General features: G+C 36.0%; 6 protein-coding genes across 13 annotated transcripts; all 6 read left to right on the top strand.

Annotated features, from left to right (window-relative positions):
- The first annotated feature begins 9,229 nt into the window (after positions 1-9,229).
- LOC108336928 (uncharacterized) lies at positions 9,230-10,214 on the top strand. Its single transcript, XM_017573372.2, has 2 exons — positions 9,230-9,382; positions 9,639-10,214. The coding sequence occupies exons 1-2, from the start codon at positions 9,230-9,232 to the stop codon at positions 10,212-10,214; spliced, it is 729 nt and encodes a 242-aa protein (XP_017428861.2).
- Positions 10,215-10,370: 156 nt separating this feature from the next.
- Positions 10,371-11,348, top strand: LOC108336930 (uncharacterized). The gene has a single exon (XM_017573373.2). The coding sequence runs from the start codon at positions 10,371-10,373 to the stop codon at positions 11,346-11,348; it is 978 nt and encodes a 325-aa protein (XP_017428862.2).
- A 16,452-nt stretch (positions 11,349-27,800) lies between these two features.
- On the top strand, positions 27,801-30,097 carry LOC108337298 (uncharacterized). The gene is made up of 3 exons (XM_017573793.2): positions 27,801-28,476; positions 28,973-29,094; positions 29,743-30,097. The coding sequence occupies exons 1-3, from the start codon at positions 28,117-28,119 to the stop codon at positions 29,900-29,902; spliced, it is 642 nt and encodes a 213-aa protein (XP_017429282.1). The 5' UTR covers positions 27,801-28,116; the 3' UTR covers positions 29,903-30,097.
- Positions 30,098-49,883: 19,786 nt separating this feature from the next.
- Positions 49,884-93,191, top strand: LOC108338408 (sister chromatid cohesion protein PDS5 homolog B). Of its 7 annotated transcripts, none has more exons than XM_017575270.2 (28): positions 49,889-50,099; positions 50,484-50,717; positions 50,843-51,024; positions 51,374-51,494; positions 51,919-52,146; positions 52,304-52,520; positions 52,615-52,760; positions 52,846-53,003; positions 53,088-53,237; positions 53,309-53,357; positions 58,735-58,926; positions 63,634-63,807; positions 67,011-67,150; positions 67,956-68,076; positions 71,038-71,175; positions 71,301-71,378; positions 79,142-79,284; positions 79,922-80,039; positions 86,394-86,528; positions 87,629-87,822; positions 87,924-88,071; positions 88,153-88,287; positions 88,413-88,514; positions 88,638-89,090; positions 91,773-91,816; positions 92,192-92,289; positions 92,670-92,740; positions 92,825-93,191. In XM_017575270.2, exons 1-28 carry the CDS (start codon positions 50,004-50,006, stop codon positions 92,849-92,851), a joined length of 4,092 nt encoding a protein of 1,363 aa, XP_017430759.1. In that variant the 5' UTR covers positions 49,889-50,003; the 3' UTR covers positions 92,852-93,191. The 7 variants fall into 7 exon arrangements, 5 of the variants coding, with proteins under 5 accessions (XP_052736317.1, XP_017430761.1, XP_017430759.1 ...); XM_017575271.2 differs by having other exon boundaries at positions 49,890-50,099; positions 88,153-88,266; XM_052880356.1 differs by lacking the exon at positions 58,735-58,926 and having other exon boundaries at positions 49,890-50,099.
- Positions 93,192-102,233: 9,042 nt separating this feature from the next.
- On the top strand, positions 102,234-111,196 carry LOC108338324 (uncharacterized). Of its 2 annotated transcripts, XM_017575124.2 has the most exons (10): positions 102,235-102,471; positions 102,763-103,034; positions 104,379-104,412; positions 105,583-105,716; positions 108,311-108,377; positions 108,986-109,085; positions 109,269-109,432; positions 109,871-109,917; positions 109,994-110,044; positions 110,688-111,196. In XM_017575124.2, exons 1-10 carry the CDS (start codon positions 102,393-102,395, stop codon positions 111,021-111,023), a joined length of 1,284 nt encoding a protein of 427 aa, XP_017430613.1. In that variant the 5' UTR covers positions 102,235-102,392; the 3' UTR covers positions 111,024-111,196. The 2 variants fall into 2 exon arrangements, with proteins under 2 accessions (XP_052736097.1, XP_017430613.1); XM_052880137.1 differs by lacking the exon at positions 104,379-104,412 and having other exon boundaries at positions 102,234-102,471; positions 102,763-102,984.
- A 7,477-nt stretch (positions 111,197-118,673) lies between these two features.
- On the top strand, positions 118,674-131,241 carry LOC108338132 (long chain acyl-CoA synthetase 9, chloroplastic). The gene is made up of 11 exons (XM_017574856.2): positions 118,674-119,365; positions 120,281-120,361; positions 121,121-121,384; positions 121,846-121,977; positions 122,107-122,280; positions 122,642-122,871; positions 125,455-125,572; positions 126,521-126,652; positions 126,867-127,001; positions 127,508-127,714; positions 130,806-131,241. Exons 1-11 carry the CDS (start codon positions 118,919-118,921, stop codon positions 130,971-130,973), a joined length of 2,088 nt encoding a protein of 695 aa, XP_017430345.1. The 5' UTR covers positions 118,674-118,918; the 3' UTR covers positions 130,974-131,241.
- Positions 131,242-142,491: the final 11,250 nt, after the last annotated feature.

The following is a 142,491-nucleotide window of genomic DNA, read 5'->3' as shown; positions in this document are numbered from 1 at the left end:
ATTGTGTTTCTGCTGCTCTGACCTTGCTCATGTTGAATCTGTGTTCTGTGCCTGCAATTGGGTATACGCTTAGTTGCCCAATTTGTGTTTAATCTTCGCTTAGTTCGTTAAAGTCACGGTTGCTTAATCTTTGATAGTGTAGAATCGATTAAAGGTGTGCATTGCGTTTGCTTAATTCGCTTTTGTAAAAACATGATTAGTCTTCGCTTAGTTGGTTAATTCATGTTGGATTAGGGGTTAGAGTAGTGGGTAATTGTTGTTAATCTGTTATTGGAAGCATTGTAATTGATCTAGTTACCAACCATTTTTAATTAGTGTTTGAATTCATGTTTTATTTGTTTAATTTCAATTCACAATTTTGTCCAAAAACCTCCCCCACCACGTGTTTGATCTAATGAGTAAACCAAATATTGGTCTTTGAGAGACGACCTAGGAGTCACTTCCTATTATATATTGTACTTTAATTGCATATTAATTTGATTCGGGCATGGCCTCAATCACTCTTGATGGAAGGATTAGACGCTCATGCATAAAGTGTGAATGTACTAGAATTTTGAAAGATAAAGTGGTTAAAGTTCACGGTGAAGAAATTCTCTCTACCTTGACAACACGTGAAAATTGGCAACTGTCAGGTTTAAGCACTTTTGTGCACATTGATGACATGAATCAATTTATGTATATGCAAGATACTGTGAATAATGTTGTTAGTCCACATGCTTCATTTGAACAAGCAGACGATAGTCCTTTAGAAGAGTCTCCAAATGAAGTCACTTAGAGATTTTACAACTTATTGATAGAGGCAAATGAGTCTGTATTCGAAGGGGAAATATAGTTAAAATTATCAATATGCATTAGACTTATGGCTTGCAAATCTAATTGGAACATTCCCAACCAGGTGGTAACTCTTCGACAAGTGTACCGAATTGTGCAAGTAATATAGACTGTAAGTTCAGATATCGTATCCCAAACGATTTGACTTTGTTTAGGTAATTATGATTACTTACTAGTTTAAGCAATGAATATAAACAATGATTGATTCAAATGTATTACGAACATGTGAAAATTACTAAAAATATTGATTATAAAGCTATGTGGGTAAAGACTCATAGAGGTTGGATTTCATGACCTAAACTTTAATCACTCAACCATGCAATATCTCTAACATCTTCACACATTCACATCATAAAGTAAACAAGCTCTAATCCGTTAGAAATAAGTTCTCAATCTTCATGTGAAAATACTAATCCCTTAGACATTCAAACACAAGAGTTGCATTAAGAAAAGATGTCAAGAATGACCAAAAGCCTTAGTCTATGTATAGAACCAAGCCTCTTGGTTGTTCTATCCCTGTCTTGGTTCCAAAACATTTTCTCATTATTAGATACCAACAAAATAACATATATATCCCATCATGCAAGTGAAAACAAGAGATAGAATATATGAATATAGAAGACATTCTATTGCAAAAAAGAAGTTATAAATAGTTTAGGTACATTACATCTAACCCCAATGAAATGAAGTTTGGGTACTCCTATACATTTTAGAACACAAGGATGTATTGGGAAATGAAAAGGATGAAGGAAGATAAAGCCTTAAGCTCTAGAAGTGCCTCAACATTGTTTATTTGCCTATGTCTTGTACCACGTCCAAAAGCTTATGTTTATGTCAACTTTCGACACTTTAAACATAACCCAAAAAGTGCTCTTTCGCTGGGCCAAAACAATCTCTCGTTAGGCGAGAAGTACTTGTTCTAACACATTAGGTAGCTCACTTGCTGGGCCACGAGATCTTCTATAGGGTTAGCGCTGTGTTCTCATTGGACGAGTTGAGATGGCTTGTTAGGTGAGCCACTTTTGGTAGAAATGCTTTAACAAGCTCCAATCTTCCACTTTCTTGCAAAATAACCAAAAAACATATAACTATCTATCTTTATAACAAATATGTACAAGTTTTTCATCTTTTCATTGAACTTTAATACAAAACACATGAATCAAAGACAAAAAAGGGGCTATAATTAGTATGAATAATAAGTAATTATCACACTTATCAACAAGCATTAGACTTCATTTCCAAAATACTTTTAGATCTGACACCACCATCTAATTATTTGTCAAAGAATTACTATGAAGCCAAAAGATATGTTTCTAAATTGGGATTGAAGCCAAGATGATTGATTGTTGTGTGAATGGTTGTATGTTATTTTATGACAATGATAGTGGAAAAAATTATGCATCCTTGCTTCAATGCAAGTTTTGTGGGCCACCTCGGTATCACGCAATCCATCCATGGTAGAGGCAAAGAAAAATGATTTCATTAAAGTTCATGTTCTACTTACCTATAATTCCAAGATTACAAAGTTGCTTCAATGTAAACAGCTCAACAAATGACATGACATGATGATAACAAAACACAAGGAATGTTACGTCACACATCTAATGGTGAAGCCTAAAAGCATTTCAATCGAAAGCCTCTGATTGATTATTTAAAGAAGCTGTAGAGTGGTATTTGGACGTATAATGTTTCAAGGAAACAAAATTTGCTTATAAGGGCAACTTTGATGTGGACTATTAATGACTTCCCTACGTATGACATGTTATCCAGTTAGAGCACACATGGCAAATTAGCTTGTTTGCATTGCATGGAGCATACTAAGTCATTCATATTTAGTTATGGTCGAAAAAGTTGTTGGATTGATTGCCATTAAAAGTTGTGGTAAACCAAGAATATCCGATTGCAATTGAATTTGTCACAATGCTTACTGACAGATAAATTTGTTGGTAATGTCCCGTATTGGCTCACGCAACTTATGGTAATTATCAATAATAAATATCCATCGATAAATGTTATGAACAATGCTTTTAACGAATTTTAGGCCATCGGTAATTCGTAAGAAAACCGTCATTCTTGACAAAATTTGGTTGTTTTCGACGAATTATCACTGTTGGTAAATCTAGTTTTTTTTATAGTCATACAGAAACACACAAATAGACACACCCACGGAAAGTCTTGGCTCTACTTAGTCCCACATACCAAATGCAATTTCATCTTACTATTCAAAACATTTTATTAAGAATTTTTTTCCTTTCTCTCGTTCATTGAAACAATCCTAAGAGTTCCAAATCTCGACGATAATCATCACTCTTTTAGCGATTCACCCTAGGAGCTAAGCTTGCCCAATTAATAGTTGACTTGCTCAATAACTAATTTCCCTTGAATATTCTCTAAATTTTTACAAATTTAGTTTTGCATAGGAGGGCATCTCACTTGCCTAGCAACCAATTACTATAACAAAAAATCAAACAATTTCACCTAACAAGAGTAAGTCTCCTTAAGAAACCCAACCACTATTTTGTTTTTTAGAAAAATACTTTTGCTTAGTGTCAATACCACTCACCTAGAAATCCAAACTTCTTGGAGCCAAGGCTCATCCAGCTCTTTATGACTTCCAAAGTAAGTGTATTGTCTAGAGTTGTTTGAAACTTAAATTTTTCGCTCTCACTTGGCTAGTGTGGCTGGTCCAAGGAGTGTATCGCGTGCATAACACAACGTTGAAGACATGCATAATACAAAACATTGAAGCCACATGCGTGCATAACGTAAGAATAAAATTAATTTGCTAAATTATCTGCTCTTCACAGGATTCAATTTATAGATTTTCCAGGTTCATTATGACACAATAAACCAACTCTTCTTAATATTATATGCATAATTTGGTGTTATCAACAATATAATAATATAAAAGAATTTTAAGAGAAACAAACTGTTATTTGCATTACAAGTTAGATGTAATAAAAGAAAAGTCTCTGACACAATAAAAATATATTTACACACAAGTTTCAACAATTTTATTTAAGACAATTATATGATAGAAACTCTTCCAATAAAAAAGAAAAGAAAGAATGAGTATTATTATACGAAATAAAGTTTTTTTTTTCAGGTAATAGTATTAAGAAAACTTCTTTTAAGTATAAAATATTTAAAGTTTCAAACAAGTTGACGGAGAAAAATGTTTTTTTTTTTGTTTAAACTTCAATGTATGAAAATATATTTCAAAGAGAGATAAATAATAATTAAGAATAATTTTGTATATTCATGATAAGATATACATAAGAATAAAAATATAAGTATCAAAAGGTAATAATTAAATTAAGGAATAAGACGTGCAATTATGTTTAAAATTTATTTAAATTTAGTGACATAATTTCAAAAGATAAAATAGTAACATTGTCTATATTTTTTTCTGTATTTCTCTGATTACAATTAAAGTTCTGTTTCAAAAGTTTACATTAAAAAGTAACGTGTAACTCTGATGACAAACTTAAAAGTTACATTGAAAATTTGATGCAAGTATTAACTAACCACAGCGTAGATTTACTGCGAATTGGTGAAAAAGAAAAGAGAGGAAGTGTTGAAACTGAATGATGTTTTCCTTGTTAGTGTTAGTGAGTTATAGAGTGCAGCCGGGGCAATTATTGGCACTTACCAATTCTGACTTACCTCTGCACCAAAAACAAAACAAGACCCACTTCAGAGGGCCCAATCTTCATTTTCTGACACGCCTCTGTGTCATTATCTCTATACGTAACATCAATGTAAATAAAATACTCTTTTTCTTCATTTTAATTATATCAAAATTGTCCTTGCTCTTATTATTTGTCAGGGTCCTTTGCTCATTACCCTACCATTGAGATATAAAGAAATGGTTTTTTCTTCTTTTGTTGAAATTATTTTTATCTTCCAAACATTTTAACTATCTGCTGAATGGAGAAGGATAATAATCAGATAACCCTTTTTTTTGACTCAGTGATTTCATTATCGGCTTATCAGAAAAGTTATGCATTTATGATGATTTTTTAATAGAATTTATGTTAGACGTAATGTAATATAATATTTAAGTTAGAATGGTATTTCAAAATGAAAACCACACGTTCATACCCGAATTTGACAATATTTTAACATGGTTAAGTGTTATTCACTAATTGATCCAGTTTATAATAGTTTTGAATTTTTGACGTGAAAATGAAATGAAAATGTAGAGACGGGCACGTTGTTTTGAAAGTTTTAACTTTGGTTTTTTTTTTCTTTAAATCTTCCTTTTCAGTTGTTCATCTTTGGGATCCAGTCACTGGATCATTCTTTTTCTTGGTTTGTATCAATGTTCATCTTTTGGACTTCTAGCTTTCAAAATCTACGTTAAGGGTGAACCCTTTTGACTTATTAGTTTTTTATTGAGTGACAACTTGATTCTTTTTTGTTGGTTTATTGTCATTGTTGGCTACTTTTTCGATCAAGTTAACATCTCAAAAATACAGCAATAAACTATATAATAGAATAATTACATTTAATAATATTTCAGTTCAGTTTTACACTAAAAAAACGAATGGTTCTGGCCGAACGGCCTTACAGAAAGGTTACAACTAAAACTGTACAAGATAAGCAAACCTGACCGAATGGTTTACAAAAGTTTATACCGAGCGGTCAAATAAAATCAAAAGAGAATGTGATCACACGACCACCTTACTACAAAAACTAAACTACTGACCGAACGTCCTACTGTTCGGTCTTAACTTCAATTTCAACCAAATTTTCTTCTTCTAGCGTATCTTCCAACAGCGCGTCCCCTTCTGCTCATATCCACATGGCAGAACGTACAAGACGAGACATGACAGAAAAGCATAGGGTAAACTTATGTAATTTAATTCATGCATAAACATACATTTCACAACATCATTCAAACAAGATAATTCATAGTTCGTTCACACAAATCCTAATACTAGACTGACTGTCTGGACTGTATGAAATCTGCGTAGCTACAAGCGTTCGTGCACCCGGGTGATGTAGTAACTGGGATGCCCTCAATAGCTGCCACCCGAGGTTAGCCCTATCTGTCCAAAGTAACCCTAAGGACTAGGACCTCCTGTCGTTCCCACATATGACCTACCCTCCTCTACGTGAAGACGAGTACTCACGGAACATTAGGATAAACAGCCAGCTTAGCTTACCCACAGTCATACTTTACAAATTTCAATATTCACACATGAGTCGTTCCTCCCCGGAACGCTCGTCCATAATCCACAACATTTCCATATCATATTTTCTTCATCTTTCATTAATAATCATCTCACTTAAACATTTCTCACCAAGATTCGTACGGATACCAAATACCGAACGTTCAACCCTGACTCAGGACGAGACTGAATCATTGGAACGAGACCGAGAGGTCTCCAGTTCTAGAAAGGATTTAAACCAAGAAGTTTACTATCGGTTTTTAGAAAGAAACCGAGTACAATCATATATTACCAGAAACGAGTAGAACGAATGTAGCTTACAAAATGAGTCAATTATATGAACTGACTTTTAAGAGTTTTAACCGAACATCTAAATGACCATGCTCAGCACTAAGGCTCTAGGCCGAAACCAATGGACACCGACACTTCAAGATATTCAAAGAACAATACTTAGCGGAATTCCCATGAAGAAACTGAATGCTTATGAAAACTTAGATTACTCAGGTTTAGTATCAAGAAATACGAAATGCTAGTTAAAGACTGAACACTATAGTGAGCGAACCCTAGAGGCTTGAACGAACGCTCGTATTAAGAATTTTAGCTTAAGGAGATAGGATGAGTACCTGGTATGAGACCAAACACTTGCTTAGGACGAACACTTGGTATAAGACCAGGTGTTACTCAAACTTATAGAAAAGAGGTTTGATAAATATACTTAGAGACTATTGAAGTAGTATTTAAGAATAACCAAAATATACAATTTCATATATATATATATATATATATATATATATATATATATATATATATATATATATATATATATATATATATATACATACTTTATAACAGGATATCAAGATAAAACTTATGCTTGACCGAACGCTCAAGCACAGTATTTCGAAATGACTACGCTCGTCATCAAATAGGATTCTTCCCAAATGAAAGAATCCACCACTAACCAATTTCACTAGAAAACCGAACGGTCAAAGACCGTTCAGTAACGAACATACACTTTCTTAGGGGAATTCATATCTGGATCATTTATTTTCCAATTCATTTATTAACATATAGTTCCACAACTTTATATATTCATATCATAATCACATTCATATTTCATACCATTCAAACATAGAGATTTCATATACTTCATACATCATAACATAGCTCAATCATATTCCATTTCCACTCATTAAATAAACGAACGTTCACGTACTACATTTATATCAATCATCATGCATCCAATTCATTCAGTCAACTAACGAACGTTCATACATTACAACACCATACTAATTAAATTAAAGAAGTTTCCCTTACCTCTAGCGTGAACGAGCGTACTAGATATAGAATGCGGTTTGTCTAACTAAAATCCTTCTACCCTCAACGTTCAATCCACTCTTCAAATCAAAACAAACAACAAACCAACTGGTTCAGAAGAAGACTATGAACCCATGCAACTAGAAGTTTGTTTGCATGTGCCAGGGAATGAACGACTAACGGAGAAGAAGACTTACCAGATCAGAACTCGAAATTGATCGGTTCAAACTGAAGCTTGGGACGTCCGGGATGCTTCTACGGTGCCTGAACGGAGATTGGAGTAGAGAAATGGTGAGTTTCGGTAGAGAGAAGGGAAAGCTTTTTAGAGAGAAGGAGGAGAAATGAAAGATCAGAGTTTTGGAAAAGAAGGGTGCATGCAGAGAGAGTGGGACGAGGTTTTCAGAAAAACATAGTTTTGCTTCCCACGTTAAAACGAACGTCCGCTCATCTGCTGACACCTGCCTTCCACTATCTGATTTCCAAATCCTCGTTGCTTGACACCTGGCGTCCGTTCAGAGGGGTTTTGGGTGCGTTTTTAATGAGATCTGACATCAAGCATTATTATTTGTGTTTGTTATTTTTCTTTGTTTTTCGTTTGTTTTTTTTAAGTTGTTCAATGTAATCATGGCAACAAAGTACGTGCATTTGTATGGTAATAAAATTAATTTTGGTGATTTATATATATATATATATATTACTTATAATGGATATTGCTTTTGTAGTTATCTTTCTGTCATTCCTTCAAAACAAAGTTACTTGGTGTTGTGAATCAAAGGTTAACCCTATAATAAAAAGATTTTATTGAAAAGATATTGTACCAGGGAGTGTCGGGCGCCGTACAAAGGACGCCCATGAGAAAGGCCGTCCGCCCGGTTCGGCGCCCACAACACACCCAGAGGGATAAATGCTCGTCCGCCCAACTGTAAAACGACAATGCCTATACGCAATCGTGATAAAGGTGCTCGTACATCAAAGTGGAAGGTTCGACCAAGCTGATCCAGCATCGTCCGCCCGCTTCGATGCCCACGTCACCAAAGAGCTAAATGCTCGACCGCCCAAATAGATACGGATTGAACCTAGACTCCGTATAAACTCTCCTACACTAGCAAGTGTCGGGCGTCGTACGTAAGGACGCCCACGAATAAGGCCGTCCGCCCGTCTCGGTGCCCATGTCGCCCAAAGGGATAAGGGCCCGTCCGCCCAAATGGGCAGGACCTCTGTTTGTAAGAGAAACTTTGAAGAACTCACATGGAATTCTATCACCACGGGACAGCCCCGCACTCTCTACACTCACAAAAAGTGTTCTACAGGAAAATGCTGAGAGACGAAACGTCCGGCACCGTATAGAACTGAGAGACGAAACGTCTGGTACCAGGGAGTGTCGGACGCTCGCGCAGAGGGTCGTCCGCCCAATTTAGTGCCCGAGTCATCCATAGGTAAGGCGGACGCCTGTATCACTTGGGCGGACGCCCATATCTCACTGACCGGCCAAATCACTAATCATGGTGGCTTAAGTAAATCAACCTGGTTTAGAGGTAAGTAGAAATTAGAAGCTATTGGGCTGTTGGGCCGTGATTAACTTTTCACTAATCCCAAGCCCATAGCGAAAACTATAAATACAGGTTCACGGTGAGTGGTAGATAGGTGACATTGAATGCACATTTATTGTTATCCCCTGAGAAAAGCCATTGCTCTGAAACTGACTTTGGCATCGGAGAATCTTTTGTAGGTCTCCACCCCCCGGATCAAGAGGAGAATCAAAGTTCGAGAAGAGGATCCGCCACTGAGACAAGATCGCAGGAGAATTTGGAGGCTTGGAACAGCACAGCCCTACACATCCGAAACATTTGGCGCCCACCGTGAGGCCGTGTGATTTCAAAAACCCAATGGTGACCACGAGAAACATGAGCATGGACGACCCCGTTGAGATGATTCGCGCATTACAGCAGAAAATGGACGAGATGCAGCAGCGCCACGAGGACGAGATGGCGGCCGTAAAGGCCGACTGCGAAGCCCGGATAGCCCGGGAGGTTGGACGGATAGACAGGGGAGAGCGAGTAAAGGATAAAGGAAAGGAAGTGGAGGGAGAGCGCCCCCCCCCCCCCCCCCCCCCCCCTAGATACCGAGTGTGATAGGACTTGGAGGCCCACCGGATCTGAAGCAGAAGGAAGCAAGGCTAAATCGGTGCATGCGGAGAGCGCTGCCGAGGACGGGCGGATGGTAGTCAAGTCGGAGCCTTCATCTGCCTTATTGCTTCCATTCACCCAAAACATAATGAATGTCCAAATCTCGGAGCAATTTGTGGCTCCGCAGTTCAAAATGTATAACGGGACAACGGATCCTGCGTCCCATATCCAGACGTTCTCGAACGCAATGGCGTTCCGAACGGGCAATGATGCCATTTGGTGCCGAGCGTTCTCGCTCTCATTGGAGGACGAAGCGTTGGAATGGTTCAATACCCTCCCCCCTAATTCAATAGAAAACTTTACCGGGTTAAAGCAGCTATTCATTAAACAATTCGCGGCCAGCAGTACCCAAGACTTGACCGTATTCGAATTAATGACCCTCAAGCAGGGGAAGGATGAAGCGCTGCGGACGTTTATTGACAGGTATCAGAAGACCGTCCGACACGTGAAAAGCCTGACGCCAGAGCTCGCCCTTCACTATATCCTGCCGGCTCTAAAGCCGGGGCCGTTTAAGGATAGCGTCTGCAGACGAGCGCCCAAAACAATGGAAGAGTTGAGGGAACGAGCGGCGGATGAGATAAGGGTGGAGGAGATGAAGCTCTCATACAAGAGGGAAAATCAGGAGGCCAGGGGAGAAAGGACGGACGACAACAAGCCCGGTCAGTCGACGGGGAAAACGTCCGGTCCTAGGCCAAGGGAGTAGAGAAAGGGACCCCGTTTCCAACAGTATACCCCTCTGAACGCCCCAAGGGAGAAAATCCTCCGAGAGGCCCTAAGCGCAGAATTGATACCGGAGCAGGAAGAGCTCCCGACAGCGAAGAACGCTGACCGAAGCAAGCATTGCGCCTACCACAAAAATATGGGTCATAACACTGAGGAGTGCTGGACCCTCAGAGACAAAATAGAGGAACTCATCCGGGCGGGAAAACTCAAGAAATACGTCCGTAGCGAACGCCCGCTGCAATCAACTGATCGGCCTGCTCAGAGGCCGGCCTACCGTAAGGATAAGCCGCAGAGGTCGAGAGCGGAGCGGCCTCGTTCAGAGAGGCGACCTAGCCGAAGTCGCAGCCGTAGCCGAGAGCGCCCCCTGAGGGGGCACATCAACACTATCTCAGGAGGGTTCGCGGGAGGAGGATCATCTTCTTCCGCCCGTAAGCGCCATGTTCGGGCCCTCCAATCCGTGCATTTGGTTGACAAGCCACGCCGCTTTATGCCGCCCATTACCTTCTCGAACGAAGACTTTCACGCCCCTGATCCCGACCAGGACGATCCGATGGTCATAACCGCAGAAATAGAGCGGTACGGAATCAGCAAAGTTCTAGTTGACCAGGGAAGTTCGGTCAACATCCTCTACTGGAAGACCTTCCTGCAGATGGATATCTCAGAGGACCTCATCGTTCCTTATGATGGGCAGATAGTAGGCTTTGCAGGAGAAAGGGTAGACACTAGGGGGTACATGGAGTTGAGAACAAGGTTGGGAACCGGACGTTCTAGCGAAGAGAAGAGGGTCTGGTATCTGCTGATAGAGGCTAACACGTCGTACAACGTACTGCTCGGAAGGTCGTGCCTGAACGCGTTTGGGGCAATCGTCTCTACCCCTCACCTCACGATGAAGTACCCCTCCGAAAAGGGAACTGTCTGCACGGTCCGGGCGGACCAGAAGGCGGCCCGGGAATGCTACGCGGCGAGGTTGAAGCTGCACATTCGACCAGTAAAGAGGCGGGCGGCCGGCTCTGAGGTGGCCATGGCAGACCTCGACCCAAGGACGAATACCGAGGACCGTTTGGATCCTATTGGGGAAACCCAACCTATCTTGATAGGAAGGGAGCCCGCTTAGACCACCCTCATCGCAAGGGAGCTGAACCCTGAGGTAGAAAAGGAGCTGAGGGCATTCCTATGGAAGAACTGGGATCTATTTGCGTGGACGGCAGTTGATATGCTAGGCATCCATCCCGCAGTGATGTGCCATAAACTCTCGCTTTTCCAAAACGTCCGCCCAGTCGCCCAGAAAAAGCGAAGAATGGGCGAGGAGAAACGACAAGCTGTGGAGGAGGAAGTAGGGAAGCTGAAGAAAGCTGGTTTTGTTCGGGAAGTCACGTACACCACGTGGCTAGCTAACGTTGTTATGGTGAAAAAGGCCAGTGGAAAATGGCGCATGTGCACTGACTACACGGACCTGAACAAAGCCTGCCCGAAAGATTTGCACCCCCTACCCAGTATAGACGCCCTGGTGGACGGCGCTTCTGGGCATCGAGTATTAAGTTTTTTGGATGCATACTCCGAATACAACCAGATACCCATGTATGGGCCGGACGTCGAGAAGACGGCATTCATAACGGAGAAGTCCAACTTCTGTTATGAGGTCATGCCATTCGGCCTGAAGAATGCCGGGGCGACGTACACGCGCTTAATGGACAGGATTTTCCGGGAACAAATAGGTCGGTGCATGGACGTATATGTGGACGACATGGTAGTCCGGTCCGCGGATGGAGATGGACACCTTAGAGACCTTGAGGAGGTGTTTCGACAAGTGAGGAAGTTCGGCATGTGCCTAAACCCCGCCAAATGTACATTTGGGGTAGCTGCCGGAAAGTTCTTGGGCTTCATGTTGACATCCAGGGGGATCGAGGCCAACCCGGACAAGTGCGAAGCGATACTACAAATGCAAAGTCCGACCACCCTTAAGGAAATCCAAAGACTGGTCGGACGCCTCACCGCTTTGTCCCGCTTTATCCCCAACCTGGCGGATAGGATGAGGCCGGTCCTGCGAAAATTGAAAAAAGGGGCCGGCCCGGCCTGGGACAACGAATGTGAACGAGCGTTTCAGGACGTAAAAACCATCCTTGTTAACCCACCGGTCATGAACCGCCCGGTCCTAGGAGGAGATCTGCATATTTTCCTGGGAGTGTCAGAGACGGCCATTAATGTCATGCTAATGCAAGAACGGCCTCAGCCGAGGTTAATTTATTTTGTGAGTCGCACGCTCCTACACGCCGAAACCCGATACCAACGGGTAGAGAAGGTGGCCTTAGCTTTGTTGCACGCCTCCCGAAGGCTTCGCCCTTACTTCCAAAGTCATCAGGTGATAGTCAGGACCGATTTCCCTATCTCCAAGATCCTCAAGAAGCCGGACTTAGCCGGACGGATGGTGGCCTGGGCGGTTGAGCTCTCAGAGTTCGGTTTACGGTATGAGCCGAGAGGATCGGTCAAAGGCCAACACTTAGCAGATTTTGCGGCCGAGTTACCACCGTCCGGCCAGGATGAGTGGAGCTTGTATGTGGACGGAGCGTCCGGTCGATCGATCAGCGGGGCCGGCATCGTGCTCGAGGGCCCCAACGGATTCTTGCTGGAACATTCCTTGATCTTCAAGTTCAAAGTATCCAACAATCAGGCCGAGTATGAGGCCCTGGTGGCCGGCCTCGAGCTGGCAAAAGACATGGGAGCAAGAAGAATAACCTGCCGGACGGACTCAGAGTTAGTGGTGGGTCAAATGAATGGCAACTTCCAAGTCCGAGAGGAACGTTTATTGCGATATTTCCAATGAGCAACGGACCTCGCAAAAGCGTTCGATAAAGTTGACATACAGCACATTCCCAGGGAACAAAACACGAGGGCGGACGTACTGTCTAAGCTTAGTTCGGGAAAAGAAAAGGGACAGTTAACTACTGTCGTGCGGCAGGTTCTACTTCAGCCTTCAGTAGAATGTTCGGCGGTATCCGACGGGGGAAAGGATTGGCGAACAGAAATCAGAGAAATCATGATTCGCCAAGATGAAGGGCGGACGGTAGGACCGAGCGAAGCCAAGAAGGTCGCCCGATATCTTGTGGTGGGGGACGACCTATATCGCAGAGGATTCTCCTCCCCTCTCCTTAAATGCTTAGGAGAGGCGGAAGCACATTACGTTATGGACGAGCTCCATAATGGCATTTGCGGCCTTCACACAGGTTGGCGAACGCTAAAAGCCCGGCTACTGAGAGCCGGATATTACTGGCCTACTGTGGAAGCGGACACAAGGGCGTTCATCCAAAGATGTGTTCGCTGCCATGAGCATTCCAACAACTCCCACCTACCGTCGCACGCCCTCCACTCAATGTTATCCCCATGGTCGTTCGCCCAATGGGGTATGGACATCGTAGGACCGTTCCCAGTAGGACAGGCACAGAAGAAATTCCTCTTGGTAGCGGTGGATTACTTTACAAAATGGGTAGAGGCCGAACCACTGGCAACCATCACGGCCGCCCAAGTTCAGAAGTTCTGCTGGAAATTGATATGTCGCTTCGGCCTCCCTCGATCGATCATCACAGATAACGGCCGGCAGTTTATTGACAAGAAACTGGCCGAATTCTTCAAAGGGTTGGGGATTAACCACGTCACCAGCTCGGTAGAACACCCCCAGACGAACGGACAAGCGGAAGCAATGAATAAGACCATAGTCTCGGAGCTTAAGCGGCGCTTGGGAGAAAAGAAGGGAGCTTGGGTGGACGAGCTACCCGAGGTCCTATGGGCGTACAGATGCACGCCTAATGGAACCATAGGCGAAACCCCTTTCAACTTAACTTATGGTACTGATGCCATGTTACCGGTTGAACTGGGGGAACCGTCCCTGAGGCGGCAAGTCGAAGACCTAAACCTCAACGACCAAGAGCTGAGGATCGAGTTGGACTCCCTAGATGAACGGCGGGACCGGGCGGCATTAAGGGCCGAAGCATGTAAGCGCATGGTTGAAAGAAAATACAACTCCAAGGTCCGACCAAGAAGTTTCCAGGAGGGGGATTTAGTGTGGAGAAAAGCTGGCGACGCCCGCCGAAACCCAGCGCATGGAAAGCTTGCTGCCAAGTGGGAAGGGCCTTTCCGAATCATGGAAGCCCTAGGAAATGGGGCGTATAGACTGGAGCGCATGGACGGACGTTCCATCCCCAACACTTGGAACGCCACACACCTAAAGTTTTACTTTAGTTAATTCCTATGACTGAATCACATGTACTGCTTTTTCCAAATAATGACAGAATATTTCTCTTCCCCTACAAATGTAACTTTATTTTGTAGAAACCAAGTTGGCAGGACAAATCCGCCAAGGAAAGACCGTCCGCCCTATCAAACTCCAAGCTGGTGAAAAAGAGTGTTCCAACGAGAACAACTCTCGGCTTGGTTGGGCGACGAAGCAAAAGACCGTCCGCCCTATCAAACTCCAAGCTGGTGAAAAAGAGTGTTCCAACGAGAACAACTCTCAGCTTGGTTGGGCGACGAAGCAAGACCGTCCGCCCTACCAAACTTCAAGCTGGTGAAAAAGAGTGTTCCAACGAGAACAACTCTCAGCTTGGTTGGGCGACGAAGCCAAGGACCGTCCACCCTTTCAAACTCCAAGCTGGTGAAAAAGAGTGTTCCAACGAGAACAACTCTCAGCTTGGTTGGGCGACGAAGCGAAGGACCGTCCATCCCAGTAAGACCAAGCTGGTAAAAGAGTGTTCCAACGAGAACAACGCTCAGCTTGGCCGGGCAAGGAAACTAGGGAATGACCGTCCCATTAGGACCGGACCGGTGAGGAAGGGTCCCTTCGGGGACCACTCTCAATTCGTTTGAGTAATGAAGCGAAAGCTAAAAATCCAAAAGCCAAAGCGTTAACGTCCGCCCGGGAAAAGTAAGGGCAATCCCCACCCCGGCCGGACCATTATTAAAACCAGTTAACTTGGTAAGAGTAAAGGCGCATAAAAGGAGACATGCAAAATTAGAAGAGATAACTGTGTATTAATCGTTCACGCTAAAAGGCGCCCAGATTTACAAAAAGACCGCCCGGCCAACATCTGGGCCATTCGAGACGTTGGACGGACGGCCAAATGATACACATCAAAAAATCAAAAAAGAAATCCTAATTGTTTCCCCCGGCAGCGGCCTCCACGGTCGGCTCGTCTTCCTCGGCGGCATTCAGATCCACCAGGACGCCGTCGAAAACGTCCTTCTTTATATCCACGCCAAGAGAAAACGGATCCTGGACGCCCGCCAGAAGAGTTACTTGACGAAGGGCTTTGTTGAAGCCTTCCTCATGTTCAAACAAGATTGTTGACTCCAACTCAGCAATTTGCTCCTTGGCCTTAGCAACTTCAAGAGTAAGCTCCTCGTTAACCTTGGCACGATCCGATTCAGCCTCCTTTAGGCGAGCTACCTCCGCCTTCAGCTGGCGACCTTCCTCCACCAAACGCTCTTGTTCGCCTCGGGCGGCTGCCAAACCTTTGGCGGCCTCCCTCCTGGTCTTCTCTAGATCGGCCTCCAGCTGGTCGATCTTCTTGTCATATTCATCTTGGTTGAGGACCATCTCTTCCAAGGTCTACTGAAGGGAGGCCGAGTTTTTCTTCTCTATATCGAGTTCGGCACGAATCTCTGCCACTCTGGGGCGGTCAGCGAACTCCCTAAGATACCAGGCCAAGGCGGACGTCCGGGTAGACATCTCCAGCATGGCATTGGTCAGCTCCAACTCAGAAAGAGGCTCGATGAGCGCCCGTTGGGAGGAGCTCATGTGAAACTTAGCCCGGTCGCTCATGCTAAAGGCGGGGCTAAAAATGCCGCCCGGTAGAGGGACGGCCGGGGCCTTCCCCCGATCTTTCTCCTTGTCTTTGCCCTTCCGGGCCTTCTTCGAAGCCGAACGAGACGAGGAGCCCTCCTTGTCTCTACGCCCCTCCACAGCGGGATCTTTCCTCTTGCGCTTCAAGGGATCAACGGAAACAGTGGCCGCCTCAGACAATGGGTCCACTTGGACGGCCGCCAATTCTGGTTGAGGATTGGGAGGCGGCACCTTGATGTTGGAACCCCCACTCTTATCAGTAGGGGGGACTCCTACCTTAGGAGTTATACGCACTGTCGTCTGGCGGCCGCCATAAGGAGGAGGACGGGGCACGTTCGGAGCACTAGTCGGCCGGGCGGTCGACGAACTGGCCCCGGACTTCTTCCTGGCGGCGATGAAGTTGGATTTGCGGGGGCCTGGGGTCGTTATTAGTTCTGCAAAAAACAAACAAATTCAGAAAAATTAACGTCAGTATGCGAAAAACAAACACACCCAATGTGACAAGACCATACCGAACGCCTTTGGTCCACAATCCTCGAGACTAAGGCATTCGACCAAGTGACGGGCGGAGATCCGGCGGGGGAGGGCGTTAATGGTGCGCACGGCCTCTAGGTCGGGTGCTGTCAAGGCCCCTATAGAAGTCGCCCTTATTCGTCGAGGATCTCTCGTCCAATAGAATGGGAACAACGGCCTCCCTTCACCATCAGAAAATTCGTGAAGGCCGGCTTTGTCAATGATTATTTTAAAGTAATGTTGCTTAAAATTTTTGAAGGAATCAGAGAAGGGGCGGAAAAGGGTCCTGTCCCGCACCGACGTAAAAGATACCCAACCGCCAGAAGGAGAAGGGCGGACTTCGAAATAATAAAAGAAGACCGGGATGGTGGGAGTGACGCCTACTGCTAAACACATTGCCAGAAACGCCTGCACGGTCGCCCATGAATTGGGGTGCAGCTGCGTGGGAGCCACATTAACTTCCCGAAGAACGGCCGTTTGAAACTTAGTAAAACGCACCCGGATAAAAAGATGGGTGAAGAAGGTCACGTACATGAAGAAGAAATCATACGGACTAGACCGCCCATCATGAAAGACCCTTTCGTTTAACAAAGTCACCCCAGCACGAATTAACCTCGAGTCTTCCACATCCCGGACGATATGGGTATGGCGGACCCTCCATTCTAACTCCTTGCGGAAAGCATAGCAGGAAGCGTATCGGCTAGGAACGGGGGGAGCCAACTCAGACACCACCGCCCCTTGACCGTCCGGCTCGAAGGGGGACCCGACTACACGAACACCGCCTTTGAGCAGGAACAGCGGCACGCCGTGGAAGATCCGGTCGTCCGTCGAGACCGGTGACTCAGGGTCCGCCCCGGAAGACCCAACCGCCTCCTCCAAAAAATGAGAAGAAACTGAACTAAGAGAATCGCTGCTGTCGCCCCGCGCCGATCCCTCCCGGACTCCGCCCGACGACCCAGAACCTGACTCAATGGATGCAGATGCCATTTATTACCTGAGGGAAAAAGAATTTTGAACTCTTGAGTAATGAAGATAAGTGAAAATGACCTCGTCTAATCCGCTATTTATAGGAAAAAGTTAGTAACCGTTGGGTGTATCCTGGCCGTCTAGATTTCGCACGACCAACGCTCCGGATTTGGCGACGCTTCACCTTCCGTCAATGGGAACGCGCCACGTGTTTTCCCGCCTAAAATCCAAACTCAAAAAGCCCACTGGATAAAGCCCAATTGCGGGTTCCTGACCCGACGCGCGCCGTATCCAAAATCCTACGTTCACTATGTGTACTAGGACTTGGGGGGCTTGTGTACCAGGGAGTGCCGAGCGCCGTACAAAGGACGCCCATGAGAAAGGCCGTCCGCCCGGTTCGGCGCCCACAACACACCCAGAGGGATAAATGCTCGTCCGCCCAACTGTAAAACGACAATGCCTATACGCAATCGTGATAAAGGTGCTCGTACATCAAAGTGGAAGGTTCGACCAAGCTGATCCAGCATCGTCCGCCCGCTTCGATGCCCACGTCACCAAAGAGCTAAATGCTCGACCACCCAAATAGATACGGATTGAACCTAGACTCCGTATAAACTCTCCTACACTAGCAAGTGTCGGGCGTCGTACGTAAGGACGCCCACGAATAAGGCCGTCCGCCCGTCTCGGTGCCCATGTTGCCCAAAGGGATAAGGGCCCGTCCGCCCAAATGGGCAGGACCTCTGTTTGTAAGAGAAACTTTGAAGAACTCACATGGAATTATATCACCACGGGACAGCCCCGCACTCTCTACACTCACAAAAAGTGTTCTACAGGAAAATGCTGAGAGACGAAACGTCCGGCACCGTATAGAACTGAGAGACGAAACGTCTGGTACCAGGGAGTGCCGGACGCTCGCGCAGAGGGCCGTCCGCCCAATTTAGTGCCCGAGTCATCCATAGGTAAGGCGGACGCCTGTATCACTTGGGCGGACGCCCATATCTCACTGACCGGCCAAATCACTAATCATGGTGGCTTAAGTAAATCAACCTGGTTTAGAGGTAAGTAGAAATTAGAAGCTATTGGGCTGTTGGGCCGTGATTAACTTTTCACTAATCCCAAGCCCATAGCGAAAACTATAAATACAGGTTCACGGTGAGTGGTAGATAGGTGACATTGAATGCACATTTATTGTTATCCCCTGAGAAAAGCCATTGCTCTGAAACTGACTTTGGCATCGGAGAATCTTTTGTAGGTCTCCACCCCCCGGATCAAGAGGAGAATCAAAGTTCGAGAAGAGGATCCGCCACTGAGACAAGATCGCAGGAGAATTTGGAGGCTTGGAACAGCACAACCCTACACATCCGAAACAGATATATTTTGGTTGGTTGACATGGTTGTACGATTCTGTTAAGACTGGTAGGAATGTCTTATGAGTTATGTGGCAGATGGGTTGAGATAAAGGATGGGTTTTCTTTCGGCGATAAAGTTGTTAAATTTAATGTATTAAATGTATGCTTAGGGTTAGACATGAGTATGGTGGGAGAAAAGATTGATTTAAATCAGGTTGGTGTAGATAGTGAATGTAGAAAATACTTTAATGGTGAAAAAATTGATGTTAATTCATATATGATTTGTTGTAAGAACATATTTTGTTAAGAGTATTTGAGTTTTTGCTACCAAATCATAATGGAATATTTTTCTGATTCCTTTTAACATTATTAACGATTTAGAGTGTGTTGGTAAATATAATTGGGATAGTTTAGTTTATGACTATTTGGTAGGGAGCTTTTGTAGTGTTTCAATAACATTCAAGAAAGAAAAAACCAAAACTCACTTCCATATTGATAGACATGTTTACTTGTTGCAAGTAAATGATGTGGATGTACTTTTCATTGAAATGAAATTTGTTTATATTGTACAATGATGTATGACTATTTGTATGGTTTCGTTAATGTTTCAGTTACGGTTTTGTGATCATTTTGTGACTTCCAACCCAAAGTGCAATTTTCGAATAACGAAATTTCTACGATTGTTGCATTCAATTAATGTAAAAGTAGGTGACATTTTTATCAAGAATGCTTTGGAAATTGATGCAGTGAGTGTTTGTATGGTTTTTTTTGTATTTTATAAAATTTTATTCCTTTAACGAATTGTTACTTTATTTTTCAAGTTATTGTTCATGTTGATGTATCCAAACAAGAGTTGTGTTATTTGTTGTCCAAGTAGAATGTGAGAAATATGGTGTGTGATTTAAAAGACAAAATAGTAAACATAAGGAACACCTTATCCATGTTGTATAAGAACAAGAAAGAGTTATTTGCGATAAAGTTTTTGTTTGTAGGTTAGAAAAATTGGTTGAAAAAGGGCTAAAGTTGAGGCTACGGATAATGTAGAGAAAGATGTTGGTGCAAGTGTTGATGAGCATGAAATTCATGCAACAAACAACATTTTTGGTGGTGATGTTATGCCAGTTGAACATCAGCATGAAAACATGTAGGTTGAAGATGAGGTTCATATAGAGCAAAGCAATATGTATATGCGAATGAAAGCTGGACAACGAAGACGGTTCAAGGGTCATGCTACTAGAATCCCATTTTTCAATTATGGAAGTAAAAGGGACTGAAATATGTATGTAAAGTTGACATTGTTGTGGACTTTAGTAGAAGAACATTAATTTGTTAAATTAATGTTTTACACATTGTTGTAAAGTTTGGTGGAAGTACATGTAATGGTAAATGATGTGATACAATTTAGCAATACAGTAATTATAATTTATTGTATGAAGTTTTGTTGGTTAATTGAAAATTGGTTTGAAGTTGGACAAAATTTGTTCATGTCCTCAAATTCTGTCATGTTAATATGTGTGAAAAAAGTGTAACACAGATACCGAAGTTTTTGTACATTGCTCCTAACTTATCTGTTATGTATGGTTTGATAGTTTTTGTTGAATAAAATAAGGCTATTAAAGCACTTTTTGTTTATATAAGCCAAATTATGTATGTAGGAACAATTTGGTGGTTTTTAATTTCTTTTCCTTAAGATAGAGGCACCAAATTTGCCCCTTTTATGTTGGGATATGGTGAGTTTGATGATGTGTGTGGTAGATTGAGAGAACATAACCTTGGTTTTATTCAATTGTTTTGAGGTTGTACAAAATTGTGTGGTGTTACCCACTTATTTTGTCTATATGGCAGGATTACATATTTCTTAGCTGGATTGTGAGACTACTCCAGCATATTTGTATGGGGAATTTATAGATTGGGTTGTAGGAGCGGCTACAGTTGGTGAGGAAGGGTACAAGAGTAAGACAAACTCTTTCCACTGTGGTGTTCGAGTATTGAACCTTCCTTGTGTAGGGGTGTTGATGTCTTTCTTGTCCTTGTGTGGCAGGATTACATGTTCCTTAGCTGGATTGTAGGACTACTCAAACAGATCTACAGGGAAGGCTACAAATATCCTGTAACGGTGGCTACAAGTGGGTTGTAGGAGCGACTACAGTCAATGAGGTAGGATACAAGAGTGAGACAAACTTTTTCCACTATGGTATTCATGGTACGATGATGCTTATGGTGTTGTTCATGACTTGGATAGTCATGATGGTGATGTATCTATGATGATAATCATGGTACTTGAGATGCTCTAGGGGATGCTATGTTAATAGCGATGGTACTATAATGCTTATAATATGTAGTTAGCATATGTGCTAATGGGTAGATAGACCAAGGGTCTAGGTGTGAGATGTTGGAGATGACATTAATGGTTAAAGATCGAGGATCGGGGATCGAAGATTGAGTAATACACTGTGATTTAATTGTTCATGTTAGAGGATAAGGAATCCTATTGTTATTACTACTATGTATGGAGTATTTGATTACTATTGATATAATCAATGTGTTTATATCTTGTTATTATTATTGTTTTATCGATAGCTTACACTATACGTGTTTGTGTTTGTGTGTTTGTGAATGATATTATCGGCGATGATTGTATAATGTGTTATATGTGAATGATATTGCAGATGTTCCAAAGGCATGATATATTCGTGAGATGATGGGGAAATATTTGAGTTTCTTTAAAAAGTTCTTTTGGTGCATACTTTTTGGAATAATATAATTGTAGTTGTTTTATTTCCTTAGTCATTTTAATTACTTTTGGAATAATGTAATTGGACAATGCTTTTGGAACTATTATGTTTTGAATAAATTATGCATGTTTAAAAGTTAAGGTTTTTGAAAAATACGTTTCTGCGTTATAAGAAAGTTTATAAATATTCAGTTTTTGTAAACTCGTGACATCCTAGAATTTGGGGCGTTATTATCACAGTTTGCAACTCTCGCTAGGTGAGTGAACTTGTTGGGCAAAGAGTCTGACTCTGTTTTTCTGTTTTTCAATTTTTAAGTTATTTTGTCCGACTTGTGTATTTAGGCTTTTCTTTTAAGGTTTCTTTACTATAGACAAATGTAAACACTTTGGTTGGTCAATATATGAAATTAGTTCATTTGAGAGAATTTGCTCTTGGTTCGTGTTATAAAACATCAATTCTTATCAAAGGTTGAATTCTTTGTGGTGAATCGTTCTTGACTTATCAATTTACTAGATTGTGACATCATCTATCTCTATCTAATTTCATGTTTTTCCTATATATCTGTTTTATATTCTCTGATTTATTTTATCTATTTTGTAGAAGTAATCCAAATTCATAAACGGTCACACTTTTTTCTCAATAGAATTGTAATATAATCATATTAGATTGTTAATGTAGACATGAACTTTACTATATCTTCTTGATAGATGTGAACATATTATCTTTTATGGATAATTTTTATCATAACAAATATGAACATATTATCATTTATAATGTTTAGGAACCATCTCATGTGTGTTCAATGAAGTAGAGATTCTATCCAACTTTCTAAGAGCATATGATTTGAACAAAATCTAGTACATTTTCGTAATACTTGGTATATGTAAGCCCACATAATAAATTTTTGTATATAAACTTAGATATATTGGGAAAAGGGTATATTGGATTTGAAAGTAATATTCAAGTACCGATTAAAAATTCTTCATATTATCAAATTCATGTATCTTTTCTTTGTACTATCTTATAAACTGGTTTTGGTTAAGGATTCATCAACTTGATTAAGATTGAGGTATTGTTTGTTTGGTTTAGGTTTAAATGTTATAATATCAACTTTATTTTTTTGATAAAGGTTGGTGAATATTTCTTTTAAAATAAAATCAATTGTATTTATTTTTTAGCCAATATCATTGGAGTTATGTTATTGTTGATGTTAGACTATAGTTATTTTCCAATCAAGATTAGTTATGTTTTTCTTGGTCATTATTAATGTTGCTTTCCGATTGATGTTAAACATTTTTTTTTTCAATTTTATATCGATTGAGATTATTTTCAATTGATGTCAATTAGAGATTTTTTATTTCTAACAATCAAGTTAGTAAGGGTTCAAATTTGAAGTTCCCAATACATTTTGTCTTTCAGAAAAGTTGACCTTTTACTTTTATTCCTCTATTTATAGGGATAGTTGGTGGGTTTTTTTTTCTGTTGATGTATTAGTAGAGGTCCTCCTATCTTATCCTTGTTTTACATTGTTTAACTATCATTAATGTTTACTCTAATTATTATATATCTTTTTAAGACTAAGCCGAATACTATCTGGATTCTAATCGTATTTTACATACAATTAAAGTGTTGGTCCTTCAATGGAGCTTGCTTGATCAACAAGGTGCAGACAACCTTATCCTAGTATTAAAGATTTGCCAGGATGATTGAGTTTTTTTTTTATCGATAGTATGACAGATTGAATCAATTAAAATAATAAAATAATAATAATAATAATAATAATAATAATAATAATAACATTCTTAAATTATTAATAATGATGTTTTAAATAACTTTTAGGTAATTATAATATTATTGGAATGATAAAAATAGCGTCTAATCAATTTAAATTAATTTATCTAAATGAAACATTTAAAAAGAAAAATCATTAAAAATAACAATAATTATAATCCAATATATTTAAATATATTAAAAATTGGGAAATGTTTTATTTAAAATGAACATAAAATAATTGAAGTAGAGGGTTTTTTAGTTGATTCATGGTTATTTATGTTTCATAAAATCTTATTGTTGTTTATAACCTCCGTACATTATCTGTAATCTTCTTTTTCATTCTCAATCAAAGTTTACCAAACAGTGTAAATGAATTATTTTCTTTTCATTAATTGTGTGCTTTTAATTGTACAAATTGATTATAAAATTTCAAAATCCAACCGTCAACCTTTCTCTCAGTACATCCCAAAGTCACAGTGAAAACTGTGTGTCTATAATGCTTGTGGATTAATGTCATGTGTTAATCTAATAATTTATGAAATTCTTGATATATTTACATTACTATATTTATTGCATTAGTGGCCTCATATGTTCTAAGGCAATCAATATTATTTGTTTGGAAATGAAGACGTGGCGCACTCAAACTTCCTGCTAAAAGTAAACGCATTCGTACAAAAGCTATGGCTGAGGCTCTGTCGGTTTTGAATAACACCATGAAATTTTAATGGGATTTTATCAGTTTATAGGGACATGAATCTTTTTCATATATTTCACTTTTTTAGTACAATAATAAAAAATAATTTTATTATAAATCTTTTAATTTTAATTTTGTTAATAATAAAAATAATTGAACATATATTTCATTTTAATAATAATTATATTTATTAAAGAAAATAATATTAATATATAATAGTTTTTAATAAACAATACATATCATAATTATTAAAACTTAATTACATATTTAATCATAATTATTACCTTGAATATTGTATTATTTATATAATGTTTATGCCCTTTTACCTCGATGCATCTAATCCACATGGTTAATTACCTTAATTAACTTTGTCTAATACTCTAATAATATGTTTTAGCATTTACCTTAACTTAATCTCATTTTGTCAATGTTAAAGATGTGATTAATATAGTGTCACTTTGGTTGGGTATACTTAGGCCGAGTACATCTCGGCCTACATCTCAATCTAGGTGGTCGAGGTTAGTCGAACATGTATAGTACACTAGTCTCACACACTTAACATGACATATGTTCAAGTCTCTATGCTGCCATCATGATGTCACTCTTGGTTTGGTTGGTATGTGAAAAGAAATTTGTATTTCTTTGGTTGTCTCACCTTATAGGTATAGTAGCCCCTTAACCTCGATAAGTGTACTGACAAAAATGATTGATTAATAAGTGTCAGACTTGCAAAGATCGATGTGACATTAGGGAGTCCAACAGTCATGACCCCTTATTGTTAGATCTAATGGTTGAGATTGAAGAGGTGAAAGATGAAGAGTTGTGAAGACTTGACTATATATATGAGGCATATTTGTATCATTTGAGTACCTTATTCTAGCATTCTTCCCTCTCCTACCGATAACCTCTCAAGAATTATAGTATTTTATAATGTTTAATAACACCAGGTATGTCATCTAGTAGTTCTAATGTGTCCTCTTTTGGTAAAGGATTGGGTAGTGACGTCTCTAGACCTATGTCGTCATCTAATGTCTCATCTTCACGAGGCCGAGAAATGATTATAGAAACTCATGAGAATCCCGAGGACAAGATAGCATAATCTAACTTGCCTAGGAGAAAGGGTTACAAATAGGGAGATCCTAAAGTCAAAGAGTATTTATCTAAGTTTAAGTGGTCTTCCACTCTTATGTAGTGAGAAAATAGTACACACACACGCGCACACACACACAAACACACACGCGCGCGCGCACATACACACACACACACCCACACAGACACACACACACGCACACACGCGCGTGCGCACATACACACACACCCACGCACACACACAGACACACACACAGACACAGACACACACACACACACACGCACACACACACACACGCACTGACACACACACACTCACACACACACACACAAACACACATAGACACACACACAGACACACACACACACACAGACAAACACACAGACACACACACACTCACACACACACATAGAAAAACACACACACACAGACACACACACACACACACACGCACATACAACACACACACACACATACAAACACACAAACACAAACATACAAACACACACACACACACACACACACTGACACACACACACAGACACACAGACACACACACACAAACACACACACACACACATACACACAAACACACACACACAGACACACACACACACACAAACACACACATACACAGACACACACAAACACACACAGACACACACAAACACACACACACAAGACACACACAGACACACACAAAAACACACACACACACACACAAAAGGAGGAGATGTAGAGGACACGATACACACACACACATAAAGAAGCAGAAGTAGAGGACACAATACACACACGCACACACACACACACACATATATATAAAGGAGCAGAAGTAGAGGACACAATATCTTTATAGAGAGTACGCATCATAGATAACGACTATCATGGCTGAGAGGGTTACGAATAAGAGTTTTTTTATATGTATATGACCTTCTTTATTCAACTTGATGTTCGTCTTCCCTTTAATGAGTTCATCATGGGTGTACTATGTCTTTTGAATGTCGCCCATACCAAACTTCATCCAAAGAACTAAGGATGCCTTCAAGCCTTTGAACTAGTTTGAAAGGCCTTAAATGTAAGTCAAACACCTAAGTGCTTCCTTCATTTTTACAGTACCCATCCTCGACATCTCCGTTACATGGATTTCTTTGAGTAGCAAGACAAATATTTTCCTTCTAAATCCTTTTTCTCATTCTTTTAAAATTTTTAAAACCAGCTACTTTTGGGTGACTGTGAACCCAACCAGTCGCTCTCATTTGTATGATGAGAGTGGTAACCCTAAGTTCCCATTCTACTTGACCGACAATCCATTAAGATATAACGACTAGTCTAGGGACTATATGAACGAAGAGGATAGGATACATAATTCAGTTACACAACCAATCAAAGATACTAATAATGTATAAAGTTCATATTACATACTCATAATCAATTCATATATCAATATATCAATTTCATCTATACAACAATCTATATTATTCTACCATATCACACTCAAGTCATAATTCATTTTATTGAAAAAAATTATAATTTAAATTTAGTTTCTCTTATCTTGATTGACCCTCCTAAAGCTCTCAAAATACTCCTTTAACAACTTACCCTCAGAGATAATTATTTATACACATAAGAACATCAAATCAAGTATTTGAACATACTACTACTAAGTAAAAATACATACAAAGAATCAATTTTTAGTATAATGGAATCACATGCAACTAATTATACCTACATACAAAAGGAAAAAACATATTTTACTTTAGAAAAAGAGCTAAAAAAGAATTTACTCTATCCACGAATCTAATTGGATAGAATTTTCTGTTGTCAACCGAACAATAGTCTCTTATCAAAGAAAATATGAAGAACAAATTAAAAATCTTATAAAGAAACAAGAGAAAGATTAAGAAAATGATTTTTAAAGAAATAATAAAATTATATAAAATAACCTCAATAAAAAAAATCTATTTAAATTGAAACTTTTTATTAATAAAATAATTGAGTGTCATTTTGTTAAATCTACTACAACTCAAACAATTTTTTTTTAGATCTTCGGATGTTAGAAAGAAGGTCGAAAATATATTTTTTTGAAGATTATTTAAATTTACGAGAAAATGTTACTATTCATTTTATTTACTTTCTTATTATAATATAACAAAATTAAAAAGAATGCAAAAAGGACTGATATTGTTAAATGATTATGTAAAATCACATAACAAGTTTTCAAAATCCAATAATAAGGGAGTATAAACTTGTGAACTTGTGTGTTAAATTCCAGAAACTAATGATGGAAACTGAAGGAGTAAAGTGTTTGATAGTCTGAATAAGGTAGTCATGCATCAAACTTCATCATTCATTGGTGACAAAGCAAAATGACTGTGCATGTAATAGTTGTTCTTAGACCCATTCGTTAGCCCATAATGGCTCACAACCAGATTCTTTGGAATCTCCCAATACACAGATTAGTGCAGTCGATTTTTTTATTTTAACATGTTGAAAGATGGACCACTTCGCATCATGTGCCTCATGTGGCATGAGGTAACCCATAGTTTGTGGGTAATCAGTTTTATATTATGATTGTAAGAGAAATCCTGATGAGTCAGTTTATTATGACAGAAGATGTTAAACTAATGGTGCTAAAGTACAAAAGAATCTGATTAGAGAATAGGTGAGGAGTGACGGTTCAGAAATCCTATCTTTCATCATCAATGAGACTACAACATCATGGTAGAGTAAAGCCATAACTAGCTAGTGATTCCCGTGACACTTCCCTCTGCACAAAAGTTAACAACCCCTTCCTAACCCATCTCAACCCCTTTTTGTGTATGTCTCTTCTGCCAAACAAAACCTCTGCTACACTCTATCACACTCTCTTCCTCTGCTCCATCACTTCTCACCAACAATATTGGTGCATTTTACATTGAAGGACACAATGCAAGGTTCAACAGGGTCATTATTGAAGCAATTGAGTGTGAAGGAGGCTTGGAAATCAACATCAAGTAGGTGGGGTGGGATGGAGAAGGGGTGTGAGACTAGTTTGAGCCAAATGGAAGGTTTTTCCATGTATGGGAATGAGGACAGTGGGATGGTAGGGAAAAAGAGAGTGATGGTGGTGGTGGATCACACTTCACATTCCAAACATGCAATGATGTGGGCACTCACTCATGTAGCTAATAAGGGTGATTTGCTCACTTTGCTTCTTGTTGTACCTCCTCATAAGGCCTCTGAATCTTCCTGCTCTACCTTTCTAGTCAATCATCTTGGTTCCCTTTGCAAAGATTGCAAGCCAGAGGTAAATTCCTGAATCATATGTAGTCCTCAATACGTTATTCTTGAAGCTTTAACTTCATTTCTTATATGTTTGAAGTCATGAAACATAGGCTATGTCACTGTGTCCATTCTGTCCATTTTTCATTTTCTTAAATTCTTTGATGTGAGGGATGGACATTGACACATTGTGTTTGGTAGATCTTGAATTTTTTTTTTAGTGAAGTTGGTCTTGAATCTTCAGTGCTGTTCAGAAAGAGGGAGCTATGATGTTCCATCCTTTTACCCTTTTCATTATTCAAAACAAAATCATGCATATTTCTTATGCCCATAACGTGTTTGAACTTTTTCTCTTCTTTAGAGGACAAAGGGTCTGAGATTCCTGTAATATTCCAGTTCTTTATTTTCACTTTCCAGAAGGAAATGATGAGAAAGCTCCCATGTTTCTTCAGCTTTTCATTGCACATCCCCCCTCAAAAAGTGAAAAATTTATTTATTTGCACTATGTTGATCTGACATAGGTGGAAGTGGAAGCACTTGTGATCCAAGGACCAAAACTGGCCACAGTGATGAGTCAAGTGAAGAAGCTGGAGGTTTCAATCTTGGTATTGGGCCAAAAGAAACCATCTCCTCTTCTTAGCTGGTAGGATTGTCCTTCAATGCAATTTTCCAACCTTCAATCTCAATTCTCAAACTTCCAAACCCTTTTTTATTCTTTTAATTTGGCTCTTTGCACTTTATGCAATAAACTACAGAGTGATAAACTAATAATTGAGAAATCGATGAGTACGATTTTGATAACTTTGTGATCTATTTTATATAGTATTTATTTACGTGTAACTAATCACAATTTTAGTTGCCATTCCTCTGTATCATTGCTCTATACCTTCCAAAATCCACCGACTAACAGAGCAGCCAAAAATGTATGAAAAGTCAGCTTTATGTATAAAATTTAGAGTTATAATTATTAAAACAATTAACAATTTTACCAGGCATTGTCAATTTGTCTTAAAATAACTTAGTTATTTACATACTGAGAATAAAATATTATTGTCATGCAGTTTTACAGATAACTAATTTAGTAATTTACTTGCTGAGAATAGAGTATTATTATCACACCCTTTACAGATAACTAATTTAGTAATTTACATTGTGAATAAGAAATATTATTATAATGTCCTGTTAATGAATATGATGTGTTGAAGTAATAAAATGTTGTTGGACTGTGTAGAAATTAAATTTATCTAGATTACTATTCAGTATTTGAAGTTTAACTGAGTAATTGTTGCAGCTTGTGGGGAAACAACAGTATAAGCAGCTCAGAGGAGTTTGCTGAGTATTGCATCAACAATGCAGAGTGCTTGGCAATTGGAGTGAGGAAGAGAAGTCAAGGCAACAATGGCTACCTTATTAGCACGAGGTGGCAGAAGAACTTCTGGCTACTGGCTTAGATCCTGAGATTCTTCACTTCAGTTGCTAGTAGTAGCTATAGTTAGGATCTCAGAAAAACCTTCAAATGCTGAAAATTAACACAATAATATGTGCCTTCTATTCTAGTTCTAACATCATTGTCATTGTGCAAGTGAAATGACTCGGTGCATCCATTTACATATACTATATGATTAATTCAACATGATTGTGACCAATAACTTCTTCCACCTCTTTTAGTCTAGCTGATTCTTTACTGTCAAAAGACTTTTTCGCTTAAATAGCATACATGAACCTGAAAAAGTCACCTTAAAAGTTTTACTTTTTAAAACTCAGAATTCAGTTTCGATAATCGAATCGAATTCTGAATTGTTATGAAGAGAAAAGCGACTGAAAATCTCCTTAATTGGACTTTCAATTATCTTTTATTTAAAAGTGTTCTTAGCCGGCCTAGTACACATACTTTTTAAATTCTTTCTATCAAAAAGACTTTACTCTTAAAACAAAAATATTCTAAGTCTACGTCTCTCTCTTTAAGATCAAGAAGAAGTGTGCTTCCAGAAAGCATTTTGATGCTCACATTAGTCGCATGCGTGAGATAGTAGATAATGTTGTAATATTTTGATGTCCACATTAGACGAATGTGTCAAATAGTAGATAATGTTGTAATAATGAATGTTTTTTACTTCGGACATTGTATGTGTCATATTAATGTTGTAATAATGAACATTAATTATTTACTTTGATGGTTGTATTATTTATAGAATAGTTACCACGTTTGTGAGCTTTCACCTATACATGTCTAAGTAGACCTGATTTACCTCATGAACTAATTGTTTGATTTAGATTATGCTAAGTTACAAAGTAATACGTCATTAGTTTTGTTAGTTTGAAAGGTAGTTGAATAGATTGACTTATCGTCAGATAGTGGTGGTCATATAGGCTAGCTTGTCGCTGGTAGAAGCAGTTAGACATTGTACTTACAAGGTCGGCTTGTGATCGAGTAGAACCAATCAGACATGTCGGCTTGTGGCTAGGTAGAAGTAGTCAAACATTGTACTTATAAGGCCAGTTTGTGGTTAGGTAGAATCAGTCAGACATTCCAGCTTGTGGCCAGGTAGAACTAGTCAAACATGCTTGTTTATGTCTAGATATATCACTATTAGCTTCAGTAGGCTGCACATGGTACTAGTAGGAGGCACACACTCCTTGGCAGGCGACACCTAGCTATAAAAAACAACACTCAGTCTTGGTTGGTAACACATAATCCTTAGTAAGCCACACATGACACTCAACGGGCAACACAACAAGTAATACATGACTTTTGAAATACGACACATTGTCCTTAGTAGGTAAGTAGCACTCAATCATTGGCAAGTGGCAACTCAGGCTCGGTAATAGACAATTAATTCTCTATAAACAACACCTAGCACTTGGTAAATAACGCTGGATTCTGATAGTCACTTAACATTTTATAGTCGACATTTAGTTCCTGTAATTGATACTTGATTTCAATAATCAACACTTAAGATGTGTTATGGCCTTATTTAAAGTTGTTATCATCTTATTTATTAGAGTACATAATTAATAAGACCGAATAATCGGTCATCAGTAAAAAAAAAAAAGTTTTTCAAAAGATAATAAAGTTTAGAATTTTAGTCCTTAAGAATTGAAGAACTGAATTTGGACATGAAAGATAAAATCTTAGTGTTATTATTTGGATAATATTTACATTGAAAACATTAATATTTAAATGAATGATTCAGAATATGGTTGAAGATATAACATTTGGGTGAAATCGTATCTGTCACGGACCAACGCCACGACCTATAGAGGAAGAAGGACCACATGGCAGGAGGTAGAAAAAATCATTTACATTAGCATTAAATTTCAGCACCTTTTTTCTTCTAAATTTTTGTAAGTGTAACACGAAACGTGTAGAAATAGTATTAGCATATCAGTAACAAATTTCCTTCAGAAGAACAACTTAGTACTTTTTTTTTAGAGTATAACAGGCTTGTTTTGTAAAACAATTTACATTATTTATAAGCAGTTTGGAATTCTATAATTGAATGTTGAAGAAAAATAACCAACATTTTATTTATTACAAGTTATGACCTTTATTTAAAATACCCAACCTATTGCCAATGAAGTTGTTGGGGTTTAATTAATGAAAGATACTGTGATTAAGTGGTTAGTGATGTTGAAATTTAATATTCATTGTTACCTTTATACCAACATAATTCAATGCTAGTAGATGTGTTTTTTTTTTCTTATTTTATGTTGTGTGAACCGTATGTATCAAACACTTAAACGCATTATTAGTGTTTAACCAAGTAACTCTAAACATAATGAAACAGTAGTATTGTTAATTTTTTTTTTGTTTAATACATCATTTGTTCCCTTTTTGGGGATTTGGTTCAAATTAATCCTATCTTTTGAAAAAGTTCAGTAAGGCCCCATATTTCGTTTAAAAATGTTCAATAAGGTCTTTTGCGCTGACGCCGTTAAAAACATAACGGTACAGATGCCACCGTTGCTAAACCTGAGTGAGTTGTTTTGTTTGATGATTATGTGGCATTGTGAAGTGAAGTGAGTTGGTTGAAATGTTTAAAGTTGAAGTTATTGTCTCTAATAAAAGGGGTTTCTGTTTGCATGTGAACTCATTGACACTTTCTACTTTTACTGTCGGTGCTTTCATCACGCACATACTCTTCCTCTTCCCTTCAAATCGCTCTTTTTCTCTCTTACTCTGTTCCTTTCTCCAAACTTTGCTTTCAAGTTTTTACCCCGTGACTCTCTCTCTACCACCTCTACATATAAATAACACTCACTTCTCACTGTTAACCAACCACGGCAACCTACAATGGCACCTCCCAACCTTTTTGTGTTTCTTCTTCTCCTTCTTCTCTCTCTCCGTCACTACTCACAATTACCAGCAGGCATTGTCCAAGGCAATCCTCTTCTTCGAGGGCCAATGCTCCGGATTCCTGCCGCAGGACTAGAGAATGTAGTGGCGCGCCAATTCGGGTCTCGGCGACGGCTAGACCTACAACACCAACCTCATCGGCGGCTACAAATTTAACCAACAAATTTATACCCCCAAAATCATCGTCAATCGAACAAAATATAATTAAACCCTAACCCTCAAATACAACAACAACAACAACAACATCAAGTAATTAGGCTTAGATTAGGACCACTTACCTCACGTACGTACGCTGTTCCAATTTCACCTTCAAGGAATCAGCAGCCAACCGTCATTACAACACCACTTGCAGCACAATGTTGAACCCATAAATGGGGAAATCAGTCTTAGATAAGGGTAATTTTCTTTGACCCAAACTTAAACCTACCACCTACCTTACGTCATTTTATTTATTTTTTAAATATTTCCACCAGCTCACTTCACTTCACATTGCCACGTAATCATTAAACAAAACAGGTCACTCAGGTTTCGCCACGACGACATCTCCGTTATGTTTTTAACGGCGTCAGCGAAAAGGACCGTATTGAACATTTTTAAACGAAATATGGAGCCTTTATGAACTTTTTCAAAAGGTAGGATCAGTTTGAACCAAACCCCTAAAAGTAGAGACCAAATGATGTATTAAACCTTTTTTTTTCATTCATTTCTACCTTTCCTCTCTTCTCATTCAATTCATTAGAAGTTGCAAAAATAATCAAAATTATGTTAACCACTAATAAAATTTTATCAAGGATCTATCTATATTATAAAAGAATATTGAGTAAGGAATTAAAAAATATTTTTAACTATTTGAATTAAAAAGTATCAAATTACAGTTAAATTCTAACACAATAAATAGTTGACATAATTCAGTTTTACTCCCCTTATTGACTTCATTTGGCAAATTTGTTCCTCTATTTTTTATTTTGTTTAGCTTCATTAATTTCGTGGTGTGATTGTAGGCTTTTCATTAATTTGACATTTGAATATTTAGTTATGACACAGAATCATATTCAAAATTATTTGTTACTGGACTGCGCTCAACAACAATTCTGATAGATATTGAAAGGTCGAGTTAATAAATTAAGGTTTATTGTAACTTTAGTCCTGAAATTTAGAATAATTCCAATTTTGATCTCTCAAATCCAAAAATGTTTAAGTTAGCCTCTCAGTATTAAAAGAAAATTATTCTAATTCTTAAACATTCAATTTGAAAATATAATATAAACTCTCTTTTAATTTGAAGTACTAAAAAAAATTATTTCACATTTTAGAAACTAAAAGTATAATTAAATCATAAATTAATCAAAATTGCAAGGATCAAAAATAAATTATCAAAAATATAATTAAACCAAAATAATTTGCATTTTAACGAATCAAAGTAATTTCAACCAACTATTAATTATCATCAAAGGTATACTACAATCACATCATATCTCAAGCGGAAAAATAGAAAACTGGTTACAAAAATTACATTGAAATGGAGCCATCAAAAGCCAGAAATGGCTTAAAAAAGAACTAACTTATGGATCACCCATTCTTCAGTTCATTGGGCCTTCAGTCATAAGTTAACATGTTTAGAAAGAGTGATGATAAGGGTAGAATGAAATGGATGGAAAAGATGGGAGGGTTAAGGAATTTGTTAAAATAAATAGTTGGTGGAGTTGAATGAAGAAGTTGGTTTATCCTCAAAATAGAAAAAGTTCTATAAACTGTGATTTGTTTTTTTCATTGTTGATATTGTAAGAGAGGTTTATACCTTCTTATATCTTTGTAATAGTATCAATGTTATTTTAGTTTTACCTTCTTAATTATGGTTCTACTCTAAGAATAAATAACTGAAGTCACTTGAATATTATAACCATCAGTTATGAGTACCTTTCCGCCTCAACCAAAATAATTATACCTTAGAGTAAGAATAGGATATCACTTATTAACATTCATTTGACACATTTAACAAAAATAAAATTATCTTAAAAAAAAGTGAATTTATGTAGTTTTTTGAAAAAAAAAGTAAAAATAAAAAATAAGAAAAGGTAATATTAAATTAATGTAAAAAAATTAAGTATCGCAAGTATATTTTTCTATATCTTATCTTATAATTTGTCATTTACAAGTGGAAGCAACTCCATCTTACTCCTAGGTATTCGAGGTGTCCGAGGAGTATATGCCTAAAGTGGTTCCTGGAAGTGGTTGCTGTTGGGAGAGCATATGCCTGACATAACCGTAGAATGTACATCCGGTAAGAGTCACGGCGCATCCAACACTATTTAACACTATTTAAGTATGATATTGGGTTCCTAAAAATTAGCCATGAAACAAGAACAGCAACAGCAACCTGCACAAAAACGATAATTGTTGTCTATTGTTAATGCAGGATGAATAGGGGTTAAGACATGGTGGTCTGGTTTAACCAGTCACACAGCACAGCCTCATCACTTATAATTCCCATGTGAAATTTAGATGGAGGGAAGCATAAAGAACAAAGAGAAAAGGGAAGGAAAATAAAAGACCCCCAAAAGGTACTTCGTTCTATTTTCACCACCTATCAATTGGTATGGACAGAAGAAAAAAACCTCCAAATTTATGCACTATAGGCTAACAAAATTTTGAATGGTTAGAAATTAATTCCTAAGTATTTATTGAAGTGAATTGGATATTATATTAATGTTTATACTAATTATGTACATTTTGATAAATTTAATGTAAGTGAATAAATTTAGTGAGCTTTTTAGACTGTTAAATGGATTGTGATTTGATTTTAATGAGTATAATTTAGTTTGGTTCATTAAAGAAAAATGGAAACCTAAATAAGTTAAAATTTGAAGTATGACTGTATTATCGATTGTAATTGTATTTTCACATTGCACTCATTGAAATATTAACTAAACGTTATTGTATTGGAATCAAATGATACTGTAAGTTCTATATACTTCTTGATCTATATATGTAATTATATTGTGTTTTTCATTTTGATTTGGTTTTGTGCTTAATGCTTGATAGAAGAGGAATCACTACCTTGATTATAGAATCTGAATGATATTGAAATATACTTTCTTTTCTTGAATCAAACTAAATCAACCAAAAAGAACAGCGGCCGGAAATAGAATTATATCTTTGGCTATCATAGTTCTAATCTTAATGTAAGGATTAATTTTTTTGACGAAAGAATTGAATAAGAGAGTTATAGAATATTAGATAATTAAGATTAAGGATTTAACTTGGTTTGGCCAAATAAAACAGGAAAAACTATGATATGAATGTGTGTATGAATAAGAAGTGCATATTAGTTTGCAAACGCCATTTAGTTCCAACACTTGATAACTATTCAATCAATACTCATGCAATCATAAGCTTATGTGAACATTTACTATTTTTATGTATATACACTTATGTGAGAAGAGTGTTTATAACTATTAATAGATTTCATAGTCCTAGAGAATTCAACAACCCTTTTTTCAGTTGTACAATAGGTGATTCAGTCAACTTGTCGAGAGACAAAAAAAAAGTCCTTTTTTAGAAACTAGCTTATAACATAATGTTTATACTCTCGTGTTAATGCTTATTAAACTAGCTTGGATTAACCATATGGTAATTTTGAGGGATGTGATAATTTATGTTTTAAACGCATGTTTTGTAAGTCAAATTGTGTAGTTACGATGTTCTTTCCTGATTGTTTTGTTCATAATATTTTTCAACAATTAGTCAATTGAGCTAAAATTGTATTATTGATTTAAAAAGCTTTAATTGAATCACATATGATTTTTGGACATCTGAGTTGCTTGAGTTAGACAAAATTAAATATTTTGTTCAATATGTTATTATTTATGATTTTTGATTTTGACGATTTACAATATTAATTTTCTTTTATGGTGTAATATTACAATAATTATTCTAACTATTCATCAACATTCTATTTAGGAAAGTATTTGTTTGTATTACCATAATTATAGGATCTTGATGACACATTACTACTTGTATTTAAACAATACATGATCAATGCAAATTATTATATTCAATATCATTTTCTATCTTGGTATCAAAGCTAGAAAGCAAAACAACTTTTGATCCATAACCACAGTCATCATGTCCTCTACTGCCAATCAGAAAAATGACCTATACCTTCTACAATCTTTGTCATGTTGGACAGAGACAATTATCCACAATAGAAATCTCTAGTCTTACCCGTGATTAGAGGATATAAACTTGATGACTATATACTAGGGACAATAGAATGTCTAGACCAATTCATTGTTGCGGAAAATAGGACAATAAAAGTCAATCCTAGCTATGAGGATTAGCAAACCCAAGATCAAGGCATTCTAGGATGGCTGATGAATTCAATGTCAGTTGACATTGCAACTCAAATGCTTCATTATGAAACATCCAAACATCTTTAGGATGAAGCTCAAAGCCTTGATGGTGCACACACTAGATCCAGAATCATCTTATCTTAAATTTGAATTTCACAACACACGTAAAGGAGACCTGAAGATGGAGCAATATCTTGGCAAGATGAAAAATCTTGTTGACAAGTTAAAGCTGACAGGTTCACCAATCTCTAACTCTGATTTAGTGATTCAGACACTAAATGATTGGGTTTCTGAATACATTCTAGTGGTTGTCAAGCAGTCTGACTAGAATAATATTAGTTGGGTTGAATTGCAAACTCAATTGTTAACCTTTGAAAGCATGTTAGATCAACTAAATAATTTCAGCAGCCTTAACCTGAATGTCTCTACAAACTTTGTTGCCAAGAAGGAGTCTAGAGACAACAAATTTGGATCTCAAGGTGATTGGAGAGACTCTAATTTCACAGGAACGAGAGGTGGCTGAGGAAGAGGTAGGATGTCAAAATCAATATGCCAAGTACGCAGAAGGATTGGCCACACTGTTATACAATGTTATTATCGATTAAATAAGTCCTATACAATGAAAACTCAATCTATTGAAAGTGAAAAATAAGAAACACACAGTGCATTCATAACTTCACCTTATCAAAGTCAAGATTATGAATGGTATTTTGACAGTGGAGTTAGCAACCATATGACTCACCAAAGTGACAAAATTTAGGAACTTGGTGAAAATAATGGTACAAATTCTTTACTTGTTGGTAATGGTGAAGACTCAAAGTAATGGCCTCAAGATCAACCAAATTGAATAATATTCATTTGCATGATGTTCTTTATATTCCAAAAATCGCTAAAAATTTGCTGAGTATTTCAAAATTGACTGCTGACAACAATATTTTTGTTGAGTTTAATGAAAATTTTTGTTTTGTGAATGACAAAATGACAAGGAAGGCTCTTCTAAAAGGGAAACTTAAAAATGGCTTGTATCAACTATGTGACAATAAAGACTCTTATATCTTCATGCCTCTTAAAAAAAATGGCATAGAAAAGTTGGACATCCCAACAATAATGTTTTGGAAAAGGTCTTGAAGGAATGCAATGTGATTTTGTGAAGCTTGTCAAATTGGAAAATTGCATATGTTGCCTTTCAAAAGTTCTTTCTCACATGCTAATGAAATTTTAGATTTAATTCATACTGATGTTTGGGATTTTTCCCCAATTTTGTCTTTGTTAGATATATTATGTTTATCTTATCTTTATCTTTTATCTTTATTTAGTTTGTTATTATTTGGCTTAATAGTCTATTTTATCCCCAATTTTGCTGAATAATGTCAATTCAGTCCCTTGTTTTAAAAGTGCTTGAAATTGGTCCTCACTTGGTAAATTTTGCGTTAACGTCATCCATTCCGTTAAATACACACAAACGGCGTTAACTTTTTTTCTCTCTCCTCTGCTCTCTGTAACATAACAAACTTTTCTCTTTCTTTTGTTAGTGCATCAAACTGATTGCTAGCTTTTTAATGTCACATCACGATCCAGTCACTGTTCCTACTAAAGGCACTACCTAACCAAACATTTTTCTTCTTCTTCTTATATGCAAAGTGTGACCCACACTTTTAATTTCACCCGAATAAGAACCACTTTTCCGTAACAATCCTGTATGAACCTTCCTTCATGCAACCTTCATTCTTCTTTTCTTATTTACCAATCATTCTACTCTTCTTTTATTTTCTTCCCTTTATTTTCCTTTTATTCTTCTTAAATTCTCTCTCTCCCTATCTACTAATTACGTAACAAAAGAACACTCCCATGGAGTAACAATTTTTCACCCAATTCCAATTTAAAACCCAACCACATCTCATACCATCCTCCACTCCACTAATGTAACCATTTCAGTACTCTCAAAGTCTTTCTTTCTCCCACATACTCAACCATTCTCTTCTCATTCTCACTCATTCTCTCTGCTCCAACTAAAACCCCGAGACGACTTCTTCCATGCAAACCTTACTCTTTCATTGCCACCAATCCTTTCTTTCACCTTCCCTCTCGCACTTACATATACACATCCCAAGCCAAACCAAGGAGAACTTACATCTCTATGCATACAAGTATTCATCACGCCACACTAATGAAAGTCACTACTCCCCCTAACCATTCCCACAGTAACTTACCAAGCCTTCTTTCTTTCCACTTGAACACCAAACCTCTCCACCTATCCACGTGATCGCGCAGGAAGGACACCCCCAATGTCTACATACTCCCTACATATTACTCACTAAGTTTCAACCCTAACACTCCATATTCCAACTCAACCCTCATGCATTCATGCATATAAGTTCCCAGAAAAGAGAAAACTCGAGCAAGATACCAAGTACCCATTTTAACGTATAACAATAACCTTCCAGACCATTTACACCAAAAATTGATTTCAAGTTACTCTTTTACTACTCTTTCCTCCATGCTTCTCTTTCTTCTTATACATAATCCAATGTCTAAGCCACCCCCACATGACCACCTATGTTAGGTCTCACACACTGCTTTCCATCCTTACCATGCATACTCCCGTGTAAACGCTAACTCATACCTATTCTCTTCTGCCCTCTTAATTCATTTTACCCAATAACTTGGATTAAATCCCCTCCCTCCTACCTCTGATATACTCCAAAATCCTCTTCTCTTGCAAAAACTGAAACCCTCAACACTCATACTACTACCCCAACTCTCACATTCTACACTTTCTGCTTTTATCTTCCAACTGAAAACTCAACTACTCATCCGACATAGTGAAACCTACCCCTTCCAACTCATGTACTCACACTTCCAACCCTATTGCCCACGGTACACTACTCTCACCTCACAAGACCACCGAAACTCTCACGTGTAACATACCTATTCTTCAACTTCCCAACGTGCCCAACCTCCAGTATTTATTCTCATATCCTGGATGTGAACCCAAGCATTCGAAATCCTCCTCCCTTTCCTCTTTCACTCATGGTTTCCAACCCCCAACCCTAACTTTCTTATTCTCACACAAAAACTTTTATGTATTGTTGACTACACTATTTTCAATTAATGAGAAAGAAGAAGAAAGTTTCTTTGTTTTGACTTGGTCTAACACTTTATTTTTCTTTTTATTCACAATTTCTCTACCTCTACCACAGTATATAAAAAATATCTAATGGCTAGATCTTAATTTAATGCAAATTGGGCTCCAAAACAAGGTGCCAATTGAAATTAAAAAGATGTTGAAATGGTAACAGTTAACACACCTCAAAGATTCCATGGATTTGGTGAGTGGAATAGTTGTAAAGGAAAAGGGGCACCCTAGAGTAATGGCCCGAACAAAATCTCTGTATCGTGCTGGCAGACCTAAAAGCACAAAATATTTCATTTTGGGTATTCCAAAAGACGAAAAGATTTTTAAAAGCAGAAAAAGAATATCGATGTAGTTGTGAAAAAGGTTTTCTCCCATTTTGGTTATTGCAAAAGATGAAAAGATAGTACTGACAAAAAGAAGAAAAAGGTTTGTTGAATTGCAAAGGAGTAGAAGAGGGAGAAAAAAAAGTTAACGTGGTTTATGCGTATTTAACGAAAGGGACGACATTGACGCAAAATGTACTAAGTGAGGACCAATTTAACGTACTTTTAAAAGGAGGGACCTAATTGACATAATTCAGCAAAACTAGTGACAAAATAAGCTATTAAGCCTTATTATTTCTTATTTGTATTTTATGCTGAATCCATATTTCTTCTATTATAAATAGAGGACCCTATGTGTATATTCCACACAAGGGAAATTAATCCCAAAAATAGCTTTCACTATATTCAACATAGTATCAGAGTCAGGTTCTTTTGAAGAAAAAGTTTGTGTTGCCTCTTCCACTACATTCGTCGCAGTCGACGGCGGTGCCAACTACCGCTGTTGGCGGCGCCGTCATCTACTGCTCTTGTCTACGACTACCACTACCAAAGTTCTAGTTTTGACTAACTATCACACGATTTTGATTGTATCGGTCAGATGATCACCATGTCGTCAACGACACCTTCATCGGAGCTCCTATGTGCTCTTAGCACCTTTTGAAGTTGTGGATATGCTTCCTTTTTTCGTCATGCGTGTGGCATGTCTCGTTTCCTCTTAGACAATGATTTGAAGCATTAAGGTCACTCTTTTTCCTCTTTCAGGTTCGTCGTGTGTGATCACACATCCTATCTCCTCTCCAAGAGCTATTCAGAACATCGAGGTTGTTTTTTTTTTCCTTTTTCAAGTGCCTTGATTGGAGAATCATGGATTTTTAAGGTTTCTCTCTTGTTTATCAATGGCTTCTTCCACTACTATCACTTTTGACTTCCCTTTTGTCACCACTGTGTTTGATCCATCCATATATGTTTTTTCTTCCGTGGCAAAGATGACTTTTGTTAGTTTATTTATAGTTGTGGTGACTCTTCAACAATGACTTCTTTATCCACTAGATGTCAACAATGCATTCTTTAACGACAATTTGCAAGAAGAGATTTACATGGAGCAACCTTTCATATTCGCAAATCATTAACAATTTGGTGTCACTCAAGTGCATAAGTAGATATTTTCACTAAGTCTAGTGGTTATATTAGTAGCAAGCTTGAACCATACGATTTTTATGCACAAGCTTGAGAGAAAACACAAACATGTTGTTTAACTTGGCCTAACCTTGTTAGCACAAGCCAAAATACCCATACACTATTAGTGGGAAGCCTTCTCAACTGCTCTTTTTCTAATCAATACCATCATCAATAAATCCAAACAAAAGTCCATACTCCTTGATTTACAAGAAACAACCTGACTATGGAAACTTGAAACCTTTTGTGTCTGTTATCCTTGTCTCAAACCATACAATCAAAATAAACTCTAGTTTCATACAACTAAGTGTGTGTTTCTTGGTTACAGTCACACACATAAGGATGCAAATGCATTAACTCTCAAGAAGAAGGTTCAACATTAGTGGAGTTAGTACAGAACAATAGTCAAATTGAAACCGAAAGCAATCAACCTAACACCAATACTCATTGGATTGTGTCCAGAACCAAAGATAGAATTTACAAGCCTAAGAAACCATACATAGGATTAACAAATGTTCTTGAAGATGACAAAGAATCAAGAAATGTCAAGGAAGCTCTAATAAGCCAGAATGGAAAGAAGCCATGGATGCAAAATTCAAGGCTTTAGTGTTTGATCAAACTTGGACATTTATACCATTCAAGGGTCAAGAAAACATCATAGACTCAAAATAAGTCTTCAAAACCAAGTATAAAGAAGATGGTTCAATCGAAAGAAGAAAAGCAAGACTTGCTGTAAGAGGTTTTCAACAAACAACAGACATAAACTTTGATGAAACTTTTAGTCTATGGTCAAGTCCAGCTCTGTAAAAATTATATTAGCCATTGTAGTACATTTCAATTGGTGTGATACTTAACTTGACATAAACAATGCCTTCCTAAATGGAAATTTAAAGGAAATAGTTTTTATGCATCAACTTGGAGGCTACATAGACTTAACCAAGCCGAATTATATATGTAGATTGCCTAAGGCCATATATGGTTTGAAGGAGGCACCAAGGGCTTAGTTTGATAAACTAAGAGACACGCTTTTGAATTAGGGTTTTCGAAACACCAAAAGTGATTCTTCTTTATACATTCTTAGAGGTACAAATCATACCACATTCCTTTTCATTTATGTTGATGACATTATTATAACAGGAAGTAACCGCTAGTATTCAAAAGCATTCATCAATCAATTGGATGTTGTTTGCTCACTGAAAGACTTAGGACATATACACTAATTTTTTGGCATGAAGTACAAAGGAATGATAGTGGAATGTACCTAAGGCAAACTAAGTACATAAAAGATATTCTGAAGAAGTTCAACATGGAGACAATTTTTGCTTGTCCACCACAAACGGTGGTAGGTAGATAATTCACTACAGAAGGGGAACCAATGACCAATTATACTTTGTACAGACAAGCCATAGGTGCATTGTAATATTTGACCAATACAAGGCCAGACATTGGTTTTGTTGTCAACAAACTCAATCAATACATGAGCACACCTACCATGGATCACTACAAGGAATAAAAAGAATACTAAGATATCCTCACGACACCATGAACCTATATTTGCATATAAAACCTTTAAATGATTTGGACATAATAGGGTATTTTGACACAGATTGGGCAACTAGTACTGATGACAGGAAATCCATGGCAGGACAATGTGTGTTTCTTGGAGAAACTTTCATGGTCTTCCAAAAAACAATAGGTAGTGTCACGATCAAGCATAGAATCAAAATATAGAGCGCTGGTTGATCTTACCGTTGAAGTAGCTTAGATTATATCTCTAGTGTCACAACTAAAACTACAAATGCTCAAAAAACCAATTTTGTGGTGTGATAACCTAAGTGTCAAATCAATTCCTTATAATTCGGTCATACACACACGGTCTAAACACATTGAGATAGGTGTGCACTATATACGTGATTAAGTTCTACAAAATGAAATTGACCTATGTACCTTCTGTTGATCAAATTACAGACTGTTTGACTAAATTTGTCATTCATACAAGATTCAACTTGCTAAGAGACAAACTTGACATGACCATGTCACCACTAGTTTGAGGGGGGAGTTAGACAAAATCAAATATTTTGTCAAATATCTTATCATTTATGACTCTTGATTTTGGCGATTCACAATATTAATTTTCTTTTATGGTGTAATAATACAGTAATTACTGTAATTATTCATAAGCATTTTATTTATGAAAGTATTTGTCCGTATTACAATAATTATAGGATCTTGATTGTACACTATTACTTGTATTAAAAAAAATACATGATCAATGAAAATTACCACATTCAATACCATTTTCTATCTGCTTGCAATTGACATTTAAAGTCAAAGACAGATTACAAGGTAGAGAAGACTTATTTTAAAACCATTTCTTTGAATTTGGGTGTAATTAGCAAATCCTAGGATTGACTTTGTTTCACTCTAACTTGTAAAATGAGCCTAGCTTAAGAGTGACCCAAAAATAGAAAAGAAAAAAATTAGGGCAACAAATCTCACTATGCCAAGTCAGTAGACAAAGAAACAATCAAATAAGTAAGGACAGTCTCACACTTAAAAAACAACTTTTAGCAATTTGGACTAGCTTTTTCAACAGCTTTTTAGTACATTTTCAAAAATTTTGTTAGGAATGTATTTTTCTTCTTTGTTTATACCTCAATAGAGGAGGGTAATAGACAATTGCACTTAACTAATATATTAGATTGTGGCATCCCCCTAATTTGGTTCTTATCAAAGATGAAAATCTTTATGGCGAATCTTTATTGACTCATCAATTTTCTAGCTTATGGCATCTCCATCTTTGTCTTAATTATGTGTTTTTCTTTTACTCATTTTTTGTGTGCCTCTTGAGGATTCAAATTCAAAAGCAGTCGTGCTCTTTCCTGGATAGGATCGTATCATTTGGCACCAGAGCATCTCGTATGGTATCCGAATTGTATCATTTTGGTATTCAGAGCAATGTTTTAGTTTGGTTTTCTTCTTAGATACTACATATCATCTGAAATCTAGAGCAATGTTATGGTTTGAATTTCCTATTCTATCTTAATTTTTCTACCATATAAAGAAAAAAAACTCTTTTTTAATATTTGTGTTCTGTGATTTTTTTTGAAATTTTGTTTGATTCATTGTTATGAGAATTTTGGAAAGAGCTAAATTCCTTAGGTTTTATCAAATTTAGTTTAATTTTTAATTTTTTGTGTTTTTCGTTTATAATTATGCATTTGATCCATGTAAATTATCTATTTTTTTCAATTAATTATAGATCCAATTAATTATTTACTTTAACCTTGCGAAATTTTGGTGTTTGAAGGACAATTTGTTTAGTTTTCTTTGTTTGTGTGTTGATTTGCAAAATGAAAAAGAATAATGATCCAAATAAAGAAAACAAATATATATTCAAAGAAAAAAAAAGAAAAAAGTAAGGATGCAAAGCAAAAGAAATTTGAAGGAGCCTATCTCATAATTTGGTAATCAAAGCTTAGGTTATTATTGTTTACCTTTGTGTTTTCCTAACGTTGTCTTGTTGTAGCTATCTTGGAATGGTCCAAATCAACCTCTCTTACATACAAAATAGTTTTGGCAATAAACATCGACGATTTTCAAAAGTAAACTGCTTTTAACTTAGAGGTCCAAAAATTATGTACGTGTAGTCAAATAAAAGACCTATGAGTCTATTTTCCAACAAAAATGGAATCAAATTATTCAAATTTTTGTGGAGAATGTTATGACTAAAATAGCCAACAAAGGTCAGAGTCGACAAATTGTTGCCATCATTGTTCTTCAGGCTTTGTTTTTGTTGTTTTGGCAATTGTTTTATGCCTTTTAAATACTCCTAAATGTGTTGGATAACATGTTTACATGTGATTAGATTTTGTTGAGTTTTTTCTTCATTTTTTCTTTTTATTCATATCATATGTTTGAGTCATTTTTACTAGATTCATTTTTACTAGAGTCATGTCTAGTCCTTTTTATGTCTCTACTTCTTAGTTTAACTTTGAAAAATGAAAAAAAAAATGTTCATTTTCAAAACTACACCATATTTGTTTTTTTGAGTTATTATTTTACATCTTTGAGTTCATACTTGTTATTAGTTCATTAACAAGTTCATAAAGTTAAATTTCCATTATGTTTTGTTGAGTTTCATAATTTATCTTTTGATTCTAGTAGGTTTCTTTCCATTTTGAGTTGGTTCTTGTTCAAGTGCAATATATATGTTGAAAATATGTTGTAGTAGTTCTATTGTGGTGTTGGAAAATTATAGAGAAAAATAGAAAAGAAGTTCATAAAAAGAATAAAAGAAAAATCACGAAAAATGTAATAAAAACAATTGCACTAGAATCACTACCACTACCTTATTTGAATGTTTATTTTGCTTGCATTTGAAACTGTTTTGGGGCTTTCAAATAGACTTTCCAGCAACTATTGGTCTTCAACTTGAGCTAAAAGAATAACTATATGCACCACTAGCTATCAACCAAAAAGAACAAGAAGCATACACATCTTTATTCTATAGTTGTTTTTGGTTTTGTTCATCCATTCTAGTATCTTTCTTTAGCTGATTCTCTTTGTATGCTTAACCTTGTTTCTTAACTTTAATTTCTTGCTGATCTTTCTTGGTTGTTCTTGGATTTTTCACATGCAACTTCTCTTGAGTTTAGCTTTTGTTCATTTAAGCCTTTTCTTACTTTCTTTTTTGGACTCATTTCAATTTTTGGTGTATAATTTGGTGTAGGCTCTCTTTAGAAGTGAACTAATCCCTTGAGGTAGCATCTTCGGGGTGGAAACCTAAAGTGTACTTGAAGCCTTGGTGTAAGGGACAATAAAAAGAAGAGAGAAACACTTGAAAAGGAATAACATCTTTGAAGTTGTATTCAAATTTTAGCTTCTTTGAGTTGTAATTTCATTTGTTTCTTGTAATCTTAGCCTAATTAGGTGTCTCGGGAGAGCCTTTGGTGTTCAATCTCATCTTCTAATTAGAACATTATACTTTATAATGAATCATTTTTAGTTTGTGAGAGTTTTGAAGGTTCTAAGTGCCTTCTAACCTTACCATTAATTAGGCCACATATCTTAGCTTTAATTGTTTTCTTTAATTGTTTTTACTTGATTATAATTTAGTGTGTGTATAACTTTCTTTTCAACTTAAATTCTCACTAAGAAGTTTGGTGCAAGATGCTTGAGGTAAAATTTGGCTAAGGAAAGACTTGGTTATTAAGTAATCCAAGTGATTCACCACTTTTTCATGGAAGTGAACTTGAGCATTCTTGCAACCTTAAGTCTCCTTAAGATTTTCTTTATGAAATAAAATGTTTCTTAATCTAAAATCCAAAAATAGGATGCACAAACATGTCTAGGGATTCTTCTTACCAAATTATTAGTGACTTTAGTGAAGAAGCTCTATAAAGTTTAAACCAAATTCCTTAAGAGCTAAAGTCACTAAAAGTTTAGGAAAGGCAAGAGGTCATACAAAAAGAAAATGAGAAAACTAAAAGAGAGACCTAACTTATCGTTTAGAGGAGGAACTTAAAATTTTAAAACAAAAAGATGAAAGGAAAGGATATAGGAGAAGATAAAGAGAAAAAGAGAGGGAGACAAGAAAAGGAAGAAGGAACAAAAAGCGAAAGAGGAGCAAGAAAGAAATGATAAAGATGAGGAGGAAATAAGAGATTATGAGGAGAAAAATATAAGAGAGAGGGATGAGAAAGAAATGAGAGAAAAATAAGAGATTGAGAGAATAGAAAAAAAGAAAGTGTTACTAAAGACACCTATCGTTCCTTCAATCATAACTAAAACCAATATGATAAAGAGAGTTTCCAATCTTTGAGTTTTTCGCAATTTATCATTAAACCAGATTTCATATCTCCAATCTTTACTTTTGAAAAGTTTTCAACTTCATTTCCACTTCTCATTATTTTAAACTTTTTGAATTTTTCAAAATCACACTTTAAGTTAATGATGTCTCTTAGGTTATATTTAACTTAAAATGGACAAAAAACACTCTTAGAAGTAGACCTGTCAATTTGGCCCTCCTTACATGGTTTGGCCCTAACCCACGTGGGTTGGGGCCAGAAAATCCACAGGGCCAAAAAGCTCCTCATAGAAAAAGCCCACGGGGCCAAAATATCTTCAAAAGCCCTATGGGCCAAGGCCAGCCCATGGGCCTTTTTTTTAGAAAAAATATTCATTTTGAATACAAGAAAAAATATAATTAACTCCTAATTTGTTACAAAAATAGTTACTATAGAAAATAAATTAAAATTTTTATAAGAGGAGAGTTCTAAAATCAAGAAGCAAAAGCAAAATGACAATATTTTTTGAGTTAGATTCTCTAAGTATATAATTAAAGGATCATTTTATAAATTTGAAATTTAAATATTTAATTTCACTTGTTTTTTAAGTTATAAGTAAGAAATTAACTTTTTATCTAAAATTATCCTAATTGAAATTTAAGAGAAGATTTTCTCTAATTGAAACTCTTAATTTAAAAAAAAATAGGCTTCTTTATTTTCTTAGAAAGTTATTGAAAAAGAAATTAAATATAAATGATTTTCTTTTTCATTTTATACTCAACAAATCATGTTCATAACAAAAATAATAAATAAAAAGAAAAAAATCATAAACCTTGTGCACACTAAAGTTGTATTCGTCCATAGAATTCAATCTCGTCGTACTACTCACTCAAAATGTTTACATTTTAAATGTCATAAACATAAATATAAACATAAACATAAACATACATTTATGTTATGTGTTCTAATTGAAAATTAAAAATAAATTATTTAATGTGTTAGTTAAAGAATTGAAACACTATAACATTTGTCATTCTTTAGTACTTTAGGTCTATTTAAAATTTTCATTTTTTATAAATTTTTAAGAAATTAACTTTCTTTTTATAATATATCTTATGGTGATTTTGAGAAAAGATTATCAGAGAGAAAAAAACAAAATAAAACATAAGTTTAATTTACACATAAAATATTAATACTATTTTTGATCCAAAAATTTTAGATAATAAATTTTTGAATTATTTTTAATTTTAAATAATTAAAAACAGATTGAGTGATATTTTAGAAGTCGAGGAAACAAAACAATGATTCTTTTTAAGAATTGTAAAAGCAGTGCAAATATTAAATCAAATTAATATGTTATTATCTCTCTTTGTGGTTATTTTGATATTACTAATTATATATAGTTTTCTAATAATTGGTGTGTGCAATATAAGACATAATTTTATTAAAATTGACAACAAAATAAAACATTTTTATAATATTTCAGTAAAATAAATTTGTAATACTATTTAGTTGTATAAAATTAAGTGTGTGGTTTGCAATTGTTTTTAATTATTTAAAAAGTGGTTATTTTGAGTATTAAATATTCTATTATACTATAATTAATTAGTTTTATTTAATAATTTGAAATAAGAAATCAATTACATGAATATAAAATTTAGTACTTTTAATAGTTACTATTAAGAATGTTGAAGTTTAGTTTCTAAAAAAAATTTAGTGGACTAAACCCACCTTAACCCTGACCCTAACCTCCTTGAGAGGGGACTTTGGGAGTTGGGGCTTTTTTTTGGTCCCCATTTGAGGGGTTTCTTAAGAGGGAGTTTTTTCAAGAGTGCGTTAAGGCTAGCCCCGGGGTCATGGATCAAATTGACACCTCTACTTAGAAGTAGCTTTTGAAAACTCTCAAAGAAAATCTTTCAAATTTAATATAAGGCATTTTTCTAGTCTTTCATTATTGAGATATATTTTTTTTGTGAAACAAAAATTAATTGAAATTTTGTTTAATGATTATTATGTAGAAATATTTCATCTTGAAAGAATGATATTGAAATTGACTAAAATAAAAAAGTATTGTTATTTTTAATGAATTGATAATTTATTTTCACCTTTTATTTATTGTTGGACAATTTTTTTTTTAAATTTAAAATATAATTAAAGAGCATCCCGTTATATTTTTTAATAGGTTAACATTCAAATCATAAACGAATCAATAATAATATAAAAGTATTTTAAAACGAAAAGTTTTGTTCCACATTATTACATATTTTTATTTTCTATTAGTCGTGTAAGGGTGGGACCCTCCCCGCTCAAAAACGAAAGAGAAACGCCTACCTCATTGAACTTCACACACTCCCCGCTCAAACTTCACTCTTCTTCCCCAACTACTCTCCGCCTTGTTCGTTCGTTCCTCAATTCCTCTATGGACGAATCGTCGTTGCAATCCGTCTCCGAAATAGGAAGACACCTTGCTCAACGAACTCGTCCCAGCAAGGACTTCATCGTCAAATCCCTCAGAGTAAGGCGTTTCAACTTTTTCGTTACTTACCAATTATATAGATGTCTGTGATTTTTGGCGTTTGCAGATGAATTTTGAGTGCGTTTAACTAGGTTGTAATTGAATTTTTAATAGGTTTCTGAATGCGCGTGAATTGGATTCCGTACTTTAAATTATCAGTCTCTAGAACTACTGTAACATTTTGAACTCAGTTTCTATGCGATTTGTTAGATGGTTGCTAGTAGTTGGGATAATTAGTTACTTTTCTGAGTATACAAGTCGCTTTGTGGTTCCATTGTTATCGATTTCAGTTTCGTCTCTAAAATGTTTTCCAGTGAGTGTTGGTTACCTTACACGCTGGTAAGCTAAACAAATTATTATTATTATTATTTTGCTGCTGTGCAGAAAGCTGCAAATACTCTGTCTCAGATAAAACAGTCTCCTCAACCGCGGACGGCCAAGGAATTACAAGCTGCAAAGAAACAAGAACATGCTTTGAAGCCCCTGTCAAATGCTGTGGTTTGTGGTGGTCTGCTTCAACATGCTGATAAGGAAGTTAGACTTCTGGTTGCTATGTGTGTCACCGAGCTCTTTAGACTTATGGCACCTGAACCGCCTTTTGAAGACAAGCATTTGAGGGTATCCATTATGCGTGTTGCATAGTTGAAATATGTGTAGTTGTTATTTTATCCTTTTGTGCTTATTGAGTGCTTGAATTATATAGTTTAATTGTTACGCTGACTGCAGATGTATTTTTATTTCAGGATGTATTTACACTTATCATTAATTTGTTTGAGGATCTAGCTGATACTGCAAGTCCATTCTTTTCAAAAAGGGTTAAAGTATTGGAGATAATGGCTCAACTGAAGTGTTGTGTGATAATGCTGGAGATTAACTGCCTGGACCTAGTTCTTGAGATGTTCAATATTTTCTTCTCAGTTGTGAGGTTGAACTTGAGATCAATCTCCTCCCTCTTTGTGCTTGGCCGCTTTACTGTATTTCTGGGCTTATTATCTAATTGGGGAAAAATTGTATTAGCTTATTTTAGATTCACCAAAGGTCTATGTATACGTACACTGTTAGGTTTTTAGCTTATAAAGGATTATTTATATCATCCATTTGTCCTAAATGTTTAAGTTATGTAATACAACAGTCGGTGGGACTTGGGAGGTTGTAGTTTATAATTTCTTGTGCAGCAGCCATTCCTTAATAATTGCAGAAATATGCAATTCGATTTTGATTGTTGATTTATTGGTAGAATTAATGACACCTAACCCACTTCACCCTTTTTGCAGAGATGAACAGCTTCTCATTAGTGCCATGACTTCTATAATGATAAACATTTTGTATGAGAGTGAGGAGGCTTTTCAGCAACTATTAGGAGTGGTTTTACTAAATCTTGTTAAGCAAAAAGGGGTATGATTTTTTTTTTAATTCTTCTAATCTTAGTTAATGTATGTATTTTCTATTTTTTTTTCATGGAAATACACAAATGAGCTTTGTAATTAAAAATCAAATACCGAGTGTGATGCAATTTCATTTATTCCCTTTTTTGTGCACTAGAATATGACTATTTCCAGAAAACACTGTGCTTCATTGTTTTGTTTAGTCTTGCTTAGTGTATATTATGTTTAAAGCTTCTAATTTGGTTTGCTTTTGTTTGTAAGGTCTGATGCAAATAATTTGAGCAATTTGATTTCCACTTTAATTGCTGGGAGTATCATTATTCATAATTATGTAGTAATAGTCACGCTTAGATATTGAGTTTTTGTTTTGTCTATTCAGATGTTTTGGGTTTGAAGCCAAACTTTTTCAAAATCTAACTCCAGTTGAATGGCAGGATGGAAATTTTGCTGCTGAAAACCTTGCTGCATCAGTCATCAAAACTTGTGCACAAGAGGATGAGCTAAACCTCGTAGCTTGTGGGTTTTTAGCTTCTTGTATACACGACAGAGATGCTATGGGCAGTGGGCTTAAACAATATTACTATGAAATTTTCTCAAAAGTTTTTGAGTGTGCGCCTGAGATGCTTCTGTCTGTCATCCCAAGTTTAATTAAAGAATTATCGGTACACACCTTTAATTAATATTTTGAATTTTGCATAAGATGAAACTAGTTGTTTGATGAAATCCTTTATTTTCTAAATGCCCATTTTGTTTTTTTCGTTTTTTTAACTGTATTGATATTCTTACTTTCTTTGACTGTATTTGCATTTTACTTTATAGGCTGATGAGGTTGATGCTAGGATAAAAGCTGTGAATTTGGTGGGTAAGCTTTTTGCGGTTCAACATCGTGTTGCTCAGAAGTATCCCGAACTTTTTGTGGAGTTTTTGAAAAGATTTTCGGATAAATCTGTGGATGTTAGGATTAGTGCTCTACAATGTGCTAAAGTTTTTTATTTAGCAAATCCCTATGATGGCACAGAATCACGTGAAATTATGAGTAAGCTCTTTGATAAATATTGGTCATTGATATTACCTTGTTGGGTTTCATATTCAATATTCAAATGTCCTAATAATTTTGTCCAACTGAGCAGCTTCTATTGAAGATAGATTATTAGACTCTGATGAACAAGTGAGAAAGCAGGCAGTGTTTGTTGCCTGTGATATTTTTAGTTCAAACCTGAAACTTGTTTCATCCAAATTACTATCTCAAGTTTCTGAAAGACTCCGGGATATAAAGGCATGTGCTGTTGAGTTTTGTTTGCTTGCTGAAGGAAAAAATAGTGACAATGCAGAATTCCTAACATTTTATAATTCTTTTACAGATAACTGTTAGAAAGAGTGCCTTGCAAAAGTTGATAAGGGTATATCAAGATTACTGCAAGAAATGTTATGAAGGTAGCATGAAAATTAGTAATCACTTTGAAGAGATTCCCTGTAAAATTATGTTGCTGTGCTATGATAAAGATTGTAAGGAGTTCAGGTCAGTTTAGGAATTCAAGATTGCTAGTTGATTCAAAATTAGAGTTTTCTTGTTAGAAGTAAAGGTTATTTTTCATTAAATTAGGTTCCAGAACATGGAATTTGTTCTTGCCGATGATCTATTCCCAGAAGAGCTTCCTATTGAAGAAAGGACAAACCATTGGATACACATGTTTTCTGTTTTCAGTTTTCCTCATGAAAAGGCACTGGATACTATTTTGGCTCAAAAGAGAAGGTACCAATACCAACACGTTGTGAACAGGATCAAAACAGAGTATTGTTTACAAATTGTTCCTTTCTTTTCAGGTTCCAAAATGAAATGAAAAACTATTTGGCTATGAAGAAGAAAATGAAGGTAAAATTAAAAGTCGGTTCATTTACTCATAACAAGGTCACCTTTTAGTTGTTTTTTGTTGGATAGAAATAGGTGAAATTCTTGATTAAGTTAATATATTGCTGATAATATGGAATACATAAAATTAAACTAATTATTAATGAGGGGTGGGTAGAGACCAAGGCTTGCTTTTTGTAATCTAAGAGTGACAGATTAGGGACTAGAAAACAGAGGGTTTGTGTTGGAAGTCCCACATCGACTAGAGATAAGGTCAATTCATAGTTTATAAGTGGGTGCAAACCTCACCCTACCAGCCGGTTTTGTGGGGTTGAGTTAGGCTTAAAACCCACTTTCTAATATGGCGCGGCCACAGCAGTGGCTCACCTTTCACTGTCATCGCCAAACCTGACGAAACCATAGCCCTTTGAATGGCCAGTATTGGCATCAAAAACAACTTTTGCAGCTTTAACAGAAGGAAACACACTAGCAAAAGTTTCATGCAACAAACTATCTGTAACATCTGCAGCTAAATCTCCTACAAAAATAGAAAGGTCAGGAACATTATCTGAACCCTTGTCGTAGCATGTGAATAGAACTCCACAAATCCGTAACCCTCTGATAGGCCAGTTTGCAAACAACGATGGAGATAGTTTTCGTCCATCCAGTGATGCAAATCGCCGATCCAGACGGTTTTGTTCTCGTCGTTGGATCCGTTCTGATGCTGCTGGTGCGGGACGTGCGGCGGCGCGTACTGGTGGTGATGGAAAGGCATGTATGGCAGCGGCGCGTAGTGCTATGGAGGCAACATGTGGTGTGGCATTACCATGGCCGCTGGATACTGCATCGGGAGCCACTGCTGCAGTCAGCCGCCACCGCTACAGTCAGCCGCCGTCGCTGCCGTACATGCCTTTCCATCACCACCAGTATGTGCTGCCGCACGTCCTGCACCAGCAGCATCAGAACCGATCCAGATGTGGGACTTCCAACAGTTTGTTACTATAATATTTTATGAAATGGAGTAGAGGCTTGCCACTTGTAGTTTTAGAGTGATGGTCTTGGAAGTAACTCTCAAATTTAGAAAGAATAATATATTGCTTTTATATTTCAATAATGAGACCGTTGGACCTATAAATATATGAGCCTGCTAGTTATTTTAGGAAATATAGAGAGCTATAAATATATGAGACCGTTGGACCTTGTAATTATGGGATGGTTTTTAAGTACATAATCCTAGTATTAATAACAAGATAGACCTGTAATAAAGAATAAATTTATAGCCATGATAAAATAAGAAACTTACTAAAATACATAATGAGCAACATGGTTTTGACACTTCCCCTCTAGCTGGTGAATAAGTGTTATCCATTCCCAGTTTGGATATAATTCTTTCCAAGTTAATGCATTTCAACACTTTGGTGAGTATGTGTGCAAGTTGATTTTGAGTGGACATATATGGGGTGCAAATCAAGCAGTGTCTAGCTTTTCCTTTATAAAATGTTAGTCCACCTCAATATGTTCTGTTTTTTCATGCTGCATTATATTATGGGCTATACCAATCGCAAATTTGTTATTACAATAAAACTTCATAAGTTCATCCCACTTTATCTTCAGGTCTTCCAATATAATCTTCAGCCACAAAAGTTTACATATTCCTTAGACCATTGTTTGAAATTCTACTTTAGCACTTGATTTGGCTACTACATTTGTATTTTGCTTCTCTAAGTCACTAGGTTTCCACCAAGAAGGTGCAATATCCAATAGTTGATCTCCTATCCACCACTGACCTTGCATACTCTGCATCTATATATGCTTCAAGACTTACACTCTTGTTTGTTTAAATAAAATTCCTCTTTCTTGAGCTCCTTTTAAATACTAAACATTTTAAGAGCTGCTTGTAAAGGAGCCTCCTTTGGTTGGTGCATAAATTGGCTTACTAGATTCATAACAAAAGCAATGTTTAGCCTAGTTTTAGATAAGTGAATAAGTCTTCCAACAAGTCTTTTATACATTTCTTTGTCTACTACAATATCCTCCCCTACACTTCCCAACTTTATGTTTGGACCTATTGTAGTACTTGCTTGTTTGCCAGTCGTCTTTCTTGTTTAGAATATTATCGGAAACAAGTTATCTAACAGTAACTGTAGGATTACCTCTCGTAAAGACTTTATAATGATATTACGAACAAATAGAACCATATTTACTTTTTGCAACTAGCCTAAGGAAGGTGGATTTCCCTAACCATATAAAGAATATTCTGATCATATTTTTAGCTAGCGTGGAACTTGTTTGCAATGGTTCTCTTTATAGTGTGAGAGTCACAACTCTCGAGGTATAATAAAGGTTCAACTTGTGCATTTCATTGAATTTCAACCATGAAAAACTGCTAGTGGAAAATAAGAGTGATTTATTATTCTCAATCATCAAAAAATACATTCTGATACCCTCTATTTGTAATAATCTAATTCTCCTAAAAAGGGAAATAGGGAAACTAGGAAAGTAAAATAAAATAAAAGATTATATATCTATTTCCTCTAATTAGGAAAATTCTAAAGATATTATCTCAAATTACAACACTCCCCCTCAAGCTGGATCATACAAGATTGTATGAACCAAGCTTGGAATAGACAAACCCAATCAGAGATAATGTCAATAAACCAAATTGCACACACAAACAAATGTAGCCCAAGAGACTCCTCAGCATCATATGGAGAATAATGGACAACAATGGACAACCGTGAACTTGCACCATGAAACTTCAACTTGGACAACAATGGACAAGAGCGAACTAGCACAATGAAACTTCAACTTGGACAGCAATGGACGAGAGCGAACTAACACCATGAAACATCAACTTGGACAACAATGGATGAGAGAGATTTCCATCAAAAATGGATGATGACTTGCAGCAGCAAACAACAACAAACTACAAGAACAGATGAAGGGCCTCCAGTGGCAAACAACAACAAAGCTCCAGGAACTGGATTACCATCAGTAGTGAACTTCAAGAACTTGATTTCCATGAGTAACAGATGGGAGGCCTGCAAAGGCTAACAGCCACAAACCTGTAGGGACTTAACCACCCTGAACAACAATGAACCTTTAGGGACTTAATTGCCCTAACAACAACGAACCTTTAGGGACTTAACTGCCCTAACAAAAACGAACCTTCAAGGACTTCACTGTCCTAACCTTTAGGGACTTAACTGCCCTAACAACAACGAACCTTCAAGGACTTCACTATCCTAACCTTTAGGGACTTAACTGCCCTAACAACAACGACCCTTCAAGGACTTTACTGTCCTGAACAGCAACAAACCTTCAGGGACTTAACTGTCCTGAACAACAACAAACCTACAGGAACTGAACTGCCCTGCAGTGGCTAACAACAACAAACCTGTAGGGACTTAACCACCCTACATCGGCTGAAACTTTTCTTCCCCTCACGACTGAACGGCATATGCACGTCAATGACAGAACGTGAAGGTGGAAGAACTGGTGAGAACCGATCCGTACTTGGGGACAAATCTGAAACCCCTAACATCGAATGAGCCAAATCAGCGGGCGGTCTCATAGAACAACTCTCAGTGAGCTGTTACAACAAGGCATTAGAACAACTCTCAGTGAGCTGTTACAACAAGGCATTGGCAGAAACCAAAAACACCAAAGATTGGGACTTATGATGGCATCAAAAGGCCAAAGACAGGTTGGAGGTCCAAAGTTCTCTGCTGGACTACTCCTAAATGGTGATACTTAAACTGTATCACAAGAAGTACGGGCTAAACTCTAGCCCAAGAAGGAAGTTCTCTACAGGGGCTGAAAAATATTTCCCCTCACGGTAAACAGCCGGCAGCGAAAAATTGCAGAGGTTGCAACAACTGACTGCCGCGATGGCGACTGACTGCGCCGACGCCGATTGTGGTAGCAGCGGAACGAAGCACTGTTGCTCGAGAAACAGAAACGAATGGAGAGGTAGAGAACCCTTCGTAATGGAGAGGAAAGAACTGACGCGATGGCGTCGAAAGAGGTCTCCCTGTCGAGAGAACGGGTCATAAAGTGACATATCAGAAGGAGCAAATTACAGAGATGGAGGTCCGGCGACACGACCGGCAGCGGCGCGGTGTGATTCCGACACCAGGAGGGTGGCGTGTGACAAACACGCACCTGAGACCAGCTGAATAAAGGCGGCGCGTGCGGAGGCTTCTGGGAGGTGGATTACGAGGGTTGAGTCGCGCTCCTTGAGGCGCACGCACCCAACCCTTATTTTCGCCGGAGAAAATGACGGCGGCGGTGGCGGCGACTATCGGACTGATTTGGCGCTCGTGGCGGCGTGTGAATGAGAAGTAGCCATCGAAACCGATGCGATTGGCCGTCGCTCGAAGAGACGATCCAGATCTGCTGGTCACCAGTCGAAACTGCGACGGTGGCCGGCGGCAGACAGGGGTAGACGGCGGAGAGCAACATTGCACAGTGGAATTAACAGTGAAGTCAGTTGCCTTTCATGGTTCCCAGAAGAAGAGACTTTCGGTCTTTTATTGGCAGCCAATGAGAATGCCAAAAAAAGGATTGGGCATCACTTAAAATACCCATTCTGTGATAAATTCTGAGATAAATTCTGGAAGTATAGCATATAGCTAGGTCAGATTAAAATCTCTGGAAGTATAGCTTATAGCTAGGTCAGATTGAACTCTGGAAGTATAGCTTATAGCTAGGTCAGATTTTAACTGGAAGTATAGCTTATAGCTAGGTCAGATTTTAACTGGAAGTATAGCTTATAGCTAGGCCAGATTATGGAAGCACAACACAACTGTGTGTAGCTGTTATAAAAAAAAATGTATTTGGTAATATTGGAGAAAGGCCAGAATTCTAAGCAGAACTTGACTAGGGCAATTGGAGCCCATTAAAAACACATGTTAAAGAAGAGACTTTTAGGGACCGTCGGCGGCCATGGCGGCCGGCCGCTGGCCGCTGGCAGTCAACAAAGACAGTGGAAGCGGATCAGACAAGCTCTGATACCAAGTGGAAAATAAGAGTGATTTATTATTCTCAATCATCAAAAAATACATTCTGATACCCTATATTTATAATAATCTAATTCTCCTAAAAAGGGAAATAGGGAAACTAGGAAAGTAAAATAAAATAAAAGATTATATATCTATTTCCTCTAATTAGGAAGATTCTAAAGATATTATCTCAAATTACAACACTGCTCATCTTATGTATTAAATTTATTCACTCAATTTTAAACTAATTTTTTTTACTGAAAGAGTATCTTTTCCCCAATTGGTAATTAATAGATAAGAAATTGTATGATGGAATCAGCATAACATATGGTCATTTTTATGTATTCTACCTGTGATTTGCTAGCTCGATAATAATGGAGCTCGGTAACTTTTTTCAGGAAATTTGTCCTGAAGAAATGCAGAAGAAGATTGATAGCATGTTTACAAAAATGGCAGCATTCTTCCCGGATTCTCACAAAGCTGAAGAGTGTCTGCATAAGTTAAACCAAATTAAAGATAATAGTGTGTTTAAGTTACTTGAAAAATTGTTGGAGGAACAAGCCTTCCCTATGATTGAACAAACTATGAAAGTATGCTGTTTAGTTCCACTTATGCACACAATATTCTGTATCAGTAGTTTGAATGAATTATTTTAATTCAATGTCATGTCTTTTATGTGTGTGGCCTTGTGAATAGGGAAGTGTTAACACTTCTGTACAAGTAGTCATACCCTACATAGTTCTCTTGTGATTGAAAGTGAATTTGTTTTGTTGGTATTAAATAGTAGAGAAGATTAGGAGAAATCTCCCTTATGTGTTTAGCATACACATAGGGTAGTTTATTTATAATGTAAGATAAGGGTTAAACCCTAAATACAAAATGGGCTAAGCCCAATTAACATAAACACACAACTTAACATCTAACACTCCCCCTCAAGCTGGAGCATATAAATCATATGTTCCAAGCTTGTTACAAAGATAGCCAATTCTAAGTCCTCGTAAGGACTTGGTGAATATGTCTGCCAACTGGTTGCTTGAGTTAACGAACTCAGTCTTGATATCTCCGGATATGATTTTTTCTCTAATAAAATGACAATCAACTTCAATGTGCTTGGTTCTCTCATGGAAGACAGGGTTAGAGCTAATATGAAGAGCAGCTTGATTATCACATATAAGTGTCATGTGAGTGACATCTCCAAATTTCAATTCACTAAGTAATTGTTTAAGCCACACAAGCTCGCAAGTAGCAAATGCCATAGCTCTATATTCTGCTTCTGTGCTGGACCTTGCCACAACACTTTGCTTCTTACTTTTCCAAGATATCAGGTTACCAACAATAAAGACACAATATCCAGAAGTAGACCTCCTATCAGAAGGGGAACCAGCCCAATCAGCATCTGAATAGCAAACGATTTTTGTATCGTTGTTAGGGCCATATAGGAAACCTTTTCCAGGTGATCCTTTAATATACTTCAGTATGCGAACAACTGCATCCCAATGGTCTTCACATGGGGAGTTTAGAAATTGACTCACCACACTAACTGCGAAGGAAATGTCAGGACGCGTAACAGTAAGATAGTTTAATTTACCAACTAATCTTCTGTACCGTTCAGGATCTGAGAAAGGCTCCCCCTGATTTGGTAGGAGTTTGATGTTAGGGTCCATAGGTGTCTCAACAGATTTACAGTTCATTAACCCTGTTTCCTCCAAGATGTCTAACGCATACTTCCTCTGAGATATGACAATACCATCATTGGATTGTGCTACTTCAATACCCAAAAAGTACCGGAGTTTACCAAGATCTTTGGTTTGAAAATGGTGACAAAGGTGTTGTTTCATCTGAGAGATGCCAAGATAGTCGCTTCCTGTGAGAACAATATCATCGACATACACTATTAAGTAGATACATCCAGCACTCGAGTGGCGATAGAACACTGAATGATCCGCTTCACTGCGAGACATACCAAATTGTTGAACAACACAACTGAATTTACCAAACCAGGCCCGAGGAGACTGTTTTAGGCCATATAAGGATTTGTGAAGACGACATACCAATCCAGATGACTCCCCCTGAGCAACAAAGCCAGGCGGTTGCTCCATATAAATTTCTTCATGCAAATCACCATTTAGGAAAGCATTTTTGACATCAAGTTGGTAAAGAGGCCATTGTCGAAGAGCGGCCATGGCAATGAATAGGCGAACAGAGGTCATTTTTGCCACTGGAGAAAAAGTATCACCATAATCCAAACCAAAAATCTGTGTGTAGCCCTTGGCAACCAGTCGAGCTTTCAGACGATCAATTGTGCCATCAGGGCCAACCTTGATAGCATACACCCACCTGCAACCAACAACAGACTTTCCAGATGATGGTAATTGGACAAGCTCCCAAGTTCCACTTTTCTGTAAAGCACTTAATTCATCCAGCATAGCTTGACGCCAGCCAGGATGAGTTAAGGCATCACCCACAGATTTAGGAATTGACACAGAAGAAATGGATGAGAGACAAGTGTAAAAAGATGGAGATAATCTGTGGTAACTAAGAACAGTATAATGGGGGGAAGGGTTACGGGTAGAGCGTATACCTTTACGGAGGGCAATAGGCAAGTCAGACTCATTTGCTGGAGCCGGAGGAGACACTGGAGGCGGCACTGGAAGTGAGTCATGAGGGAGACAATTGCGGCGACTATAAACTTGAAGGGGTGGTGGTGAAGGACGATCCTGTGGTGAATGAGAGTCTAAAGAAGGAGGAGACAAAATGGGTGGAGCATCACCAGGAGGATCACAGATAAGAGGAATATCAACAGTAACAGGGAGAGGTACAGAACTAGAAGATAGCTGTGTAAAGTAAAAAGAAGATTCATCAAAAGTGACATCAGCAGAGATAAAATGACGATTGAGGGAAGGGGAAAAACACTTATAGCCCTTTTGTGACCGTGGAAATCCTAAGAAGATACATTTGTGAGACCTAGGAGATAACTTATCAAGACCAGGACTAAAATCATGAACAAAACATGTAGACCCAAAAACTCTAAGAGGTAATGGATGTAGAGGGTCTTGAGGAAATAAGATAGAATGGGGGATTTTGTTATCTAGGACGGAAGATGGCATGCGGTTGATAAGATAACATGCCGTGAGAACAGCATCACCCCAAAAACGTGAGGGTACTTGACCATGAATGAGAAGGGTACGAGTTGTTTCAATAAGGTGTCTATTCTTGCGCTCAGCCGCCCCAATTTGTTGAGGGGTATAGGCACATGAGGTTTGGTGAAGAATGCCATGAGAAGCCATGAAATGTTTAAACGGTTGAGAAAGGTATTCACGGCCATTATCACTACGTAAAGTGCGAATAGAAACCCCAAACTGAGTTTTTATTTCATTGAAAAAAGATTGAAAAATAGAAAACAACTCAGAACGATTCTTCATGAGAAACAACCAAATACATCTGGAATAGTCATCAATAAAGGTAACAAAATACTGAAATCCTAAAGTTGACTTAACACGACTAGGTCCCCAAATATCAGAATGAACCAATGAAAAAGGGGATGACGCTCGTTGTGAAACACTACGAGGAAAGGAACTACGAGTATGTTTACCTAACTGACAAGACTCACACGACAAACTTGATAATTTCGACAGACTCGGAACAAGTTGCTGCAGTTTGGCAAGACTGGGATGACCTAACTGAGCATGAAGAAGGGATGGTGACTCCATGATTACGCCAGCATGTGGAGAAGGGATGAGATGATATAGGCCATGAGACTCACATCCTGTGCCAATCATGTGTTTCGAACTCCGGTCCTGCAACCAAACAAAATCTTTGGTAAATGAAATAACACAACTAAGGGAACGAGTTAGACGACTTACGGACAATAAGTTAAAAGGAGACCCAGGGACATAAAGTACATTATCAATGGATATGGACGGAAAAATATGAACAGTACCAATACCATGAGATGAGACTCTAGACCCATCAACCATCGTTACCGAGGGTAAATTATCCGGACATGACAAGGAAGAAAACAAGGACTTGTTACTAGTGATATGATCGTTGGCACCTGAGTCAAGGACCCAAGATCCGAGAGAGTGAGTCAGACCAACAAAAGGAGTACCTGTCCGTATAACAGAAGCAGATGTAGTGGAACTAGAGTGCTGACGGTCCTCATACCATCTGAGAAATTCCTGAAAGAGTACAGGGTTATTTATGGTATTTGATGAAGTAGGATGGTCTGCAGACAGTGATCGGGGAGGTGGATCAGAATTAGCCATTGCTATAGGTCGAGGAGGACGTCCATGAAGCGCATAACATCTATCAATTTTGTGGCCTAGCTTGCCACAGTGGTCACATTTTGGACGTCCTTTACCTGGCTGGCGAGACCGACTCCGATCATCAAGTTGGACAGCCATGGAGAGGGAGAAACCCTAAAAAGTCCAAAGTGCTCCGATTGACGCAACGACAACAGATCCAGAGAGAGGACGAGGAGGCGAGCACGACAGTCCTGGTCGGCGGCGGATCTCGCCGGCATGCGCGACGGGAAGCGGCGGATCTGGTGACCTTTGCGGCGGCGTGTGGAGGCGCGTGGGTGGTCCGTTCGCCGCGATCTTTGTACCACGGTGGTCGCCCGGCCAAGACGATTCCGATGGTGTGGTCGTCGATCGATTCTGGAACTCCGACGACGGTGGCGGCGGCGACGGCGACGGCAGCAGCGGCAACGGCGGCGGCGATGGGTACCGGAGACTGTGGAACTGGCTGGAACAAAACCTAAGCTCTAGATACCATATTAAATAGTAGAGAAGATTAGGAGAAATCTCCCTTATGTGTTTAGCATACACATAGGGTAGTTTATTTATAATGTAAGATAAGGGTTAAACCCTAAATACAGAATGGGCTAAGCCCAATTAACATAAACACACAACTTAACATCTAACAGTTAGATTAAGAGTTGAGATTCCCATATTTTCTTTTTATTTGCTCTTCCCTCAGTAACCTCATTTTTCTCTCTAATAGTAAGTGACTTGTGTGATGATTAAGCTTTTGGAGTGTTGCATGACTATGATTTGTGAGTGCTCTTGTTGAATTGCATTTTGAGACATTATAATATATGTTGAATCACTCTGTATTTTGAGAATATGTAAGGATTGTTTTCATGTGTCAAGTTTCTTGAACTTTTCTATACATCTTGTGCCATGTTCTTTATGTATATTTTTGTTCTTAGTATTCTGTATGTAGTTATTTTTTTTTTGTATAACCATCCATATTCCCTATTTTATGTCTCCATTTGGTTTATATTTTGCTTGCAGGATAAACATCTGGCAATGATTGGAGGCAGCAATCCAACTTATGAGTTTTTACGTCCACTATTCTCAAAATGTTCATCCAACATTTTCAGCTCAGAGCATGTCAGATGCATCTTAGATTATCTTACCAATAATGAAAATAGGACTTTAGAGGATTCTTCTGCAAATTTTCTGCTGGTAACAAAACGCTTCTTTGTGGATTTTCATACACTTTCTTCTATATAGTTAGTTCTCTTTTTTCGTTTTCTGCTGGTGAAGAGGAAAGGGATAAATCATTCAATCCTCCTGCATGAAAATGGAATTAGGCACTAGACTGTGCAAATCAAAGGATTGTGATAATTATTAGTGAGGCATTCTAGAAGAAGTTTTTATTGTAAACACTGGTACAAAATAGACCCTGCTACAGAATAGTTGACACGATGTTCATGACATAGTATTTACAGTTAAGTTATAATTCTAACAGGCAAAGTTTTAAATAGCACAAGGTAGCTTCTACATTTAACTTCTGAACTTTTATTTATTTTGAGTGATGACAATAATAGAAGAGAATAAATGGTCAATTGGTGCAAGAATGAAAGTCAAAGCATGAATCATTTAACATGAATGGCTTATATTCCCAGGGTCACAGGAATTTTTTCGTGGTTATTTGAGGTTCAAATGGTTTTGTTTGTGTTAGGGTTCTTGGTGACAAGAAACCCAGATTATCCTCTAGATTGGACAAAACAGAATGCACACACCACAACTCATGTAAATGACTTTATTGTTGGAACACACAAACAGAAAACAACCAAGGAAGCAATCCCTTCCTTCACAAGATGTAATGATCTTGTCCACACTCTCTACAATACAAAACGTGTCTCTCACTGACACTTATTTCCCCTTATATACCCTGTACCAAAGCAAACTAACAGCAAACCAATGGGGCCTAAACAAACTAACAACAAACCAATGGGGCCTAAACAAACTAACAACAACCTTGCTGATAGCTTAGGGTGTAGTTTGGTAGGCATGGATGCTTGCCTATGGGGCCTAATCTTCAAATACCCAATCCCCCTCTTTAATCTTCGATGGTCTACGTTTCTGGTTGGCAAATTTTGCCATTTGTCCTTGAGCTCTTTCCAAGTGATACCCTAATTGCCTTAGAGCTTCATCCCTTTGCTGTAACTCCTGTGCCACTACTTCCACTATCGTTTCTCCTGCCACAAATCGAACTAGGGACGGGGCATAAACCACTTCAAATGGAGTGCATTTGGCAGACCCCTGATAATTGGTGTTTTGAACTGAAACACCTCAAATATATTTCAAGGGTCCTGTTCACAACTTCGATCTAACCATCTGTTTCAGGGTGATAGGCTGTACTCATAAGCAATTTTGTTCCCTATATTCTGAATAGTTCCTTCCAGAACAAACTAAGGAATGTAGGGTCTTTGTCGCTAATTATGGAGGAAGGTACTCCGTGTAACTTTACAATATCCCTTACAAACACTTCGGCTATACTCTTTGCTGAATATGGGTGTTTATGGGTATAAAGTGGTCATACTTACTCAACCTATCCACCACCACTAACATCGCATCGTACCCATTGGACTTGGGTAGTCTAACAATGAAATCCATGCTTATCTCATCCCATATAGCCTGTGGTATAGGCAATAGTTGGAGTAATCCTTGAGGTATGGATGCCACATACTTATGCTTATGGTAGACTAGGCATGCAACCAAGAATTCTGTTATGGATTTCTTCATTCCTACCCATTATAATGACTGGGCCACCTTTCCATATGTTCAATAAAGCCTTGAATGACCACTTGTGGACGTCATATGGAACTCAACTATTAACTTCAAAATCCACTCTGATTGTGTAGATAAGACCAGTCTTCCCTTGTAGTGGAGGCGGTCATGTTCTAAAGTGAAGGCTGGGTGTGAATCTAGGCTAGTCTCCAGGTCCTTTCTTATTTTTAGTATAGACTGGAAAGAACACAAAAATAAGAGAGCACTCTCTCCTCCAAGGGTTTTCTCCAATACTTGAAGTCAAGTCCAGGAAATGGGCTATTATTCAAAAGAGAAGACACATTGAGTATGAAGATATATACTGATGCTGACTATGCAGGTTCTATTACTGATAGAAAATCTACTTTTGGGTATTGTGTATTTCTTGGAGATAGTCTGGTAACATGGAGAAGCAAAAAGCAAGATAGAGTATCCCGTTCTAGTGTAGAAGCTTAATTTCGAGCCCTTGCTCAAGGAATGTGTGAAGGACTCTGGATGAAAATCATTTTGGATGATCTTTAAGTCAAAGTGGAGAACCCGGTGCAACTACACTGTGACAATAAGTGTTCTATGAGCATAGCCCATAATCCAGTACAACATGACAGAACCAAACACATTGAAATTGACAGACATTTCATCAAAGATAATCTTGACAGAGGCTTTGTGATTACAACTCATGTTCCTACAGAACTTCAAATAGCATATATTTTTACAAAAGGGCTTCCTCCGGGTAGATTTCAAGATCTTGTAGGCAAGTTGAGAATGATTGATATTCATTTACCAACTTGAGGGGGAGCGTTGTAATTTGAGATAATATCTTTAGAATCTTCCTAATTAGAGGAAATAGATACATAATCTTTTATTTTATTTTATTTTTCCTAGTTTCCCTATTTCCCTTTTTAGGAGAACTAGATTATTACAAATAGAGGGTATGAGAATGTATTTTTTATGATTGAGAATAATAAAATAAGTCTTATTTTCTACTTGATGAATGAAAATGTGATCAAAGAAATTTAGATACCTCATGAATCAATGTATATAGTGTGATGGACTTCTTTAATCAAGAAGTCAATAAAGTGTTTGATTCACACAGAACAAACCGAAACTCAATGAATATCCTCGTTTTATTCAATGAATTGAAGAATACAATGTACCGAAAACAATCAAGGAAGCCTAACCTCCCTCCACTGGACTAAGTTCTAGTAAACTCAACAACACAAAGAATACAGAATAGTTCCCCCCCTTTACAACTAACTCTTTATTTATACTCTCCTATTCCTCTAACTAACTGCTAACTGAAACTCTCTGCTTTCCGCCTTTATTTTAACTCATATATACTTTTAATCCTCTATCATAGTGCAAAAGCTTAAGCCATTAGGTTTCAGGAATGGTTTGCGTGTGTTTTCTTTATCAATGTTGTCTCTATGTCAAAGTTATTAATTCAAAAGTACAGCAGATTTTGAATACGAAGTGATTTATGGATACCCTAGGAATTTTAGAATATTTTTACTATTAAAGCCAAATTGAAGCAAATCTATTTGTTTGTAGGAGTCAGCCAGTAGTCTTTAATTTGAATTACTTTATAAATCTTGCCACTATTTTATTTGAATCAGGCTATTGTTCGATATTTCCCTTCTATGCTGAAAGGCTCGGAAAAGCAGTTCTTATTGTTGTTGGAACATAAAAGTTCTGTTAAGGACAAGCTGATTGAAGTTATGGCAAAGGCAGGCTGTCATATGTCTTTCAATCATAGGTAAACTATGTATGCTGAATGTTTCCAACAGAATTACACACCAGAAAGTCCGCTTTAGCAAAAACTACCACTGTTGCTACTATTTTGATGAATACTTGTATAGCATCTAAATGTGTTTTGTTTTAATTTGAAATTTTTTTTATGAAAGTCCTGTTTTGGACTTTTAAAAGTTTTATCTGTAATTCCTTTTCATGAGAAAAACAATGGCCGTTTTCCTGGACTTCTTATGCAAGTGGCATGTGGGTTTGCCAATTTAGAAAGAATAATATTATTGTTCTGTATTTCAATAATAAGGCCATTGGACCTATGAATACACGAGTCTGCTGTTTATTTTAGGAAATATAGAAAGCTAAATCTAGGAAAACAAATTCTTGTAATTATGGGATTGTTTTAAATACATATTTGTAGTTTTAATAGCAAGATACACCTATAATAAAGAATAAAAGTATAGCAAGGATAAAATTAAAAACTTCCTAAAATACGTAATGAGCAAGACAGTTTTGACACTTTTAGACATTAATTAATTTGTAGATACTTCCATTCATGTTGTCGGCTCGTTAATTTTCAAATATTGGTCTCTCCTTTTGTCAGGGTGGTACTGATTTTGGGGTTTTTCCAATTATGTAAAGTTGACTAAATGTTCTATGAATTAATTTTGGGATTTAAGGTAGTAAAGTTTTAGAGTTAAGTTGGAATTTTGCTTTTAGTTGGAGAAATTTCAGCTTTGAATTAACACTTCTGAGTAAAAGTAGACTAATATTTTACTGCCTTCCTAATTTTGTTTCCCCTTGTTTTCTATATGCAGTGATATTTATCCATTTTTAAGGAGAATTTGCTTGGATGGAACACGTAGACAGGCTAAATTTGCGGGGTCAGCAATTGTTGCTTTAAGTTCTGATCAGTCACTTTTTAGAAAGTTGTATCAGGTATAAATTTTATTGTGAATGCAACTTCCAACTATATGTTTGTTATTTTAATTTTTTAGTGAAGTAAAACAACTATTAAGCACATATTTGCTTTGGCATCATCATTTGGAGATTTTGAGAGAAGAAAGATAAACTTGTAAAGGAAGAAACTGAAATATGTTATAATTATTGGATGTGAGTGTTGAAATAGCTCGAAAATCCATGTAATCATTAAGTCTAAAGTAGGAGGTTGAGGGTTAGATAACCTCTGCCCTAGTTCTCTGTCCAAGTAGCCTAGGACAGAATTTTTTTGCCTTTTAATCTTCCTATTGTATCAACCTTCATATATATAAATACAGAACTATGAGAGGGGTTGTGTGAGCCCTCTAGAAATGTATTTCTCTTTTTTAATCTCAAGTGTGACATTGTAAGATTATAAGTTTCACCGTAACTGGACACTAACTAATTGAATAGGGTGACTAACTAGAGAGAGAAATACAGTACAACAATGCTCATGATAGGATCCCATGAACTCATCTTAACCATATACTTTAACATATGCCTCTGAAGGTGTAGGTGGTTGGACTTGAGGTGGAAGGATAGACATCTTCAGCTTATTCCTCAAGTTGAAACCAAGTGATACAAAGGGCGTGGTGAGAATATCAACACATTGCTCAATAATGGGATTGGTAGTCTCCTAGAGGAAGTATGGTCTTGACATCCTGTTTTAGAGGTAAGAGAGAGAAAAGAGAAACTGAAAAGTAGCTTTTGTATTGATAAATTGCACAAATGAAATCATGGATTCTCTTTATATAGGGAATGAAAAGAAACAGGGGTTGTAGAGAACATCTGATAAAAATACACCTATAATGAAACTGCATCAAACTAATACAACACTAACACCCCTGTGAACTCAAGGTGGGTGATGATTAATAGGTAGAGCAACCATTTTGAATTTATCACAGTAAATAGAAAACACATAAGAAAGAGAGGTTTGGTAAGAACGTCAACCTACTGTACTTTTGTTGACATATGTTAAACATATCGATATTTGGACAACTTTTTCAATAACAAAGAAAAGATCAATTTCCACTAGCATGAAGAACAGGATTATAAGTTAAGGTGCCTGCACTTTCATTATCACAATAGTTAGTAGGAGAGCAATGTGATATGCCTTGTTCTTAAAGAAGAGTTAGAGTCTATAGAATTTCAGCAGTTGTTTGAAAAATGGTGTTGAAAAAGAATATCTGACTGACTTTAGTAACTTGTGAACTTGTGACTTAAATTCTTAAAGAGCACAAGTTTGACGAGGTTGCATCGATAATGTTGATTTGTAATAATCAAGCATGTGTACATGTCTCATCCAATATTTCATGAGAGGACCAAATATATCGAGGTTGATTGTCATTTCATTAATGACAAGACTAAATAAGAAGATATTGCAGCAACTTTGTCAACTCTAGTGACAAATTGTAAATGTCTTAACTATACCGCAGGGCAATGGAGTGTAGAGAACGAAAATAATATATTTTACTTTTTATCATAGTCATGTAACTTTTATTCTAGAGAAAACAAAATATCCTCTATTTGTGCATGGTAAATTATCGAATTTATACAAACTCATCCATGGTATTTTCAAACACAATACTCAGTCCAATGTCTATGTGTTCTCTATTTTAACAAGAACCCTAAAGCTTTTATTGATGACCTTCGCTCCAAGGAAGAAAGCTTCTAACTCTGTGTGCTTGATGCAGGCATGGAAGGTTGGTTATGACGGATAGCTAATTTGCTCATGTTTTTTCAATAGACAGTAGGTGGTGTAATTGTCAGTTTAAGTTATGTTTTAATCTACAAGGCTTTAGCTGTGGTGGCAATAAGACTTCGAAACTCAATTTTAGTGCTTTGTTGTGTTATTGACATTGAGTTTTTGGACCACGAAGAAATGAAGCTAGTGCCAAAAAAGATGCTGGACTTTGAGCTGGATCTTTTGTTGTCTGATTTAAAGCCCAATTTGCAATACTAAACACAGTAAACTACAAGGGAATTGCTAGTGAGGTTGATTGCTATATGTTGAAATAAAATAGAGAAAGGCATAGGCTGAATCTCGAATGTGTATTGAGCTTATAGCGTTATACATTTATAAATAAGAAGATATAAAAAGACGGGCCTAAGCCCATTCCATCTAACACTCTTGTTACAAATATAATTAATTCTAGGGCACATAATAATTTAGTATTTCGTTAATTTTGCATTACAATTATATTTCTGTAAAAAAATTTAAATTATTGATGTGCATTATCTTATATTATAACCCATTATGTTTTCTGTTATAACTTTAGAAAGGATTTTTGGGATCTTTGATATTTTCGATAACACTCTTAATAGCTGCTTTTGAGGGTTGGTTCCCCAAGTGCTTGGGTGCTTATCAAATAGTAGCTAAGCTGGTTGTTGATGTCTCGGAAAGGGATACCTAGGGAGGGTTATGAGCAGTGAGAAAGATGAGTGAGGTGTCATTGAGTGAAGTGTTGTAGAGTAAAAGCTGCCATGATGTTGACATTTAAGAGCAGTGCTACGTTAGGAAGTGAAATGTCCTCGAGTGAAGTGTCTTTAACATTATAACAGCTCTTCACCCCTTTTAAAATGAGCAAAATTGTCCTAGTGTTTGTCTAAAAGCCCTTGTCTATAGTCACCCATGCTTGAACTTTGATTTGATTGTTGTAAAAGCTTTAGGTTCGGAGTTGAGTAATACTTTGTTTCCATCTTATGGCTACTGGCTACTAGCGAACTGAAGCTACCCCTGTTACCATACAAACCTATTTGCTTGTTGGTTGATTTGTTAAAGCTCAGACCGCTCCATGAGCATATTTCAATCTGTCTATTGACAGTAATAACTTAAAGCTATTTGTTACTAGTAGGTGATTTGCTTCTTAGCACTGACAATTAACATTATCCCTTTTTCTGTTTTTTTCTGTATGTGCCCAGGAGCTAATTGATTCCTTATATAGGGAGCGGAATGTCCCTACTATTTTGCAATCTCTGGGATGCATTACACAATATGTTTCCAATTTTGAAACTCAAGTTGAAGAGATCACGTCATATATATTCCAGAAGATCATTCAAGTACTTGAATTTAATAATAAATTGTCTCACTTGTTTAATTTATTCTGCCAGAGCACTGTTGATATTCTGGAAAAATATATTATCTGTTTGAATTGTTCATGGATTAAGTTGCATATTTTTATTAGATGGAGCATTTGGATGATGGTCATTATGCGACATCCTTTTATGATACTGCTCAATGTAGCGAATTTTGTCAGTTAAAGGTTAGTACGAGGAATCAGATACTGCTTTTGATTACAAAGTTCTCATGTGACAATACATAAATATTTTTTCCAATCTGTTGTATGCCATGTTTCTTTTATAAATATATACATATACATAATATGAAAAAAATACAATTTATACTTATAATATAAAAAATACAACATATACATATAGATATTTAAAGAAATCCAAAAATATAATTGTAAGGAAAAGTTAATGAAAGTCAAAAGTAATTAATAATGTAATCATTTCTATAAATTCAAATAACAATAAAGTCAAATTAGAAAACAGAAATTTCAAGTTCAAAACTTGAAAACAACAAAACATAACGAAGGAGGCTGTTGGTTCAATGGTAGGGTGGATGGACTTGCAGTCAGCAGAATTGCATAATAACAGAGGAAGTTGTTGGTTCATTTTGGGTTGGGTGATCTAGGTCAATATTTTGGTGTAATGTTTGGTTGTATGGGCCTACTCATTTTCTTTAAAAAAATATAACATTTGGGCTGCCTTCTGCTGGGAAAATTAGAGAGAAGATTAGGGTTTCACTGCCTTGGGTCATGTGGACCTGAGGCTTCTTCTCTTTTGTTTTCCATGAGTGCCTGCTGCAACTCCTTCATTTCAAATGGGTGTCGTGCTGCCACTTTGCAACTTTTTCCATGTCTGTTTTGTGATGCCATTCGGAGACCAAAAGTCACTTCAATGGGCCATCATGAAAAACTCGCATTGCCACTGTCATGTTCTGGTGGCAAGGTAAAACTCCCGCAATTTTCACCATCTTTGATTTTTGTTGACATTGTATGTGGGTTAGTAAGTCCATAATAGATGACACTATAGATCCAACAAATCTTGTTAGGATAGATTTGGTTACCATCTTATTACGTGTAGGTTTAGGCTTAACTTAACCTTACGAAGTTGGTTTATAAGGTGAAATTTGCATTCTATTTATAGCATAATTTGTCCACAACTCTAGTCTATGTATGATCTCTAATACACCTCCTTATGTTGATGACTCAACATCTCCAGCAAGAGACTATATATTTGCAGGTGGTGAGGTGGCTGGTAACATGATAAGTCTAATACCATCTTAGAAATTAAACTTTAAGCCCAGATCAATCTTAAAAAACTAGATGAAGTTTGCATTTACCTATATACAATAATTTGATAGTATCTTTAGTCGTTGTAGAATCTCTTACCATACTTGGAAAGTTGCTGTCTTGATGTGGTTCCACAACCAAAGCTTGTCGATCACCTTATCACCCTTGTTTCAAATATTGACACCAAGGATTGAGTTTGTTTGCAACACTTTGACACATCTTATTCTTTGGTTTTCTATATCCCTTGGCCTTCAATTTTAATATCATGTTTTTCTCATATGTCCATCATCTTTATAGTTTGGTTACTGTTGTGATGTTTACAAATCTAATATGGGTTTGTATACCTATCTTGATAAACTTGATCCCCTGGTGGATAACTTTCCATTGCTGAAAACTCAATCAAATACTATTGACTCTTTTTGTTTGTACTTGTAACATGAATAGTTGTTGCCTCTTTTCTCTCAATCAACACTTTATGGTTCTCTTGGATCTTGGATACTTAGTTCTAATATCATAAAGAGTTTACTCAATTGTGGACATAATCTCATATCCTGTTAGGATATAGGGTTTTTGGGGATATAAGGATATAATGGGAAATGAGATTAGGATAGAAGGTAGAGGAACTGTATAAATAGATTGTTTGGATAGTTAGAAGGGACTTTTAGAGAGATCTTTGTTGACAGGTATTGACCTGTGAAGAGGGTTAAGCCTCTGTATTCAGTTGTACAGAACATTATTTCTATGAATAATATTCAGTTTTTCCTATCTTTCTTGTGTCTTTTGGTGAGAAAGAGAGTTCTTGATTAGGTTCCCAAATTAGGAACCTAACAATTGGTCCAACCTGCCGGATTGAGACGCCGCCGGAATCGTGTGCGGGTGAAGGAAATTGCGGTTGATAGAATGAAGGCGCAGACATGGGAGCTACGACCAGATTATGCAGCAATACGCCAAGATTATGCTGCAATACGCCAAAATTATGCTGCAATACGCCAAGATTTGCAAGAAATAATGAGGATGATGGGGGTGCGGGCTCACAACAACGACGAACAATCAGGTGGAAGTCAGGCTTCCGTAAACGGGAACCAGCGACAGGCTTCCGTCAAAGGGAACCAGCGACGGTGCGAGGAGGATATTGGAGGGAGAGTGGGTGGCGATTACGGTGGGACCCAAACCCACAATCACGGTGGCGATCACCAGGAGGTGCAGAATCAATGGCGGAAAAGGGTTGAATTAACCGCTTTCGAAGGGCTGGACCCGTTAAACTGGATCAATAGGGCGGAGAGGGTTTTCGAGCTTCAAGGAGTAGCGGAGGAGGAGAAAGTGCGGTTCGCGGACATAAGCATGGAGGGCAGCGCGGGCTACTGGTTCAGAGCCTGGAAGGAGAAAGCCAAGAATCGTTCCTGGGATGGCTTGAAGGAAGCCCTGGTGATAAGGTTTGGAACCATTGTTGAGTGTTTGGCGGCATCGAAACAGATGGGGACGGGGGAAGAGTACGTGCAGGGAGGCGAAAAGGTAAGGAAAGGGAGCGGGATAGAAGACGAGTCATCTGGGGGACGAACGCGAGAAGCGGTTACCGAGCGGTACGAGGCCAAGTGCTGTAGACCAGACTGATCGGGATTAGCCGAATAGAGCGAGGCTGATCGCTATAACACAGGCCGATCGAGAGTTGCCGAGCGGTCAGACGAAATAGAAGACCAGTCGACTTGGGGACGAACGAGCGGTCAGTGGACACAGTCCGAGGCCGATCGCTATAACTCAAGCCGATCGAGAGTTGCCGAGCGGTCCGAGGACATAGAAGACCAGTCGTCTTGGGGACGAACGAGCGATCAGTGGACACAGTGCGAGGCCGATCGCAATAACACAGGCCGATCGAGGGTTGTCGAGTGGTCCGAGGTCAAGCGCAATATCCCAGGTGAGGTTGCCGAGCGGTCCGAAATAGAATTAGACCTGAAGCAGACGGAGTTGTCCACTCTCTCGGCTGGAGGCCCTATTCAGCCAAAAGCGATGAAGCTGCACGGTTTGATAGATAAAGAGCCGAACGGTATAAATATAGTGGGAAGAGAGCCGAACGGTATAAAGATAGTGAGAATTGAGCCGAACAGTAGAAGAGGTTATTGGAGCCCGAACAGTTGAAGGGAACTGTTAGATGTTAAGATGTGTGTTTCTGTTATTTGGGCTTAGTCTATTCTGTATTAAGGGCATTGGCCCATATCTTACAATATAAATAAACTACCCTATGTCTAGTAAAAAACACAAGGGATATTTTCTCCCAATCTTCTCTATTTCTCACTTGGTATCTAGAGCACAGGAATAGTTCCAGTCAACTCCACGGTCTCCGGCACCCATCACTGCCGCTGTCATTCGCCGCACCCGCCGCCGGAGTTCCAGAATCGACCGGCGACCACACCATCGGAATCGCCTCGGCCGGGCGACCACCGTGGTACGAAGATCGCGGCGAACGGACCACCCACGCGCCTCCACGCGCCGCCGCACGATTCACCGCTGCCGCCGCGCGTGCCGGCGCGTTGCCGGAGCTTTCCGCCGCCGATCAGCACTGCCGTGATCACCTCCTCGCCCTCTGTCTGGATCTGTGGTCGTTGCTTCCATTAGTCGTTTAACTCGTACTCTTAATTGTGTTATTTCCTTTACTAAAGATTCTGTTTGGTTGCAGGACCGGAGTTCGAAACACATGATTGGCACAGGATGTGAGTCTCATGGCCTTTATCATTTCCGCCCTTCTCCACATGTTGGCGTAGTCATGGAGTCACCATCCCTTCTTCATGCTCAGTTCGGTCATCCTAGTCTTGCCAAACTACAACAACTTGTCCCGCGGTTGTCCACATTATCAAGTTTGTCGTGTGAGTCTTGTCAGTTAGGGAAGCATACTCGTAGTTCCTTTCCTCGTAGTGTCTCACAACGGGCGTCGTCCCCCTTTTCATTGGTTCATTCTGACATTTGGGGACCTAGTCGTGTTAAGTCCATTTTAGGTTTTCAGTATTTTGTTACCTTTATTGATGACTATTCCAGATGTACTTGGTTGTTTTTAATGAAGAATCGTTCTGAGTTGTTTTCTATTTTCCAATCTTTTTTCAATGAAATAAAAACACAGTTTGGGGTGTCTATTCGAAATTTACGTAGTGATAATGGCCGTGAATACCTTTCTCAACCGTTTAAACAGTTTATGGCTTCTCATGGCATTCTTCACCAAACCTCATGTGCTTATACCCCTCAACAAAATGGGGTGGCTGAGCGCAAGAATAGACACCTTATTGAAACAACTCGTACACTTCTGATTCATGGTCAAGTACCCTCACGTTTTTCGGGTGATGCAGTTCTCACAGCATGCTATCTTATCAACCGCATGCCATCTTCTGTCCTAGATAACAAAATCCCTCATTCTATCTTATTTCCTCAAGACCCTCTACATCCATTACCTCTTCGAGTTTTTGGGTCTACATGTTTTGTTCATGATTTTAGTCCTGGTCTTGATAAGTTATCTCCTAGGTCTCCCAAATGTGTCTTCTTAGGATTTCCACGGTCACAAAAGGGCTATAAGTGTTTTTCCCCTTCCCTCAATCATCATTTTATCTCTGCTGATGTCACTTTTGATGAGTCTTCTTTTTACTTTTCACATCTATCTTCTAGTTTTGTACCTCTCCCTGTTACTGTTGATATTCCTCTTATCTGTGATCCTCCTAGTGATGCTCCACCCATTTTGTCTCCTCCTTCTTTAGACTCTCATTCACCACAGGATCATCCTTCACCTCCACCCCTTCAAGTTTATAGTCGCCGTAATTGTCTCCCTCATGACTCACTTCCGGGGCCGCCTCATGTGTCTCCTCCGGCTCCAGCAACTGAGTCTGACTTGCCTATTGCCCTCCGTAAAGGTATACGCTCTACCCGTAACCCTTCCCCCCATTATACTGTTCTTAATTACCACAGATTATCTCCATCTTTTTATACTTGTCTCTCATCCATTTCTTCTGTGTCAATTCCCAAATCTGTGGGTGATGCCTTAACTCATCCTGGTTGGCGTCAAGCTATGATGGATGAATTAAGTGCTTTACAGGAAAGTGGAACTTGGGAGCTTGTCCAATTACCATCTGGAAAGTCTGTTGTTGGTTGCAGGTGGGTGTATGCTATCAAGGTTGGTCCTGATGGCACCATTGATCGTCTGAAAGCTCGACTGGTTGCCAAAGGCTACACACAGATTTTTGGTTTGGATTATGGTGATACTTTTTCTCCAGTGGCAAAAATGACCTCTGTTCGCCTATTCATTGCCATGGCCGCTCTTCGACAATGGCCTCTTTACCAACTTGATGTCAAAAATGCTTTCCTCAATGGTGATTTGCAGGAAGAAATTTATATGGAGCAACCGCCTGGCTTTGTTGCTCAGGGGGAGTCATCTGGATTGGTATGTCGTCTTTGCAAATCCTTATATGGCCTAAAACAGTCTCCTCGGGCCTGGTTTGGTAAATTCAGTTGTGTTGTTCAACAATTTGGTATGTCTCGCAGTGAAGCGGATCATTCAGTGTTCTATCGCCACTCGAGTGCTGGATGTATCTACTTAATAGTGTATGTCGATGATATTGTTCTCACAGGAAGCGACTATCTTGGCATCTCTCAGATGAAACAACACCTTTGTCATCATTTTCAAACCAAAGATCTTGGCAAACTCCGGTACTTTTTGGGTATTGAAGTAGCACAATCCAATGATGGTATTGTCATATCTCAGAGGAAGTATGCGTTAGACATCTTAGAGGAAACAGGGTTAATGAACTGTAAATCTGTTGAGACACCTATGGACCCTAACATCAAACTCCTCCCAAATCAGGGGGAGCCTTTCTCAGATCCTGAACGGTACAGAAGACTAGTTGGTAAATTAAACCATCTTACTGTTACGCGTCCTGACATTTCCTTCGCAGTTAGTGTGGTGAGTCAATTTCTAAACTCCCCATGTGAAGACCATTGGGATGCAGGTTTTCGTATACTGAAGTATATTAAAAGATCACCTGGAAAAGGTTTGCTATATGGCCCTAACAACGATACAAAAATCGTTTGCTATTCAGATGCTGATTGGGTTGGTTCCCCTTCTGATAGGAGGTCTACTTCTTGATATTGTGTCTCTATTGGTAGCAACTTGATATCTTGGAAAAGTAAGAAGCAAAGTGTTGTGGCAAGGTCGAGTGGAGAAGCAGAATATAGAGCTATGGCATCAGCTACTTGCGAGCTTGTGTGGCTTAAACAATTGCTTAGTGAATTGAAATTTGGAGATGTCACTCACATGATACTTATATGTGATAATCAAGCTGCTCTCCATATTAGCTCTAACCCTGTCTTCCATGAGAGAACCAAACACATTGAAGTTGATTGTCATTTCAAGACTGAGTTTGTTAACTCAAGCAACCAGTTGGCAGACATATTCACTAAGTCCTTACGAGGACCTAGAGTTGATTATCTTTGTAACAAGCTTGGAACATATGATTTATATGCTCCAGCTTGAGGGGGAGTGTTAGATGTTAAGATGTGTGTTTCTGTTATTTGGGCTTAGTCTATTCTGTATTAAGGGCATTGGCCCATATCTTACAATATAAATAAACTACCCTATGTGTAGTCAAAAACACAAGGGATATTTTCTCCCAATCTTCTCTATTTCTCACAGGAACGATAGCCGAACGGTTGAAATCAGGGGGGAGGAACCGAAAGGTAGAGAAGCATGGGAAAGCAAGTCAAGTTGTATAAAGATAGGAAGAAGAAAACCGAACGGTAGAAAAGCATGGGAAAGCAGGCCGAGCGGTATAAAGACAGGGAGAAGAAAACCGAACGGTCGAAAAGCGTGGGAAAGCAAACCGAACGGTATAAAGATGGGGAGAAGAAAGCCGAATGGTATAAAGATAGGAAGAAGAGACCCCAACGGTAGAAGAAGTTATTTTATAGGGAAGGATAAGAAGCTCCTCGCTTTCAAGGAAATAATGCAGACACGAAACGGGTCCTATAAAGTCTGTATCTCATCTCGACCACCACCCAAGCTTCCTGACTGGAATTGGAGGGCATCCCATAAATTCTGTATTTCATCTCGACCACCACCCAAGCCTCCTGATTTGAATTGGAGGGCATAATCAGTGGGTTCCCTTCCTAGAATAACAAGATTATAAAGAGGAGCCAAGAGATCAAGTTTTTCGTTTCCAACCTTGAGGACAAGGTTGTTCTGAAGCGGGGTGTAATGTTAGGATATAGGGTTTTTGGGGATATAAGGATATAATGGGAAATGAGATTAGGATAGAAGGTAGAGGAACTGTATAAATAGATTGTTTGGATAGTTAGAAGGAACTTTTGGAGAGATCTTTGTTGACAGGTATTGACCGTTGAAGAGGGTTAAGCTTCTGTATTCAGTTGTACAGAACATTCTTTCTATGAATAATATTCAGTTTTTCCTATCTTTCTTGTGTCTTTTGGTGAGAAAGAGAGTTCTTGGTTAGGTTCCCAAATTAGGAACCTAACATATCCATAGTTATTTATGATGAGAGAATAATTAAAGTACTCTGAATTCCAAAAAAAAATAGTTATACAATGTTTCAAAGAATCACTATTTACATAAAAAATATGATTTTTAACACATTCCATGATGGCAGGGTAATTTGTTTAGTTTCATGACCTTGATTTTGCAGATTTATTGGCTGAAAACTCTGGTGAAGATTTCTTTGCATTATGAAGGAAGTCATGTTGAGCTTAATATTAATGGATTGTTGGAGATTTTGTCAAAAATGCTACGAGAAAGTGGTTATTTTGTAAATACAACTGCTAGCTCCTGGTATAGCTTCTATATTTCTGTAGGCCAATCTTTTGTATGCACTACCTTTGGGTACAATGCTTTCTTCTTCATTTTCTGAAGGCCAATGTTTTTTTGGTTTCAATTACCTTTTTATAAAACATATGCTAGCATCACTGAGACTTTCTTGTTTTCAATTTGTTTACTTACAAATATAGAAAGTCATAACGGCCAGAGCTTTGTGTAGCTTGAGAAAGTCGTAGGCTTGAACTTTTATGCTGTTGTACCAAATAAATTTTGGTATTATTCTTGGCTTGCTTTTTGTGTTTATCCAACCTCATATTATGTTCCCCTCTTGTTTAATAATATCGATATTATATCTTTTAGAATCCTAAAATCTAGTACAGTTAAGCTGGTTCATGTAGAATAAGATTCACATACTAAGGATTTCATAATAATCAACTTCGAAATTGTATGTTAGATCAATTAGTAGTGGATTATTGTTGTTTTGCAAAATCTAGAAGACCTTTTGAAGTCTTGTAGTGAATAGTGACTAATTAAGTTATGTTCTTGATTATTTTTGTCATTTCTCTCTCTCTCTCTCTCTCTCTCTACATTGAAGTGTTAAATTTATGTGTTAAGCTTGCTTATAAATTTTTGTTGTTTTTACTACATGTAGTGAGAATGATAAGGCTCATATTAGATTAGCTGCCGCAAAAGCAATCCTTCGTCTTGCTAGGAAGTGGGATTTACATATTACTCCTCAGACTTTTCAGTGTTGTATATCGATTGCAAAGGTATGTATATTGAACTGTCTACATGTGAAATAATTCAGTTGGTGGAGAAAGTATATGAAATTTTAAAGTTTATGATAACATTATTAAAAAATTGTTTAGTTTCTAAAATACCAAAATAAGATATAGTGTTGCAGACCAGCACACACAATCCAGAGATATAGGCAATAATAGAGAATCAGAAAAATTATAATATGAAACTGTATAAAATTGTATTGATACTATATAGGTGAAATGCAGAAAGACAGTATGTCTTCTACCCCAGAGCAATGCTCCTATAGAGGGTGAATCTCTCTGCTCACAAACAACCTGATATTCTCCTCCCTTTTTTCCACTCCTTAACGGCCCCCTATAACAGAATTGCACACCCCCACTCACATTTCCTTCTCTCTCTTGCCACGTCAACATTCTTTCCTCCCTGCCTATATTTCCACACACAGACCCTCCATATTTTGGGCCTATTCTCTTGACTTTTATTCTGCTCTCCTAAGCCTGAAATATTCTCCATGGGCCTATCATATGGTAACATTAAATTATTACAAAGCACACAATACCTTTCAAGATGTTAATAACATTGGCCTAAATTATATTGGTATTCTATTAATCTATTGCTATAATAATAGCTTCTTTGTCTTAAGAGTTGGAAATTATAGTTTGTTTTATTCTTTCATGAAATTGGGCTTGCTCCAATGAGTACTGAATAGTTTAAAGTCAAACGTGTATAGGTGGACTTGTTGAATCATATTTTTGAGGTGGGAAGAATAATTGTTTCTTGTGCATTATTGAATGGTTAGAACACTTGTACATATACACGAGGGCTAAATTACTTGCTAAGTTTGTGCATTAATTAGGAAAACAAGAAAACCAAATGTAAACAAGAAAATAAGGATAGGAAAAGTACTATCTTCTCAAACCTCTATGTAATCTCAACACTCTCATTCAAGCTAAAAAAGATATCTTATGCTCCTTGCCCTTTACTAACATATCCAATTTGGGGACCTTGTCAAGACTTATAGTGAAAATGCTGGGGAGTTGATCCCTTGAGAAAATTTGAATACGGGGTGAGATACAAGAGTAACTCTATTATAAGACGTAATCCCAAAATGTGTATTATAGAAAATTTCCTTATTTACACTGTTAGATATATTATATCTTTTATCTTTTAGTTAGTTTGTTATTATTTCTCATTTGTATTTTGGGCTTAGCCCATATTTCTTCTATTATAAATAGAGAACCCTATGTGTGTATTTAACACAAGGGAGATTAATCTAATATATAATTTTCACTATATTCAACATGGTATCAGAGCAGGTTCTCTGATCCTCTTCTAGTGGTCTCTGCTATCTGCCGGCGGCCGGCCGCCATGGCCGCCGGCAGCCCCTACAGTTTCAGTCGGCAGTCCATTTTCTCTTCTTCTCAGTGCAGCCAGTCGCCTCTGTCGTCGACCATCGCCGCTTTCTGCTGCCGTCGCTGCTATCGCTGTCGCCGCAACTTTCCGCGGCCAACCACCGTTGCCGCCGCCGCCGCCGGTCACCGCCGGCCATCACCGCAGTTTTAGCCGGTGACCTGGGGATCTGGACCGTCTCTTCGTGCGACGGCCAACCACGCCGGTTTCGAGAGTCAGTTCTCAGTCACGCGCCGCCACGCAGCGCTTCTTTCCGGCCAGTCTGTCGCCGGTCGCCGGCCGCCGTCACAGTTTCAACCGGTGACCAGTAGATCTGAAGCGTCTCCTCGAGCGACGGCCAACCCCGCCGGAGACAAGACCAGACTTCTCTTCACGCGCCTCCTCTTTCCGTCAGATCTCTGGCGCGTGTTCTGCACGCGCCGCCTTCCCGGTGTCGGAGTTTCACCACGACACCTCCATAGCTCTCGCCGGACCTCCCTCTCTCTGTTCAGACCTCAGAGCAGCCATTGCTGCCATCTTCGTCTGTCTTCGTAACCGCCGTTGATGGTCCAGGCACCGTTTTTCGCTGTACAGCCACTGTTTGTCGCTGTCCAGCCACTGTTTGCCGCCGTCCGCGCCGTCTGCCGCTGTCCGCGCCATCTTCCGCTGTCCAGGCGCCGTCTTCCGCTGTTCGGCACTGTCTTCCGCTGTTCGGCACTGTTTGCCGCTGTTCGGCACTGTTTGCCGCTGTTCGGCATCGTATGCCGTTGTCCAGGCGCCGTATGCTTCCAACAACTGTAGGCCCCCATCACCTCGTCAGTTAGTGATGGCAGTCCCTGTAGTTTTGTCGCTTCCAGCCAGTACAGACCCCATCAGTCATTGATGGCAATTTAGTCCCTATAGTTTTATAGCAGTCAACCGCCGCTGTAGTCGCTACCGCCTCAGACAGACGCAACTGCGTCAGTTCTTCTTGGGCTAGAGTTAGCCCGATCTTCTTGTGATACACTGCTAAGTATCACCACTTGGGAGTTGTCCAGCAAAGAATTTTGGATCTCCAACATGTCTTTGGATCTTTGATGCCTTTGTTTCAGCATTGTAGCTTAATATTTTGTTTTGTTTTAGTGGTCCAACAACTGTGATATTTCCGCCCTTCACACTAAGGGGGAGTACGTTTTCAAGACACTGCAAGTCACATAAATATCGGTGTAGTCCCTGCAGTTTTGTAGATTTCAGCTACTACTGTTGATCCCGTCACCCATCCATCATTGATGAGGATTTAGTGTAGTCCCTGCAGTTTTGTAGCTCTTAGCTTTCAGCTACTACTGTTGATCCCGTCACTCATCCATCATTGATTGGGAATCAGTCCTTACAGTTTGTCATTGTCCACCACTGCTCTCCTTCATCCACTCTTGAAGTTGAAGTTTCACAAGCTGTTGTTAGTCCATCTATGTTTGCCTCACACTCTTGAAGACAAATCATCTAGCTCAACACTGAGTTCATCTATTCCAAGCTTAGTTCATACAATTTGTATGCTCCAGCTTGAGGGGGAGTGTTAGATATATTATATCTTTTATCTTTTAGTTAGTTTGTTATTATTTCTCATTTGTATTTTGGGCTTAGCCCATATTTCTTCTATTATAAATAGAGAATTCTATGTGTGTATTTAACACAAGGGAGATTAATCTAATATATAATTTTCACTATATTCAACATACACAATCACATTGTTAACAAGTATAAATATGTAACTCCTTTCTTATACTTGTTTCCATGCTTGAACTCAACCGAAGTATGACACATTTCTGATGTAAGTTTCAAGACTTATGCCCACATTGATAGAGGATTAAAATTATATGTGAGAAAGAATAAAGGCGGGAAGCAGAGAGTTCAGTTAGGAGTTAGTTAGAGGAACAGGGGAGTATAAATAAAGAGTTAGTTGTAAAGGGCGGGAGGCATTCTGTATTTTCTTTGTTTGTTGAGTTACTAGAACTTAGTCCAGTGGAGGGAGATTTGGGCTTCCTTGGGTGTTTTCGATACAATTGTATTCTTGAATTCATTGAATAAGACGAGGTTATTCGTTGTGTGTGGGTCTGATCTGTGTGAGTCATACATGTTATTGACTTCTTGATTAAAGAAGCCTAACATTTGGTCCAACCTGCCGGAACACAATCGAAGAAGAGACGAGATGGAGAGCAAGGTGAGTGCCTTGGAGGGAAGGTTCGATGCCATGGAAGCAACGATGGAGGAATTCCGAGCTGAGATGCGAGGGATGGCTCGAGACGTGGGTCACGTCCTTGGGAGACGAGGAGGGAACCAAGGGAGGAGTTCTGAGGGCAATCGCAGTTCCGTTAATGGAGGTCGAGAGGGAGATGAGGAGGAATCGGAAGATGAACCGGAGGAAGAGCGCGATGACGTTCAGAGAAGCTGGATGAAAAGAGTGGAATTGCCCACTTTTAAGGGCACCGATCCCATGGGGTGGATCGCTAGGGCGGAGAAGTTTTTCGAATTGCAGAACATGACGGAGAAACAAAAGATGAAATTAGTTTATATATGCTTGGAAGGGGGAGCGAATTACTGGTTCCGCTTCTGGCAGAAGAAAGTCAAGAACCCAACCTGGGCGATGTTGACGGAAGCAATGGTCATAAGGTTTGGAGGGAGGCATCGGGGAACAATCTTTGAAAAGTTGGCGGCGGTGCGGCAGAAAGGGATGGTGGAGGAATATGTGCAGGAATTTGAAATTTTAGTGGCTCAGGCAACGAGAGTGACGGAAGAACAACTTGGGTATTTTTTTGCGGGATTACACGAAGGACTCAGGGATCTCATCAGGCCTCACGATCCACGCGATTTGTTAACCGCGATGGAGAGAGCTCGAGACGTGGAGCAAGCGGGGCTTGTGCCGAGGATGACTGGCGGTGGAGTGGCGTCTAAGGGAGGATCGGCGTGGGGCGATATACGACCAGTACGGGCACTGTGGCGAGGACAGAAACCTATCGCGAGCCATCAGATGCACATGGGAGTGTAGGCGGAGGTCTCGAACAGAAGAAAGAAGTGACGTCAAGGACCGCTAGTTCCAAAGTCGAAAGCATGTCAGGGGGCGGAGGGCAAAATCACGGAGTGCGAACGCTGCCATATCAGGAATACCTCAAGAGGATAGAAGAGGGTTGTTGTTTCCACTGTGGGGGGGCCTTACAACCCAGGGCACCGACTGAGAGAAATTTAAAAGTGATGATCATGGGAGAGGACGATGAAGAAGAGGAGGTTGAGGCGAAAGAGGAGGCTGAGTAAAGGTGCATGGAACTGTCAGTATACTCAGCTGGGGAATAACGCAATCCAACACCATGAAGCTGCCTGGTTGGATTCGGGACCGGCGAATAGTCGTGCTGATAGATAGTGGGGCGAGCCACAACTTCATCTCGACGAGTCTAGGTGAGGAGTTGGGTTTAGAGAGGGAGGAGACGTCGCCGTATCGTGTATGCTTGGGGGACGGCCAGAGAAAGGAAACACGGGGTTGTTGCATGGGGCTGTCCTTAACATTGGAGGGAGTTGAGATTAAAGAGAATTTTTATCTCTTCAATTTGAGATTCCTAACACACTCCAAAATGTTCCTTCACAAAATTTTAGAATAGGAAACAAATTAAAACCTGGTAGTATTCTAACTATTAAGTGGAACATACCAATTGATATTGAAAATAGAAACATGTTGTAAATATGAAATTATTAGGATTAATAATATCCTAATGTCTCCGTAGTAATTGGGAAAAACATAGCTAAAATCTACACACTCATTTGAACAAAGTTTATTTTATTTTTTAAAAGAATGTGATTGAGATAGAACTAAGAGGAAGTTAACAGGGGTTAGACAGTTAACTGTGGGTTGGAGGCAGCTACAATGCCTAATAAAGGTTATCTTTTAAGGGGGAAAACGGATATCAGGTGGGGTGTGGATTAGTTTGTTCGGGATCAGGTTCTAACCTCTGTAGAAGGGATTTTCTTCCTAGTTCGACGTTTTCTGTATTTGCCTTTTCTAATTAAATTATCATCTTTTGAAGTTGAAGTAAGATTTGTGTGCATTTTTCTTAATCTGAAATAATAATTTGGTTTCTTGTCACCAAGAAACCTAACAGATTGCTAAAAGTAGGGGACTTGAGAATGTAATTGTATGATTGTAATTAATGAGGTATTTCTTTATTCCCTCTCATTATTCATCAATATCAAATTCCCAACCTTGGGTATTCTGTTTCTACTGCCACGAAGGCTTGTGTGAAGCATTAGATGAAGATCATATTAGATGACCTTAAAATTAAGGTAGAAATCCTTATACAATTGTACTCTGACATCCATTAGCATTGCTCATAATCCATTACATGATGGGACCAAACGCGGATGATAATCTTCGACAAATGTGTTGTGGTTACTACCCATGTCCCTATATAGGACTTTAGTTAGCTAACATCTTCACAAAGGGACTTCTACTAGGCAGATTCTAAGACTTTGTAGGCAAGTTGGGAATGATCAATATTTATTTGTAAACATGAGAATGATTGTTGTAAATAGGGGATTACGTTGATTAAAAGATACTATTATCTTCACAGTAATTTTGAAAAATATCTCTAGTGTCTTCATATTCATTCTGGAAGATTTTATTTCTGTTTTTAAGTTTAATTCCACTCACTAAATAGGGGATTCTGTTTTTATCTCTAATTCCACTCACTTTTAAGATGATAGTAAACATTATCCAATGTTTGGCTTGTTTTACTTGAAAGGGAACAAAGAAATAGTTTATTAATAACTGAATATGAAGACAGAAATAAAATTGATGTAGATCTTATATATGCCAATTGATCTGAAATTTGGCACAAGGACAAACATACTAAATTCATGTTTTGCTTAAATTGCTTTTACTATTGATTCTCAACTAATTCATTATTATATTTTTCATTTTAACTTTTGTTGTGTCTCTTTCCGTATTTCAGGATGACTCTTTGTTTGTTAGGAGCACATTTCTTCGTAAGATCCAAAAGTTGCTGAAGGAGCATAAACTACCAATGAGATTTGCATGTGCTTTTGCTTTGGCAGCAACAAATGGCACCGGCGATCAGCAATATCAGGTGTGTTTAAGGCTCCTAAATTGTGATTTTTACTCTTTTATTTTTGGTTGATCAAATTGCATTACTTGTTGGATATTTAATTGTAATCTATGCGATTGAAATGTTGTAATCATGACCCCTCAGTATTCTTTTCTTCTTTCTCGCTTTTTCTCTGTTTGTTTTTTCTAATGGGAGTTATACAAGTCTCTTTGGCGGGAAAGAGGGTCAGTGTGAGTATAATCGTGGTAGAGAATGACAAAAAAGTGGTATGGGAATTGACAACATGAATAGGAAGAGGTTATCGTTGGTGAAGTGTTGGGGAAGAAGGGAAGCGAGAAGAAGATAAAAGAAAAAGAAGGAAAAAAAAAAGAAAGATCCCTGCTATCATTCAAAAAGTAAATAAATGTATTAGTTCATAAACCTTTTCAATTTAAACATTCTAATTTAAGAATTATAACATTCAAAATTTATTTCTTTGGTTTGTTAGAAATGGTAAGTTAAATTGTTTTGATTGGTTTGCTATGTCTACAAATAATAAAATATTTCGTCACCACAAAACTTCCGGATGGTGATTGGAGAATTTCTCTTATCACATGCATGATTAATGCAACCAATTGTAGGGAAAATTAGTGATTGACATAACTTTTGCATCTTTTTTGCTCATGAGTGGGAGGGTAATAAAACCACCCTCCCCTCCTTTCCATCTATGCAAATCAACACTAATAAATAGAAACGAAGCAAACAGCTTCAATCCCCGGCCTCAATTCTTCATGACTAGTATAACGGTGGGAACAAACTCAGTGTAGTAGTTGTAAGGTGAGATGTTCATGTGGACTCTTCAAGACACTCCCTCACATCGAGGACTGGACATATCAAACATGGGACTAGGGAGAACCTGATAGTAGGTGACTTGACGCCCAACACCTTGTTAGGATAGGATTTCAATGACTTTGATACTTGAGATAATGTAGTGCTTTATTTCCCATTACAGCCCTAGAAGAAAGCCTGCAGTATTATCATTATTGTTTTGTTCTTGATATTACATATATTATATGCTAGAACCTGTCCTATTATGGTTTATGCTTATTCTGATTAATGGCTACCGATGCTGCTTCTTTTAGAACTACAAGTATATGGCAGAGTTTATAAAGGATTACAGTATATTAGCCCGTAAACGAGAAAGTTCTTCTGTTCAAGGAGTCATCATTGATTACCCAGCATATGTTTTGGTCTTCTTGATTCATGTGCTTTCTCGGAATAATGACTTTCCATTTGAAGTCTGTCCAGACGAAAAAATTTATGCTGACGTTTGCAGGTAATATATTGCAATTATTATTTTTCATGTTTTAGTTTTAATAATTATGCAGACGAATATACACCCTTAGATGGTGACACATCTTGGTTGCTTTTTTGTAGTCCACTTTTCTTTATCCTGCAGGCATTAGTTGATATCAATATTGTTGATGGTGACCTGGACATTGTTGATGATGCTATCCTACATATAGTTAGTATTTTTCGAGCAATCAGAAAGGTTGAGGATGCTATTGATGCACAGATGACAACTGTATATTTTTTTGACCCTATTCTTCATTAATTGCTCGTGTTTATTGTATGTAAGTTTTATTTGAGTTTTTGTGGAATGCAGAAGCTGCATATGCTGGCTGAAATTGGGATATTTACATTAAATGAATTAAGTCATGGTGGAATATCCAAATTGCAAACACCTGGACAAATTTTATTGCCTTCATCATTATATAGAGTGAGTCTCGTTAAGAATGATGTAAGCTTTCTTGAGGATGCCGTGGACAGAACATTTAATTAGTTTCTAATTTATTTATTTTTAGCTTATACAGTTGTTTTCTTATCCAATTTTTATTTTGCTTTGGATGAAACATTTCACTGCAGACTAGTTCAAAATGTCTGAAGTCATGTTTTGAGGAAAATTTTCTATGTAGAGTTTTTCAAGCACTTAAGGAATTTACTGTGGCTCATGGACATGCTGAAAAGGTACTTTTTTGTAAATACAGTTCAATAATTGTCTCATTTGTTTTTAATGATGATGCCAATGATTTTTACTTTATCTCCTGTTTTTTGGTTTTTTTTTGGGCGAGGGGGTGGTCATATTAACAGACTGCAAAAAAATTTCCTAAGCATGGTCATAAGGTTCAACAAGATGTTAAAAAGTCTAATATTAATATTGGTGGTGTACTGGACTTGGCATCTACCGAACCAAATGATTTGTCAAGGAGAGCAATAACAAATGCTAAAAATGCGAAGCCAGACATCCGTTCGGTGAAAAGAAGAAAATGTGTGTCTGGATCTGTTGGTTTGCATGAATGCTCTACAATCGAGAAGCAACAAAAAATACCATCAAAACATTTTGGGAAGGCAATAGAGAGCAATGTGCTTTTGTCAAGTGATTCTGTGTGCTCTAAGGATTCTCTGTATGTATCACATGTGCAAACCCGGAAATCAAAAAGAGCTGCTGCTTGCTCATTGGAGAATGCTGTGACAAATAGCAAACATATTGTTGAACCTTTCAAATGTCCTAGAACCAAACGGAAAGATACATGTGGCTCAAAGGTTGGTGGGAATTTCTTTGAAATATCATAAGTTTAGTATTGTTTGTTGTACTTGCATGTTCATTTAAGAATATTTCATAAAATTGGATGGAAAAAATGAATTTAATTAGAATGCAACAACAATGTAAAGGTTTTTTAAACTCCTTTCAAAGGAGAAGGAAAAATATGAAGAATTATTGCTCATTCTCATCAACATTTTAGAGCCGAGAGTATATGGAACGAAAGGGGAAATAAATGTCCCTAATAAACTCAACAAGAAATGAAATAATCTCCCCAAGGAAGGCAGTAATAAAAAACAGATTCCTGCCTATAATATATAGCATTAAATCCAAAAAAATATTAAAATCATAATTATATAAATTTTAGGAGTTTCTATAGAATCTAGGTGATTCCGGGGGTATCTTCCAGCACATTTTACAGGTTGACATGTTTAAGTTTAACTTATATAGTAAATATTAGGAAGTCATGCTTAGGATGATTTTTGATTGGTTGACAGTCTAAAAAATTTTACGTTAACATTGAATGAAATGTGAAAGCTAAACTCATGAAAATAGTATATGATGTCGCAAAAACTGTAAAATGTTAGCTTTCTGTAAGTTCTTGCTTATTCAACCCTTAAGAATTGTTATTGTTAGATATGAACCATTATTAGTCTATTGCATTCTCAATTTGCATTTAGGATGAGTTGGTTGTTTGACATGCGAGAGTTTCTTTGAGAATTTGGTCAAGAATTTGATTCTTGCAACCTACACACACACACACACACACATATATATATATATATATATATATGTATGTATATATATACACGAGTGTGTACAAGTATACCCCTTGATTTTGTTAAAATTATTACTTTTTTATTTTGGCCCCCTTGTCTATTGTATTTGAACCTGCTGGCCGCTATTCTATGATAAAGCTATATATATATATATATATATATATATATATATATATATATATATATATATATAGACACACACACTCGAGTGTGTACAAGTACACCCCTTGATTTTGTTAAAATTATTACTTTTTTATTTTGGCCCCCTTGTCTATTGTATTTGAACCTGCTACTATTCTATGATATAGCTATGTATAGTTGAGAGTGTACAAATACACCATTTGATTTGAAAAGTAAATTGTCTCCACTGACTTAGGGTCTTAGATCTGCCACTGGTTGCAACCTTGTCTCTCTAAAACCTTCCACCATAAGGCTTGAGGGGCATTGTGCTTTGAAGCACTTTGGACTTTGGATAACGCTGTAGTGTTTTATGTTATGTAAAATATTTCCTTGTTTATTATAATTTCAAATTGTCATTAGTGTTTTCCAATTTCCCTATTGCTGTTATTGTTTACAGTTTTCTAGCCTGAAATGTTTTAGTTAGCATTTATTTTGTGTCTACATCAACTATATACCTAATGCTGTAATGAACAGAAAATAATTAATCTTAATTTTCTTTTCAAGTGATAAATTTCCAGTAGGCATTTGAATAATATATTAAAAAGAATTAAACATCTCATAAGTCTAAATTAACTTCTATAAAAAGTAGACTTTAAAACTAACTCACTCAACCTCACAAAAGTTAGTTGTAAGGCTTTAACTATACTTTGAGAATATTTCCAGTTAGATGTGAGATTTCTAACATACCTCCTCAAAGGATGAACATTTTGAATGTGAAAAGAGATATTTATGGGTGGTCCAACTTCTAGTGGCTCGATAGACCTATCAAACCTAGCTAAGATAAGTTTTGGTACAATCTTATAAAGTGGACTCGTAGCTTAGCTCTTGTTCACAAAATTGGCCTAGGTAAGGTGTACACCCACCTATGTCTTATAATTTGATCTCCAGTGGTTGTCTTATTCCCAACACTATGCACCTCAATTTATGGAGAAGTTGGACAAGGGAGCTTATAGAAAAGTTAAAGTTCTCAAATTGATTTTCATTTATGAAAGAAATTTGATATATTTTATCTCTTTGATTCATTTTATTTTATGACTGCAAGTGTTTACTAGAGATTTTATCCATACATTTCTCTGTACAGGCTTTTTGAGCCTAATGCAACTAGGTTATATAAAAAATTATAAACCTTGTATTAGTCTACTATCAGCAGCATATGCTTTATGAATATCCTGCAGCTTTAATTTTGTTGAATCAGTAAGTAATTAATAATTATGAGGTCAATATGCGATTGGACAGCAAACAAGACTTAACTTCATCTGAAGGATTTTGTCTTCAGAAGCCTTGGTTTTCAAAGATAGATATAGTTTGGATTAGCTTTTAGCTCATGGGGAGTTCAGTTATAAAATTCAACCGTTGACTTTTCTTTGGCAAGTGCAAACCTTTGTTAAGTTTGTAAATGCTTAATTGCTTATAGAGAAGTTATATGAGAAAGTTTATGAAAAGTTAATATGCTTGAGTTGAATTTAAGTTTTAATATATGGGATATGTTTGACTCATTTTACCTCCATTTCTTTCTTTTCTTTTCCTTTAGTACTAATTGAGAATATAGCGGTATGCTTTTCTTGTTAATGCCATCTGAGAAATAAGTATAATAAATCCCTTGTTTTGAACTTTATTTTGTATTTACTCGTCTTTTGTCCTTTTATTGCGCTGCTTAAGAGTTTCTTGTGGAAACAATTCTTATGAATATCACCTGACTTTTTCTTCTTTTTTTTTTTGAAACAGGATGTACTAGAAGATGTTTCAAATAAAATTAATTTAAGCCTCCGGTGAGTTTTATGATAACTTTTTGCTTTTTATTGTTTTACCGCATTTCTATTGAAAACGTTCAATTTTCTTTAAATAGTTTCAAGTTTGGTAGAAGAATATGTGAATATTTGAAATCCATATTCGAAAAAACTGCAAATACTTTCTCCATCTTCTTTTAATAGCCAAGGCACAATTGTGATATCAGAAAAAAAGTCTTAATAAGTAATGTAGAGGCACTCTCTAACCGAACACATCGCCTCCTGGAAATGCTCTAAGCTGCCATTACTTTTGCATATTCATCTATTCATCTTGTTTTCCATATGACTTATGTTTTACATGACTGTTTTTTTTTTGTCTTTTAAATAAATTACAAGGTTTCCTGTTTATTCTTGCAGTGAACCTGGTGAATATTCTTCTCTTGATGGTGGTAAAAAGGCTGCAGTTAAAAGACGCCAAGCTGCCAGAGAGGAAACACCACTGAATAAGGAAAATAGTAAGTAGTTTCAACAACCAGCAATGGATCTTGTGGCTGATATCTTATACATTGCAGGCATTACCTATTAAAAACAGACATAATATTTGAACATTCGTAAGCATGTAAAATTCCGTGGTATAGATAAACACAGAAAAATAACATGTGAAAATGATGTGTTCCATGATCCGTGGGTGGAAATACAATTAGAAAATGGAGGCGTCATAAAAGCTTTTTAAGGAAATGTTGTACGGCCAACAATCACTGCCACTAAGATAACTTAACGATGTTTAGTTTTCTGCTACTTGTCGAGTAATGGTTCTCAAGATTCAATTGAATTCATATCTGGGATTTTTCATGCCCTAGAGAAATTTCTCTCGATAATGTGAATTTTGTTTCAGCAAACGTAAATGCAAATGGAAAATGCATGGAAACATCAGCTTCAGAAGTTGTCAGAACAAATGCAAATGCTGTAAACTCTTGCCCAGATATATTTTTTCTGGCCTGTTTAACAAATGTTTATTTGGCTTTTTAGATTTTTGTTGCTTATTTTCAGGTTAGAAGAACAAGACGGAAAGTATAAATACGGTGCTGTATTCTCACGGACACGGAGCTTTGAAGACCGCGTATTCTAATCCAGAGTTGTGCACAAACTACAACACATCTCACTCCGCCGTTATTTTTCGCATTAACACAAGAACTCGGGCTTCTGTTTATACGTTTTCTTATCCTATAGGCATGCTAAAACTTTGTACTCCCAAACAAATGCCCTTTCTTTGTATGTATTTTTACTGATATTTTCGTTCAGATATGATGATTGGGAATAGCACATTAACAACAGTGGTGGGAGGCAATATATGTTAAAATAGTATTACCATGCGAAAATAGAATGTGAGATATAATGAAATGTCTAGTTGAATAAAGCATAACAAGTATTTGTAAAAAGAACCAAATGTAAAAGAATTCGGTCAATAAAATACATATAGTAACAATGATGGAAAAACTAAGGACAACGAATTTAAATTTCAAAGTCATGGAAAGTGCAAATGAACCATATCAATCTTACGTAGATTTGTATACGAAACATTTTGAGATGTCATATGGTGGTACATAAACTTGGCTTTCTTTTTCTGTTATTGCACTAACCACTAATGGCTTGGATGGTTGAAAGATACAAAAAGTAGAGAGGAAAAATAAAGAAATCACCCATGAGGGGGCAATTTCTTGTACTCCACCGAATTCCATGATTTCTTTTTGCACCTCTGTCAATTATGAAAAATATTAAAAATATCCTTTCATGCAGTTTCGTTTCATACTACGGATTTAATGATCTAGAAAGCTTTTAGGTTACATAACTTAAAATTTAGAATTTGGGTATTGTGTTTTGTATTATACAATTTAGGATTACTTTTTCTACCTTTTTTTTTTCAAATTGTCTTAATTGCACAATTTACAGTACGTTTTGAATTATGAAATTTCAAAGTATAATTTAAATTAGGTTAAACTCCTTTGACAATTCCTATTTATGTGGGTTTTTTCCAGTTAGATCTCCGTATTATTAGTTTCCCCAATTTAGTCCTAAAAAGTGAAAAATTGACTCAATTTGGTTCCTGTTGTTAAATTGACTTAATGGGGTTAAGTTTTTTATGACCTGGGTTGTTGGTGTGGACAATTTTTTTAAATGTGGCATTGACAGAGCTTTATACGTGGAATATATAATTAAAAAAAATGCTGAGAATTGAAACCCAAATTCGGGTTCATCATCTTCAACCTTACCTTTCATCATCTTCAACCCTAACAATTGATGCTCAAAGTTCATGATGAAATTTGGTTTTCATGAAACCCAAAAAATTTGTAAAATATGAAATTAAGCACCACTAAATTAGGTTCGAAAATGGAGTGGAGTCCAATCTAATGGCAGGCGCCGACAATGACCTCCTCTATCAGGGCCTCAGCAACGTCGAAGGGGGTGAAGCCCGGTTTGGTTAGTGTGCTTGAAGTTATCAATCCCCCAAACCATCTTCCGATCCCATTCCCAATCCAACAACCCTAAATTCAACAAATGCAGAGGCGCACTCCACTCCAGAAACGATGTGGCAGCGCAGCAGACATCATCATCAATATATGCCTGTGTTGTCTCAAACAGCAGATCTGGAGTCATTTTCAACATTTTCCTCGCTCCCAATCTCTTCGTTAGCAATGCCAATGGAATATATCTCCCCTTACACCGCGACCCCAATGAAAGAAGATCCAATCCAATCTTCACCAAAAACTCCTTTATCCAATCCAATCCTCACATAGGGAAGACTGAATGTCGAGAAACAGGTCAAAATGAGATGCACCTAATTCACTGTTTGACTCAGAGGATCCTCCAAGTTATTCCAAATAATCCTAAGCAATTGCACCCCATTTCCTTCGGAATTGGCTCATACTCCTCGGACATATCAGTTAAACCCACCAACAACGACACCTTAATCTGCTGCAAACAAATCTGCATCACCGTAGCGCATGAAATTGAAGTGACTATCAAGAGGATTCTCACAAAATCTACACAGGGTAGGCTCATTCTCACAAACGCAGAAGATACAGAGTATGGGATTGAAAGAAGAGGCGACAGAGTATGGCTTGCGTCTAGGTTTCACGTCTAGAGTTCTTTAGGTTGTGAAATTTGGGATTTCTCGGCAGGTTTATGTGAGGCCCGATTCAAATGTAATTTGAAATTGATTTTTGGATTTCTTCTCATTTGATGCATAGGGAAGAGGATTTTTGAGTGGTGCTTCATTGCAAGAGAAGATGATTTTTTTTTAATGTTTTAATCAAACATTTTTCATGTCAAACTTAAGAAATTTCACGTAACACCCTGCTTATTTAAGTCATCAAAAGCTTAACCCGGTTAAGCCAATTTAACGAGAGGGACCCAATTGAGTCAATTTTTCACTTTTAAGGACTAAATTGGAAAAACCGATAATACGAGATCTAACTGTGAAAAACTCACCTAAATAAGAACTTCCGAAGAGATTTAACCTTTAAATTATGTATTCTAAATTAATTTTCACTTATGGATTAACTAATTTAGAACTAATTTTTTACAATTTTGGATTTCGATTGATTATTTAATTCTTATTGATCCTCCTGCTTGTTCTTTTTAACTACGTAATCTATTGATAACGTAGAAAAATATGCAATATGAACCGCCAAGATCTTTGGTAGAAGACAAGCGAGCAAATCTGAGATTTTTTTTCTTCATGCACCCTTTAATTACAAAGTGCAACGTATTACTAATATAAAACAACACCACAATACCTTTTTCTACTACATCTTATAATCATTGTTACAGTTGCTGTCATCATTATAATCACTGTACCATCACAGTGCTGTAGAGGAAAACGAAGAGAAAGAGAACGTGTTGCAGAAAATATTTAATTTTTTAGGATGCTTTTTATCATTTAATGTGTTCTCAAAAATCTCTTATGAAAATTCTATTTTAAAAGTTGTTATAAAATCATATTTTGAAAATTACTCCAGAAAATTCTAAAAATAGGTAATTCCGAACTAACTCTTACAAAGAATAAAATTATTATTTTAAAACGGGGATGCATGAAGTAAAAGCCGAATATATCACCCATTCTGTAGAGTAGTGATAGACATACACTTGTATATATACACACCAGTACGTGTATTTTTTTTTTTACTGAGGTGGCAATGAATTTTTTTCTTAGTGGAAACTTGAGATAAGTCTTAGGTGACAAGTTCTAAAGGATGGAGAATCCTGATTCGTATTTGACATGAATCTAGGAGAAAACAGAAATACATAAAATAGAGTAGAAATTTATAGAAGTCACAATATTAACTATGCATGGAAGATAAGTCTAAAAGTTTAAACATAAAAAGAAATAAAAAATCTTTGATAAAGCTCAAGCAAGAATTTTTTATTAACAAGAATGCAAAGGAAAAATGTATTCTCCCGTTCCTTTTGGCTGAAGATTAATTTATGATTCCAATTACACTTATTCTATGCTTTTAGTAATGACTTTTTACATTCATCCTAGTTACAACAGCCAACACATAATAACTCTTATTAAAATATCAAAATTGTAATTATCCAAAAGTAATAAAACTCAGCCCACTATTTAACTAGCCATTAATAACGGACACGTGCGTTAAGTGAAAAGCATACAAAAGATGGAAGCTCGACATCGTAGAAGCCTAGTAGCATGGTGTTAGGTTGTCATACAACAACTCAAGTATACCAGCAAGCCTAGGTAGATTATAGTATAACAGTGTCACAATGATTTGACATAAAACATTATGTTTTAACTATCTTGATAGTTTAATATAAAGTAGCAATGATTTTGGTAAATAGAAATTAGATCTGGTTTGTAAAATCAGTGTGAAATATGTTGGAAACAATTTGGATTACCAAGTGAGTCACTTTCGGTTGATCTAACCGTGTTAGAAGTTTGACACCACCATTTTTTCCTCTCTTGTATCATATTTATATTCAAATATGGTGTTGCAAATGATCAAGTCCTAAGAGTTCACTTAGGTGTAACTTTAGGTCTATCCGTAACACCTAGAACCTAAAATCATCACACTTTAGTATGATTCCTCATTAAGATTCGTTGAGACAAAATCATAATGTTTAGCAACCTAGGTTTTGAAGTTTATCAAACAATACTTAATGAAATATTGCCTATAGAAAACAATGTCTAATGAAAGAAAGTTTTGTTTTTTAAAAAATCATCTAATAGACGATATGGGTAACAAATAACATCTTACTAGGAGAAACGTCTCTTTGAGACTCAAACAACATTTTATCAAGCAAGATGTAAAACATATCATGTAACGAAAGCCACTAAATGATATTGAAAAACATATATAAGTGTTTAATCAATAAAGTGAACTCAGCCTAGCGTTAAACGATAGAAAATTTCTAATAGAGTATTAAAAAATCCTTACATTTGAACTAAGCATTATGTATACGTCCAAATGATAAAGCATATAAAAGCTAACTTTATATGATATTATCTGAAAAGCTTTATAAGATACACATCTAATAAACATGTCATCTACATCATCTAAATTATCATCAAATGATACATTAATTAAATGACGTTGACATATTCAAGAATGCTCTAAGCACATAATGTACTTTACAATTATCAACGGATAAAATATTTAATACTATATAAAAAATTAAAACCATAGGAAAACACTAGAAGGTTTGCGTACTCGTTATAACCTAAAGAGATTTGTGTACTCATTATAATCATTTGTTAATTAGTAGAACCTTTTAATTTGTGTGCTTTAAGAAAGAATTAAACGTAGTTTGTGAGTTTGGGTAAACCATAATCTTTTATTATGTGTATTTTATGTTTGTGATATAAAGCATCTAGTCTAAATGTTGTTCGAAAAAGAGTTTATAGACTCTATTAGTGGCTCTTTATAGAATCCTACAATTCTATCGAATCAAATACTTAACTACAAGGTTAAATTTTCAACACATCCATCACCAAAACTAAATTGTGAGTATCAAATGAACTTAATCCATAATAATAATCAGTCAATCACTTTAACACATTTAATTAATCTTATATATAAAAGTTGTAATCACTACAAATTAAAAAAAAACAAAAATTTCTCCCATATTGATATTAAATGTAAGAAAAGTAAGAGGTTAGATAAGAATTGAACACGAAAATGTTAAACACAACTAGTAAAACTCAAGAAATTAAATCCAACTAAGGTGTAAACCATCAAACATTAATCCAACATACAAAAAACAAAACTTTATTTCCACATAGAATATCAAATCTCCTCCACAAAGAAAACCATAGCTCTTTTTTGTCGTAAAAACAAACTTTTAAACAATAATAAAGGCTAAAATCTTTAATCTACATATTTTGTTCCTGAAACAACTTTTATATATCTTAAGCATATCAAACACTAACAACACTAAAATTATATATATATATATATATATATATATATATATATATATATATACATTTGACATCATATCAACACTTTTGAATTTTAAAGTATATTCACTGCTAAGACTCTTCATTCTCTTTCTAATAAAACTAACATGAAAAGGAAAAAGAGAAAGAGATTGCTATTGAACCGAACGCTGAAATCGTACATATAATACTTAAGTCTACATATAAGAGTTTAACTATTTCTAAGTAATTAATATATAGGTTTAAACCTTGGTCTTCCTATTTGTGTGTCAATCTCAAGTGGGTCCTCGTTTTTTTTCGGTCTCAATTGGGTTCATAAACTTGTAAAATTGAGCCAATTAAGCTCTCTCACTTAAGTTTTCACTAACGACGTCTAACTGTGTTGAGCTGTATTTTTTTAATATGATGTGACATTGTATATTAAATTGAATGGGTAATTTGTTGTACAATCAACAATTCCACGTGGATGTGTTAAATTTTTATACTTTTTCTACTGCCACAGGAAACCCGAAACCCTCCTAGAATCGCCCCACCGGCCGCGGCGGCCTTTGGATCTTTTATGTTGGGGCTTTTCCTTGGATCTTTGGTGTTGTCTTGGTTGCAGGTTTGTGTTCTCCTCTCTCCCGTTCCTTTTTTTTTTCTCTCTCTCTCTCGCACTGCTTATTGATGCTCTCAAGACTTTATCTATATATGCCTCTCTGATGCAACAGTGCCTCCAATTTTCCGGCAAGCTTCAAACTTTCCGTTGCCGGCTCTGATTTAGATTATTTTCCGGTATGAATCATTTGCGACATCCCCTTTTTTGATTAAGAAATGCTAGATCTACTCATCGTGTCACACGTTCGATCTAAAACCTGGTTCCACAAGAGGAAAAAAAACCTCCCATCGTTTCCACAAGCACTAGTTATATTTCCCTTCCAATTTCGCAAAACTATATTGTAATTTTCAAATTGTACATCTAGAATTTCTTTCCTTTTTTTAATTTATTTTATACTTCCTTTATTTTTCAATTTTCGTTGTCGGGTTTGCAAAGGTTGTACAGTTAGGGTTGGTGGTGTGTTTGAAGGAAAGAGAAGATTTTGAATTTGGGTTTTTGTTGGATGGTGGAGAATATGGATCGCGACTTAGGGTTTTGATTTGGGGCTTTTCCTGGATCTTTTGTGTTGTCTTGGTTGCAGGTTTGAATGGAGGCAGCGTGTAGAGATTGGAGAGGTTGGGGTTTTAGGGTTCTTCATGATTCTGGGTTGGTGATGAAGGCGCGATGTGATGGTGAAGAAGATGATTTCGCTGTTGCGATTTGGGTTGCAGGTGAACTGCGCGAGGAGGTGATGGTTGCGCGAGGTGATGGCGGCACTATGCTAGGGTTTGGTGGCGGCGAGACTGTGGTGATGACAGCGCTCGTGTTTCATGGTGGAGTGATGAGGTTGCTCGCGATAGGCAGTGGCGTGATTCATTGTGTGGGTGGTGGCGCATGATGGAGGATGGTTGTCCAACGAGATGAGCATGATGGTTGGCCACGGCGGCGAGGATGGTGGGGAATGACACTGTTGCGGAGGCTAGCTTCACCTAAAAAAATTCCACGTAATATAACACTGCCACATCAACATTTTAAGTGTGCACCACGTCATCACATGCAGACGACATTAGTGATAACTTAACGGAGATAGCTTAATTGGCTCATATTTATAAGTTTATGGACCCGATTGAGACCGAAAAAAAATGAGAACCCACTTAAGATTGACACGCAAATACGAGGACAAAACGAGGGTTTAAACCTAATATATATCTCAACATTATACCCAAATCAAAAGCACTTTTAGTTTTCGGCTCGTAACATTCCAATTCTAATTGATTTTTCTTATAATTAATAAAATAAAATGATTAAATTTAACAATTCGTTATAATTTATATTTTACATTTTATTATATTGATATTTGAATTTTAATAATCTATCTATTTTTGTAGCTAATATAACTATTTAAAGTTTCTGAAATCTCACTCGTTGGAATCGATAATCATTAATATTTAATATTATATTAGGTTAATTTATTCTTAAAGTGCATTCTAAACTTCTCAAATTTCACCCGTTGAATTTTATCTACTTTTTTTCACTTGTTCCCACTTTATGCATAAACATATAAATAAAAGGTTTAATACCCTTTTTGGTTCCCACTTTCGTTGAACAATGTCAATTCAGTCCTCATTTTTAAAAGTGTTTGAAATATGTTCACAGTTAATAAAATTTGGGTCTAATTTGTCCCTTCTGTTAAATATAACCAAGCGGAGTTAGTGCATTGATGATTTGGCACAGTTATGGCAACGTATCAATATATTGTTTTGTACGGTGCTGACCTGTTAATAAAACACCATATTGAGGTTTTTTAAAGTTAGGGTTTTTATATTAGGGGAAAAATTGATTCAGGGTTTCTATATCGCGACACGGACGTCAACCTCTCCCTCCTCGGCGATGCCGACATCAGCCTCTCCCTTCCCGGTGACGCCGTCGACCTCGTTGTCCGCGCCAAGACTGTCCTCGATTTGGCCTGCCCAAACACTGTCTCTTGCGCCGACATCCTCTCTACCGCAACCCGCAACCTTCTGACCATGCTCGGCTGCCCCTTCTACCCCGTTTTCCTCAAGCGTCGTGACGACCGCTTCTCTTCCGCCACCTGCTCTCGCCTCTCCTTCCTCTGCCCCTGCTCGCCGCCTTCCCTCCCACTGCCCCTCCCAATGCAACCTCATCAAAACTCCTTCCCACCTATTCCCTGACTGCAGATCCACCCACCACTCCCCTTAGTACTCAGACTCCCCATACCTAACCGACATCCTCGGCTTCCTCCAACAGTTCCTCAATAAAGGAATCCAACTCGATTGGGACCAAAGTCGTGACCCATACTTCACTAACTGCATTATCTGCCGCGCCAACAGCGATACCTGCGGGTTCAACTCATCCTCCCAGAACAAACCATTCCTCTGCTTCCATTACCGCTCCCAATCCACACTTACCCCACTATGGATTCGCAAATACAAACCGAACAAAATGGCTTTTTTCGCTGCCGCTACCCACAACTTTGACTCCATGACGGTCGCCTTGCGGCGGTGAAGTACCTCCACCGCAACCACTCCTCTGTCGTATTCTCTACCAAGTCCTTTTGTAACGAGATCTTCATCCTCTCCTCAATCCACCACGCGAACCTGGTGAAGCTCCACGGTTACTGCAGCGACTTGAGGGGAAGGAGAGGAAGAAGACCCACCGCTGGGAAGAAGACAAATTTAAAGAAGACCCTGTCTATGCCCTAAATCACATTTTCCCCAAATTAAAAAACCCTAAAAAGCTATATCTTTTTTAAGTCAATTACACGTCAGCACGCACAAAACAATATATTGACACATTGGCATAACTGGTGTCAGATCATCAAGGCACTAACTCCATTTAGTTATACTTAACGGAAGGGACAAATTAGACTCAAATTTTACTAACTATAGACATATTTCAAACACTTTTAAAAATGAGGACTGAATTGACATTGTCTAACGAAAGTGGGGACCAAAGAGGGTATTAAACCTAAATAAAAATAACAAAAAGGGTTAACTTGCCATCGGAAAAAAAATATACTTTATTAATACATTTATATTCTTTGTTCATAACATCTAAGGTGAGAGAGTTTGATATCTTTTTAATAATATTTTAACATCATCTATGTGTATGTGATTGGTCCAAAATTACTTCATAATCAATAATAATAATCATAAACACTAACATGGACCAATCACATAATAACACATAAATGATGTTAAAATGTTATAAAAAAAATTGTTATGAAACACGTAAATTGTGTTAAAATGTTATAAAAAAAATTGTTATGAAAGTATCATTATCCATTTGTCTCTCAAAATTTTCAATAAAATGTAATCTAAAATAGAAAATGCATAAAGTTAAATAAAATAAAATAGAAAATGTGAGTGAAATTTGTCTATAGTAATAAATCCGTGAAAGTGCAAAATCAAAACATCTTGGTTTAGTGCGTATTCAACCCGTAAAGGCTAGATTCGCTGCTTGGTCTTCGATCTTTCCTGAACACATTCTTTTACTCCAAAGCATGACTATTTTCTTCATCTTCATTTAGTTTCGTTTTCAATCCATCATTCTTTCTGCGATATCATATGGCTCACAATCACAACTCCACCGATTCTCCTCTCTCTCGTCGTATAGTTCGTGCCTTCCTCCACTTCCTAAATTCTGGTATTATTCTTCTCATTCATTCCTCACCAAGAATCACTTTCCAATTTAACTGCAACTGCAAGGTTTTATCTTTATCGGCTATCTATGCATATTGACCAATTTTATCAACTGGGTAGATTTATTTGTCGTGATTAATTAGGTTCCAGTTGCCAATTGTCGTTTTAATTGTATTGAGTTTGATAGAGTGGAGAGAATTTGCTGTATGATTTTCATTTATGTTACCAATTTTTTTTCTTATTTTCTTTTTATTGCGATCAATGCATGCTCTCTAATTTGGTTCGTCTGGAATAGTTGAACCGGGTCCCGGGGTTGATGCTGAGGGGATTCAGGTTGCTAGAGAGTGTTTGACAGAGGCTTTCAAACTTAATTCTTCTTCTGTGGATGGGGATGATGGGACATCTGAATCTTTGATTGACATATTCAAGTCTCTTGAAGCTAACAAGCAAAATGAAACTAGAAAGTCGGATGTTGATACTCAATGGAATTGTGCGAATGCTTCCAGTTCATTCTCTGGTGAGAATCCTGCTCGTGGGATGAATCATTCTGAGGCGTCAAAATCTACGGTTAATTGACTTCACACTTACCCTCATATGCCATTGCATTAGACTAGTTCGTTAACATTTTTGGTTGTTATATTTTACTTTTTTTTGGTGGGGCCTTCCTCTTTGATGGATTGAATTAATGTTTTCCATCATCTGTCAGTTGATTGGAACGTGCATGTCATTTTTCATGGTTCACACTTTTCATGAATTGTTCTCATTTAACTAGTGCATGGTGAGCATGTGATATGTGATTTACCCAACCATTCAAATAGACATAGTTTAACATCTTGTTTTATCCCTGTACCTAACTATTGAAATTATCGGGATTTACCTCAAGAAGGAAGAATAAAACACAAATTTTGAATAATGGAAATATAACTTCAAACTTCAATATTCACACTAGCTAACAAATTGAAGCCTTCCAGAAAACCTATCATAAGGAGCTCAAGTTTTACTGAACAAAACCAGAAATCAGTCACTTAAAATAAAATTCCTGTCAATAACCTAGTAACCTGTAAAAGGCCAGGGAAATTTGTCTTCTATTGGCATTCTCTTGCAGTTGGAACCAAAATGCACAAACCTCATGTGCCACATGTTTATGTGATGTAGGGACTTAACAGGCCACATAAGCTGATCTATTCTATTAAAGTAATATTCCTCACTTATCGCCTCAACTGACATGAGGAACCATGTTTATTTCCAGGGACTTCTTTTTTAATTTCAATAGTTCAAAGCACTAAGGTTACAACATATGACTAGTTTTTGGACTAACTAGGGAGCTTACTCCTTTATTTATTAAATTAGACTATAAATTCTAATTTAGTGAATAAACATGTGATGAAATGTAATGAGATATAAAATCATCATGCATATTCACCTGGTAGCGTAAGCTTTTGGGATAGTTGGTTCATGACGTGATATAGCCTCTATGACCTATGGTTATGATTCATGCCTTCAATCCTTGTTGTACCTGTTCATCAATCCTTTCTGAGCCTGTGCATGGTGCACATTTCAAGTTCAAGAATCTCTTGCTTGTGGGTGTGTGATTTAGAACCATTGACGTGACTTTCCTAATAGCTTAACTTTTGGGATGGATGATTTGTGACTGTAATATAGATAGTTGGTTTGCAGCTAAGCAGCTGCAGAAATTAGAAGATTAATTTTGATCTTTTAACTTAATGGGTAATATTGGTTTTGCTAATAGTAGTTAATAATCAATTTTGTAATATTGATACTGAGTTATTTCATGATATACATGTCTATGCATTCACTGTTTTTGTAGCACATAAAAAATCACATTAAAATAGTTTATTACTGAAATTTTGATTCAGTTCTATTTTATTTCGTTATATGTAACTTGATCAGGTTGAAGATTCAACACAGGAACCTTGTACTTTTGGTAGGATAACATGTCTCCTTTATTTTATTTAAATTTGAGTTATTGTATACTTTTAAACCTTCATTTAGAAAATATTTTTATATTATTTATTTATCATCTCAAGGTTATCAAAGACAGACATATCTAGGTTTATAGTTTTGAAATTGTAACATTTAAAATCTTTATTTGTTATACCTTGAGAAGCCTCTTGGACGTAGACCCCTCCTTTCATCATACATTGCTACATATATTAATAACTAAACGATTTTAGTTTTCTCTTACATGACAAGGACTGACACAATACTTCTTTTCATAGTCAATTTCATGGAAGTAAAGGTTGCAGTTTTCTGATATAATTTTCGAATGGCAATTTCTTAATGTGGTTAACATATCTATATGTTTTTTCTGATGGTGAATGGGTAAAAGGGAAGGGAATAAAATTTTCATTGATAATCAAGATATTAAACAGCAACAAGGTGTTGCTTTTGTTAATTATTATAAAAAAAAGTTATTGTTAATCTAGATTCTAGATGAGTCTGTTTAGGTTTTCTTTAATGTGCTCCTTGATGATAGGGTAAGAAATAGACAATAGGAAATATTAAACGAAATGTAAAAGCATGCTATATTTTGAAAAATCTGAAAATCATATAGAACTTCCTTCTTATATATTACCATGAGTAATGAATGCTATTTTTTTTCTTATTTTTTGACATTTATCATTAAGGTGCACTTTTGCAAAAGCTTTTCTTTATAGGATAAAGGGAAATGGATTTTTAAGTCAAAGAAAAAAGATGATTCTGCATACTTAGAAAGACAAGATATCCTCTAAAAACTTGATAATAACTACCAAAGGTGATTGATAATTACAACCATCGGATAATGATTTGTAGATTTATTTTGGACTGAACTGGTGTACTTGAGAATTAAACTGTAAAATAATTCTAGAGGGCTTGATTGATCCCTCTCATAATCTTCTATTTATAAGAATAATTTGATACAAGAGTACATGATAAATAGGGTAACCCTAGACACAATACAATCATGATAAATAGGATAACCCTTGACACAATATAATCATAATAAATAGGGTAACCCTTGACACAATATAATGATGATAAAATAGGATAAATATCCTAATAGGTGTCTTAAAATGTTCTAAGTTAAATTGATGTTCTTAAAATTTGAGTGCAGCATCTAAAGATGAACTGTGCGGACAATTCTTTGCTGCTTTGGAGAAAAATCACTATTTCAGGAGAAATACTGATGGGAGTGATGACATAGTGCAACTGGAGAAAGCATGTTCTTTTTTTGATGAAGGTTGTAAGGTATGACATATTATGTCATGTATAAACATATGTTGCTCTTACTACAGTTATTATTTTATTAAATTTGGTTTATTTCTATCCTGCCATAGACAATTAATTCTTACTGGAAAAAAAATCAAAATTAAATTAATACTATGCTACTGATTTGTAATCAGAACCCAAAATGATGCATTTTCTAACCTCACACTTTAAAACTCAAAATAACTTAATACTATACTACTGATTTTTAATCAGAACCCAAAATAGTGCATTTTCTAACCTCACAATTGTTGTTCAAGAACCCAACATGTGGTTCTAGAACCATTTTGCTTGCTTTATTTAACTCATAAAAATGTTGCAAGTTCTATGCACTCTTAATTTGTCATGTCCTGAGCAACTTCATGGAGCAGGTTGGAACTCCAGAAATTAGGTATAGTTTTGCTGGTATTGGCCTTCCCCAATTCAAATTGTGAATCAAATAACGGTGATGCTGTACCACTTCTTGGAATTTATTGAAGGATGGAAAATGGTGGTGGAATTTCTTAGAGATGATAGAGAGACAAGGAAGACAAAGACCTATATAAAAACATGTACAGCCCAAAGAAAGAACATAGAGAAAACAAATTCTCTTTGATTTCTAGAGTTAGTGCATGTTTGTTCGAGTGGTTTCTTGAGAGAGCCTTTTGAAAAATAAGCAATTAGTTTTGAGAAACAGTTGCAAGTGCGATGGGAAAATGGAAGGGGATTGCCACAGGTTACTCGATAAGATCAAGTTTGGGTTCTCCATAACTCAGAACTGAAAACTGACTTTTCTTTTAAATTTATATGTCCCATTGCATTACAAGTACATCCTTTTATGTAGGCTAAATTTTATGTGTCACACTCTAGACAACCACCATAATAAGGCCCTCCAAATTCCACATTAATTCTCACTAAGTAATGTCCACTAGTGATTAGCTCCCTCCAGTGTTTCCTTTTCTCATGGCTAGTGTTACCTTTAATTCCCACTATATGCCTCATTACTTCCTATTATAAGAACATGAATGATTCACCTCTTGTGTTGTTTTCACCTTCCCATGTGGCAATTTAGCTTATTAATTAAAAAAACATAATAAAAATTATAAAGAAATCCTAAAATTTTATTGACCTCCTCTAGATATTATAATGTGTGTTTAGACAATACCTGAACATGATAGTTTTACCAATGTGGGTGCAGCCGGTCTTTGTGTTCGTATTCAATAATTAGGCTAGCTGGGCAATTTAAAACAGAGTATAAATACTTATTTAGTCACTAACTTTCAATCCCCACTCCTCAAGTTGGTTGGTAGATGTCATACTCAACTTGTTCTAATCAACCTTACTCCCATTAAGATATCAACTATCTATTGTTGAGTCCAGTGGATACAATTTCTCTCCCCTCCCTTCTCACCATCCCCCTCGCCCCACTCCAACTCTAAATGAAAATACAATCAGTTTTTTTTTCTTTTGTTTTTTATTCATTCATGAAATATTGAGTTTGAGGTTGAGATTGAAACAGAAAAATATATTTCTAGAGGGCTTGATTGATCCCTCTCTATTTATAATAAAGAACTGATACAAGAGTACATGAAAGTTTAAGGGATTGCACTAGATACCTAGGTGCAAAACTAGGTACTACTATAGATACAACTCATAAAAACTAGCACACTACACCCTAAGTAGGCTTAATGATGATACATAGATGTAATTATTCTAACAGTTAACAGGAAGTTGAATGTCCAACAAATCTTCATAGGTGGCTGGTGGCCCTTGCAACTCATTACAAGTTTCACTTTACACTTGATCTTAAATTTAATTTCTTACTTTCCTAACAGATTAAATTTCCTTCTAGGAACACATGATAACTACAAGGGCTATTTCTAATCTTTAGGAAATCTAGTTGACTCTAACACAGGTGAACCTTGTACTTTTTGCTCCTTTTGTCTTAAAAAATTATTTGACAACCCAGGGTTCTTGCCAAATACCTTGAGATGTACAATATTGTATCCTAGTGAGGACTTTGAGAAAATAAATGAATTGACTAACCATACTTTATGGCAAAGAAATGTCTCAATGTGTCATAGTATGATAATTAAGTTTATCAACCAGTTTCACGTAACTGTCTAGTTCAGATTGTAACCTCGAGTTTCACATTTAGAACCATGAAAGTGTCACTGGTAAGGATGACAGTGTGGTTCCTCTTCTATTGCATTCCATCAAGAGTTGATCATATTATATAAAAGGAGCTAGAATATGTCGAATGACACAAATGTTTACCCAATTGGAATGGGAATATCTAAAACTGGATATTGAGAGCTTGAAGCGGGTAGTAAGAGCTTGAGGATCATAAATATACAGTTGCTATCTCTACGTAGTTAAAATAATGCACTTTGCAATCTCTGCTATTATTCTTGTATTATTATGTAATTCATTTAATATCTTTCTTTTTGTCTTTTTAATACTACAACAGCAGTCAAGTCTTATACCACTTGATGGGGTTGCTATGCAGATCAATCGACATTGGACTGATGGGTTCTATCAGAACAAATTTTAGTAAAACTGTCTGTTTAATTCTGATGAAATCTGCTTCTATGTAGGAGATGGTAAGATCTGGTTGTCAGCAGTTCTGTTTGATGAGTTTGGCCGAATCACTAAAAACATTAGGTATGACAAGTGACTTTAACTTTAAGAGGTTTGCTTTTTCTTTGGATGAATAAAAGTTTTCTATCTTGAGCACACTCAGCTGTGATTTACGTGGTGTGTAGTATTTCTAGGCATAACAAGAAAACCTGAATCAGTGGGTAGCATTCCTGACCTGATTTAGTAGGGACTTCCCACTGCATTCCTGTCCTCGCCTTGCTACGTTTGTTTTTTCATATATATATATATATATATATATATATATATATATATATATATATAGTATCACTATATAACTTTTGTGTGTTTGAATTATAATATAGATACTAACTTTATTACTTATTTAAAGATGTATAAGTAAATTAAAATTGAAAAAATGATATGGTGGGTTTCCAAACAGGCCTAAATACATCCTTCATTACTAACAATTTAATCATCCAATGTTTTTCTTTTTAAATCAAAATGGAATGTAACACATTTCTAAAGTTGTTATAAGCCAACACATGTCTTTATATTTTACTGCAGATTGGTTTGATTAGATTGTTTTTCAATTTGAATCTATTAAAGTTTGATAAAGAATATTGGTATTTATCGCAACTTGATATAGTACTTGAAATTTGCTTTTCACTCAGGTAACAAGGCAATGCAGTCTAAGAAATACAATGATGCAATTGAGTTGTATAATTGTGCTGTTGCACTCAATGAAAAGAATGCTGTTTACTTCTGCAACAGGTATCCCTCTGGTCTACACCCTTTCTAAAATTAAAAAAAAAAAAGCGTATTTAGGCTGGAAACAAGAACTTCAAAAGAAAAAGAAAGTTGTTTGTTAGTTTTTCCGATTCATAATTGCTTAGGCACCTGCATATTTAACTGATGAAACTACATTTCGTCCCTTCATTTTCTTACATATATCAGGGCAGCTGCTTACACTCAGATTAACAAATATTCGGAAGCAATTCAAGATTGTCTTAGATCTATCAAGATTGATCCAAACTACAGCAAGGCATACAGTCGTCTGGGTTTGGTTTATTATGCTCAAGGAAATTACAGAGATGCTATTGATAAAGGGTTTAGAAAAGGTTGGGAAAGAACTATATTCATTCCCAAAATTTATTCTTTGTAATCTGTTTTATTGCGTTTTTACTGGACATTATCGGATAATGTTGACTTTATTGTTGTTATCTACTGTTACCAAGGTGGAGATCCATCACCTTAATTTGTAATGTTAATCAGAACTAAACTTTTCTCAAAAGTTCATAAATGGTTAGCTTTTATGCCATTGGGGTTTCCTACCCCTGATGGAACATATGATGAACATTATAGTCTAAAGAATTGATTTGGGTGAAAATGAATTCTGTATTTATTAGAATTATAGTTGGAAAATGATTCAGTGTGCAGACTTTTATAGGTGTTATTAATTTATATGTATAGGATCCAAGGTGTTTGGAATTTGGAAATCTTAAATCCTGTGAATCTCGATCTCAATGTATTTACCTTGGCATATTTTGTATATGCAGCGTTGCAGTTGGATCCAAATAATGGCTCTGTCAAAGAAAATATCCGGGTTTATTTTATTTTAACTTTTCCTTCTGCTTCTCTTGTTACTTTTTCTGTGATTATAATGCTGCCTTTAAACACAGGTGGCTGAGCAGAAATTGTTCGAAGAGCAAAACCGTGCACATCACAACCAGGTATTATTAGTATTACTATTATCATTTAAATAGTTATGGTATAGTTTTAATTTGAATAGCATGATTTGATGCGTGTGATTCATCACTACATATATACTTCGTAGTTATCTTTTCTTTTTCTCTTCAGACATAATATTTATTGGTGTTTGTTTCACAGAATTATATTATATTTTCAGGAATCATATTCCTTGAAATATTATAAGCTAGAAATAAAACTTATAGCTACACTTAAAATGGTGTTTGGTTACATTTTACTATTTCTTGGAATATTTTAAATTCAAAACAATTTAAATAAAAGATTAGTAAAAATGAAAGAAAGAAGTTTAATAGTAAAGAAATTCCCATATTCCCACCTCATTATGGGAATAGAAGATAATCTCCATTGTGGAAATAATATAGTTTTGTTCATTTATCTTTCAGTATTAGTTTACTCTGAATATATTGCAGTTGTTGCTTCATACTAAATTGTCAGCGAACATTTTTACTTTTCTCCTACATCGCGCAGTGACTTCAATTCCTTTTTTTCTTCTTGATAGTTGTTATTTCTGTTAAGAGATGTTTGTAATATTTCTGATGACTGTTTGCTACTTTACTATAACATATTGTCTTCAATTCAACAAATTTCTCTCTGCATTCTGTATAGAATCCAACAAGATCATCGCAAGAAGTTCCAAACCAATCAGGAAGCACACCCCTGCCACCCACATTTTCTTCTGTGCCATTTAACCCCAGCCAAATGGCAAACATGCTCAGGCATATGACCTCAAACGCTACAAATTCACAACAGAGGCCACCGACTGAGGAATGGGAGCAAGAAACTACTAGTGAAATTAGATTTGGGGCAGATATTTTAAACATGGAGCAAATTCCGGAGAATCTAACAGGGGCCGTTCAATCTATGATGGAAATTTTATCTAGGACCGTAACCCAGGGGCAACCACCTGAGGATCAAACCAATCCAAGAACAGGACCAAACTAAGCCTTTTCAGCATTAAGAGAATGTAAAGACTATTTTTTGTTTTCCTTTTTTTTAATATATTGCAACAACAGAATTAACTAACCAAGCTCTTTGTGTGTTTACATCATATACATACAGTGTTTGAGGGGCACTATTCTTTTGGGAAGAAAAATATACTATTTGTCATTTGCTGATATTTGTATTTTATTATACCTGTTTTATGAAGTAAATGGTGCTATTCAATATATCACACAAAGACAACTAAATGATCTTATAAGATGATCTTAAAATACCATTAAGGATATTGTAATATAATTTAGTTTTATTTTCTTATTATAGCTTCCGAACATATTGAAAGCTATTTATCTCCGCAAACTTATTATATACTTTTTTTCAGCTATTTTTGTGATATTCCAATAAAAATTAGTTTGCAATTCTTTTATAAGAATTAAAGGTGAGAAAAAAAAATGCAAACGGTAAAGTTTAATCAATAATTATTCAATTTTATATTACTCTAATTTAAATAAAATTATCTTAAATTTAAATTCATATTTTTGGTTTTAAGTTCATTTAATTAAATTTAGATTGGATATAGATGGAATAAATTTTTTCATTTTGAAAATTCAAAATAAATATGCTTTTTGATCATTAAAATTGAGTCAAGTTGATCAAAACCGAAACAAGTTGGTTTGGGTTTAGTTGAATTAAAGTAAACTTGCATTCAAACAAATCAATGCATGGTCATGTTCATTTGAGTTAGAACTAAACCATATTTAGTTGAGTTAGGCTTGGTACATGATAGTTTTGGTTCAATTAAAACTAGGTTAAGTAAGGTTTAAGTTAAGTCGAGTTAGTTTAAGCTCAAGTTAAGTCGAGTTAGTCTAAGCTCAAGTTAAGTTAGCCTAAGTCTAAGTCGACCTGATGCAGAACGAGTCTACATTTGATAGAGTTGAAGTGAGTTTAATTCATTTGAGGTTGGCTAAGCTTAGGTTGATCCTAGTTCAATCAAAACCATATTGATCCTGACATGATTAAAACTAGGTTAAGTAGGATGACATTTAGTCTAGTTATGTTGGAAGTCTCACATTGATTAGAGATAAGACTAATTTATAGTATATAACTGGATGTTAACCTCATCTTACAAGTCGGTTTTGTGGGATTGAATTAAGCTTAAAGTCCAATTCTTAACATATTATCAGAGCTAGGTTCCTTTGAGAAAAAAAGTTTTTTTCGCCTCTACCACTATATCTGTCGTTGTCGGTAGCGACATTGCCTATTCTTGCTACTAGCAGTGCCATTGTTTACCACTGTCATTATTGAAGTTCTAGTTTCGACTGACGATCACATCGTATTGATTGTCTTGGTCAGGCGACCACCGTACCATTAGATGCCTTCATCGAAGCTCTTACACGCTCTTAGTGCCTTTGTCTTTTGAAGTTGTTGATTTGCTCCCTTTTCCTTCATGCATGGTAGCACGTCTTGCAGTGATTCAGAGTGTTGAGGTTGCTCTTTTTCCATTTTAGGTTCATCGTGCATGGTCGTACGTCTCGTCTCCTCTTAGACATTTATTTAGAGCATTGAGGTTGCTTTTTTTTTCTTTTTCAGGTGCCTTGATTAGAGAATATTGGATTTTTAAGGTTTCTCTCTCCTGTTTATCCATGACTTCTTCTGCTACTGTCTCTTCTGACTTCCCTTCTGTCACCATTGCATTTGACCCGTTTATATATGATTTTTTCTCCCATGGCAAATATACGGCTTTTGTTAGTCTATCTATAGTCGTAGTGGCTCTTCAACAATGACCTCTTTATCCATGGATATCAACAATGCATTCCTTAACGACGATTTGCAGGAAGATATTTACATGGAGCAACCTCTCAGATTTGTTGCTCAGGAGGAGTCTTCAGGGTTGGTATTTCTTCTTTTATGTCGTCTTCGTAAATCATTAACAATTGGGTGTCACTCGAGTGTAGAAGCATATATTTTCACTAAGTCTATTGATTATATTAGTAGTAAGTTTGGTATATGTAATTTGTATGCACAAGCTTAAGGGGGAGTGTAGATATATTATGTTTATCTTATCTTTATATGTTATCTTTAGTTAGTTTGTTATTATTTCTTATTTGTATTTTGGGCTTAGCCCATATTCTTCTATTATAAATAGAGTACCATATGTGTATATTCAATATAACGGAGATTAATCCCACATATAATGTTTTAAAACTTTTTGCAAAAACAACGTTTAATAACTATTGCGAGTGTTAGATAAATTGTAGTAATTGTTAGATCCCTGTGATTTCAAGCAAGTGTTTAGGAAAACGTCTTAAACAGGAAAATAAATAACACAAGTATTTTTATAGTGATTCACTCAACCTAAGCTATGTCTAGTCTCCCTTAACACCTTTTAAGGGGTTCCACTAATCTTATACAAGATTACAAACAAGTATAACTTTCTCCTGGTATACAATTATTATCAACAACTTCTAGTTCCCCTAATCAACTTCACTAGTCTGAGTTTAGCCATTTTTGGTATCAACCCTAGACAACCTATCTAGAATGTTTAACTCAACTGAGTTAAATAATACAAGTGTTTTAATTCACTTATGAATAAACAAACATAATCAATATTTCGATTACAAGTATAGATTCAAATAAATCTTAAAGAAAGGATAAATTCAATACTACGAAATATGATAACTTGAAAAACTTTTTTCTTTTTCTAAGAATAGAATAAGACGATGTAAACTTTTAGAGAGATAATAGTGTAACGATTCAATGATAGCAAAAGTTCTTCTATTCTCTTTTGTGAGTTCTCATTATATAGCTTTATTCGAGAGATTATCGTTACTTAGAAAGAGTTGACCTTTTTTAGAGTAAGTGGCTTCTTGTACAAAGATTTGTACTTTTTTGCATCTTAGGAAGAGCAACATTGCTTTAACAGTGAGAGCTTGTACGACTATGGCAGAACATAAAGCTTTAGGGAAACATTTCAAGAATGTCTTCCTATTTCTCAATGTCTTTCTGATCTGTGTGTAGTGCTTTTGAGTAAAGTTTGGTGTTGTCATTATCTGCACAAATAAAGAGAGAAAAAACAAAGAAGACAAAAGTATAGTACGTTCATGCACTTCTCTTAGACGTTACATTTCACTAAACAATATTTTCGTTAAGTGTTGTATGTTAAACTTTAAAACTCGAGTGGCTAGACAATCTAGTCTCTCTAGAAAATCTTGTCTTAACATCAGGTTGGTGTCATGTCAAGCTAAGTTAGGTTGAACCCATGCCACATCGAGCTAAGTGGGTCTAATCCTATGTTTAGTGAAGCCATGGTAGGCATGAGTCGGGCTAACTCTAATAGGAATTAGGTTAGGTTGGTCCGATATTAAGCTAAGTTTGATTGAGTCTAAGTCTAAGTCGAACTCCAGTGGGATCAAGACGGATTTGGCCAAATGAAGTTGAGTTTATATTTGAGTTGATCCTATGTTAAAGTTGATTATGTTGATCTCACATCCAATTTAATCTAATTAACAAAATGAATATTAATTTGAAAAATGTTAATCCATGATCACATCTAATTTAATTCAAAATCTTTTTATATTAACTATGTTTGTAACATCCCAAAAATACAGTATAAAACCATATCATAGAATACTCACATATTAACAATATTACAAATCAGTTCAGAAAGGAAGGATACGTTTATGGCGGAATGGCCTTACAAAATACTACAGAATTAAAAATTTTACAAAGCTAAATACTGGACCGAACAGTTCCAACAAAACAATCTTAATCGAACGGTTATACAGAAAGAAAATCTCTAATTTCTGAACGGTCTTAAGGTTCAGCCTTAACCTCCACTTCTTCCAAGGCTTCTTCCAACAAGCATTCTTCCCCTTCTGCTCACATCCACAGGATGATCATTGCAACAGGAATGACAACAGAATGAACAAAACAGACAAGATAGGAAATAGGGTAAGCTTATGTAATTTAATTAATTCAGTAAGACATATATTTCTCATAAATCTGATATAATTCCATAGTCAATTATTCAACAACCAATCATACATTTCCAACCATAATAATTCATCACTGCATGGAATGACCAACCATTTGACTCTGACTGTCCGGACTTATGAATTATGTGTAGCTACGACGTTTTTGCACCCAGGTGATGTAGTAGCTGGGATGCCCTCAATAGCCGCCACCCGAGGTTAGTCCGTTCTTACATCGCCCATCTTAACCTTATGGACTAGGACCTCCTGCCATTCTCACACAAGATTTACTCCTCTCTACTTGAGAATGAGTAATCATAGAATATCAGGATAAACGCCACTTTAGCATGACCACATTCATACTTTACCATTCCATAACAAATCCTGAGATATTCCTCCCATGAATACTCTTTCATATCCATACCATTTAAATCACATCATACTTTAAAGTCATCATACTTCATTATCAATACAGTCAAACCAAACCAATAAAACCAGATCCCATCTTAAAACAGAGTTTAAGGAGATAACCTAAATCTTAGAAGTAAGACCGACACAAGAGAATATTGTTTAGATTATCATAACCGAACACTTAGTGTAAGACCGAGCGGTCTTTCACTTATCCACGGAACAAGACCGAACGGTCCATACAAGACAAGACTCATCAGAAGCCTAACACTTATAATAATAAGGAACGTTTCCTAGATACTCAACCATTTTGACCGAAAGGTCTTTACTAACAGAACTCAAGGAATGTATGGAATACTATAGAATACATATAATTAAACCTAACAAAAGATGATGAAAGTTTTTATCTGAGAACTAAGAGTTTAAACCGAACACTATAAACGAGGGTCGAACACTTTTATTCCAAAAATAATATAATTGAGTATTATGATGAGACCGAGCGCTTGGATTAAAACCGAGCACCACTGAGACCGAGCGCCGGGTTTAAGACCGAGCACTACTTAGTTTATACTAAGAATGAAGGAGTATAGATATATCTAATACCATTATGTAACACTTATTTTTAATAAAGGATAATTATAATATCTACAATTTTAGATATTATAGAATACCTTAACTAAGCTAATTTACAAAGAGAAAGCTATACTTAGACCAAACGCTTATTTATCAGAGTACTAAGAGAAAAACCGATCGATCATTAACTGAAATTCTTTACAGAAGAAGAATCTAGTTCAGACCGAATACCCAAATGAAAAATCGAATGGTCAATAATGACTCTCGGTGACAAACACAGAATTACGCAGAATGCTGCAAACTTAAGATCAAACACTATCTCAACCAAGTTCACATCATTTATAAATTATCCCCTCATTCAAACAAACATGCAGTAACACCCATACTTCATATTCATCAAATGATCAGACAAACATACAACCATTCAGAACAAGAATCATAATCAAATTATATAAGCTTCCCTTACCTCTTAAACTTAGCCGAAAGCTCATAGTTTGAATAGAATAGCTCACCACCAGAAATCTTAGAATCCTACGGGTCAGGATTTATGAAACTAAACCAATCAAAAGACTAGAAGTGTGTTCAGAATGAGATGATAACTCATGAAACCAGAAACTTGGTTTGCATGTACCAGAAAACAATAGTGCTTAGAGAGGAATGAACTTACCAGCTCAAACCAGCACAAACCAGCAACTTGATCGGTGCAAAAGAAAGCTCATGACACCAGGAAGACTTAAACGTGGTCTGATTGAAGATTGGAAGAAGAAAAAGATGAGAATTCTTAGAGAGAAGGAGAAGAAGATTGTAGAGAGAAGTAGGAGAAATGAAGAACTCAGAATATTTGGAAGAGAATGATGCATGCAGAAAAGTGGCACGAATTTTGAAAACTTAACTTATATACTATCGTCAAAACCGATCGTCCACTTTGCATCCCACACCTGTCTTTCACTTTCTGAATTTCAGAACCCTTGCACCTACACCTGGCTTCCACTAACTCAGGGTTTTTAAGGGTTCTGACAATGTTTTATAAAAATACTTTAATTACATTATTTATTTTCTCTTAATTCTATATAAAAAAAGTTAGTAGAATATACAAGTGTCATCATAATAGTTTTTCAATTTCTAATTTTTGTTCTAAATTTTCTTTTCTTTAGTTTTTTTTAATGATATCCTACGTATAGCTGATAATAGTGAATATAATTATACTAATAGGTCGAGGAGGAAGACACCTCAACTTACATGTCCACATAAATTAGAGGGTTCAAAACATCTCGACCAACACTACACTATGGAATGAGATGCTCACATATCCATGTAGGTAGCAAGATAAATCATAATTAAGTAATAACATATTAAAGGTAAATGTGTAGGAGGTTTATCCCTTTTGTTAACAAAATTACGCCATGCAAGGAGTAAGTAATTGAGACAAATGAATATTACACACATTATTAAGGACCTAAGCAAATGTACATTTTTGTGTTCACACATCTTATGAAGAAGAATTTAGAGAAAGATGATTTTCTGTTATCTTGATCTTGTAAGCAACCCTAAGGAATATGAAACCCCAAAGAAGAAGTCATACATATTCCTTAAGCAACTGACCTCCTTCTAATCAACAACCCTCTAACCACGTGTGCAAATCCAACTACCTCGAACATACAATCATGAACGAGTACTCTACAAGATGCACGACCAATTCTGGAGCCTGCTAGCTTGGTCGAAAAAGGCAGGCTGGAACAACGTTTTCAATTCTAGAGCCTGAACCAACCCGCCAAGCCCGACAACCTAGCAGGCCAACCTCATGGGTTAGTCGTGCTAGCAGCTTGACATCATAAAAAGAAAATTGAACCAGTACCGTGACAGTTCATATTAACACAGTCCGACAATTCGACCAAGGTCTGATACAACTCAGTCAATGTCTAAAACAACTCGACCAATATCTGATACTATTTAAGATTTGAAACAATCTAAATGATAACTTAACAACGAGTTAGACTAGATTGTAAATTTAATCCATTTTCATTTGCCAAGTTAATCTAATTTGACTCATTTTTGACAAACAATTATTGAATCGAGTTTAAACGAAGGAGGTAGATTCGTTTTTACCATCCTAACTGAATAACTATTTACTGCTAGGGTGTGAACAAAATGCACTTTAACTACCAAATTGAATGACTTACATTATTCCTTTAAAGTTTTTTAAATTGTAATGAATATTTCATATTTTTAATTCTCACGTTACAATTATATTAACAATTTTATATATTAAATTGATTTTTGACTATATACAAATTTAACATCAAACCTTTTTTCATTTTAAATAATTGTAACTTAAGTTTTTTCTAAAAAAAATTAATTTGACTGATATTTTCAGTTTCTAACGTGCAATTAATTTTCTTATTTTAATTTATTTCAAATTAATTACTTTTTCCTCACTAAAATCAATATATATATATATATATATATATATATATATATATATATATATTAAAAGAGTGAAATTACGTAAGAAGCGTAATAATAATTTGTGTAAAAAAATTACCGTGATTACCGTCATTATTCGACAGCTGTAATATGTCTTTAAAAAATGTTATAAAAATTAAATTAAAAAAAAGAAGGAAAGAATTTTTGGAGACTTTAGTAGTGTAATTTGGTGGAATAATAATTTCCTTTCCATTATTCTCCGCTTTTGCGGGTAGGCATCTGTTTCCACGTTGGCAACCTAATCCAAGGAAAACCAACGAACAGAAAAGAAAAGTTGACGACAAAACAAATCTGAAAGCACTTGTGCCAAACCAAGTTGGGGAACTCGTTCCCTACTGAAACTCCAACGACGTTCACTGCATCGTTCTCCCCAAAGCTACACTCTCTTCTCTCTCTCTCTCTCTTCTCTTCCGTTTACTTAATTTAAGCCTCTCTCTCTCTCTCTCTCTCACACACACACACACCATGAGTCCCTACATTTTTGGAGTCATACTCCCTCTCCTCGTCACGCTTCTCGTACGCAACAAGAATCCTCCCAAAAGACGCGGCGTTCCGGTCCAAACCGGCGGCGAGGCCGGTCTGGTTGTCCAAAACAGCCGGTTTGAGTCACCGGTCCAGAGCGCGTGGGAAGGCGTTGCCACGCTCGCAGAGCTCTTCGAAGAGGCGTGCAAAACGCATGCGGAGAGGCTCCTCCTTGGCACGCGCGTGGTGCTGGCGAGGGAAGTGGAGAGCAGCCCCGACGGCAGGTCGTTCGAGAAGCTTCACTTGGGAGACTACGGCTGGCTCTCCTACGATACGGTCTTCGATGTCGTTTCGAGCTTCGCTTCCGGGTTAGCCTTCCTCGGACATGCCAGGGAGGAACGCGCCGCCATCTTCGCTGACACGCGCCAAGAGTGGTTTATGGCTCTTCAGGTTCTGCTGCCTGGTTAAACTCTTTTTTGGATTTGCTTTTTCTACGAATTTAAGTGTACACTTTTATTTAACATCTTTTATTTGATAAGAAATATTAATGTGATGATAACATACTAAAGTGTCGGTCTTATAAATGTTATGACAATGGTGTCATGTTACATCAAGATTTTTGTGAAATATTAAATTCAAGGATAAATTAAAATTCTATTATTAAGATGGTAGAAAAATGATTTTTTTGCAAAAAGTTATGGGATTAAGTTCACGAAATTGAAAAGTATGGAAAATAAAATGTATCTGAGGCAGTTTTCTGGAAAATATTTAAATTTATTAACTAATTAAGTAAGATAGGATGTTTTGTGTAAAAATGAGTAAGATTAGATTTACGTAATTATAAAAATATAGGTTTACGCTTGACATTTTATATCTGCAGAAATTTATTGACTTGAACACACTTTCATTTTGATTCTAACACCTCAGGTTTGTGAATTTTTTTTTATTTATTTTCTACTCGATGAAATGTTGGTGGCAATTATTTAATTTTTACTTATTTCATTCACTACACACGAACTGGTCACACTTCTATGGTAATGCTGGAATTGTTTTTTTGCACATTAGAGTCATCGCCATTCTTTTATTTATCAAGTGGGAAATTTGATTGGAAAAACTTACTTAAGAAATATAAAATCTGTCTTTGAAGTTTTGCAAGATAGAAAGAAACCACACCTTCGTGACATTTAAAGAAGGTTACACTTGGTCCATGGGTAAAGTTGCACTTTGATATCAATTGTCATGAACTGCAATGTGAAAACAACTTCTTTGCATAGGAAGGATAATATTGTGTACTGATAACTCTTCCCTATAATAAGGGGGAAATAACTTGACATGGTTTTTCTTTCCCTCTTTTTGCTTCTTCAGGGTTGTTTCAGGCGAAATGTGACAGTAGTTACTATGTATGCATCATTGGGAGAGGAAGCTTTATCATATTCATTGAATGAGGTTTTTGTTACTCCTCTTTTGTCTCTTATTTCTCACACATCTATGCCTGGGATGTCCTGCTAATTGCTGTATACCCTCATCACAATCCAGTGGATCTTACCCTTGGATAATACGAGTTTGCCACGTTTGATTGTATATATACGATGGATCAATTTTTTAGCACTTGTCACGTATATGACATGTGAGAAAAAAAAGGAAAGAGGTGTGATTAAATTTCTAAAGCAATATGGCCAGCCTCTTTTGATGTATGTTAACTAATAACTTTGCTAGGAAATGCACAGTAGCAATCAATGACTGGCTATCTGGTAGAGTACTAGAATGTCATGAACACAATTCTATTTCACAGCAAATGTCAATGTATAAAATGCTTCTTGCAATTTCTAAATCCTCTTCAATTCAGTGCACCAAACAAATTTTGGCTACATCATGAGGTGGCATTATATAAGCAACTAACACAAGGCTGTAGTTAGTTTGTAGGTTTTCTAAAGAAATAAACTATGTTATTGTCCACAATTTTTTGGTGAGCAAACTTGAACATCACACATTTCCTCAACCAATAAGTTCTAGCATTTTTAGTTTATTGAGCTTCGGAAAATTGAATCTGTCTCGTAAAGTTGTTTATATAGCCAGGGCTTGTTCTCACAGTTGTTTTTTACTTTCTAGAACTTAATATGGTTTGCTGAAATGTTTGTGTTTGCCTTGTTTAAGTTTGTGTGCTCTTTGTTTTGGTACGAACTCACTTTCAAAAACCTTTTCCAGACAGAGGTTACAACAGTAATTTGTGGGCGAAAAGAAATGAAAACACTAGTAAATATAAGTGGACAACTTGACACAGTGAAACGTGTGATTTGCATGGATGATGATATCCCATCTGATGCCTCTTCTATTGCATATAACTGGACAATCACTTCGTTCTCTGAGGTTGAGAGACTTGGCAGAGAAAACCCTGTTGAAGCTGATTTACCACTTTCAGCAGATGTTGCAGTTATAATGTATACAAGTGGAAGTACGGGATTACCCAAGGTCAGAAGCATCTTTGAGATGTGTAGCTCTCCCAATTTCAATTTCTTGTATCCTTTTACTTGATTGACTGCTCTACACAGTGTTTTAGAATGTCTAAAATATGTTTTCTTGGCTTCTTTTTGTTCCCTTTTTATTCTCTTATTTATACTGGGTTAAGTTATTCACTTGCTCTTATAGTTTCCCTCGTTTTAAGTTTTAGCCTCTGCTCAAGAAAACTAAAGTTTTAGTTCCTGTGCACGCACAAAAAGTTAGTTTTGGTCCTTTTTACTAGCATTAGAAAACAATTTCTGACAGTGAAACCGCCACATAAATGATCTGCTCTCACAAAAAAACTAGGCGTGGTCTAAACTTTTCAGTTTTCTTGTACAAGGACTAAAACCTAAAATGGAAACAACTAGGATCAAACAAGTAGTTTAACCTTAATGTTATTTTGCTATTTCTTTAATCTTTCTTTTGCACAGGGTGTGATGATGACACATGGCAATGTCTTAGCTACACTCTCTGCTGTCATGACCATTGTTCCCGATATTGGGACCAAGGATATATATCTTGCATACTTGCCGATGGCTCATATCTTAGAATTAGCAGCTGAGGTATGTGAATACAGTGTTCTTGAATACATTCTTTGAATATTTCTTTTTTAAGGGCATTGATTTTATTTCCATATTAATTTCTTCTGTTCTCCTTTATTTCATGTTTTAACAAACTTGCATACAAGTTAGAATTTGATGGCAGCTGTTGGAGTTCCTATAGGATATGGATCTCCTTTGACCCTTACTGACACATCAAACAAGATTAAGAAAGGAACAAAGGGGGATGCTACTGCACTGAGTCCAACTCTAATGGCAGCTGTACCAGCAATTCTTGATCGTGTTCGTGATGGAGTGTTCAAGAAGGTACTTTGATTTGTGACTTGTGTGATTGCACTCCTACATTGAACACGTCAAGGGTACATGTATGTTAGAAAGCTAGTTGCATTGTTTGGATGAACTTTTCTTGCTCATATAGAAGAATACAAAAGAAGGTAAAATGAATTGAGCTTTTTGCATTAGCCAAAATCAACTGATACACTTTACATATATAAAAGTTCTAGTTTTTATATAGCTTCTCGAGCAACTAAACTGTATGAGTTAATTTTAGCTTGAGAAGTTCAATGCATTTTATCTTAGTTTTATCTCTTAAAGCTATTTATAGAGAAGTTTATCCAAACATGGTCTAGTTGGGTGAGATTGAGGACTTAAAAACTTGTCAATGCAGGTAAATGCAACAGGAGGATTGCCAAAGAAATTGTTTTATTTAGCCTATGCCCGGAGGTTGCAAGCAGTTAATGGTAGTTGGCTTGGAGCTTGGGGTTTGGAAAAGGCTCTTTGGGATTTTCTTGTGTTCAAAAAGGTCCGAGCTATTCTGGGCGGCCGTATCCGTTTTATACTATCTGGTGGTGCTCCCCTTTCTGGTGATACCCAGAAGTTCATCAACATTTGTCTCGGGTCAGTCTTGTCATTACATGTATGCATTATCTTTGAAATAAATAAAAATGAGTGAAAAAGTGTAGAGGGTAAGACATTTTCCTGAGAGAAACCAAGAACATCAAAAACACAAAAGCTCATTGATGATGAGGTCCTCTCAAGGCTCCTGACCAGGAAAGTCCACTAGAAGTCCCCAAGAACCCAAGACACAAAAGAGAAACAAGCTTCCAAGAAAGTCTTGGAAGATGATTGGATCTTTTTGGCCATCTTTTTTGTAGGGTTTTGTTGCAGAAAGGAATGGCCAAATAGTCTAGGTATGGGGTATTGGTGAGTGTTGGTGGATGGTGTATATGGCAAATGGTGTTTATGCTTTTGGGGTGTATCTTGATGGCTAAAGGATGTGGAAAAGGTAGAAGGGTGGAATCTCAACAAGATTACACAATTAGATGCAAGAAATGGAATGAATAAGACAATCGATGATAGTGCAAGTGGAAATGGAAAAGGAGTGAGGAAGGATGGAGTATTTATGTTGTAATTAGAGGAAAACCTTCCTAATTAGAGAAAATATCTATAGAATCTTCCTAATTAGAGAAAATATCTATAGAATCTTCCTAATTAGAGAAAATATCTGTAGGATCTTCTAGTTTATTTTTCAGTATATTGTTTTCTTATTTCCCTTTTTTAGAAGATTAGATTGTTACAAATAGAGATAAGGTGAATGTAATAGACATGAAAGAAAATAATAAAATTCATTCTCTTTTTCAAGAATTTTCTTGTTAGAGGTGTACACACCCTAGGGTCTACGGGTAGGGTGGCTAAGATCCTTGAGGGTCTCTTGAGCCTCTTCTTGGAGAGTCCAAGAAGACAAGAAGAGAGGATCTTGGGAAAACTCAACCAAGCTCATTCTTCTCACAAAAGAACTTCACTCTCAAGTTTTCAAGTTAAAGTGTATTCTATTATAAAAAGGTGTGATTTTAAATGAAGAGGATGTGCTCTTTTATTGCACTACAAGCCTTTAAGGAGTGTTTGGGATTGCTCCTAACATATACACTCAGGGTTTTTTTATTCTACCCTAGGTTAGACTTATTCTAAAAACCAAACAAGCTATTCTAACCTAGGCCTATTTTCAAGCTACGTTTTTCATGTGGGAGACTTTCTTCTAAATTTATTACATTTTTATATTCTTTAATTTGTCTTCTTGAGATCTGTTCTCCAATTTCTTCTTTAATTGAAGACTTCTTTTTCTGGTTCTCATCATTCGTGCTATGCATGAAAGACAAATCAACTCAAATCTAGCTAATCTTTCCAAAGTTGAAATCCATATAAAATAAGTGTCGATTGAAAGAAACCCTATTTTACAAGCTAATCAAAAGAGAAAGAAATATTCTCCAAAACATAACCATTGTATTAAATTGCATCATGCATAGACATGTCAAATATTAGCTTATCTTTAACTTTGAAGAGATATTATTGTTGGGTCTATCGAGGAGGAGGTTACCCGTGGGTTACACAAACACCAATAACATCTGAGCCAACTACCCAAAACCTTAAGGTAATGGGTTAATGGGTCTTTCATCTTTATATACTGCTCTATTTTCTCAATTCTTTTCAATGTGGGACTTGGACTCACACTTGGATACCCAACATCTCCCCCTCAAGGGTGAGTCCCTTCCACATAGGTACACTCCCCCTCCAGCGGAAGCATTCCCAACTAACCACAACCACGAGTAGCCCTTTCCAACCACCGTATCTTAACGGAACTTGCTTACCTGAATACCCTTTGCCAGGAAGACTTTCGGTATAGGGATCATTATACTCGTCCGAGCCGGTCATTAAGACAAACCATCGGCTCTGATACCACTGTTGGGTCTATCGAGGAGGAAGTTCCATGTGGGTTGCACAAACACCAATAACATCTAAGCCAACTATACAAGGGATCGACACCACTCTTTACCCAAAACCTTAAGGCAATGGGTTAATGGGTCTTTTATCTTTATATACTGCCCTACTTTCTCAATTCTATCAAATGTGGGACTTGGACTCACACTTGGATACCCAACAATTATTGTTCATATTTTAGGTGGTGTGGTGAAACTTGTAATAAGTTTTGACCATTTATTTTACTATACTGGTTGACCATTAGAACTTTAAGCCTAGAGGACCAACTTGAGGATCAGACTTAATAAATATTAGGATACTGTTCTATCAACCTTGTAATGATTTCTCACTTCTTATTTTAGAGAAACGAATGTTTTATATTTTCTCCCAAAACAATCTGAACCAACACAAGTCAGAATATTATGAAAGAGTATGTAATCTAGATAGGGAGGCTTGTGATGAAAATTTCAAACGTAACTTCTGGAAGTTGTAATTGACCTTGATAGTTGCCGTAAACAAAGAAAAATTGAATCTTTTGTGGGCCAGCATTTTTCCTTTTAAAATTCGATGTATGTGTTATGTGTGGAATGACCTTCTAAAGGATAAATTACTTCATTCACTTTTGAGTGTTCCACAAAAGGAAATGTTACTAGTTTCTACTCCAGTGCTTTTGCCTTTTTGCATTTCCATTATTATATTTTTTCATATATGTATGGTCATATTCAGTGCTCCAATCGGTCAAGGATATGGTCTTACAGAGACTTGTGCTGGTGGGACATTCTCTGATGTTGATGACACTTCTGTTGGTCGTGTTGGACCACCTCTTCCATGCTCATTTATTAAGGTAATTATAGATTAGATCAATTTATCTTCATGCAACTTGAATGGCACATTTTTTTTTTAATTTTTGCTTATGGGGAGGGGAGTAATGTCATAGCATGGACCTTGCTACATTAATCATGAGAAGTAATACAAAACCTTACAATCATACTCGGATAACAATTCTTGATGGCGATCATTCAACACGGTCGTGTATATATGCATGGGTTACCTATCTTGAGTAAATCTTGTTAAGTCACGTTATGTAAAATTTCTTAGCAAGTGGAGAAATTACTAGAATAGGAAGTTTGTTCTCTTTCTATACTCATTTTACCATTTTCTTTTCACAAAAGGTCTTGTTTATAACCATGGTTGTCATTGATTTTCTACCATTTTTAACTAGTACTCTAGTCTTAAGTAACTTGTGAGCATGTACCTTTTCTTAAGTTTTTTGAAAGATGTTTCTGGTGTTATTGTATCCTATTTGAACTACTAGAGTTGACCCCGTGGTAGGAGATTTGAGATGTATATGCATGAGGTCCTAGGTTTTACTCACTCAAAAAAGTTAACCTATCTGAGGTTTGTACTTTATATGTATATATCAAAATAGAAAATATTTTCAAATCTATCCATAAATGTTTTTAAGTCACTGTTTGAATGTTTCCAAGTGTGACCTATGTACTTTACGACTTTGTGGAGGCCTTCTCACAACTCTAAAGTGGATGTAATGGATGTCAACTATTTCCCTTTTTTCTTCAATCTTGTTGTCATTGGTGATTTGTAGCTCGTAAAATTTTATAGAAATAGATAAAATCTATGATCTTCCTTGTATAATGGTGCAATGTAAAGGGGCCTCAAGATTGAGTCATCATTATGTATTTTCTACTCTAGATATCTAATCATGGCAGTTTACTTTTCTTTCTGGTATCCGTGAAAGAGTATTTCTAATGAACATTTGCTTTTCTTACCACAGCTAATCAACTGGCCTGAAGGTGGATATTTAACAAATGACTCACCAATGCCCCGTGGAGAAATTGTAATTGGTGGTCCAAATGTCACTCTAGGGTATTTCAAAAATGAAGAAAAAACGAATGAATCGTACAAGGTTTGTATCGATGGTCTTTTCTGTTATTTTTCTTTGGGGAGAAAAAACTGGGATAATGTATCACTTCCGATTTTCCACTATTGCCATAAAAGTTCTGTTTAGTCAATTTGAAAGATTTCATCTTACACATTTTTTCTGTCCAATGTCTGTCTGTATTTTGTTACACTTTTTTTATGTGGGGGGAGGAAGAGATTAATTTGTACTTGTTGTGAAGGTTGATGAAAGAGGCATGAGGTGGTTTTACACTGGTGACATTGGCAGATTTCATCCAGATGGATGCCTTGAAATCATTGACCGTAAAAAGGACATTGTTAAACTGCAGCATGGAGAATATGTCTCCTTGGGAAAGGTATATATGGATAATACTTCTTTTTTGTTTTTTTTAAGGAAAAGTTGTGTTATTGAAAGGACCACTAATACTTTTATTGCTAAGCTCTCTTTTTAGTGTTAGCAATTTTTAGAGTTGTTAGTGTTAGCAATAAACTCTCAAACATGCTCTTTTTAACATTCATTCCAGTGTTGGTTAAAACTTTTAAAAAACTGCAGGATCAAGATCGGAATCCATTACTGTGAAAGTAAGAATCATTAAAATTTGTAGTTTTAAGAAAATTTAGCCAATAGTAAAAGGTTTGTTAGAGAATGTGTTACTGGCACTATACTGGAGTTAAAAGTGTAAGGGGAAATTCAAATTCTAAGTGTATCCTATGCTTAAAATAACTTGATAAAATATTACTCCTTTCTGAGAAATTAAAATTCCCATCTTCATGTTGTAGGTATTTAGGCATATTTTTCAACAACTTTGTAGCATGCACCATTCTAAAACATTTTCCTACATGACCAACTTATTAAATGCAGGTTGAGGCAGCTCTTATTGTTAGTCCCTTTGTGGACAATATTATGGTCCATGCTGACCCTTTCCACAGTTACTGTGTGGCACTTGTGGTGGGTTCTCAGTTCACATTGGAGGAATGGGCTTCACAACAAGGAATTTCATATGTCAATTTTTTAGATCTGTGTGCAAAAGAAGAAACTGTGAAGGAGGTGCATGCATCACTTGTAAAGGTATGCCCACTTTCCTAAATTCTCTTAACAATCTAGTGGTAATGATTAGGAATTAATGTCATTTTCTAGGAAGTACACTTGTCTAAATCAATAATACATTATAGACTTAAAAGTTAACGAAAGCAAATTTTGTAATTAACTTTAGAGTTACGTCCTAATTTATCTCGGGTTTGTCTTGTATTCAAACAACCACATATGCAAATTTAGAAAACAAATCATGTAACACCATATTTTGTACACGAAAAATGTGGAATGGTTAAAAGTTGCAACTTGGATTTCACATGCTCTCTTTTGGGTTGATATTTCATTTTCTATGTCATATTCGTTAACAATTTGGTGTCACTTAGCATATATTTTCACTAAGTCTTTATTGATTATATTAGCAACAAGCTTGGTACATACGATTTGTATATACCAGCCTGAGGAGGAGTATTATATATATTATCTTTATCTTATCTTTATCTTTTATCTTTAATTAGTTTGTTATTATCCCTTATTTGTATTTTGGACTTAGCCCATATTTCTTCTATTATAAATATGTATATATTCAACAAGAGGGAGATTAATTTCATACATAGTTTTTTCACTATATTCAACATGGTATCTAGAGCCTAAGATTCTTTTGAGAAAAAACAAATTGTCGCCTCTGTCACGACACCTACCGCTGTCGGCGGCGGTGCTGTCTACTGTTGCAACCAGCAGCACTGCCGTCTACCGCCGCTGTCGGTGTCACCGACACCCTTTGTTGCCATAGTCGAAGTTCTAGATTTGACTAGTGATAACACGATTTTGATTGTCTCGACTAGTAGTCCTAAGAATTTTATGTTTCAACACCTATGTTTGAGTACCTTAGTCCTATTCTCCTAATTTCAGTTCTCTACTAGAGTCTTTTTCATTGTTGTCCACTATTTGTTGCCTTGTCCACCAATGTTCACCATTGGGAGAGTCTGTTTCTAGGTGCTTTGATGAATAAAGAAGACCATTCTTTTGAAGAGTTAGATCTTCTACCTTCATTGTTTCTATGTGGTCCAATCTAGTCCCTGCAGTCTATCGTTGTCAACCACTCTAGGCCACCATCCGTTACTGATGGCAATCTAGTACTTGTAGTTTGTTGTTGTCCACCATTGCAGGCCCCTATCAATTACTAATGACAATTTAGTCCCTACAGTTTGTTGTTGTCTGCTATTGATGGTAATCTTCTTTGTCAAAGTTTCGCGGTTGTCCACCGCTGTCTAATATTATTCTCCACAGCTGTTATTAGTTGTTTGTTAACCTTTGTTTGCACTCTTTATCAATTGGATGTCAATAATGCATTCTTCAACGACAATTTGCAAGAAGAAATTTATATGGAGCAACCTCCCATATTTGTTGCTCAAGGAGGTCTTTTGGGTTGATATTTCATCTTTTATGTCGTTTTCGCAAATCATTAACAATTTGGTGTCACTTGAGTGCAAAAGCAAATATTTTCACTAATTTTTTATTGATTAAATTGGTAACAAGCTTGGTGCATACGATTTGTATGCACCAACTTGAGAGGGAGTGTTAGATATATTATCTTTATCTTTTATCTTTACTTAGTTTGTTATTAGTCCTTATTTGTATTTTGAGTTTAGCCTATATTTCTTTTATTATAAATAGAGTAGGGCCACTTTTGAATATGAATATGATACATCTTGTTCAATGTCTTGAAAAGCTTTTATCATCAGAAAAATAGTGATCCTCCTTTTACAAAAGGGTCATAATTGTGTGTTTATTGTGACCATGACATTGACATTTTATTGTGCTGTCCTCTATCCTTGACTTATACTATTTAAAGCAAGTCATTGATTTGGCGTTTTATCATGACAATAAGAAGGATCAAATTGAGATGGCATTTTCTAATTTCTACATGGTTAAAGAAAACAACCAATAATTATTGTTGGAAGTCTTACGTCGTCAACTAGAAATAAGACTAATTTAGAGTATATATATGGGTGCAAACTTCATCTTACAAGCCGATTTTTTGAGATTGAGTTAGTCTTAAAGTTCATTTTTTAATATGGTATCAGAGCCATAAGTTAGAGCCTATCCTAATGAGATTTATGTTTTTTTTGGACATATCATTCCACCTGCTATCGAGCCACTATCGGACCATCCATTGATGTTTAATCCCACACACAAGATGTATATATCTCGGCGTGAGGGAGGTGTATTGAAAGTCTCATATTGACTTTCACCTTACAAGCCGATTTTTTGGGATTGAGTTAGTCTTAAAGTTCATTTCTTAACATGGTATAAGAACCATAAGTTAGAGTCTATCGTAATGAGATTTATGTTTTTTGGACATATCATTTCACCCGCTATTGAGCCACTATCGGACCATCCATTGATGTCTAATCCCACACACAAAATGTATATATCTCGGCACGAGGGAGGTGTATTGAAAGTCTCATATTGACTAGTAATAAAGTCAGTTTAAAGTATATAAGTAGATGCAAACCTCACTTTACAAGCCGATTATCCAAGATAAAAGTAACCTAAAAGCCAAGGAAGGCAAAGTTATAAGATTTTGCTTGTGGTTAAAAAGACATGCCGTGTAGATTTATGTAGCTGGTGTTTCATCCTTTTTAAATATTTATACAGATTTGGTGATGTTTACTTGTATAAAATTTGCATGTTATAAAAAGTCCCTAGGAGACAAAGGGGCTTATATTAGGTTGTAAAGTTCATTTCTAACTTGATATTAGTTCTTGATTTTATATCTTGTAACATACGTTACACCAAAGATATCCCACTTAGTTCCCTGTTATTAGTTATGTTTGGTGTGAGTCCCAAATTTCACAATTAAAAGAAAAGGTTTGCACTTTTTCTAGTATGCATACATACATTCTTTGAATCAACATTCCATGTGTTCCTCCTTTGTTATCTTAGTCTGTGAACGAGTTAAAATATTCCTTTAACATTTTCTTAAACCTCAAATTTTCAATCTCTTTCTATCAAATAGCGCATCTTATTTCTCATTTCTCTCTTCCTTTTTTTTATCTCACGTAATTGTATATAATATTGTGAAAAATATTAAGAATAGAAGTTCTCTTAATGAAACTATTGGCAGGAGGGAAAGAAGGCTCATCTGGAGAAATTTGAGATTCCTTCAAAAATTAAATTGCTTTCAGATCCATGGACCCCTGAGTCTGGCCTTGTTACTGCTGCTCTCAAACTCAAGAGGGAGGCAATAAAAAAGACTTTTAATGAGGAACTTACAAAGTTGTATGCTTCATAGGCTAAGGACACTAATCTTTTTACCAGCATTTCCCATTTGCATAGGGCAGGTTGAGGTGAGAAGGGTTTTGTATTTTTTTGTTAATCATTTTGTTTTTTCCATTTGAAGTTTATCATGCAAAGTGAGGCTTATTACGTGCAGAAGGCCAATACGTTGAATAATTTAATTTACTGAAGTAGTAACACTGTAAAATGAACTTTTATCAGACGTTATTGTTGTATCAATTTTCCAATTATAGAGTTACTCAGTATATTATGTTTGTTTGCCACTTTTCCCTTCTAAAAAGTGTTTTGTTCCAAAACCATCGGTGCATCCTGATTCCGCTAAATCAGATGGAAGGAAGAAAAATTTTAAATGACTACTATAGTAAGCTTTGGTTTAACCTTTGTGTTAAAAGAGTGACTTTAAGTTCTTCCAAGAGGGTTCTTGTGTGATAAGGTGCTATTACTGTTGTTAGGATTCTTGATTCATCCCTTAAGGTTTTTTAAGGGAAGTGTTTTTTTTTCTTGTCGATTTTCAAGAGGTGGTTTTTCATTTCTCGTGATTATTTAAAGGTGTGTTTCATCAGGTATTCAAGAGTGTTTTTCTTTCCTTGTGGTTATATTTTTCATTATTTTAAAGGTTTTATTACATGTTTCATTTTATATTTATGGTTATAATAGTCTATTGTTTTGGTTGTTTTTACAGTTATTTATGATCACTCTCTAGAGTGATTCACCAACTTATTATTATTGATTTGAACCCGTCTAAAATTTTTGTATGACTTGTTTTTATTTCTTATTCTCTTTGTTTCGTTGCAACAAGATTAAATTTTCACACATTTTATAAAAGTTTAATACTATGATATTTTGTTATTATAAGTTCAAAGTCCGATAAAAATAAGTTTTGGATAATTGAAAAGTTTTAAAAATCAGAACTTTAACTTTAAAGTAATTCATCCCCTATTAGTTCTGTTCAACGTAATCTTTTATTCTAAAAGTTAACAAAATTAGAAATTTGCATGATCCTTAATTATAATATAAGTTCAAAGTTTAAAGTTAATTAAGGTCAAAGTTCAAGGTTTGATAAAAATAAGTTTTAAATAATTGAAAAGTTTTTTTAAAAGTAGAAATTTTAACTTTAAATCAATTCATCCCATGTTAGTTTTGTTCAATCTAACCTTTTACATTGGCCAGTACATAGGATGCTTAAAGGCACAACTGATTTTTCATGCACTTTGTAAGTGTAAAAGTTTTACATCAATTATTCAATAAGTAAAATTCATCTAGGTATTACTTTCAAGGTACTTAATATTAACACATCAAATTTACTATGTAATAACATCATCATCATTTTTGATTGCTCTAACCAGCATGATCAAGTGTCAGAGCTTTAGTCCAAGGATTGTAAAGCATTCATACCTTCAATTTCCTCCGTTCTGCAATCCGTGAGGCTTTATCACCACTGTTGGTTTCAATAAAATCTGAGATGTCATTAGAAACTTGTTAGATTATAAATAAAGGACTCAATGTTTGTTGCTAAACAACACTATAGTTGTTTCAAGTCAAACAACAGAATAATAACAAAAATAGTTTGTCTACTACAGAAAATCAAACACAAAAAGCAGAAAATAAAGAATGATAGTTTTTTCCAAGGAGTTTTGGATTGGAAACTGCCACCGCTGCATGCAAGCACAACTCGCATAGTGATAATAACAAAACACAAGACAAAAGAAATTGATTGGCATTATTGGAAGATATCTAACTAATTTTCTCAAATAAAACAAAGAGTAACAAGGGAAGAAGATATATACCAGGTATCCCAAAGGCCCTTGTTGGACTTAAGATGTTAAAGAACATCACAGTTGCTCCAACCACCAAGAGCAAAGCAAAGAGGCCAGAAACCTTCATGTTTTTTCAAGTACTACTAACCAGTTGCCAATACAACAAGCTTGAAGAGAACAATGTGAATTAGTAATAAATAACTCTTCTTAGAAGGAGGAAAGGAGGAGTGTTTTGTCACTTATTGTCGATGAAGGTGGAAAAAAAAATGAGACTCAAACAAAACCTACTTGTTTTATGTTGTTTCTACTCGACCCAAAAGACATATTAAGTTAACGGTCCAACAAGGTTATTTTAGACTTTTCATTATCGAGTAGCTCAAAATACCTATTTGGGTCATATTTATATATTATAACTAAATTTCAATAGTTTGACATTTTGGTTATTATTAATTATTCTATTATTAGACTATTATTATACTTTCTAGGTAAGTATTATTCTAATAGGGATAGAACCACAACGCATGTTGATCCTATAAATATAAGAGTAACTCTCAAGGGATACTTACTTCACACTTGATACTTGATAATTACTCTCATATAATATATCTTAACTCTCTTACTGACTTGAGCGTTAGAGAGTCTTTGTAGGTGGGTCTTTCCCTCTCATCCATGAGGTGACCCTATTCAAACAGAAGGAGCAATCAAAGCACCGTTAGGATCTTGTCACATGTTCACAAAGTCCATGCTCAAGATCTAGGTAAGATCACCAACGCTCACCGTGGGGCTCAAGTAAAACTTTATCATGTCTTCACATTATTCACTATCATCATCTGCATAAAGATAGTCTATGATTATTGATAATCACTCATGCTGGCACGAGCATTTATGATCTAAGTTTTGAAATGGTTTTGAAGAGTGTTATCTTGATACTCATTTTTAATATTTTATTATGATATAATATTATATTGAATACTTGTGGAACAATAACATGCATAAAAATATTTTCTCTTTACTTTGATATCATTCGCCTCAACAAGTTACGGGTCTTTATTTGCACTCATCAATGGGGCTTATGTGCAACACCTTATGATACATTGGTGCAATGCGCCAATGTTCTTTTCATGTGAAAATTCAAAGGATGAAACATGTGCTCAAAATCCATGCAATTGATGCAAGATGCTAAACTTTTACTGGTGAAAATTCTTTGAGATCCAACAAAAGTTAAATTATCATGTGGCCTTAATGACCCAAGGTCTTCTAGTCAATGGCTATTACAATTAATGGGACGCAAATACATCTAAATAGATCATTGCAAGGTTCTTGTGCTAAATCAAAACATGACCAAAAAGGATATCAAACTCACTTTCAAGAAGAAACTAGAATTTCAATGCCACCTGAACAAGCATTCCTAATTGTCGAAGGTCATTAGGAAAAATGTCACAAGTTCATTCAAGTAGACATTTGCGACCTACTAGGTCCTCATGGATGACCTATATATATAAAGGGTCTAATGATAAAATACACAAGTATGGTGGATCTAAAGCTAGATCTCGGATGGTTCCATATCATGAAGAAAGTCTAAACTCAGTTCTTGTCAGTGATGTACCTAAAGATCTGCATAGGAATGACATAGTAAAGATTTATCGTTAATTCATGATCAACTATATCTAGTTGGAAAGTAACAGTCTAGTTACTCGACCTACTACAACATTTGTGCCAAGTCTATAATGACAAACATCTCCAACACACTACTCCATATTGTTACAAAAATGGGGAACTCACAAAATACAATGTAACATGTGTGCACGACCTTAAGTTGGCACTGGATAACATCTATCTGAAGCATATATTTTTAGGATTTCTCATCTAATAAAAACCATGAATTTCTATAAGAAAATTTGTAAAAATGACTGAGGAAAACTCTGGCTAGGTAAGACAATGTTCTTTAGTTTGTCCATGGTGACTTATCTCTCTTTTCTAGGAGTCTACTTAGTAAAATTTCAACAATATTTCCATCAAGAAACTTCTATGCATCGCACAACTAGCAATTTGGGTGGTCCTACTTACACCATCCTTCATTGAAAGCCCAAAGAAGCTCAACCTTCCTATGCCCAAATGCAAAACTCAACTCAGCACCACGACATCTCAGCACGTGATCAGCTTGGAATTTAGGTAACCAAGTACAAAAAGAGCCCGGTGTTCCAAACACCAGAGCACACGAGCAAGAAAATCCCCGTATCCTATTGCTCAAACACAAGAAATGATCCAACGACTAGTCACTAGAACAACTTGACATATCAACTCGATTATAAGAAAAAAATGATGTTCAACCCTGATAGCACAAGGATAGCTTAGCAACCTAGAATAGGACACACTCAACCCACAAACGTGGCAACCTAGAACAAGGATCCAGATAAACAACAGCAGACAAAAACCCATAAACAAAGCCTTCAAGAACCCCAAAGAAAAATTTCGATACACTGAAAGAAATACCAAGCAATAACTCTAAAAATACTACATCGGACATAGAAAAGTTCGGCATGGTAGTCAACTTAGCAACACCCGAGTACAAAAGAAGGCAAAGTACAATTACGATCCTGCGCAACCAGGTAAAAGGCTTAAGCCGCCTAACACAGCCATAGAACACAACTTTGACCTCAGAGCAAGCCACAAAACATGCTCGACAAATAACGTAACTCGACCAACATGACCAATAATCCAATAGTAAAGTTCGACTACCCTTGATACTTGATAATTACTCTTATATAATAAATCTTAATTCTCTTACTGACTTGAAAATACTTCCCTCTCATCGACAAGGTGATCCTCTTAAAAAAAACAATCAAAATACTATTAACATCTTGTCATTGCAAAGTTCACGCTAAAGATTGGGTAAGATGTGATTTGCTTTCTCTTGGATGATAAAATGTTTGAAGACTCTCATTCCAGTGCAACCTTCACTGACCGCATTAAATTCAATTATGGAATAGTCTCAATAATAAAAGCATTTATAAAAGGATTACTTGGAGAAGTTGAAGGAACTTTTGGGAAAAACATTCACATAAATCATGTAAAAAATATTTATTAGTCTGATTTTTTCATCTTGGTTATATTAATAGAAACAAATTTGTTTACTTTCATGAACTTAAATATATTTATACTATATTATTTAGATTAGTTTCTATAAAATAAAAAACATTTTAACTTAAAAGGAAAAGTTCACAAACATAACATATAACCTAACAATTCCAACCCACCCTTATGTTGTCTTTTGAAATACTAAAAATTGAAAGTGTACAAGAGTAGTTATCCTTTAATTTTAAAAAGTTTAGATGAAATAAATTTTTAGATTAATAAAATGATTTTTTTTACATTTCAATGTATCTCTATTAAAAATTTAAGTCCTATTGATATAATTAATTTTTTAGAAAAATATATAGAACTATGTTTACTAAAATTTCAAGAAGTCTTACTGTTGCAATATGTAAGAACTGAGAAATTAAGAGAAAGTGGGAGAAAGTGGACCAATCAATTTTGATGGTAGTATATAAATGAACTTTTCAAAATTTCGTGTCGTTCTCTGCATGCACTTCTTCTCTTCAAACTTCTGTGTTTTTCCTTTCTCCTCCTTCTCTCTACAAATTCTCTCTAGAAAGTCCCACCTTTTCTTCATCTATCTTGGAAGGAATTCTGCGTTGAGAAAAATATTAAGTCTTGGTAAGTTCTATTGTGTATTTCATTCTGCAGAAGTTCTGCAGAATTATGTAGAATGTCGAGCGTTCGTTGTTGACCGCTCGGTCAGCTTTAGGTATTCAGTCTTAGCGGTATTCATTTTTGTAGTAGTATTCAGTCTTAGGATTGTTCGGTGTCGTGTTGACGTTCGTTTTCGGCCTTGGCAGTATTTGATTTGATAATAGTGTTCGAGATAGTATTACTAGGTTTCGTACTATGGTTAGGTTTTGTATTCTCGTTCGGTCTTAGTAGTGTTTGGTGGTCTATTCGTGTTCCGTTTGAGTAGGACTCATGGTTATATTAACGTTCGATTTTAGTAGTATACGGTTTATCTATAGCGTTCGTTCTCTCACTAGTGTTTGGTCTCGCGCTATCGTTCGGTATCGTACTGGTGTTCGGTCTTAACTATGATCGTTCTCCTATGGGCCTTACCTGTTAATGACCGTTCGGTCATGTTTTAGTGATCGTTTTATCTGAGTATTCGGTCTAAGTTCTTAGTTTTCGGTCTAAGTTTTATGTGTTCGATCTAAGCTAATAGTGTTCGGTTGTTCTAGCTTTTGACCCTTCAATTGTTTTAGGATAGTATTCGAGTATTTCTTGCTAAAGGACCGTTTGGTCATGATCACGTGCTGTGAATGTTTTCCATTCGGTCGTACTCAGAGGTTGTGTTGGTTTCTGTTCGGCTCTGTTCTATGAAAAGTTATTCGGTCTTTACTGTTGATTTCATTGGTTGGTTCGCTTTGATTATTAGAGTTGTGGTGATATATGTTGCATGATCTATTGTATTAGAATTCCAATAAAGTATGATGTTTCAAATGGTATGAAAGAGACATTCCAAAGGATGAATGTCTTAGTGATCGGATAAGCAAAGTGGTGTTATAGTATGAATATGGATAACGAAATCTACGGTGTTCATCCTGACATTCTAATGATTATCAAGTCTCAAGTAGAGATGTGTAAGTCATGTCGTGAGAATAGCAGGAGGCCCTAGCTGGGGGGTGGGGGGAGGGGGGTCCTACGGTGAGTGATAACGGGTTAACCTCGTGTGACAACTGATGGATTTCTAGTTACTAAACCCACGAGTGCAAGAATGGCCAAAAGCTACATATTCATACTAGTTCGGACGGTCGGTTAAAGTGGTCGGTCAATATGTGTTATATGTTTTTCTACTTGTGTTTAATTATTTTATCTGTTCGGTGTGTTTGGATTGTATGTTCATATGATTTTTTTATTACATTAGCTTACCCTTACTTTCTGTTTTGTTATGTTGTCGTTCGGTATTTTCTTCTGTGCAATAATCATCCGGTGGATGTGAGCAGAGGATTGTGAAGTTTCGGTGGAGCACACGCTGGACGAAGAGGACCCAGCGGTGTAAATTAGGACCGATCGGTCATGGGAAGATTTGATTTTGGACCGATCAGTTGTGTTTATAGTTTTGGTTATTAGGCATTTTTCTGTAAAGTTTTAATTTTATGGTTATTTTGGATAACTGTACTGTTAATACTTTATTAGTTAGTAGATGACTGATCTATTATATCATTTTATGTGATAACTCTATAATATAGTTATACTATATTTTTGGGATATTACAAAATATAATTTACTTCTTTTATATAAATTAGAAAACACACACACGCATGTATACTATTTTATTTTATAATAATAAAAAATTATAAAATTAATATTATTGTTATTATTATAATTATAAAATTAAATATAAATAATTTTTATCATTTTATTATAAGTAATTTTTATATATTTTGTAAGTAACTTTCTAATTAAGAAAATTATTAAGTTAAAAAAGAGGTTAAATTAAAAAAAATGAAAAATTTTAAAAAAAGATCACTTAATAGATAATATTAATAAAATAATTGTTTTAATTTTTTAAAAAAATATTTAAAAATTAAAATTCGAAAACCAATGGAAAACATATATACAATTATGTTCATAACTTGAAATATGGTTATCTTCATAAAAATATTTCATTTCTTAAAATGCAACACTGTTGTGAAAATGATTTACTCAATACCAAATTATTTATCAACAAAATTATATTTCAAATAAACATAAACTGAAAATTGTTTATGGGTTTCAACAATAGAAAAACTAAAAAAAAGGTTAAAAATTTTATTCATATTAATGACTTTAAATTTAAATCCAAATTTATACTTATAAAGCCTGCTAACAGAGCTTGTATTTTTTTTATCTTTAACCTGCAAATGTCTTAAAAAAATAAATATTATAATATAATAAAGCATAATATCAATAATAACCTTCAATTTAATTGACATTTAAATTTCATAACAGATTATTAAAAATAGATGGTACAAAAATAAATCTAAAATTAAAATAATGTAATATTTATCTACTTATATTTTTAATGGATTTAAAGTGATTACTAATATGAAATCATATAAAAATTACAACAAATAAATTAAATAAAACAAACCGTATTCATGCATTAGACATATCATATTTACTGTAGATTTATTAATTAATATTTACATTAAAATGTTAATCTCATAATCTCTTTTTAGAAGTAATATTAAGTATTATATCATATTTACACTAAATTAATTAATTATTGTTACATACAAATTAAACATGTTTATCTCATAATTATTATGTCTAAATTTTAAATAAATAAACATAAAAGTGCAGTATTTATATTTTTATTTACTGTAGATTTATTAATTAATATTTACATTAAAATTTTAATCTCATAATATCTTCTTAGAAGTATATTAAGTATTATATCATATTTACACTAAATTAATTTATCTCATAATCATTATGCTTATATTTTAAATAAATAAACTGAAAAATGCAGTATTTATATTTTTATATTTAATATATATATATATATATATATAAGGATATTCTTAATAAAATAATTTTCAATTGCATAATAAACATATTTACATCAGAGTCGGGAAATTAAAATCAATTAATACTATTTTACATAATTAACATTAAAAGGGACTTTTTAAAATATTACTTTCTAATGTTAATTAATATATTTATTAATCTTTTAATATATATTTTAGTTGAAATATTAATTAAAATTTACAAGGTATTTATAATCAATCACTAAGTATTTTATAATACTAAATATTGAATAGTAAACATGTTTGCATTTTTACATAGTGTTAAAGAGAGTTAAATTAAACTATTAATTAAGTTAATTTAATTGTTATATTTATTAAAGTCAGTTACTTAAAGAAAACTCAGATTATACATTTCAAATATTTGTTTCAAATTTCAATATATTATTTCAAATTCTAACATTATTGGAATTATTATTTTAACTATTGAAATTTTGTATCACTTCTTTTTTCTAGGATATATATGTTTCAAAAACAAAACTTAGATAACATATAATGATTATGCATAGTACAATATTTTTGTTCATATTTTGTACTATAATATTTATATCAAACATTTATATACAGTATAAATAAGAAATATTTTTTTAAAGGAATAAAGAATTGATTCTTAATTTATATTATTATATGTGTAAAAAATATATACCTTATATAGTGTTACTTTATAAAGACTATTATTTTATCAAAAACTTATTATAAAGAATAAAATATACATTTCAAAAATTTATACGACGCACTTAAATATTATTATGGATGAAGTATAATGCGAATGAAACATAACATATGTATAGAAAATTTAAATATAGTAAAAATATTAAAAATATTTTTAATGAACATTCATGGTTTATGTAAAGAAAAAATCAAGTTTTAAACTATATTAATAAAAATATGGATTTTTGATGAAGTTATTGTGTCTAGAAACTTGAATATTCATTATTATTATTATTATTATTATTATTATTATTATTATTATTATTATTATATTATTATTATTTTGTTTTGGTTATCATTTTTATTATGTTAAGTAATAATATAAAGATAGAAATAAGTTATTAATATATATATATATATATATATAAATAATAGAGATATTAAAAGTACTCTTTAATAAGACTATTTAAGTTTCTTTTATGGAGTAGTTCACACCTATGCCTTTCTGAGTTACATCATTTGGGTCACATTTATATACTGTAACTAAATCTCAGTAGTTTTGTATGTTAGTTATTATTTATCGTTATTTTATTTTTTGTTATAGTATGATTATACTCTTCATGTAAGTACTATTTCAATAGAAATATAGACTCACAATCTATGTTCATCTTATAAATATAATTAGTATTCTTCGAGAAATATATTTGGTTAGAAAAGAGATGCCTTATATCTCAAGCAAGGAGGGGGTGAATTGGATTTTACCTTAAAAAAATTAATCATTTAAAATGTTTTGTAAAATGTTCGGTTTTCTTGAAATCAATAAAACAATAAGTGATGAATCAACAATAAAAGAGAAAAGGTAGAAAAAGATTAACACAAAATTTATACTGGTTCAGCCAAGCCTACATCCAATCTTCCTTCAACAACCTTAGTTGAAGGGATTCCACTATAAATTTGATTGAGTTTACAAGAATTTAGAGACACCCCTCTCAATGTACTTCTCACCACACTCAAAATCAAATATAGCAAACAAGAGATGAATACCCACACTCTCTTACAATCCTTGAGAACATTCACAGCTCTCAAACCCTTGGCCAACACGCACAGGTAGACAAATACAAATTGTCAATGATGATCCTGATCTTCCAGTTACACTCCTCTTGGTGTAGATTAAATCAGAACAGTTCAACCCAGTTTCTTGATAGAATCTTGATGTGTAAGTAACCCAATTTGCACTTGATTCTTCAAGAACACCTCTTGGATGCTCTTGTAATCAAAACTTAATGAAATAGTTAGTTATGAAACTGATAGCAATTGAATTGAATTGAAACAGAGCTCAAGATGCGTATTTATAGGATTTTTTGAATCTTGACGCATTATAATCGATTAAGAAATTTATGTAATCTATTAAGCTTTTCCTTCTGCTTTAACATGTTTGCTTCTATTTTAACATGTTATCTAAGCATGTAATCGATTATATAATCTCACTAGCCAGTTATACATTTATTTGACTATTATGACAGTTCAGGATATTAAATGAAATAGATTTGAACAAAGTAAACTTATTTAACCGAGTATACAACTTATGTAATCGATTAATCATGTACTTAAATAATTTTTTAATCCAATTTCCATTTTAATCATATCAACTCACTTATCAAACAGATAATGGAATCACTTCGAGTTTTAATCGATTATACAAGTTATGTAATCAATTACTACTGAGCAGTTTGCCCCTATTAAGCATACAATGATATCTGAAGAAATCTAATAGATTATATACTATCTTAAATCGATTATTTCTACCAGAAATGATATATTCAATCTGTTTAAAGCATGATTCATTTATCAATTAATGAATTCATATATCAAGCACAAACACAATAAAGATAAAGCAATTGTTATGCCATTTGTGCAAGAAATCATAAAATCATTCTTTTGTTCATCATAAAAAATATAGATATAAAGGGTAGGTTTAACTCCCCCTATCAACATATTTTTTCTTAAACATTGATAGACACGATATTTACAAAGATTCTAACTCTCTTATTGACTTGAGCATCAAAGATTCAATTATATTTCCATTGGATATTAAGATAACAATGTTATCTAGATATGAATGTGTACTTCCAAGAGTTCAAGAGAAGGAGACAAGCTTAATTAATGAAAACAAAAACAAGAACACAAGAGTAACATAAATGGCCGAATATAAACATGCTTCAAATGAACAAAGGAGAAGAAAAATGGTAAAAGATAGAAGATAGAAAAGGGGTGGGGAGCTCAAGGATGAAGACATGCTACTTAGGGGGCATTAAAGCTCACCAACCTAAGATTAATGGTGTATGTTGTCACTTGAGTGATAATCTCAAGATGAGGCTTGACAAAGAATACACTCTAAGAAAATAGATCTTTCACAAGGTGTGGTCAAATAGTGTTTTTACTTAAAAATATTCAATCATTTCAAGAGTCTTAAAGAGCTCGTTATATA

The sequence above is a fragment of the Vigna angularis genome, chromosome 7 (genome assembly GCF_016808095.1).
Source record: "Vigna angularis cultivar LongXiaoDou No.4 chromosome 7, ASM1680809v1, whole genome shotgun sequence".
In the NCBI taxonomy this organism is placed as follows: domain Eukaryota; kingdom Viridiplantae; phylum Streptophyta; class Magnoliopsida; order Fabales; family Fabaceae; genus Vigna; species Vigna angularis.
The sequence above is the reverse complement of the archived record's forward strand: the minus strand, read 5'-3'. Positions and strand labels throughout refer to the sequence as shown.

What these genes read in the sequence shown, in the direction of transcription:
- LOC108336928 (XM_017573372.2), top strand. Translation starts at nt 9,230, where the DNA reads ATGAGCATGGACGACCCCGTTGAGATGATTCGCGCATTACAGCAGAAA. An exon ending in GGATAGACAGGGGAGAGCGA is followed by an intron (nt 9,383 to 9,638) that starts GTAAAGGATAAA and finishes GTGGCTCCGCAG; the next exon opens with TTCAAAATGTATAACGGGAC.
- LOC108336930 (XM_017573373.2), top strand. Translation starts at nt 10,371, where the DNA reads ATGGGTCATAACACTGAGGAGTGCTGGACCCTCAGAGACAAAATAGAG.
- LOC108337298 (XM_017573793.2), top strand. Translation starts at nt 28,117, where the DNA reads ATGCAAGGTTCAACAGGGTCATTATTGAAGCAATTGAGTGTGAAGGAG. An exon ending in GCAAAGATTGCAAGCCAGAG is followed by an intron (nt 28,477 to 28,972) that starts GTAAATTCCTGA and finishes GATCTGACATAG; the next exon opens with GTGGAAGTGGAAGCACTTGT. An exon ending in CCATCTCCTCTTCTTAGCTG is followed by an intron (nt 29,095 to 29,742) that starts GTAGGATTGTCC and finishes TAATTGTTGCAG; the next exon opens with CTTGTGGGGAAACAACAGTA.
- LOC108338408 (XM_017575270.2), top strand. Translation starts at nt 50,004, where the DNA reads ATGGACGAATCGTCGTTGCAATCCGTCTCCGAAATAGGAAGACACCTT. An exon ending in ATTTTCTTCTCAGTTGTGAG is followed by an intron (nt 51,025 to 51,373) that starts GTTGAACTTGAG and finishes CCCTTTTTGCAG; the next exon opens with AGATGAACAGCTTCTCATTA. An exon ending in ACCACTGAATAAGGAAAATA is followed by an intron (nt 92,290 to 92,669) that starts GTAAGTAGTTTC and finishes ATTTTGTTTCAG; the next exon opens with CAAACGTAAATGCAAATGGA.
- LOC108338324 (XM_017575124.2), top strand. Translation starts at nt 102,393, where the DNA reads ATGGCTCACAATCACAACTCCACCGATTCTCCTCTCTCTCGTCGTATA. An exon ending in ACAGGAACCTTGTACTTTTG is followed by an intron (nt 104,413 to 105,582) that starts GTAGGATAACAT and finishes ATTTGAGTGCAG; the next exon opens with CATCTAAAGATGAACTGTGC. An exon ending in TTTTTGATGAAGGTTGTAAG is followed by an intron (nt 105,717 to 108,310) that starts GTATGACATATT and finishes GCTTCTATGTAG; the next exon opens with GAGATGGTAAGATCTGGTTG.
- LOC108338132 (XM_017574856.2), top strand. Translation starts at nt 118,919, where the DNA reads ATGAGTCCCTACATTTTTGGAGTCATACTCCCTCTCCTCGTCACGCTT. An exon ending in TCTTAGAATTAGCAGCTGAG is followed by an intron (nt 121,978 to 122,106) that starts GTATGTGAATAC and finishes CATACAAGTTAG; the next exon opens with AATTTGATGGCAGCTGTTGG. An exon ending in AAACGAATGAATCGTACAAG is followed by an intron (nt 126,653 to 126,866) that starts GTTTGTATCGAT and finishes CTTGTTGTGAAG; the next exon opens with GTTGATGAAAGAGGCATGAG.